Here is a 144,179-nt window from a genome sequence, read left to right as displayed (position 1 = left end):
CTTAAAGCTCTCAACCATTTCTACTTCATCTCCATTGATGTAGACAGAGGCATGTCCTCCACTACACTTCCTGACTATCTCCTTCGTTTTGTTGACATTGAGGGAGAGATTATTGTCGTTGCACCAGTTCGCCAGATTCAGAGACCAGGTAAGGATGACAGATTTCTTCCCTAAAGGGGCATTAGTGAACAATATGGGTTTTTCCGACAATCAACAATGGTTTCACGGTCATCAGTAGATTCTTAATTCCAGATATTTTTTTATTGAATGCAAATTCCACCAGTTGCCATGGTGGGATTCGAACTCAGGTCCCCAGCACATTGGCTGAGTTTCTAGATTAATAGTCTAGTGATAATACTACGAGGCCATCGCCTCCCCATTGTTGCAATCAGCCTTATTATTTTCAGCTGCTTCATGTGACACAGGAAGTGAAACAACGAATTCAGTCTTCAGAAAGTTAAACTTGCAGATTATAAAAATTCCAGACAGAGGAGGTGAGAAGATAAAGCATAACTTTAACAAGAAGAGAAATAGGAAAAATGGACCTGATTTAATTAGTTTTATTCTTTCTACAAGATCCAACAAGTTACAGACACCAGCATATTCTCAACTACATAGATCACAAAAAGATTTCAGGCTCAACTGTTGATGTAAAGTTTAATTTTTGCAAAGTCAGCCAGCATGGTACTAAATTAAATGAAGTGATTGTGGTGATAAATTCTTCTTGCCCTGACTTGTCAGCCTTTATTTGCAACCGGTTTGATAACAAGCACCAGCCAATGTTTGTTCCACCAACTCTGTGTTAGGTATCTCACTCTCCCGCTTGCCTCCGCACTATACCACTGCAAAGACTTTATAACGATCACGGTGGATTACGACCCGTAATGAGCGAATTTACATAACAGTCGCAAATTGGATATTGGAAGCATTGTGACAAAGGTTTGGGCTTTCACGGCACGAATAGCACTTGTGTCCAGCAAGAAAATGATCGATTTTCCATGGAATTTTCTGCAGAGACGAGTAACTATAATTATAAGGAGAGATTTATGATGCTGGGACTTTTTCCACCTGGAGCAGTGAAGGCTAACAGGAAATTTAATGGAGGTTTTTAATATTACGAAGGGTTCTGATAGGGTGAATGGAGAACAAATATTTCTTCTGGATTGGGAGTCAACAATTCTTAGTCATCAATTTAAAGCTATCACTGAGAGATTGGAAGACATTTATTTACAGAGAATGGGATGCTTTTGCCAAAAGGAATCATTAAAGTAGGGACTATGTCATCTTTTAACAGAAAAGTGGTTAAATATTTGGCATGGTGGCACAGTGGTTAGCACTGCTGCCTCGCAGTGCCAGGGACCCGGGTTCAGTTCCAGCCTCAGGCCACTGTCGGTGTGGAGTTTGCATGTTGTCTGCATGGGTTTCCTCCGGGTGCTCTGGTTTTCTCCCACATTCCAAAGATGTGCAGGTTGGGATGATTGGCCATGCCAAATTGCCCCCTGGCACTCTATCCTGCCCAGAACCTGCCCACTTCCAGTTTTCACAGAAATCTGCTTTTGGGATCCTTGTTGATCATTTAGAAGGGGCTGGCTGCCTTCACTTTAACAATCATTCTATTTTAATTCAGCTGGGTTTTCCAAGGAACATAGAATCATAGAATCCTACAGTGCAGAAGGAGGCCATTTGGCCCATCGAGTCTGCACCGAACACAATCCGACTCAGGCTCTATCTCCATATCCCCATGCATTTACTCTAGCTAGTACCCCTGACACTAAGGGGCAATTTAGCATGGCCAATCCACCTAATCTGCACATCTTTGGAATGGGGGAGGAAACCGGAGCACCCGGAGGAAACCCACACAGACACGGGGATAATGTGCCAGCTCTGCAGACAGTGACCCAAGCCGGGAATCGAACCCGGACTGTGAGCCAGCAGTGCTGATCCTACCCAAGCCCTGCATAATTGTAGCAGAACTTCTTTATTCGCACATCTTTGGACTGTGGGAGGAAACCCATGCAGACACGGGGAGAACGTGCAAACTCCACGCAGACAGTGACCCAAGCTGGGAATCAAACCTGGGGTCCCTAGCACTGTGAGACAGCAGTGCTAACCACTGTGCCACCGGAAAACCAGCAGGTGAAAGGAGGCAAGAAGAGTTGAATCCATCAGGTAAGCATTTTTCTAGCGGTGCTTGTGGGCTGGAAGGAAGAGGATAGCCAGACATCCAGTTTTACACTGGACAGTCCAGTCTTTAAGAAAGGAAATCTGCCATCCTTACCCAGTCTGGCTTACATATGGCTCCAGACCCATGGCAATGTGGTTGACTCTTAACTGCTCCTCCCCACAAATGGCCTAACAAGCCATTCTATTCAGGGGCAATTCGAGGTGGCAAACAAATACAACCTTGGCAGCAACGCTCACATCCCATGAAAGAATAAAGAATAAAAGAAGCCCCTAACGTGATGACATCATTGTGTGAGCAATGATGCCACACTGTACATGATGACATCACCTGATGTTCATCATGGCGGTGTCTGGTGTTGATGCAGAACAATCTAAGCTGAAGTGCTTTCTCTCAGCCTAACAAATTACCCAGTGAGCCACCACCACCCCCTCACCTCCGCCACCCCCCCCCCCCCCCTGATCTCTCTGGTTCTCCTAAGCCCCATCATTGTCTCTCCCTACAACCACCATCAGATCCCCCACCCACCAACTGTGACCAACCAGCACACGCTGTGATTCAATCCCCCTTCACGAATGAGACCTATCCCACTGCACTCAGACTGTTACTCCACCAGAACTAACTGCTGTCTTTGACTGTGGCCTAGCAGGCTTCCCCATGTGCTAGGCCTCCAACCTGTCAATCAGGGTGCCTGTGAGGGGAAAAGAGATTTTAAACTGCAGAACTTTGGGTTACTCACTCTCCCGGTTTTTCGAACATGCCACCAGGCCCCAATATTAATGATGATGCAGGAAGGTTAAATACACCGCTCTCCCACTCAAGCCTCTGGTTGATATTGGGTGACTTGCCTGCTCAAATAGGTCAATATGGGAACACGGTGAGGAGGGAGTGGGATGGGTAGGAGGTAAGTGGCACTCGTTATTTTTATTGGCCCCAGTTTCCATCAGTTAGGGGAAAATGTTAGAAGTACAAAATCAGGTAAAGTAAAGTACAGTTTATTTATTAGTGTCACAGTTAGGCTTACATTAACACTGCAATGAAGTTACTGTGAAAATCCCCCAGTTGCCACACTCCGGCACCTGTTCGGGTACACTGAGGGAGAATTTAGCATGGCTAATGCACCTAACCAGCACCTAACCCGGAGGAAAACCGCACAGACACAGGGAGAACGTGCAGACTCCACACAGACAGTGACCCACGCCATGAATTGTACCTGGGTCCCTGGCACTGTGAGGCAGCAGTGCTAATCACTGTACCACCGTGCCACCCCTATTTATCTTTTTAAGGCCAGGACTTTCCCCAATATAAACTAAAGGCTGATGCCAGGCAAGAACAGCAGCGTTGAAGGCGCCCATGGCAGTGGCAGCTTTCTCTGCCATATAGTATACAGTACACAGCTCAGGTTATGGGCTCCACAGAATATCACCAGCCTCTGATTCACCCGCCCTGCCGGAAACTCAGAATGGCGAGGATCGGGGTGCCATTTTTAAGAGCCACCCCAGCGTAGAGCCAGCAAACCAGTTCACCCTGGAAACCCATCTGGTATCACCAGGCACTACTACCTGGGCAGTGCCCGGGCAGTGCAGGGTGGGTGCCCGAACAATACCCAGGTATGATCCTCTGCCTCCTGAGTATTGTACTCACCTGAGCTCCCCTGGGTGGTCTGCTCGCCAGATGCATGCCTTTGGAGAGCAGTCTTGATTCACGCTGTTCTGCTGTCACGCTATTGTGAATGGACTTTCTGACGGGAGGGGATGATAATCGTATGTCAATCTATTATAATGATGTTCCTGATATTCAACATTGGGAAACACTCCTGTTACTTGGGGGGGGGGGGGCGGGGACAATTGCATCACGCATTTAAGCTGATGTAAACCACAACTTTGCAGTTCTTGCTATATTTTCCGCTCCCACCACTGAACCCGCCCGATGTGAGCGGAAGCAGAAAGTGCTGGCTATAGTGAATGCTATTGCAGCAGTTTGGTAGCACCAGTCCACAAATCTATTGAGCCAAAGGTTAATTTGATTTGATTTGATTTATTATTGTCACATGTATTAACATATAATGAAAAGTATTGTTTCTTGCGTGCTATACAGACAAAACATACCGTTCATAGAGAACAAAACGAGACCGTGCAGAATGTAATGTTGCAGTCATAGCTAGGATGTAGAGAAAGATCAACTTAATGCAAGGTAGGTCCATTCAAAAGGCTGACAGCAGCAGGGAAGAAGCTGTTCTTGAGTCGGTTGGTACGTAACCTCAGACTTGTGTATCTTTTTCCCGAAGGAAGAAGGTGGAAGAGTAAAAGTCCTGGGTGTGTAATTATGCTGGCAGCTTTGCCGAGGCAGCAGGAAGTGTAGACAGAGTCAATGGATGGGAGGCTGGTTTGCGTGATGGATTGGGCTACATTCATGATCTTTTGTAGTTCCTTGCAGTCTTGGTCGGAGCAGGAGCCATACCAAGCTGTGATACAACCAAAAAGAATGCTTTCTATGGTGCATCTGTAAAAGTTGGTGAGAGTCGTAGCTGACATGCCAAATTTCCTTAGTCTTCTGAGAAAAATTACCATTGGCGATAGTAACAAAATTTTGCATGATTCTTCTCCATCTCTGCTTTTCAGTGGAGATGTTGATCTATTTTTAAAATAAACTCATAAATATTTCTGGTCAAATAACAGACAGGAATATCATCCAAACCTCTCAAACCTGCTCATGCACCAAAAACAATTTTCAGCCTCAAATGTTTGATGTTGATTTTTCAGAGCTGGCCTTATCCACTTTATTCAAGTTGTTGGGAGCAGGTGTTAGGTAGAGTGTCTCATTGTGCAAGAACGAGGGGGAAAAATCTAATTTAATCCACTCATATCAGACAATTGGACAGGAGTTCAGATGGTAGTTCAGAGCAGCTGAGGTAGTTCCTGTAGTCAATAAAACCACTCGGACAAAAAATCTTGGGGGAGGAGTCAGGTTTTTGCACATGTTCGGTGAGGTTTTTCTCCCCCCTGAAAGTTGCGAGGAGCCCTCTGCGCTGAAATCAATAGTCAAGGACAAGAAAAATATCAACCTGAAAAACATGAGCAACAGGTTCAAAGAAGCAGCCGAATTGCCCCAAGCATAAAGCAAACATGTGAAAACAGGGAGTTACCTAAGTTTTATTAGTTAAGCTGTAAGGACAGCCAATATTCCTTCACTGGTATTGTGTGGGAACAAACATGATTACATGAAAGTCTGATGAGGAAATGCAAATGCCAGAGGCACAAAATTGCTTGTTTATTTAGGGTGGCACAGTGGTTAGCACTGCTGCCTCACAGTGCCAGGAACCCGAGATCGATTCCCGGCTTGGGTCACTGTCTGTGCAGAGTTTGCACGTTCTCCCCTGTGTCTGCGTGGGTTTCCTCCGGGTGCTCCGGTCTCCTCCCACAATCCAAAGATGTGTGGGTTCGGTGGATTGGCCATGATAAATTGCATCTTAGTGTCAAACGCATGGGATTATGGGAATAAGGCCTGGGTGGGATTGTGGCCAGTGCAGACTCGATGGGCCGAATGGCCTCCTTTTGCACTGTATGATTCTATGATTCTATTTCTAGAGGGCCAAAGGGGGAATACTGACTCCAAAAACTGAAATTTTATATTGGTTAACTTTAACACTTGTATTCATTACATTTGATGGGTTTCTTTTAAAACATGAAAAACTGAAGTGACATTTGTATTATGAATCAAACAACCACACCTGCACACCTCAAAAAGTTACTTTAACCCTGCAACCTCTGCACCCTTTCTCTCAGAGACTTGCTCTTGTTCTAATCCTCCGAGTTCATACTGGTCTCTTCCCTTTCTTCCTTCGATCAATTGCCCTCTGCAATCTGTTTCAACTTGGCACTTTATACCCTCCTCTCCAATGTGTTTGAAGTTGGTATGTTTCTGCCAGACCCCAGCTTTTCAAGCTAGCACTGTTCTTCTCTGCCCCTCCCATTAAGTAAGCACTCTCGACCCATCCAGTTCAAGTTCGCACATTTTCCCCTCCACCCAACATCCTCCACCCCACCAGTTCAGGTTGGCACTCTTCTGGTCTTTTAATATATGATATGCGCTCCCTCCCCACCATTGATGCTGATACTTAAAAACCCTACAGTGCAAAAAGAGGCCATTCGGCCCATCAAGTCCGCACCGACAACAATCCCACCCAGGCCCCATCCCCGCATCCCTACACATTTACCCGCTAATCCCTCTAACCCTCATATTTCCCCATTAATCCCTCTAATCTACGCATCCCGGAACACTAAGGGGCAATTGAGTTTGGCCAATCAACCTAACCTGCACATCTTTGGACTGTGGGAGGAAACCGGAGCACCCGGAGGAAACCCACGCAGACACGGGGAGAATATGCAAACTCCACACAGACAGTGACCCAAGCCAGGAATCGAACCCAGGTCCCTGGAGCTGTGAAGCAGCAGTGCTAACCACTATGCTACCGTGTCGCCCCACGGTCTCCTTCCTTACTCTCTTTCTCTGTTAAATTGGCACTCCTTCCCCTATCCTAAAGGACAGCTCCCAGTTTCTCCCCTCCCAATAGGGAAAAACAGATCAGAGCAGTATTCTTATTTCCTGATTTCACTGGAGTTCCATTTTAAGGTATGCAGGGCCAGATCAGACCAATATTCTTGTTACTTTTGCTTTCGTTCTGCTTCCCAAAAGCACTACTGGCAGTTTCTTCCCCCTTTTCTTCCCTTTTATTCATCCTGGCCCCCTCCCCTCCTGACTCATGCAGGATTTGCTAAACGAAAGACAGCTCTTGATAATCCCTTTCATAACCCCTGCACAAACTGGAAACAGGTGGATGGATCCCTTACCTTGGTCCCTAGGCCTCATTTATATCAGAAGCAATGAGATGCGGATATCTACCTGCTGTCCCCTGATAACCCACCAACAAAGGCCAATTGAATTTTGGCCTGCTGGCAGAAGTAGCCAGTGTGGAATTAGACCCAGTACTCTACAGCCTCGCGAGTATTTTTTAAATACTTGCCATTTTGTTGGCGGCTTTGCAGGAATCCCTCTAAGAACACTTGGGCCGATTGTAGACCTGTTTCTTTTTCGAACACAGAAAGGCTGCCACCAACTGCATTTAAGGAAAAACAAGTTATGAATGAGTATGTCACATAGACACTTGCAAATAGGGAGCCTACCACCTGTTTCAGGCATGGATCTGGAACCCGTCTTTCTTTTGCGTATACTAATATGGCAACTCCAACTCAGAGGCCACGTTGGTCCCTTTAGTGTCCATTTTACTCCTGTAAAACATAAGAACACTTTCAAATTTCTGGGCCTGTTTTCTTGCCCCTGATTATAGGCAAAGCTGCCAATAAAATGGAAAGTATTTTAAAAATACTCACTTGACTGTAGAATACTCAGCCCAATTCCACACTGGCTACTCGCTGTGTCTCCCCCCGCTGCTCCTCATCGCTGCTGCAATTCTCCTGTCTTGGTCCCTGTACCAATTTCTCCATCCTTCTCCCACTCTCCCTCCGGATCTCTCCTCCATTTTGTCCTATTTCTCTGAGGGCTTCTGCCAGCAGGCCAAAATTCAATTGGCCTTTGATGGTGGGTTATCAGGGGACAGCAGGCGGATATCTGCAGCTCATTGCTCCTGATGTAACCGAGGTCTAGGGACCAACGCTAATTGTCCATCCACCTGTTTCTAGTTTGTGCAATGGTTATGAAAGGGACTGTCAAGATCTGTCTTGCATTTAGCAAGTCCTGCATGAGTCAGGCGGGGAGAGAGGCAGGAAGGAACTGAAAAAATGCATGAAAATGAACATTAAGGAAGATTGAAATCAAGCACAATAATTATTGCAACCCACAATCAGATGACCGACTGACAATTGGCAGGGGAAGTAGCGGAGAAGTTAAAGCTAAATAAATGAGTGGGGTCGGGTCAGATGGGTGAATTAAAATCTAAGATCTGTTTCCTGACCCAAACCTGCCTCCAACTTCCCATTCCAACTTTAATCAAAGCTCAGATGGACAACCAACCTGATCCAAGGAGGCAGGTTAAAACTTTATGTTAATGAGGGTGCAAAACTAATTTAAGTTTCAACTTTAATTGCTGTCAGCAGGGTTTCCTGAGCATCAGGAAATTGGGCAACTTCCTCGATAGGATTCGGGAGGTAAATGCCTTCACACTTACCTTGTGGATCCAAAGGCCTACTGGAGGAGAATCCGAAATTGGACTTCCCCCACTCTCCCAACTATTATTTCCCCCTCAGGCCTTTGACCCCACCACAATGCCTCTAATGTCACCTCACCCCCACCTGCTAGCCTCCAATCTACTTCCAGGTCACTGGTTCCTTAAGTCCCCACCCCCTCCCCACTAAAGCCTTTGATTTCCTCCTCTGAAATCTTTGATCCAAGTACCCAAGACCTCTGCACCATCCCTAATGCCTGCGAGCCCCCATCCAGCCTGAGACCTCCACCACCCATCCCACTCCCCTACCCCGATATGATTCACCAACTGATTCAAGCTCTCCTTCATTAATCACCCCTGTTGATCTCCCCCCACCTCTCTGATCGATCCCCATTCCAATAGACACCTCCCCCCAACCCCACCGCCACTCTACTCAAATCTCCCCACCATTCGATCCCATTACTCAACCCCAGTCCCTTCCCTGGCACAGACTTACCTTGTTGCTGTAGTATTCACTGTTTGACAAAAGGCCCAGAAACTATCTGTCAGTCTAGCTCGCTTGCATAGGTTGAGCCCACTGATGATGTTGTGAACATGTTGTGGAATTAAAACTCCACAGTGAATGAAGGAAATGTGAATTGTGGGTTCCCCACAATAGTCTGACCCACTTGCACCCTGCAGATCAGCAAAGGAAAAGCTGCCCCCTCACCATAGTGTCAGCATGACAAGTCCATTGGGTTAGCGACTGGATGGCTATGGACATCCATAGAAATGCACTCCGGCAAAAGTTGGACTTTCTGGAAAGTAGGGTGAAAGATTATTCCTCACTTCTGACACTCTTCACTTTGAATTTTTTCTAATTCATTCATGGGACATGGGTGTCGCTGGCTAGGCCAGCATTTATTGCCCATCCCTAGTTGCCATTGAGAAGGTGGTGGTGAGCTGCCGTCTTGAATCGCTGCAGTCCACATGCTGTGGGTTGATCCAGAATGCCGTTAGGGAGGGAATTCTATTTTGATTGCGTAAGCGTTTGAAAGAAAAGGGTAACTCCAGTGAAGAATTGAAGTGGGCTTGTTGTTTTGATTGGAGGATGACGCACTGGGATCTGGACAAAAAGAATTAGCAGAGAATGCTGAATACCCTTTGAAGTAATTGTAAAGCAAGATTTGTAATTTGTGAGACACGGATTAAGCAGTTGTAAAACAAATTGCAAGTTGTTAGCTCCCTCAGAGAATGGAAAGTCTTTTTTGAACATTGACCTCTGTTTTGTAATTTTTTGTAAAATTTCATAAAAATCACTTGCTATGAAGTATTTTCACAACGGCACCTGCCAAGCAAATTTCAAAAGCTCGCTCTCTTATCATCCTGCCCACAATTGTTGCCAATTCCCTGGCACAATTCCAGTGCTCACTGTTCAATTGATCTTACTCCTCTTTCATCCTGTTATAATTTGCCAGAGATGACTAGGCCTGACATCTTTTGGCGAGAGCTCTGAGATGATAAATTCACATCATCTGTCTGCCGGAGCCCCTGTAGAGGTCCCAGTGACAAATGTGCTCTGCTCAGCTCAACGCCGGCATCTCCACATCATCAACTCAACTGTTCCAGGGCCTCTCAGCTGCTGTCTTATAAAAGTGATCTTTCTTTGGAAACCGAAACACCTTTGTCCACTCCCTTTGATTCCACTGCAAACGGCAAACAGATACAGTCGTAATCCCTGCTTTCAGCCATTGACATTGTTTGCCTGGGGGGTTGGGGGGGGAGCTTGTGCCAATTGTACTAAATGTGGAAGTGCTCTCTCTACCCTCTCTCCCCACCATCACCCCATGCCCCAACCCCACACAAAAAAACATTACATTAAAATAAAAATCTTTCTTGCAGCCAACTGTGACCAAATTAGTCAGATCGTGGCCAAATTACTCAGATTCTCGTGGCAAAGAATGGGTCCGATTATCCTGTACTGTTGGCAGGATCCCTCCAGAGAGGGATGTCCATATTTATTCTCTGGTATTTTCTCTGGGGCTTGTAAGTCATGGGGGCTTTGGGCATTTTGCCTCTTTTTGAGGAGTACTTTCACTCTAGCCTACAGGAGTGATGTTGTCACTGGACTAGTAATTCACAGACCCTGGGTAATGCTCTGGTGTCCCAGTTTCAAATCCCACCCCAGGCGGTGGAATTTCAATTCAATAAAAATCTGGAATTGGAAGTCTACTGATGGCCATTAAATTATTGTTGTAACAACCCATCTGGTTCACTAATGTCCTTTAAGGAAGGAAAAGTTCCACCCTTACCTGGTCTGGCCTACATGCAACTCCAGACCCAAAACAATGTAGTTGACTCTTAAAATACCCTCTGAAATGGCCTAGCATGCCACTCAGTTCAAGAGCAATTAGGGATGGGCAATAAATGCTGACCCAGCCAGCGACGCCCACATCTCATGAACAAATATTTTAAAGGTTAGAAAACTAACAGAGGAATAATATTTCCCTCTGTTTATTTTTTGTCGCAAAGTTATGAATGCACATAATGAAGAGGAAAAACAGGAACGGTTTAGTTTTAAATAACAGAGGAACTTTTCCTCCGGGATTGGAAGTGAAAGAGATAGAGTTGCTTGATGTAATGGAACTTTGTATCAAGGGGTCAGTGCTGGATCTACTTTTTCTTCACTGTATACAAGTGTTTAAAGTCGGGCATTAATTGAGAGCAGAAAATTAAGATTTACTCAAGACACAAAGTAGAGTCATAGAGGTTTACAGCATGGAAACAGGCCCTTCGGCCCAACTTGTCCATGCCGCCCTTTTTTTTAAAAACCCGCAAGCTAATCCCAATTTCCTGCATTTGGCCCATATCCCTCTATACCCATCGTACCCATGTAACTATCTAAATGCTTTTTAAAAGACAAAATTGTACCCGCCTCTACTATTACCTCTGGCAGCTTGTTCCAGCCAATCACCACCCTTTGTGTGAAAAAATTGCCCCTCTGGACACTTTTGTATCTCTCCCCTCTCACCTTAAACCTATGCTCTTGTGGTGAACCATCGTTGGTTCCCACCAGGTAGTACTGAGCCAGGGTCTGGCCAGTACTATGAGTCTGTATATATGTTACTGTTGGGGTTAGGGTTGGGCTGTTCTACATGTTACTGTTGGGGTTAGGGTTGGGCTGTTCTACCTGTAATATAGTTCTTATGGTACATCCCAGTCGGGCTCCGCCTCCTGGGAGAGGTAAAAAGGTCACTGCTCTGTCTGGGACCCTTCAGTCTGGGATCGTGTATTATATATGGTAGCTCTATTGTAGTAGTCAATAAAAGCCTTTATTTCCTCGAGCATCTCTAGCCCCGTGAGTTATATCGCGCATCAGCCCTCTAGTTTTAGACTCCCCTACCTCTGGAAAAAGATATTGATTATCTAGCTGATCTGTGCCCCTCATTATTTTATAGACCTCTATACGATCACCCCTCAGCCTCCTACGCTCCAGAGAAAAAAGTCCCAGTCTATCCAGCATCTCCTTATAACTCAATCCATCAAGCCCCGGTAGCATCCTAGTAAATCTTTTCTGCACTCTTTCTAGTTTAATAATATCCTTTCTATAATAGGGTGACCAGAATTGCACACAGTATTCCAAGTGTGGCCTTACCAATATCTTGTACAACTTCAACAAGACATTTCAACTCCTGTATTCAATGTTCTGACCGATTAAACCAAGCATGTTGAATGCCTTCTTCACCACTAGAGATTTGGGAAATGGTGAGGACCCACCGTCAAAGACTTGCAAGCATAAAGACAGAATAGAAAAATAAACAGACAGGTAATGGATGCAGTTTATTGTGGAGAAGTGGGAATTGATACAATTTGGTCAGGGGAAAAAAAGAGGGAATGTGTATAAAAATTTAATGGAAAGATCCTGAAGTCTGTGAAGGAACAGAGAGCCACAGGAGTATAATGAATAATTTATTAAATATACAAGTGCACACAAATAACAACATTGTGGGTTTTATTAATAGGGAAATACTGAACAAATACATTAAAGTACATTTTAGAAAGCAGGAAGAGTGAGATTCACTTTGGAATGCATTGGGTATGGGCTAGCACAGACACAGTGGACCAAATGGCCTCCTGTACTGTAACCATGTAGAATTTTACGTAATTTAAGTTTCAGATTAGAAATTTGAAAACTGCATGACCTACTTTCTGAATCCTGCTGGGGTACTTTTCAAGAATAATGGAAAAAAAATTCTGGAGTAATCAAACACCCGCTAAGATAACCAACAAGCATTCCACTCCATTGGGTATTGGAACTTTTTGCAGCATATTGCTGTTGTGAACCTTCTGCTGTTTCTTTTTTCCAATTGCCCCATCATATACTGAACCTTTGTGAAGCATGTTTGCCAACATCGCCATCATACCGAACACAAACATTACCGATGCTGTAGCATAAACAAGAAAGTCTTGAAAACTGGCCGCAAATTGCTGAGCGTCTTTGGAGAGACGGACAGACTGATGTTTCAGGTGTGGACCTTTTATCTCCAGGATCAAGGTAAACAACATATTCTTTTTATAAATCAGGTGTGAATGAGACTCTGAAAGCTGTCTCTCCATGCCAGCAGATAGCTGTAGTCGGAAAGTGAGAAGCGTCATCTTTCCAGGTGCTCTGTCAACCATCTTCATTGCTTTTTACCCATATAAGCCTCACAACCTTTCCTTGCACATCATTATTTGTTAAAGATCAGCATCAGAAAAATGATGACTTCTGACTTCCCTCATGCAGCGAATATACTATTGATGCTGCTTCCTGAGCTGGTGAGGATATTGAGGATAAACTGGACTACTGAAAAACTTGCTAACTCTTCGGAAAATATTCTTGAAGAAGCACCATGAAATACTTTATTACAATTCAAGTGTTGGATGAAACATCATTTAAGCACTGACCCTGAAGCTGCAGCCATGTTAATTGGCCACATTTTTCCTTAAGCAACAAGATTGCAGTCTCCCCCCCACCACCCTGCATTTTAAACAGGGGGGGGGAGATTCTCTGGCCTCCCCTCAGTGTTTCTCTCAATGGCGGGAGGTTGTGCGCATTTCACTGGTGGCCGGATCTTCTGGTCCCGCCGCTGTCAATAGGAATTCCCATTGAAGCCACCCTACACCGCTGGGAAACCCGCAGCAGGGGTTACTCCCCTGGCATGGCCAGAGAATTCTCCGGCCGTTCTTGCCCCGCCGCCACTGCTAGCGAGAGTTTAACACTCGGACAAAACTCAGTTCACCGCAGCGGGACTGAAGAATCCCAGCTGCAGGCGAGGTCAGAGAATCCCAGCCCGTGTCTACCATCAAATATGCTAATTAGTTGCGCTCTGGAAGATTCATGAAGAGTCCAAAGCCCCAACTACTGATGTCCTAAACTCTTCACAGTATCTGAGGAAATTCAGGGCCATTCTTTTAAAACCCAAAAACTTGTCTGGTGGAAACTTTAAATGCTAAAAATTAGAATCAAGAATCCAAACCAGCTTGCACCCACCCACTAATGGAGGTAGGATGAGAGGTGATGACCAATTCACTCTGGTGAGGTGAGTCAGTCACTGAAACCTCTTCAAGTGGCTGTGCCTTCATTTTAACAAGTTTCTATTTTTAACCACAATGGGTTAGGTTTTTCAGGCCTTAGGAAGCTCAGCAGGTAAAGGGAAATAACAGTGGGCTGACGAATGGCAGATGGAGTTTAATTTAGATAAATGCGAGGTAATGCATTTTGGTAGATTGAACCAGGGCAGGACTTACTCAGTTAATGGTAGGGCGTTGGGGAGAGTTACAGAACAAAGAGATCCAGGGGTACATGTTCATAGCTCCTTGAAAGTGGAGTCACAGGTGGACAGGGTGGTGAAGAAGGCATTCGGCATGCTTGGTTTCATCGGTCAGAACATTGAATACAGGAGTTGGGACGTCTTGTTGAAGCTGTACAAGACAGTGGTAAGGCCACACTTGAAATATTGTGTGCAATCCTGGTCACCCTATTATAGAAAGGATATTATTAAACTAGAAAGAGTGCAGAAAAGATTTACTAGGATGCTACCGGGACTTGATGGATTGAGTTATAAGGAGAGGGTGAATAGGCTGGGACTTTTTTCTCTGGAGCGTAGGAGGCTGAGGGGTGACCTTATAGACGTCTATAAAATAATGAGGGGCATAGACAAGGTAGTCAATATCTTTTCCCAAAGGTAGGGGAGTCTAAAACTAGAGGGCATAGGTTTAAGGTGAGAAGGGAGAGCTACAAAAGTGTCCAGAGGGGCAATTTTCTCACACAGAGAGTGGTGTCTGGAACAAGCTGCCAGAGGTAATATTAGAGGCGGGTACAATTTTATCTTTTGGAAAGCATTTAGATAGTTACATGGGTAAGATGGGTATAGAAGGATTTGGGCCAAATGCAGGCAATTGGGGTTAGTTTAGGGGTTTTTAAAAAAATAAAGGGCGGCATGGACAAATTGGGCTGAAGGGCCTGTTTCCATGCTATAAACCTCTATGACTCTATAACAAGGGCTAGATCAATTGCGTACTTGTCTTTACAGTACTGCTTGTGGGCCAGGAGAAGAAGTAATGTTTCCTCTAGATCCAATTGGCTAACCTGTAAATCTGCCACCACCTCCGCCATCTCTCCCTGAATGCTTCCATCACTGACGTCAATCTCCACCTCACGCCAGCTCTCATTCCAATCGCCAGCACCCCTCCCCCCTTCTGATCACTCCCTAACTTGTCACAATCGCACTCGACCCTCCCAACTGAGATCCCACCCCCCCCCCCCCCCACCCCCGCCCCATCCCCCTTCAACTCCTACCCCAAAAATCACAAAACCTGTCCGCTCCTGAGCCACAACCTTATGCTGCAGGATTTTGGTGTTTGACACACAGGGCATAGTCTGCCAATCAGGTTGGCTTCCCTGGGGTGGGGAGGGAGGAGAATCTGCTTCTAAACAATATATGGCGCTCGGGGTAAACCATGTGTTCGGGTTCCCTGAATATAACTCCTCTTCCCCTCAGCCCTGCTTAATTTAACAGACCCCTTCCCTATCATTAAACAAACACTTGGGCAGCAATGCACCTCTCCGATTAATTGCAGTTTTATGATGTTAGTCTTGGACTGATTAATAGTTGAGAACCCTTTCACATTTTAAGACTGATTTCTCCATACGAAACATCAATGCACCCATATTCATCTTTGTCTAAGAGCACAATTTAATGAAAACATTTCTAAGTGTCGACGAGCGTAGGAGTGAATGGTGCCTTTTCTTCGGTGAGGTCGCAATCTTAAGGCACTTTGCGTTTTAAAAAAAGTGCCAGATGTGATTCTCGGCAGCAGGGGTGAGGGGGAGGGGGAGAGGGTGGAGCCTAAGCTCACTGGGGAAGCCAGCTGCTGAGTCTTGGAGTGTCATTTCACATGCGCCTCCATCTCCTAAAGATCTCCTCGTGCCTCCTCTCACTGCCCCATGGACATTGGGACTCCCCCCAATTCCGATCACCTCCTGTGCAAGTCTAATGCCCCCTCCACCCACCTTAGAGACATCGCCATCCCCCCCATGCCGATCGCCCCATCTGCAGATCTCCCCTCTTCCCCCCACCGATCACACCCCTGTCTGCAGATCTCCCCTCTTCCCCCCACCGATCACACCCCCATCTGCAGAGTTCCTTCCTTCCCCCTGCTGATCGCCCCAGTCTGCAGAGCTCCCCCAGTCCCCCATCAATCACCACCCTGCCAGAATTCCCTTTCCCCCCTCCCACCCCTACGGAGTTCCCCTTCCCTCCCCCATGTCATAGCTCTACACCCACAGGCTCTCTGCCCCCATTCAGGCCCCACCCCCTTGGCATTGCCCCAGCACAGTTATGGTGCCCAGTGGGCAATGCCAGGGTGCCTGGTGGGCAATGCCAGCATGCCTGATGGGCATTGCCAGAGTGCCAGGTGGCCAGTGCCAGGCACTTCTCAGACTTGTCCCCAACCACCCGGGGTTTCAATGGCATCCAATCCCCCAGCGAGGCCATTGCATCTGGTCTCCGCTAGTGGAAACCATCTGTGATTCTCGCCAGGAAGAACCTTGACTGGCAAGGTGGTTAAGATAAGTGAGCCCGGACAATAGCATCTGGGTCTTGTTAATGACATACTAAGCATGGCATTAATATTTTAAATCGGGCACGAAGCCGATTTTGCTGCAAAGCAGGGCTGGTACAATCGGGGGAGGTGAGAATCAGGACACAAACCTGATTTTTTGCCTCTTGCCTGATCTTACCACCTCACCTCACCGAACATCGGGGAGGGGGGTGGAGGGGCGGGTGGGGGTGATGAGGACATAAGATCGCGCCCCATCTGTCTGTTCAGGTTGAATTAGTGGAACAAATACTGAAGGATAATTTCAAGCAGGTATAGCAAAAAGATCAGAAACATCCAAGTAAGCAAGGATAGAGAAAGCAAAAGAGTGCCGAGCATTGCTAAACTCTGAATAAATTTAGAATCCACTTGCCTAGAGTCTTGTTAAATTTATTTTTTACCTTTGAGTGATTTGACAGCTTAAGGATAAAGAACACCATGATTTATACTGCAGCGACCTAGGAAGATGGCAAATGCCATTAACCTGATATTCATGATTAAATATCCAATGGTAACTCACCAGCTCCAAGGTATTTGTGAAAAAGATCAATTACTTGCTTTCCATTTTTATTTGCAAAGCAAATTTCCTTCCGACTAATATAGTTAAGTTTTAGACAGTGAAGGTAGCTCATTGAATTGGTGATCCATTGCAATAGAGCATTTATCATGAACAGTGAACAACTTGTGCCTACAAATATATATACATATATATATTGATTTGAAACAATCAACAATTTTCCCATTTATCTCTAAGCAATCCACGCTAAGGGCATTTTAAAAATTCATTCACAACCTGTGAGCATTGTTGGTTAGGCCAGCATTTATTGCCCATCCCCTAGTTGCCCTTGAGAAGGTGGTGATGAGCTGCCTTCTTGAATCGCTGCAGTGCATGAGGTTTAGGTTCAGCCACAGTGCTGTTATGGAGGGAGCTCTAGGGTTATGACCCAATGACAGCGAAGGGACGGCAATACAGATCCAAGTCAGGATGGTGTGTGGTTTTGAAAGGAACTTGCAAGTGGTGGCGTTCCCACGCATCTGCTGCCCTCGCTCTTCTGGATGGTAGAAGCCACGCATTTTAAGGGTGCTGTCAAAGGAGCTTTGGTGAGTTTCTGCAATGAATCTTGTAGATGGTAACACTGCTGGGCACCACTGGTAAAGGAGTCAATGTTTTAGCTGCTGGATTGAGTCTCAATGAAGTAAACTGCTTTGTATTGGGCGGTGTTGAGCATCTTGAGTGTTGTTGGAGCAGCATTCATCCAGGCAAGTGCAGAGTATTCCATTACACTCCTTGTTGTGTATTTGAGGCTGTTGTTTTGTTGTTGTGCTGTCACTTTAAGAATCTAGTCACATGTATAGTTTGTGACATCATCAGTTGCCTCATGTGCTTTTGCCTGAGTCTAGATCAAGCCTCTGTAGAGTCAACAGCTTATCAAGAAACCAGCAGTATTGTTTTTATCTAACCCCATATGCTATCACTTCACGTTCTTTTATCCAACAAGTGCAGTATATAACACTCTTGACTTCTGCTTTGCAGATGGTGAACAGACTTTGGGAATCAGGAGGTGAGTTATTTGCTAAAGAGAGGTTCCTACTTCTGGCCTGCCCTGTAGCCACAATAATTCAGTGACTGGTCCAGTTAAGATTCTGGTCAATGGTGACCTCCAGAATGTTGATGGTGGGTGATTCAGCAATGGTAATGCTGTTGACTGTCAAGGGAAAATGGTTAAGATCCTATCTTGAAGGAGATGGTATTTGCCTGGCAGTTGTGAGGCATGAATATTACTTGCCACATTTTAACCCAAGCCTGAATGTTGTCCAGGCCTTGCTATGTGTGGACACAGACTACTTCAGTACCTGAGGAGTTGCAGTTGGTACTGAACACTGTGAAACCAGGAGCAAACGTTTCCATTCTTGTCCTTATGATGGAGGGAAGGTCGTTGATGAAGCAGATGAAGATGACTGGGCCTAGGATAAATAATAATCCAAGGTTTAAAGTGATTCTTTTTACAATCCACATATAAACAATTCACATTAGGAACATAGGAGCAGGAGTAGGCCACTAAGCCCTCCAAGCCTGCTCTGCCATTCAATGAGATCATGGTTGATCGTCTACCTCAATATCACTTTCCTGCGCCATCCCCATATCCCTTGATGTCATTAGTATCTATCAATTCCTGTCTTGAACATGCTCAATGATTCAGCATCTACGAGCCTCTGGAACAGAGAATTCCAAAGATTCACCACCCTCTCCATGAATAAATTCGTCCTCATCTCAGTCCTACATGACCTGCCCCCCCCCCCCCCCTGCCTTATTCTGAGAACTGTTACCCTCTGAATCCAGACTCACCAGCCAGGGGAACCATCCTATCTACATCTACTCTGAAACACCTTGTAGGAATTCCTTAAGTTTCAATGAGATCACCCCTCATTCTTTGAAACTCCAGAGAACACAGGCCCAATTTCCTTAATCTCTTCTCGTGAGACAGTTCTATCATTTCAGGGATTCGTATGGTGAATCTCCACTGAACTGGCAAATAGATCCTTCCTTAGATAAGGAGACAAAACTGTATGCAATACTCCAGCTGCAGTTTCACCAAGTCTCTATACAACTGCAGCAAGACGTCTTTACTTCTGTATTCAAATTCCCTTTCAATGAAGGTCAAAATACCATTTGCCTTCCGAATTGTTTCCCACACCTGCATGTTAGCTTTCGCTGACTCATGAACAAGGGCACCCATTTCCTTCCACATCAACACTTCCAAACCTCTCTCCATTTTAAGAATACTCTGCCTTTCTGTTTTTTTCCATCGAAGTGAATAACTTCAGGTTTATTTACATTAAATTCCATTTGCCATGCTCTTGCCCATTCATTTACCCTACCCAAGTCACCTGAAGCCTCCTTGCATCCTCCTCACAACATGCATTTCCACCTAGTTTTGTGTCATCAGCAAAATTGGAAATATTACATTTGGCCCCCAGATCAGGATCATTTATATAGATTGTGAACATCTTTGGCCCCAGCACAGATCCAGTACCCCACTAGTAACAGCCTGTCATCCTGAGAATGACCCTTTTATTCCACTCTCTGTTTCTGTCGGTTAACCAATTCTTAATCCATACCAGCATATTACCTCTAATCTCATGTGTTCTACTTTTGTTTACTAACCTCCTGTGTGAGATCTTATCAAAAGCCTTCGGAAAATCCTTTATGCTTGCATTGGAAAAAGAGAGGATCAGGCATGCTAGGAAAGCATTTATATGGAGTAAGGGGAAATATGAAGACATAAGGCAGCAAATTAGAGGAGTAAATTGGAAGGAGGTATTCTCGGGGAAATGTACTGAAGAGAGGTGGCAGTTTTTCAAGGAATGTCTGTCTAGAGTTCTACAGGACAACGTTCCGAGCAGACAGGGAGGAGTTGGTAGGTTAAAGGAACCGTGGTGCACGAAAGCTGTGCGGGACTTAGTCGAGAAGAAAAGGAAAGCATACAAAAGGTTCAGAGAGCTTGGCGAAGATGGAGATCTAGATGAGTATACGGCTTGTAGGAAGGGACTAAAGAAGGAAATAAGGAGAGCCAGAAGGGGTCACGAGAAGGCCTTGGCAGGTAGGATTAAGGAAAACCCTAAGGCGTTCTATAAATATGTGAAGAGTAAAAGGATGAGACATGAAGGAATAGGGCCTATAAAAAGTGAAGGCGGGAAAATCTGTATGGAACCAGTAGAAATGGCAGAGGTGCTTAATGAGTATTTTGCCTCGGTTTTCACAGAGGAGAAGGACATGGGTGGATGTACTGTGGGCTTGCGGTGGACTGAAAAGATTGAGTATGTGGACTTTAACAAAGAGGTTGTGCTGGAATCTTTGAATGGCATCAAGATAGATAAGTCGCCGGGTCTGGATGGGATGTACCCCAGGTTACTGTGGGAGGCGAGGGAAGAGATTGCAGAGCCTCTGGCGATGATCTTTGCATCGTCGATGGAGATGGGAGAGGTGCCGGAGGATTGGAGGATTGCGGATGTAGTTCCTATTTTCAAGAAGGGGAATAGGGATAGCCCAGGAAATTACCAACCGGTGAGTCTAACCTCAGTGGTTGGTAAACTGATGGAGAAGATCCTGAGGGACAAGATTTATGAGCATTTAGAGAGGTTTAGTATGCTCAAGAATACTCAGCATGGCTTTGTCAAAGGCAGATCGTGCCTTACGAGCCTGGTGGAGTTCTTCGAAAATGTGACTAAACACATTGACGAAGGGAAGGCAGTAGATGTGGTTTATATGGATTTTAGCAAGGCGTTCGATAAGGTCCCCCATGCAAGGCTTCTAGAAAAGGTGAGAGGGCATGGGGTCCAAAGGGCTGCTGCCCGGTGGATCCAGAACTGGCTTGCCCAAAGGAGGCAGAGAGTGGGTATAGATGGGTCTTTTTCTAAATGGAGGTCGGTCACCAGTGGTGAGCCCCAGGGATCTGTTCTGGGGCACTTGCTGTTTGTTATTTTCATAAATGACCTGAATGAGGAAGTGGAGGGATGGTTTGGTAAGTTTGCCAATGACACGAAGGTTGGTGGGGTTGTGGATAGTCTGGAGGGATGTCAGAAGTTACAGAGGGACATAGATAGGATGCAAGACTGGGTGGAGAAGTGGCAGATGGACTTCAACCCAGATAAATGCGTAGTGGTCCATTTTGGCAGGTCAAATGGGATGAAGGAGTACAATATAAAGGGAAAGACTCTTAGTACTGTAGAGGATCAGAAGGAACTTGGGTTCCGGGTCCATAGGACTCTGAAATCGGCCCCGCAGGTGGAGGAGGTGGTTAAGAAGGCGTATGAGTGCTGGCCTTTATCAATCGAGGGAATGAGTTTAGGAGTCCGGGGATAATGATGCAGCTATATAAGACCCTCGTCAGACCCCACTTGGAGTACTATGCTCAGTTCTGGTCGCCTCATTACAGGAAGGATGTGGAAAAGATTGAAAGGGTGCAGAGGAGATTTACAAGGATGTTGCCTGGATTGAGTGGCATGCCTTATGAGGATAGGCTGAGGGAGCTCGGTCTTTTCTCCTTGGAGAGACGTAGGATGAGAGAAGACCTAATAGAGGTATATAAGATGTTGAGAGGCATAGATCGGGTGGACTCTCAGAGGCTTTTTCCCAGGGTGGAAATGGCTGCTATGAGAGGACACAGGTTTAAGGTGCTGGGGGGTAGGTACAGGGGAAATGTTAGGGGGAAGTTTTTCACACAGAGGGTGGTGGGCGAGTGAAATCGGCTGCCGTCAGTGGTGGTGGAGGCAAACTCAATAGGGTCTTTTAAGAGACTCCTGGATGAGTACATGGGACTTAATAGGAGGGAGGGTTATAGGTAGGCCTAAAAGGTAGGGATATGTTCGGCACAACTTATGGGGCCGAAGGGCCTGTTTTGTGCTGTAGTTTTTCTATGTTTCTAAAATCCAAGTTCACTACATTCAATGGTTCTCCTTTATCTCTGCTGTAGGTAACATCCTCAAAAAATCTTAACTGGTTTGTCAAACATGATTTTTCTTTCATAAATCCATGTTGATTCTGCCCAGTTCTATCATTATTTTCCTCATGTCTCATTATCACAACCTTTATAATATAATCTAACATTTTCCCGATTACTGACATCAAACAAACAGTTTTCTCTCTCCTTCCCTTCTGACAGTGGTACAGTGGTTAGCACTGCTGCCTCACAGCACCAGGGAATCGGGTTCATTTCCAGCTCGAGTCACCGTCAATGTGAAGTTTGCACATTCTCCCCGTGTCTGCATGGGTTTCCTCCGGGTGCTCTAGTTTCCTCCCACAGTCTAAAAGATGTGCTGATTAGGTACATTGGCCAAGCTAAAATTCTCCCTCAGTGTGCTTGAACAGGCGCCAGAGTGTGGTGGCTAGGAGATTCGCACAGTAACTTCATTGCAGTGTTAATGTAAGCCTACTTGTGACACTAATAAATAAATCTCTTAAATAGTAGAGTTAAATTTGCTACTTTCCAGTTTACAGAACCTTTCTAAATCTACAAAATTTTAAAGGATAACCTCCAATGCATCCACTATCTCTATAGCTGCCTCCTTCAACACTTTGGGATATAGCTCATCGAGTATGAAGATTTGTCAAATTTCAATCAAATTAATTGTCAAATACTACCTCTTCATTGATGCTAAATTACTTCAGTTCCTCATTTTTTACAAGCTCCTTAGTTCCCTACTATTTCTGGGAGATTTTCTGCATCTTCCACCTTGAAGATGGACAGAAAGTAATTGTGTCCATCCTTTAGGGCAAGATTATTAATTCACTCTTTCTCGTTACATAATACTAAATCTAAAATAGCCCAATTCTTAATTGGTTCTTCAACATACTATTCCAGAAATCCATCTCGTACAAAGTATAGGAATGCATCCTCCGTAGCATTAGTGCTATTAAGCTTACCCAGTCTATATGTAAATTGAAGTTGACCATTTTAATATATTTCCCATGAGATATGCAACTCTAATTTCCTGATTTATATTGTACTCAATGTTACCATTCCAGTTTGGTGGTCTATAAACAACTCCCACCGCTTTTGATGTTTCTTAGCTCCACCCAAACAGATTCTAGTGGTTAGCACTGCTGCCTCACAGCGCCAGGGACCCGGACTCGACTCCCAACTTGGGTCACTGTCTGTGCAGAGTCTGCATGTTTTCCCCGTGTCTGCGTGGGTTTCCTCCAGGTACTCCGGTTTCTTCCCACAGTCTGAAAGATGTGCTGGTTAGGTACATTGGCCATGCTAAAATTCTGCCTCAGTGTACCCGAACAGGCGCCGGAGTGTGGCGACTCAAGGATTTTCACAGTAACTTCATTGCAGTATTGATGTAAGCTTACTTGTGACACTAATAAATAAACTTCAAAATTTTACAGGGCGAATTTTCCCGTCCTGCCTGTCACGGGAATCGTAGCGGGCAGGACACGGCCCATGCAAAGGTCCGTTGACCTTGGACAAGATTTTCCGGTTTCGGGGCGAGTGCGGCCAGAAAATCCCACCCTACATCTTGACCGTTTGATCTAACATCCTGTCTCACAAATCCTTATTAACAGTGCTACCCCACCTTCTTTTCCTTTTTGCCTATCCTTCCTAAATAATAAATATCCTTAAATATTAATTTCCCAGTGTCGGTCATCCCCCCACCATATCCCTGTAATAGCAATTAAATCGGACACACTTACCTCTATTCGTGTACAATGAGGTTATTTATGATGATTCAGTTCTGCTAAGAAATCAGATTAAACTAACTACCTGATTAACTAAACAGCAAACATCTCAAATCCTGTCCTTTGTTAATTGTTAGTTCAGAATTTATCTGTTATTATTCACTTTTTAAAATATGGTGTACTTTTATCATAACACCTTATTTGGGACTCAAATAATTGGACAGCGTCCCAATTATCGATACAGGTTGCTACCAGTCATCCATATCAGGGTCAACTTATTCAAAGAACATGTTCAAAATTCCTTATGGCAAAAAAAGACAGCAAATAGATTTCTCTGAACTGAAGCAATAATGGTTTAGCCTGAAGGCTGTACCAGGAAATCAAGCAGGTTTCATCCTGACACAAGAGTTACAGCTATTACATTCAGCTGAATCGGCTGGCAGCAGTGCTCCGAGCAAGAAGGCTGTGGGTTCATGCTCAACATTCGAAGCAGATACATAATCGAGGTTGTGGGAGAGCTGCATTGTTAGAAGTGCGTTCCTTCAGACAAGATAGTGAACAGAAATTCCACCTGACCATAAATATTTAAGACTGAGGGACACCATTCAGTTTTTTTTTGTCAACGTGCTTCATTCAAGCAACATCTCCCAAAGAGATTAATTGACTGTTCATCTCACTGTGGTTTTTAGAAATCTTAGCATCACTTCGGGGAGATGATGGTCTAGTTGTATTATCGCTAGAATATCAAACCCGAAACTCAGCAAATGTTCTGGGGACACAGGTTCGAATCCCCCCACAGCACATGGGGAATTTGAATTCAATTTTAAAAAAATCTGGAATTAAGAATCTTCTGATGACCATGAAACCATTGTCAGAAAAACCCATCTTGTTCACTAATATCCTTTTGGGAAGGAAATCTGCTGTCGTTATCTGGTCTAGCCAACATGTGATTCCAGAGCCACAACAACTTGGTTGACTCTCAAGTGCCCTCTGAACAAAGGGAACTAGGGATGGGCAATAAATGCTGGGCAGCCAGCGACGCCCATGTCCCACGCATGAATAAAAAAATCACAATGACAAATCTGACAACTGCGTTTGTTCATGTAATAACAATCTTTGTTTTTCAAAGTAATGTATTTAGGGTAAATTTGATCATCTGCAAGGGGCACTGGACCAGCTGTCTGTTTACAACCACTCATCGTGGAAAGGAAAATCATACAGGGTGTATAATGTAGCTGATCTAGTGCCACCAGCTTTACATCCCTGCAGAAGTTGACAAATCTCCCCACGGTGTGTGAAGTACTGAGATACTTTTGAGAAGTGTGATAGGGTCGGACAGAATCTTTTTCCATTTCTTGTGTGACTTAATCATTGTTCTGTTTCCTATACTCAGTGATACACTATAAGCCATTGAAAGGGTGCAGAGGAGATTTACAAGGATGTTGCCTGGATTGGGGGGCATGCCTTATGAGGATAGGTTGAGGGAGCTTGGTCTCTTCTCCCTGGAGAGACGAAGGATGAGAGGTGACCTGATAGAGGTTTACAAGATGTTGAGAGGTCTGGATAGGGTAGACTCTCAAAGGCTATTTCCAAGGGCTGAAATGGTTGCTACGAGAGGACACAGGTTTAAGGTGCTGGGGGGTAGGTACAGAGGAGATGTCAGGGGTAAGTTTTTCACTCAGAGGGTGGTGGGTGAGTGGAATCGGCTGACGTCGGTGGTGGTGGAGGCAAACTCGTTGGGGTCTTTTAAGAGACTTCTGGATGAGTACATGGGATTTAATGGGATTGAGGGCTATAGATAGGCCTAGAGGTAGGGATATGATCAGCGCAACTTGTGGGCCGAAGGGCCTGTTTGTGCTGTGGCTTTCTATGTTCTATCCTCACTGAAAATATTAATACAACTGTACTTTGTTATAAATTAGCTACGATAAACACTCAGTGATCTGTATCACTATAAAATATAACCCAGCTATTCTTGTTTCTGGATCAAACTTGACTGATTTTACATTGTAGCCTCACAGAAAAGTATGTGATCTCATGTATAATTGCATTCAGCAAATCCTTTCCCTATTCTGGCACATAGTCTGCTTAATGATACCAACCTCATTAAGAAAGTTGAGTTTCACTTGCTCAGCTAATTTCTCTTTTTAATCATATTTCCCTGGCTGGAATCTTGCCAACCCTCTGGTGTCGGGATGGGAGGTGGGAGGGCTGTTAAAATGGTGCAGAAAGCATTGGGATGGAAGTCCAACAAAGCTGTTCCTGCTGCTATGGGATCTTCCCAAAAGTTGGGAACAGCAGCGACTCAGCTTCATGTCAACTGAAGAACTGTTAAACTGGACTTGAAATGTTAACTCTCTTTCTCTCTCCATAGATGCTGCCAGGCCTGCAGAGTTTTGTTCAGGACTTTCCCCTTTCAGATCTCCAGCATTCACAATATTTTGGTTTTATTTAACTGGAGATGCGCAGTCAGTTAATCCAATTAACAGGTAAAAACTGGGTGCTCCAGTTTCCTCCCACAGTCCAAAGATGTGCGGGTTGGGTTGATTGGCCATGCTAAAATTGCCCTTAGTGTCCTGAAATGCAGAGGTTAGAGGGATTAGTGGGTAAATATGTAGGGATATGGGGGTAGGGCCTGGGTGGGATTGTGGTTGGTGCAGACTCGATGGGCCGAATGGCCTCTTTCTGTACTGTAGGGTTTCTATGATTTATATGATGCCCAGTTTACAAGCCCGTTGCCATTTTGCCAACCTTGATTCCTCCCACCTCTCCCCCCCCCCCCCTCCCCCCCCCCCACACACACACACACAACTCCTCACAGCCCCAACAAGGTGGAGAGCTGCCAAATACATCGAGGCAGCCTTCCAGAAGCTTCCAGGCGGGGTGGGGAAGGGTCTTCCTTTTTGGAGACTCCATGGCCCGGCGAGGGACTCACAAGTGCCACTGGCCATCTCCATAGCCCCGGTGCCACTGCTGGAGAATTTACTCCTCCCATCACTTGAGCCTGCCTGCCTTTCTTTTTGCTCAAAAGTAACAGTCCCTACTTGCAAGAGTACCTCAATATGGAGGGGCTCTGTCTTTTCCCTTCCAGCCTCAGCAGTGACTATCTCTATCATTAGCGCTGTTGAAATGCCAGTTCTCTGGTTGGAATGGCAGCTCAGACAGATGTGCTGGTTAGGTGCATTGCCTATGCTAAATTCTCCACCAATATAGCTGAACAGTGTACCTGATGGCAGTCCCAGTACTAGCCTCTTAATTAGACACCACAGATAAAACAGCCTCTGTAGACCAGCTGTCCAGCTGTGCAGGCTTAGGACATGCATTTGGTCACAACCCACAGCGCGCCGGTAGAATTCCAGCTACTGTCTCCAGTGTTAGGTCAATGAGCTACGTGCTGTGGATTAATTAATTGACAATTTTATTTCAGTTGCCTGTTGATTAGATTTTCAATTAGATTATAACACTTGGCATCAGCATCCTAGTTCAACTGTTTGTGAAGTTACAATATTAACTTAAAGTTTATTAATTAGTCACAAGTAGGTTTACATTAACACTGCAATGTAGTTATTGTGAAAATCTCCAGTCACCACACTCTGGCACCTGTTCGGGTACACAGAGGGAGGATTTAGCATGGCCAACGCACCTAACCTACACATCTTTTGGACTGTGGGAGGAAACCGGAGCACCCGGAGGAAATCTATGCAGACACGACGAGAATGTGCAAACTCCACACACAGACAGTGACCCAAGTTGGGAATCGAACCCGGGTCCCTGGCGCTGTGAGGCAGCAATGCTAACTACTTTGGAAGGCCACATAAAGTTCAATAATTGGCTTGCATATTTATATTTTATTTTGTTTGAGAAAATCAGCGCAGTTTTTATGATTCCTAAAGTCAATCTTCACACCTGCCTCTTTTCATATCATGGCCACATCCACAGTTCAGTAAGACCACTGTGAGAGCGCTTTTTCATGCAACAATTGCTGGACTACATGTTCAACACAAAACTACTGATACGTTTCCAACTACTACACTCCAATGACAAGATAACAAATCAATACCACTAATGTGTAGCAGCACTGGCAAAACACAGGGAAAAAATAGAGCAAGTCGGCAAAATCACAACCTTTATTTCTGTCCACCTCAATTTTCCCTTTCTATATTCAAGTCTGCTCCTCCCTGTCATACCCAACTCACCTCCCTATGTTATTGTACTTGATAAGTTTCCATATCTCTGCTCAGCACCTGCGTCACGAGTGCATTTTCTTCAAGTTGTGTGTTTCATCTGTCTCACTGCTGCCCTGCTGTGATTTCTAGTAATTCCTCTATTCCTGCTAACCATCGTCTAAATCCCAACTCTCACAGCATGCACATGACAGGACCTCATCAATCAGTTGGCAGCTTCTGTGAACAAATTAGATGTCATAAGGCTTTTCAAAACTTCTAAAAATTAATCACAAAAATTAATAAATATAATAATAAATCATGAGTCCACTAATCCCATTCCCCTATCAGCCCTGTCCTGTCAATGAGTACTGACTACCCTGTGTGTTGATTTTAAAATTCTCATTAAAGTTTCAAAGCTCTGTATAGCTCCACCTCTCGTTACTTTATGATCTTCCTCTGTCTTCATGCCACACCTGCTCATCACCTCATCTTTCTCCAATCCATCATCAGCAGTCATTATGCTGCTGTCAGTATCCCTCCCCAATTTATTTTTCAGAAATCTCCTCAAAACCCTCTGGTTCAATGTGCCATTTATTTGCCATCCTTCCATCTCCATCCTCTCTGTTACAGTGACCTCACTAAGGATAGATCTCTCTGTAATAGCGATCTCCCTATGGTCAGATCTCGCTGTAATAGTGATCACAGTATGGTCTAATTTATCTGTTATTGTGATCTCCCTGTGGCGAGATCTCTCTGTGATAGTGATCACACTATGGTCTGATTTATTTGTAATAGTGATCTGCCTATGGACAGATCTCTCTGTAATTGTGATCACACTATGGACAAACTTCTGTGTAACGATGATTTCACTAGGGACAGATCTCTCTGATAGTGATCTCCCTAAGAACAGATCTCCCTGTAATAGTGATCTCATGAAGGAGAGATCTTTCTGTAGTAGTGATCATATTAAGAACAGATCCCTGTGCAATAGTGATCATCCTAAGGACAGATCTCTCTCTAATTACAATCACAAAAAGGGCAGATCTTAGAATCTTAGAAACCCTACAGTGTAGAAAGAGGCCATTCGGCCCATCGAGTCTACACCGACCACAATCCCACCCAGGCCCTACCCCCATATCCCTACATATTTACCCGCTAATCCCTCTAACCTACCCATCTCAAGACACTAAGGGGCAATTTTAGCATGGCCAATCAACCTAACCCGCACATCTTTGGACTGTGGGAGGAAACTGGAGCACCCGGAGGAAACCCACGCAGACATGAGGAGAATGTGCAAACACCACACAGACAGTGACCCAAGCCGGGAATCGAACCCAGGTCCCTGGAGCTGTGAAGCAGCAGTGCTAACCACTGTGTTACTGTCCTTACAAAGAGCACTATTAAAGAACCACTGTGTTACTGTCCTTGCAAAGAGCAGTGCTAACCACTGTGCTACTGTGCCGCCCCTTCCTGTAATAGTGATCTCGCTAAGGATGGATCTCCCTGTAATAATGATCTCACTAAGGACAGATCCCCCTGTAATAGTGATCTCACTAAAGAGAGATCGTTCTGTAATAGTAATCTTCCAAAATGCAGAATCTCTCAAATTACAGGGAGATCTATGCTAAGTGGGATTACTATTACAGGGAGATCTATGCTTAGTGAGATTACTATTACAGGGAGATCTATCCTTAGGGAGATCATTTCTCTTTAATAATGATCTCAGTACGGACTGATCTCTCTGTAATAGTGAACTCGCGAAGGACAGGTCTCTCTGTGATAGTAATCTCCCTAGGGACAGACCTCTCTGATCATGATCCTGCTAAGGACAGATCCTTTTTCTTTGTGATCCCACTATGGACAGATCTCTCCATGATAGTGATTTCTCTGGGGACTGATCCCCCTATAATAGTGATCCCACAATTGACAGATCCCTCCATAATAGTGATCTCCCTAGGGACTGATCTCCCTGTAAGAGTGACCGCACAAAGGATAGATCTCTCTGATAGTGAGCGTCCTAAGGACAGATCTCTGTGTAATAGTGATCTCACGATGGAGAGATCTCTCTGATAGGAATATCACCAAGGACAGATCTCTCTGTAATATTAATCTTCTAAAATGCAGAATCTTCCAAATTACAGGGAGATCTATCCTTCGTAAGATCAGTCCTCCGTAATAGTGCTCTTTGTAAGGACAGATCTCTCTATAGCAATGATCACACCAAGGACAGATCTCTCTGTGATAGTAATCTCCTGATGGACAGATTTTTCTGATAGTGATCTCACTAATGACAGCTCTCTCTGTAATAGTGATCTTCTCAAGGACAGATCTCTCTGATATTGATCCCACTAATGACAGATCTCTGTGTAATAGTGATCTCCCTAATGTCAGATCTCTCTGCTAGTGATCCCACGAAGGACAGATCTCCCTGTAATAATGATCCCACTTAAGGACAGATTTACCTATAATAATGATCCCCTAAGGAGAAATCTACCCATAATGGTAATCTCCCTAAGTCATGATGTGGGGATGCCAGCGTTGGACTGGGGTAAACACTGTAAGGAGTCTAACAACACCAGGTTAAAGTCCAACAGGTTTATTTGGTAGCAAACGCCACTAGCTTTCGGAGCGCTGCTCCTTCGTCAGGTGAGTGGGAGATCTGCTCATAAACAGCAAACAGGGCATATAAAGACACAAACTCAATTTACAGAATAATGAATAATGATTGGAATGCGAGTCTTTACAGCTAATCAAGTCTTAAAGGTACAGACAATGTGAGTGGAGAGAGCATTAGCACAGGTTAAAGAGATGTGTATTGTCTCCAGACAGGACAGCCAGTGAGACTTTGCAAGTCCAGGCAAGTTGTGGGAGTTACAGATAGTGTGATATGAACCCAAGATCCCGGTTGAGGCCGTCCTCTGATCATAGATCTCCCTGTAATAGTAATAATTTGTCCGCAGCAAACTACCCAGCCTTCAGGAGAACAGTGACCATGACACCACACAACCCTGCCACAGCAACCGCTGCAAGACGTACCAGATCATCGACACGGATGCCATCATCTCACGTGAGAACACCATCCACCAGGTACACGGTACATACTCTTGCAACTCGGCCAACATTGTCTACCTGATACGCTGCAGGAAAGGATGTCCTGAGGCATGGTACATTGGGGAAACTATGCAGACGCTACGACAACGGATGAATGAACACTGCTCGACAATCACCAGGCAAGACTGTTCTCTTCCTGTTGGGGAGCACTTCAGCGGTCATGGGCATTCGGCCACTGATATTCGGGTAAGCGTTCTCCAAGGCGGCCTTCACAACACACGACTGCGTAGAGTCGCTGAGCAGAGACTGATAGCCAGGTTCCAACACATGAGGACGGCCTCAACCGGGATTTTGGGTTCATGTCACACTATCTGTAACTCCCACAACTTGCCTGGATTTGCAAGGTCTCACTGGCTGTCCTGTCTGGAGACAATACACATCTCTTTAACCTGTGCTAATGCTCTCTCCACTCACATTGTCTGTACCTTTAAGACTTGATTAGCTGTAAAGACTCGCATTCCAATCATTATTCATTATTCTGTAAATGCCCTGTTTGCTGTTTATGAGCAGATCTCCCACTCACCTGACGAAGGAGCAGCGCTCCGAAAGCTAGTGGCGTTTGCTACCAAATAAACCTGTTGGACTTTAACCTGGTGTTGTTAGACTCCTTACTGTGAATCTTCCTAAGGTCAGATCTCTCTGATAATGATCCCACTAAGGCAATATCTTTCTGTAATAGTGATCTCATAAAGACAGATCTCTGTATATAGTGATCCCACTAAGGACAGATCATTCTGTAATGGTGATCTTGCCAAGGACAAATCTCTCTATAGTGATCTCCCTAAGAACAGATCTCTGTAAAATAGTGATCTCCCTAAGAATGGGTCACTCATTCTCTTGCATGTTTTCCCTCAGTACCTCATAAGAGGCTTCCATTTTCAGTCTTCATTTTCACCTTATTGTAAAGCATTCAAAGGCTTGATCCTGTATGTAAGCAATGAAGTAGAATTGTATCTGTTCAAACTGATCAGTTTTTGAGATTTCTAACCAACCAAAACTAAATAGCAGTATAAATGGCAGTCGTTGATGGGAGGTAGGGGTGCCGGGGTGGTGTTAGAATGGGGAATGTGTTGAGTTCAAAAGTTAAAGGTCATGGAGGTTGGGCATCTAGGGGTGGGCACATACCAGAAATCTGTTTTTGTGTCCCAGAGAACTCCCACCAAATGCTTACCAGTTCCTATTATTTCTCTCATAGGACCCAAATTTCCATATTTAAAGAAACCTATCACTTAAATTGGGTGGGCACTTTGGACATCCAGTGGTATGCACCTTTTAAAATGGAACTGTATGTCTTAATATGTTAAAGTAAAACCAAAAAATGCTGAAATAACTCAGCAGAGCTGGCAGCCCGTGTGGTGAGAGGAATAGTTAATGTTTCGAGTCCAATGTGATTATTCAATCACATTAGAGACATCTTAGACTTTAAACATAACTCGGTTTCTCTCTCTCTACAGATGCTGCCAGATTTGCTGAGGTTATCTCCAGCATTTTCCGAGTTTATTTCAGATTTTCAGCATCCGTAGTATTTGATTTTTAATTGATTTGTAGTAATGTGCCAATTGGTAATTAAGGCTAATGACCCCACTTTGAGACCATTTTTACCACTCATTGACCCACTGTGTCCCGAGCACCCTAGTTGATTCTCTGCCCTACAGTGTTACTCATTTCTGTACATAAACAACAAGGATGTGGAAATGAATCTGATTTTTTGGGGTTTGATACAATGTTAAAGAGTGGCTTGTTAGATTATTATTAGTGACATAATCCTGCAGTTGGGATTTCAGTCTCTGGCTCTCTCTCCTTTCACAATGGGCCAGTGATGAAAGTGATGGGTTCCCTCTATTTTTGACTCATTTTCAAGGGTAACACTTGGTGATAGATTTCCTGGGCATTCTGCACCAGGTAGAAAACTTCTCAAAGGGTCAGCTTAATGTGCTCAGAATGCGGCCTCTTTTAGTTTAACCAGGGACCTCAGAATCCCACTCACTGGTAAAAGTTTAGGCGGTGCCTTGAATTGGATCTCTCCTCCCAAACTCCAGCACTTGGATTTTTGCAACACATTTTGAAGGTGATTTCCAGTAATTAGGGCTGAACAGTGCAAAATAGGATTGGGGGCGAGGAGGAATCTGCCGCATGAAGGCATGGCCACTGAAACTACCAATACTCCCCATTCTCTCCAATAGCTCAACAAGTAGGGGCAGCACAGTGGTTCGCACAGCTGCCTCACAGTGCCAGGGACCTGGGTTTGATTGTCAGCTCGGGTCACTGTCCATGCAGAGTCTGCACATTCTCTCGGTGTCTGAGTGGGTTTCCTCTGGGTGCTCCAGTTTCCTCCCACAGTCCGAAAGGCGTGCTGGTTAGGTGCATTGGCCATGCTAAATTCTCCCTCAGTGTACCCGAACAGGCGCTGGAGTGTGGTGACTAGGGGATTTTCACAGTAACTTCATTGCAATGTTAATGCAAGCCTACTTGCAACACTAATAAACAAGCTTTAAAAGTAGGAATATTGGATGGTGTTATATTGAAACAAACTGGAAGATGCAAGTTCAATTCCTGGATTGTATGCCTTGCTGATCAGTCATAATTTGGGGTGTTCAAATGCCTCAGTGATCCAAGGGCAAAATAACTGAAACCAGCAATAATACCATGGTGCACTTGAGAACAAGCCCAGTGCCATGCACAGGAAGACTGAAAATGTTGCTCCCAAACATTTGGGCAGCAGCACAGTGACACAGTGGCGGGTGGCACAGCGGTTAGCATTGCTGCTTCACAGCGCCAATGATGTGAGTTCAATTCCCGGCTGGGGTCACTGTGTGGAGTTTGCACATTCTCCCTGTGTCTGCGTGGGTTTCCTCTGGGTGCTCCGGTTTCCTCCCACAGTCCAAAGATGTGTGGGTTAGATGGATTGGCCATGCTAAATTGCCCCTTAATGTCAGGGGGACTAGCTAGGGTAAATGCATGGGGTTATGGGGATAGGGCCTGGGTGGGATTCGATGGGCCGAATGGCCTCTATAATTATAGAATCCTCTAGGATTCTATGATTAACCCTGCTGAGCGTTTACTGTTTTAGATTTTCAGCATCCGCAGTACTTTGCTTTTATTTTTCGCTGTGAATGTTGATCTTAAGGGGAGGAGGGACTTCTACTTTGGAGCAAATCCTCGCCACCCTGGTCTATGAAGGGCATGGTAAAGTTGGAAGCATCAATGCATCAGGGAGGCAGCTGGATCGCCTTGTAAGTCTGTCAGTTAGCCTGTTATTTCCTGAACCACTCGGTAGCTGGCACTCTACGCTTTCCGTAAATAAGACTTGAACGCAACAACACAGCGGAGGATCATTCGCGCCGGGGACGGGAATCTGGAGGCTTGGAGGGAGTGCCTGCCCCGGCTTTGGGTGATATATTGCTGCATTTGTCCCGAGGCTCCCTCTCTCTCCCTGCTCCCCCAGGCAGGGAGGCGTGTATTTAAGGGAAAACTTTTTTGCTCGCCAATCCGTCCTCTGGGCTCGCCGCTGTCCAAGGTGCTGAAATGCAGCCTGGCTCTTTGGGGGCGATTTGAAGGTGGAATACCATGGGGTTGGCTGCTGAGAAGTTCTATCGCAGTTTCTAGCGCAATGGGACGTGAAGATTTTCACTTCTAGTGGAGGAGAAGGAGGGGGGGCTTTCCTTTTGCTCCAAATATGCGTGGCGGGATTTGACGGAATGGGCCGTTTCCTGGTGTACCTAAGATCAACTGTGCTACTGGTTTTCTGCTATTTTAACATCTGCCTGATCACAGCGGGTAAGTCAAAGCCTGGGGTGGGGAGGTGGTCTGGCGCTACTGCTGCGCCCCCGCAGTGAGTTTGCCAAGAAGCCTTCCACTCGCTTCTCTTGCCGGAGGAATTCAGTCAATAGGACAGACAGTATTGCAATATTAAGCTTAGACCAGGCACGGGGAGTGGGGAGTGGGGGATGCGTCAACAATCGATGATAGCAAGTCGTAAAATCAAAAAGCTATCAATGCTATTTCCGAAACTCAGCCTTAATCCAAGTATTTTCTTTTGTTACTTGCATTCGCCCTAAAAGAGTTGCTCCATCCAGTGAGCCCCTGTTGTATCATATTGTAGCTCAGTCATTTAGGGTCAGATTGGCGTTTAAAGAAAAACACATCCCCGAATTTCTGTAAATATCTCACCCATACCTCTCCAGTTTGGATATGTGGATGTGTACATGTTTTCCCTTGTCGGCAAAGAAAAGCTGTTGGAACTACCTGCCCTGGGTGTCTTTTTAACCCTACAGGGATCACAGCTTCCGATGTTGCACCAAAAAAAAACTTGATTTCATACCAAGGCGGGGAGCAGAAATAAGCTTTGCTTCCTTGTGCTAATGTAGCTTTATCTGGTGACAGCGCAGCTAGGTGTAAACCGACAGAACGTTTCCTTGAAAATGTCTATCTTGAAAGCTGCGAATGATTTCCAGAATCGAACGGGTTTGCCGACTATGATGCCCATAACTTAAGTACATGTGCACCACCATCAGCTCTGCACAATTCACTGTGAATGCTTTCAGGAAGAAATACAAGAGGAAGGAGCAGGCTTTCAACATTTAAGTCGTGCCCGTAAAAATGTAATCATTTTTCGATTACAAACCAGCCCGAATTTTATGCTGTAGATGAATTGCCTCTTGTATTTTCACAGCTAAAATGTGAAGTGTGCAGCACTTGGTGCATTCTGACAACATAATGAGGAAAGCTGTGTAACAAGATTAGCCACATACTATTGCCAATTGCAGCATGTTGCATAGTTTCAGAGCAGCCGAAAGTGCAGCTTGGTGGTGATGACTGGTGGTGGAGGTTGTTGCATTACAATGAAGGATAAATCAATGGAGCAACACCTGCTTCTTATTTCCAATGTAATGCTGGAGGTTAAATAGCAAAGAGCAAGGTTAGCAATTCAAGAAGGTAAGTTAACCTGGATGGAAATGCAAGTAAGGGGCTTGGAATTGCTTTAGCTGACACAAAAATCCAGTCATTTAGTTTTATAACTCTTGAAATATAAAGCTTAAATATTCAAAATGTGTCTATTATTACAGCCACAACATTTGTATTTTTAAGTTACAAGAGGTGCAACAGCATTTATCCTTAAGTATTGATGTATCATGGTGTTCATGCACCCATTAGCTCACATCTGAGAATAATATTTAATTAATGGGTGGCACAGTGGTTAGCACTGCTGCCTCAATGCCAGGGACCTGGGTTCAATTCTAGCCCTGGGTCACTGTCTGTGTGGAGTATGCATGTTCTTTCTGTGTCTGCGTGGGTTTCCTCTGGGTGCTCCGGTTTCCTCCCACACTCCAAAGATGTGCGGGTTAGGAAGATTGGCCATGCTAAATTGCCCCTCAGTGTCAGGATAAATAGGTGGGGTTACGGGGATAGGGCCTGGGTGGGATTGTGGCTGGTGCAGACTCGATGGGCCAAATGGCCGCCTTCTGCACTGTAGAGATTCTATGATTCATCGCACCATTTTTAATTGGAAACCAAGTATCATATCACAAAATAGAATGATTACTCACTCTGGTGAATGAAAGCTCATGAATAAAAAAACTAATTGTTCTTACAAAGTCCAATTTAAAGTCAATCAAATATGAAAATACATGGGATCATGGCTTATTCAATTCAAAATATTTGATTCAATGCATATTTTACTGGGTGTGTGTGCATATATAAGATAGTTGTTTAAAATTGGTTGCAATATTTACTGCCATATTGGAAAATAATTGAATAGTTAAATGTTCTACCTCAGTGTTAAATACTTTAGACTTAACCGGTAACTGTTGCTAGTTTAAAAAGCTGATCCAGGTACTTCTCTGACTAGCAGCAATATTGGTTAGGTATGAATGCTGATTTGTTACAGATGGATATGCATTCAATTTGAAAGTACCTCAATATAAACTGATCAATGAATTACTAAAGGTATTCCTAAAATGTCAATTGTTTGATACATTACCTTTATCTATAACACTCAGACTTTCATTATTAAGGGTCTGCATTGCAGCACCAGCATATTTCCAGAATAACAAATATCATTTCAGTTTCCAGAATGCACACTTTAATTCTATAAATTTGGCCCATTCAATTTTTCTCGGTGGCATTTTAGAATAGAATTCAAAAATGTCAACAAAATAAACTTTCTTATGACACTTACAAATCCCCAAATTTGATAGTACAAAACCAGTTCCATCACAATTAATGCAGTATATTGTTTTTGTTCATTGTATGGATTACTCTGAATTTCTTAACCTAAAACAAATGTGGTGAGTTATCAGTTTTCATCAATAAACAATATAACAGCAGGCACAGAATTCAATTTGTATTGTATTTGAATTTGTAAAATTCATATGTCTAATACTAAGGGGCATGCACATAAGGTGAGAGGGGAAACGTTCAAAGGAGATGTGAGGCTCAAGTTTTTTACACAAGATTAGTTAATTGCTTGGAACGTGCTGCCAGAGGTGGTGGTGCAGGCAGATACTATAGGGGTCTTATTAGGGCTATTAGATAAGCACATGAATATGCAAGGAATAGAGGGACATGGACTAAGGGTAGACAGAAGGGATTAGTTTAATTTGATGTCCTGTTTGGCACAACATCGTGGGCCAAAGGGCCTGTTCCTGTGTTTTACTGTGCTAAATTCTATATATTTATTTCTGTTCTGGAAATAAAAATATTCTACAGATTTAACTTGGGTATTTATCGTTTCTATGAATGAGCTTTGATGCATACTTCTCTAAGAGCACATGTATTTGTAAATTATTAATCTGGGGTGATATCTCTGATGCCACATGACCTCAATACACGAGTGGTCAAGGAAGTCAACATAAGTTTACAATGCAAGTCAACACATCTGTCCAGAATCTACATTACCATGTGACAGAAAATAAATTAGGAACTTATCAAGACATTATTAGAATTCCCCAAGAAGCATCAAAGCTATTAATAAAATTTTAATATTAAATTGAGGGGTGGGGAAATATGTTTATCCTTTGTCGTCTTTTATTTCTGTTTAATAAGTGTAAAAAAAAATTCTAATACAATTTTCAAAGGGTTAAAAAATTACTCTATTTTGGCACAGTGTGCTTTACCACAGATGGAAGAGGTTACCCTGATATAGAGAAGCACAATTGGTCTTTATACCAACATGTTTTTATCGCAGAATAAATCAGTTTGAAATAGCAGTGGAAAATTGCCCCAAAAAAAGATTCTGCCAATGTTATGATCTTTATTATGCAGCATTATACCATTCAAACGATATTGTATGCATCTAATGTTGCCACTTTTAATTGAAAATGGCTTAACCATTCACAATCTATTTTAATTTAAATTCTAACACGCACCATGTTCAGATTATAATAATAGCTATATAGTTTAACTTGAAAGAGAACTAATTTAGCAGGAAAATTGTTCAAGCTCATTTGAGTAATTTTATTTCTGAATTGCATTTGTTGCCTATTGTATAGTTTGTTTAATGTGCAATTAAAATTCAGTGTTAGAGAAAGCACATCAGTATGAACCACTGTAAGATTGTGCTAGTGTATCTACCAAAGAAATAATCAACAGTGCAGAACTTTTTGAATTGTCTGTTAAAGATATAGAATATTTATTCAAAACAGCTTCACCCAGCAATAATGCTGAAACCAGCATTTAAATCCTTCCCCTGCTTCTGCCGAATAAACAAGAGTAGTTAACATGACAAATGACCCTTTAATCTATAGTGTTGAATAAATGGTAACTCCAAAGACAGTAACTAATGTGTTAACCATTGCCCTGAAGAGGATACTCTGTCAATGCATGCTTTTGTCTGTGGACTAATTATATGGAAAAGGACAGAGGGAGCAAGAGTTTAAAGGCTGAAGTAAATTAAGATTTCAGACTGATTCTGAAGTGTGGCCTGTCAACCAACCAAGGCGATTAAAATGAAATAACATAATAATACAACAAATACACAACTTCTAAAAGAAATTAAGTAAGGTCAAGAAAATCATAGGGTTTTATAAAAAGAACTATTTCAACACTAAAAGGGTGTGTGGCTGGTTCGTGCAGAGAGCATTTATGAGTCGATTTTTATGGATTTAATTTTAAATTAATGAATTCACTAAATATATAATGAGGAATCTCATTCGTTTAGCCTGATGCTTAATACAGAACTTCCAATTTGCCAACATTCTCTGCTCAGTTTATATAGGTGTGAGATTTTAAGTGAATACATTTAGCAGCTTATTTTCAAAATGTATTAAATTGGTGACATTGTTACAATTTACCCATCTCTGCTGTGATGTTTGATGCAGTCTTTACATGTTTGAAAATATTTATTCGTTATGGTACGCTGATTTGGTTAGTGTGACACATAGTTCTTTCCTCTTACTGAACATCCAAATCCATCTTGGCCAGATAGGGTGGAGGTCCCGTCTCTCTGATGATGGTTGGTGATATTGTCCATCCAGTCTTTTACGCATTACCAATGCTCAGAACAGAAAGTCTGTTTATTGAGTAACTATTTAACTAGTGTAATTGATTGTAGTGTGAGATGTCATAGATAATTTGGCAACAATGATCTTGTTAACCTCAGAACGCTGTGGATGAAATTGTAACCTCCCGCCTACACCCGATTACCTCTCACCCCCGTGTTTACCAAAAATTTATCTACCTCTGCCTTGAAAATGTTCAAAACTCTGTTTCCACTTCCTTTTGAAAAAGGGAGTTCCAAAGACTTGCAGCCATCTGAAAGAAAATATTTTCTTTACAGTTTTCCATAGTTCCAGGATCTCCCACAAGAGGAAACATACTCTCCACATCCGCCATGTCCCGACCCCTCAGAAATAACTGTTTCAGTTAAGTTGCCTCTTTCTCTTCAGCCTGTCCAATCTTTCCTGATAGGACAACTTGCCAATCCAGGTATTAGTGTAATAAACATTTGCTGAACTGCTTCTAATACATTTACATTCTTCCTTACATAAGGTGGTCAATGCTGTAGACAGTACTCCAGATCTCCATATCTGGAGTACTGTCTACAGCATTGACCACCTTATGTAAGGAAGAATGTAAATGCATTAGAAGCAGTCCTGTACAACTGAAGTATAACTCCCTACTTTTATATTCAATCCGCCTTGCAATAAACAATATTCTATTAGTTTTCCAAAGTACTTGCTTTATCTGCACACTAGCACCAGGACACCCAGATCCCACTGAATCTCTTCCCAAAAACTGCCAGCAAACTCTATGCAATTTGCTGGTTGTCTACGAGGTGGGTGGGTGGAGGTCCCTCGTTGTCAGGCACTCAATACTGACCCTGTGACAGGAAAAAGGGCTGGTGAAAGCCATGCCACTGCCTTTGCATCTGACCCTCCCAATTTCTCAAACTCCCATGATCCCCCTCCCTGTCATCTCCAACCTGCCCTCATTCACCCTTGACCCGGGGCCCTTTGTTGATCCTTGGCTTCTGGTGGGTGCATTTCCGACAGATGCCACCACTCCCAGTGGCACTGGGGAAAACAAGTTATTGTTTATGGCAAAGGGAATATAATTTTTTTTATTATCTTAGAGGAAAGATTGGACAGGCGAGACTTGTATCTGCTAGTGTTTTGAAAAGTAAGAGGTGACCTAACTGAAGCATACCAGATGCTGAGGGGTCTTGACATGGTGGATGTGGAGAGAATGTTTCCTCTTGTGGGAGAATCTGAAACCAATTGGCTGGCAGCTCTTGGTATATGGGAGCCCCGCTCCCCCTCCTCCAGGTCCTCCATCCCAAGGAAGGCACGACAGTGTCCAGTTAAAATGCCTGATGGGAACTTAAGTCCCATGGGCCTCCCTCATGGACCTGACTGAGGCTCCCCATGGGTTCTGCAATTGGTGGATGAAACCCTTGTTAGGCACTTCAAACCTCATTCTCTAAGCCAGCACGTTCAGCCTTAACTGCGCTGTGCACAAGAGTTCAGATTCACTACAATTGACATAAATCTGACCTCTGTTCTGCTTCATAGTGAACCTAAATTACAGGTGACAAATTGTAAATAATATAATCAGTTTTGTTGATTCACATTTTTGAAACAGTGCGATATTAAACTGCACATAACTTCCGTCCCAAATTAACTTGGTCAAATGAAGAGGGGATGGGAGAGTTCTGGTTAGTTTTAATTCAAAAGCAGTGAGAGAAATATCAAAGGTCCAGAGGAGAGCAACAATTTAGGTAAAAGAAATAAGCAGAGTGGGTCAGGAAGGGATGGCGAGCTTAACAAAGATAATATGACATTGGAGACTAAAGCATTAGTGAAAAAAGAAAAAAAGTTAACGTTAAGGATGCTACATTTAAATACATGAAGCATTGGCAATAAAATAGATCAACTAATAATACAGATAGAAATAAATGGGTTTTAATTAATAGCCACAATGGAGACATGGTTGCAGAGTGTCCAAGTTTGGGAACTAATATTCCAGGATTCTTTGACTTTTAGAAGATAAATGTAAAAGGAGGAAGGGTACCCACGGTGGTACCCCTCACAGTGCCAGGAACCTGGAGTTCAATTCCTGGCTTGGATCACTGTTTGTTTGTGTGGAGTTTGCTCAGTGTTTCCCATGTCTACGTGGGTTTCCTCCGGGTGATCCGGTTTCCTCCCACAGTCCAAAGATGTGTGGGTTAGGTTGATTGGCAATTCTAAATTGCCCTTGGTGTCAGGGAAATTAGCAGGGTAAATACATGGAATTATGTGGATAGGGCCTGGTAGAATTGTTGTTGGTGTAGACTCGATGAGCCAAATGGCCTCCTTTACTGCAGAGATTCTATGATTATAACTTCTCTTGTTAGCTACAGCCAGACCATTTTTCATGTAAGGTTTTTATTTCTTAAGGGAAGAGATAATCATTGTGAATTATGAATTAATTGTTTAAATGTTTACCATTGCCTGGCTACGCCACCTCTTATCTATGTACTATCATGTCCCTCATCTACCTTAGCTCGGATGTCCTTCATGATTGCAAAATTTGCTCTGTTCAGATTAGAGTTAAAACTCTAATTTGGGTTGTAACTAAGTTTCTCTTCAAACTCCATATAAAATTCTATCATTTAATAATCACTCTTCAACAGATATTCATTTACTAAAAGGTTATTAAAATTCATCATTTCTCACTGTGCAATAAATTAGGCAGTCTCCACCTGGTTCCACAGCATAACAGATCTAGAAAACGCATTCCATGAACTCATTCTCTTAAATTATTCCTCCAAATTTGCTTAGCCCAGTCTATATAAAGATTAAAGTCCCCATAATTACTTGTTACATGCGCCACTACTTTTCTGATTCTTACCCTGCCTGATACTACAACAACTGTTATGGGTTCTCTAAGCTACCATTAAAAGTGTTTTCTGCCCTTTATAGTTTCTTAGCCTCATCCAAACTGCCTCTTGAGTTTCTGAGCTAAGATGCCTTTATTCCATCCTTTTGTTAAGGTTAAGCTTAAAGTTTATTTATTAGGGTCACGAGTAGGCTTACATTAACACTGTAATGAAGTTATTGTGAAAATCCCCTATTCACTACACTCCGGTGCCTGTTCGGGTACACTGAGGGAGAATTTAGCATGGCCAATGCACCTAACCAGCACGTCTTTCGGACTGTGGGAGGAAACGGGAGCACCTGGCGGAAACCTCGAACCTCATCTGCGGCTGGGATTCTCCAGTGCCGCTGCAGTGAAGGGAGGTTTGGGGTTGAGCACCAAATTTTCTACTCTTGCTGGCAGCGGGGTGAAAAAGAACAAGATTGCAGAATCCTGCTCAGTATTACGTTAAAAGAAGCGGCCTAGCTTGTTGCCAAGGTGAGTAGCAAGCCTGAGGATTGAGAGGATTTTAAAATTCAGAAAAATATAACCAAGAGATTGGCACAGAAAGAGAAAATAAAATGTGAGTAAAGCAGTAGGAGACATGAAACAGATTGTAAGAGAAAGCAAGAGATTAGCATTAGAGACAGGAGAAAAGATAGAGGAGAATGAGGCCATGAAATTTATATTTTGTATTTATCTTCACAAAACATCAACATTACAGTTAAAATGGGCAAATAATGGGTCTATTGAGATCGAGAAACTTTGAGAAATTAGTATTAGCAAAGAAATGGTACTCGGGAAATTAATAGAATTAAAAGCTGACAAATCCCCTGGACCTGCTGGCCTATATCCTAGTGTTTTAAAATAGATAGCTGCAGAGATGGTAAAGCATTGATTTTGACCTGGGTAGGTGGCATGCATGGGGCATGGGAAAGTGAAGGGTGAGGGCTGGAGCACTTTTGAGTCCTATGGCACTGAGGTGAACCTTTTTAAACAGCCCACCTCTGCAGCCAGCAGCTTCTGTGACTACCTCAACCTATTTTCCACAATCTGCTGGCCCAAATCCAGCTCTCACCCACCACCCTGGCAGTGAAGGGCATTTTCTCCCAATGGGGGAGTGAGCCAAGTCAGTAATTTTCCAGAATCCATCTACCCGCCTCAAGGGTGAAAATTTAGACCAATATGGGGAAAAATGTTAAAGTTTTCCAGTTTGATAGGATCAAAATTGAAAACCATAAGATATAGGAGCAGAATTAGGCCATTCAGTCCAATGATTCTGCTCCGCCATTCAAACATGGCTGACAAGTTTCTCAACCCCATTTTCCTGCCTTTTCCTTGTAACCTTTGATCCCGTAACCTATCTATTTATGTCTTAAATATATGTAATGAACTGGCCTCCATGGCCTTCTGTGGCAACAAATTCCACAGATTCACCACCCTCTGGCTGAAGAAAATCCTCCTCATCTTTCGCCCCTTTACTCTGAGGCTATGCCCACGGATCCTAGACTCTCCCACGTCCATTCTATGCAGGCCTTTCAGTATTCTGTAAGCAGAACATTTTCAACTGGTGAGAGACTGGAAAATGTTGGTATTCGGGGGAGGTGATGGCCTAGTGGTATTATCACTAGTCTAATAATACAGAAACTCAGCTAATGTTTTGGGGACCCGCGTTTCGAATCCCGTCATGGCAGATGGTGGAATTGGAATTGGAATTCAATAAAAATAATCTGGAATTATTGTCGACTGTCAGAAAAATTCATCTGGTTCACCAATGTCCTTTAGGGAAGGAAATCTGCTGTCCTTATGTGGTCTGGCCTACATGTGACTCCAGAGCCACAGCAATGTGGTTGATTCTCAACTGTCCTCCAAAATGGCCTAGCAAGCTACTCCATTCAAGGACAACTAGGAATGGGCAATAAATGCTGGTCAGCCAGTGAAGCCTATGTCCCTAAATGAACTATTTTTAAAAATCCTTGTACATGACACATAGAAAGTTAATATGCAGGTACAGCAAACAATTAGATGAGCAAATGGTATGTAAACCTTTAACGTCAAAGAGCCTGATTTTAACTCTTTGTGTGATGAATGTTGAGTAGGTCAATATCTCCCTCCAGGAGTAAAGAAAACTTAATTATATAGAGTTTTGTTGAGAGCACACCTAGAATACTGTGTACTGCTTTGATCTCCTTGCTGAAGAAAGGATATACTTAGAGGAAGGGCAACAGAAGTTTACTAAACTGATTCATGGGATGTAAGGATTATCCTATGAGAAGAGATTGAGTAGATTTAGGCCTATATTCCTTTCTGAGTTTAGAAGAATGAGAGGTGGTCTGATTGAAATCAGTTGGTTAGGCTGCATTTGGAGTATTGTGTGCAGTTCAAGTCACCACACTACCAGAAGGATGTGGAAGCTTTGGAGAGAGTGCAAAGAAGGTTCACCAGGATGTTGCCTAATCTCGAGGGCATTGACTATGAGAAGAGACTGAATAAACTAGGATTGTCTTCACTGGAAAGACAGAGGCTGAGGGGAGACCTGATAGAGGTCTACAAAATTATGAGAGGCATAGATAGAGTGGATAGTCTGAGGCTTTTTTCCAGAGTGGAAGTATCAATTACAAGGAGGCACAGGTTCAAGATGAGGGGGGGAAGTTTAAGGGAGATGTGCGGGAGAGGTTTTTCATGCAGAGAGTGGTGGGTGCCTGGAATGCGCTGCCAAAGGAGGTGGTGGAACCAGGCACATTAACAACATTTAAGAGGCATCTGGATGGGTATATAAATAGGGAGAGAATAGAGGGATACAGTCCAAGTAAGGGCAGAAAAACTTTTTTAGTTTAGTTAGGGCATCATGATTGGCATGTGTTTGGAGGGCTGAATAGCCTGTTCCTGTGCTGTACTTTTCTTTGTTCTTTGTTTTGTTTTGAAATTCTTAACGAACTTGACAGAGTAAATGCTGGGAGGATGTTTCCCCCTCTCAGGAATTGGAAATTAGAAGAAGCACTTGTCTCATGGACTCCCTACAGTGCAGAAGGAGGCCATTCGGCCCATCGAGTCTGCACCAACTCTCTGACAGAGTATCTTACCCAAGGACGCCAACCCACCCTATCCCATGGCTAATCCATCTCACCTGACTTGGCTATCTAGAACTGAGATGGAGAGAAATCTTTTCACTCAAAGGGTTGTGAATCATCAAAACTCTACTGCAGAGAGCAGTGGATATTCAGTCATTCATTATATTCAGGACAGATATTGATAGATTTTTGGATATAGGATATGGGGATTTTGCAGGATTGTAGAGTTGAGGTTGAAGGTCATCCATGATCTCAGCGAATGGCAGAACAGGCTCAAAAGGCCAATTGGTCCATCCAGTTCCTATTTCTTATGTCTTTATGTTCTTATATAGGATCTCTTTTTTTTAAAACTTTGCAACATTTTTAAACCACAGCTTGCATTTATAAAAACAACAGTTTGCATTTGTATAGTACCTTAAACATAATAAAACATCCCACAGCACCTCACAAGAATATTATCAAACACAATTTGGTATAGAGCCATTTAAGGAGATATCAGGGCAGCTGATCAAAAGTGTGGCCAATGATGTAGGTTTTAAGGATCGTCTTAAAGCAGGAAATCGAGGTAGAAGCCAAAATTGAAGGAGCACAGAGAGGTGAAGGCTGCATTAGGTTACAGAGATGTGGAGGGGGTGAGACCCTGGGGAGATTTGAGAACAAGGAAAGAATTTTAAAATTGAGCCATATGCCGGATTGGGAGCCAAGGAGCAAATGTAGGACCCCGAGAACAGAGATGATGGGCCCTTAACGCCATCTGTCTGAGATGGATTTGAATGTTCTCAGAAAGAAAGGTGCTTTACACCACCAACCAAATTATTGTATTATACAGAGTAAAATACTTTCCGCACACAAAAGGATTGATCAAACTTCACAGCAAAGATGAGCAAATGATTCAAAATTTTCTGCAGAATTTTGGATGGGCTCAAATTTATGGAGGTTGCAAGGTAGGAGACTGACAACTGAGAGTGTTGGCAGTCTAGATATGGGCCAGAGTTTCATCAGGACACGATGAGCTGAGGCAGGAGTGGAGTCGGGAGGTGGAAGTAGGTGGTCTTGGCGAAGGAAAGGGAAATTGTGGTCAGCAGCTCAGCTCAGTATTAGACATAATCAAAGACGACGTTATAAATTGGAGACAAGATTGTAAGTGAATGCTCCAACTTTCATTTCACTCAGAGACAGTTACCTCAGCTAAATAATTAATCAAGTAAGCTTTGATTTCTAAGAGCTAATCTGGGACACCTTATGACAGAATTCTTGGATGTCCTGACATAATTTACAGAAGGTTTTGTCTTGACCCTGACAAGGTAAACACAGTATCCTGTCCCCCTCATTTGCGGTCGACACCAATATTTAATATTGATCACTTGAGCAGCTAAAAGGGAGAGACAGCCATCATCCTTAATGGTTGACCAGGGCTTTATCCCTGCTTGTAAATACCTACCTGTTGTGACACATGTTGCATGAGCAATCCTCACCCAAATGTGCAGGTTACTGCAGGTAGAACTTTCTGCACAGACACATGCTTCAAGAAAACAAAACTTACCAAAAGAAATGTTCTATTTTCAGAGTCAAAAATGGTTTTAAAAAACAGCTTAAAAGTAAAAGTTATTTTACCGTCTCTAAACTCTGATATTTCACCAAGAACAAAGTGTATTCATATAGAAAAATATCATTTGGAATTAATGTAAGGAATGCTTCTTGTTAGAAGCATACAAGCAAATAAAGTCAACAAGAATAATCCTAAGTATAATAGGACCAAGTTATGCAGCAATATTAAAGATGTTCATACTCTACAGTATATAATGAAGATAGTTAAGGGAATGTAAAAAGTCAAGCTTTATAAAATATTTAATGATGGAACTAATTATTACAAAGTACTATGGTTAGAAGGGCTAGGACACATGAATTTAAATTAGAGAAAAGCAGCACCGTGGCATAGTGGTTCGCATTGCTGCCTCACTTCGCCAGGGGCCCGGGTTCAATTCCAATCTTGGGTGACTGCGTGTACGTTCTCTCTGTGTCTGTGTGGGTTTTCCTCTGGGTGCTCCAGTTTCCTCCCACAGTCCAAAGATGTGCAGGTTAGGTGGATTGGCCATGCTAAACTGTCCCTTAATGTCTCAAGATGTCCACAGTCTGAAGGACGTGCTGGTTAGGTGCATTGGCCATGCTAAATTCAGTGTAAACTCAGTGTACTTGGACAGGCGTGGGAGTGTGGCGACTAGGGGATTTTCACAGTAACTTCATTGTAATGTAAGCCTACTTGTGACTAACAGATAAATTTAAACATAGGTTACGGGGAGTGGCAGGGTAAATACATGGGGATACGGGGATAGGGTCTGGGTGGGATGCTCTGTTGGAGAGTTGGTGCAGACTCGATGGGTGGAATTTTCCCATCCCATCCGCCACAGACATCTTAGCGGGCTGGACAGGACATGCAAAGGTCCGTTGACCTCGGGCGGGATTTTCTGGTCTTGGCGTGAGTGCGGCTGGAAAATCCCACCTGATGGATCGAATGGCCTCCTCCTTCACTGTAGGGATTCTATGAGTGCGATCTTATCTGCCGTTCATGCCACGCTCCCGCTGCAGCGAGGTCAGCGAATTTGGAGGCCAGCCAAATCTCCGTTCACTGCAGCGGGATGGGAAAATCCTGCTGGCATAAATGGTGATAATATTCCGGCCGATGATTCTAAATTGAAAACATATATTGGAAAGATATTCTTAGTCATAAGGTGCTAAATGCTAAGAATTTTATGGGCAAAAAAGAGAAACAAGGCTACATTTAAAATGCAGATAAATGTAAGGCCAGGAAATTCTAGGGAATAAAGCTTTAATCGGATAGGTGACCTTTTCTTGTCCTTGGCTGCATTTTTCTTTTTTTATTCATTATGGAATTTCAGCCATTGGGAATTTTAGCGTTGAGGTAATGATTTTCTGATGGTCTTGTAAAGGCCATCTTACAGTTAATCATCATTATGCATTTAGGATTCTAGTCTGAATTCTCACATCTGACAGTTCAACTTTAAATCAATGGTGCGCTTTTAAACAATACTTTTTCACCAAAACAATACACATTCGGCTGAACCCAAATCCAAGCACGTAGTTCGGATGAGGTGTTAACCTCTGTCACTAGCGGGAATAAAACAGGAACTATAGATAACTTTTCCTGACACACTCCTCCCAGGTAATGCACAAAACTGCAGTAGCACCAATCTTACATCACTATGAATTTCAAGACTACAATTTTCTTTTGCCTAAATTTGACACTTTTTACACAATGAATAAACATGTGAAGGGTGCTCCTCACCAACAGTTGTCAAACTTAGCCAGCTTAAGCACATTTTTGAGGAGGAAAAATTGTTTTCATGCCATGAAGATTAAATAAAATTGAGCAATCTGAGTGGGGGAGTTCTCCCCAATATTTATCCTTCAGTCAAAATCAGGGAAACAAATGACTGTTAATGTTGCAATCCCGCCACAGTGAAGTGCAGGCTCTACTTGTAAGTGATTGGGGAAAGATTAGGGCATTAGTATATACAAGAATCGGTTTCCACATCGAATCATAGAATCCCTACAGTGCAGAAAGAGGCCATTTGGCCCATCGAGTCTGCACCAAATCTCCAAAGAGTATCTTAACTAGGCCCACCCTCCACCCAGGCCCTATCCCCGTAACCCTGCGCATTTATCATGGTTAATCCATCTAACCTACACGTCTTGGGATACCAATGGGCAATTTAGCATGGCCAATCCACCTAACCTACACATCTTAGGAGTGTGCGAAGAAACTTGAGGACCCTGAGGGAACACACGCAGACATGGGGAGAATAAGAAAAATCTACATAGTCACCCAAGGCCGCAAATGAACCTGGTCCCTGGCGCTGTGAGGCAGCAGTGCTAACCACTGTGCTGCCTATGTGTGTGAAGGGGAAGGAAAAGATTTGATTTTGATTTGATTTATTATTGTCACATTTATTAACATAGTGAAAAGTATTGTATCTTGCGCGCTATACAGACAAAGCATACTGTTCATAGAGAAGGAAACGAGAGAGTGCAGAATGTAATGTTACAGTCATAGCTAAGGTGTAGAGAAAGATCAACTTAATGCAAGGTAAGTCCATTCAAAAGTCTGACAGCAGCAGGGAAGAAGCTGTTCTTGAGTCGGTTGGTACATGACCTCAGACTTTTGTATCTTTTTCCCGACGGAAAAAGGTGGAAGAGAGTATGTCCAGGGTGCATGGGGTCCTTAATTATGCTGGTTGCTTTTCTGTGGCAGCAGGAAGTGTAGACAGAGTCAATGGATGGGAGGCTGGTTTGCGTGATAGATTGGGCTACATTCACAACCTTTTGTAGTTCCTTGTGGTCTTGGGCAGAGCAGGAGCCATGCCAAGCTGTGATACAACCAGAAAGAATGCTTTCTATGGTGCCTCTGTAAAAGTTGGAGTGTGTCCGTACCTATGTTTTCTGGGTTTCATGAATAAACCTAAGTTTAGGAAAGACTGGCTTAAGATTCTTCAGTGAATGAGCAGCGGATTATAATAATTACATGGTCATTATCACATTGCTGATTGTGGGAACTTGCTGTGTCCAAATTGATTGCTGCGTTTCCTACATTGTAACAGTGGCCACACTTCACAAAGTATTTCAGTGGCTGTAAATCTTACTGAGGCCTCCAGTGGTCATGAAAAGCACAATATAAATGCAAGTCCATTTCTTTTTTAATCTGGTTGGAAAATGAATCTTAATATTTAACTATAGTGCTGAGACATATTGCCCAGTGAACATTCACCCACAGGCTTGCATCTGACAGTTAAACTATCTTAGGTAATGAAAATAAAAAAAAACCTATAAAAATGGGCACATGGACATCAGATTGCAGATCCAAATGTGTTATTGATTTTGCCGTAACTATTTTGACTGAATCAGCATTCATTACATCGGGTGACCCATAAGATGAATACACGTGTGAAAACGTCCAGTGATAAATATAACTTGGCTTATTTCCTGTGCATAATACTTCCTGATTTATACATGTCAGTTCAACGTCTTGGATCACTGTTTTGGGCTCACGTTCTTATACAATCTTTAACTAAAACTGAAAATTCAACCGGGGAGTTCAGGGAACAGGTTAAATTTCTGAAAGTAGAGATCACATTGAAACAATAGTTAATTTCTCTTTGTCTGGAGCCCACGCTATTTTGCTGCCTACCTCCAGACATTTTGCTACATCATGCAATATTGGTTTCTTATATGAAGCGGCACAGAGGCAATTTTGTTTTATTTAAATTGGTTTTCTCCCTTTTTTTTTAATAAACTGTTCATCATCCTCCAGCTGGGAAGGCAAGATAGCATGAACACGGTAATTCTGCATCACTGTCTGTGCAGTCTGCGCTCTGCTACAGCAACAACAACAACCTGTATTTATGTAGCTCCCTTTAACATAATACAACAGAGCTAAGCGATTCCCACGACCAGCACTGGAAGACTGACAGCCCCACTGATGGAGCTGGCAATGTAGGCAGGAGAGAGGGCAGCCTCAAGAGCTTTTACAAATCTACCAATGCAAAGAAGGGTCAGCTGCCAGCTGTCTTCATGGAGGGGCAAACCCCACCCCTGGACAGTCAGCAGCTGTGACCCTCTGGCTATGGCGGATGCAGGGTTGTGCCGCTAGGAAGCTGCCTCCATCCCTTTGCCATGGTTTGGCCTCCGTTGCAGTGGGAGAAGCAAGTGGGTGAGGTGGGGCATGCTGACTGGAAAATTTCAGTTGGCTTTGGGACTGGGATCTGCTACAGCAGCAACAACAACCTGTATTTATGTAACTCCCATATGTAGATCTTACCAGGCCTAGTAGGCTACCTGTTGTTTGCAGGTGAGTAGCCATCACCCCATTCCCCCTCCCCAGATCCAGCGAGTTCCAAAGTGGCCCAGGGTCAGGAACATGCTGACAAGTCAGCTCATTGGCTGGTGACAGAAAATTGGCTACCTCTGGTTCTGCCTCTGCAGCCAAATGAAAACTGTGGACTCTGTAATATAAAGTTGAAATATTCTCCAGAATCGCACTCTCTGCGGTGCTTAAAAACTGCCGTGAGTCATTTGAATTTAATCACACATTGCCAGTCAAAACAGCCTTGCATAATTGTCTTCTACATGTGAATGTGGCCTTTCATAGATTTATAGACGTTTACAGGTTTATGGCCTACAAATGGGCCTTGATCCAGAACTAGTGCACCAAGGCCACTGGCCCTTATTTTTGAGAGCTACTCTCCTGTAGATGTGCCAAGTATCTTTTTTATTCATTTGTGGGAAATGGGCATCGCTGGCTGGCCAGCATTTATTACCCATCACTAGTTGCCCGAGAGCAGTTGAGAATCAACCACATTGTTGTGGCTTTGAAGTCACATGTAGGCCAGACCAGGTAAAGCCAGTAGATTTCCTTCCCTAAGGACATTAGTGAACCAGATCGGTTTTTCCAACAATCGACAATGGTTTCATGGTCATCAGTAGATTCTTAATTCCAAATTTTTTTTTATTGAATTCAAATTCCACCATCTGCCATGGCAGGATTCGAACCCGAATCCCCAGAACATTAGCTGAGTTTCTCTCTCTGAAATGAGGGCAACATTTATATGAATGTCAGTGGGCGGGAAGCACAACCTGTTACTGGTGCCGGTGTAAATCTGATGGCTTTACTAAGGATGGACTAAGGTTCCCAACCCTGAGATAATTGGGAATTTCCTGGAATTGGGGGTACCTCTCATGAGCTTCGCCTCCAGCAGCTGGAAGTTTCCGTGATTTAAATTTCCTTCTGCAGTGCTGCCTGCCCTCACTCCCCAGCCCACCTCCCATCCTCCTCCCTCAACCCAACTCCTCCCTTGGCTGCTGTTAGCAAAGACACACACTCAATGATGCCACACACACAGACATATGACCACATGACATGGTTGGAGAGTTGGGAATCAGAGGACTTTGCAATTGTAGGTTTCAGCATTACATAGGTGGAGGTCACCGAAATGTGGGTGTTCCTCAGTTTCCCCTATTCCTCTGTTCACCGGTGGCCTCCAGTGTATCTGTGGGTGCACAAACCATGAACAGAAATATTCAACTATAGAGGCCCCAAACTTAGGTAAATACAATAACATTTGTAGAAGTCACATCAACAAGAATAATGTGATTGGATCTCGTAATCAGATACCGTGATCAAAGCTCCAGGAATGTCTCCAACCAGAGTAGACAATCCTATCCCAAACACCCGCCTTCGTAAGTCCAGCAGGTTTACAAGACCATATAGCCTCGGGAACTGGCAGCGCCATGCATACTTTGACCCTCAAAAGCACTGAGAGTGAATGAGTAAATTCAATGGGGGGTTGAGTGCCTCGTGATGCCTATATAATTAACAAGTGCGCTAGCGAGCAAAATACTATAGATACTGGAAACCTAAAGTAAAAACTGAGAATGCTGGGAACACTCAGGAGGTCAGACAACATCTGGAGAGAGAGAGAAGCAAAGTTAAAATTTCAGGTCTATGCAGTTTCCTCCTCTTCAGTAGCATGTTCAAGTCCTGGGTAATGGGAAACTGCCCACTTTATATTGTGCAGGGTGACACACCGCTTACCCCGCCGCCGCCCCCCCCCCCCCCCCCCCCAACCAACAAGCCAGAATAACAACACTCTATATACACACACAGTCCCTTCCAAATGTTTTTCGCTAACATTTTCCATAAGATCCTTCTCAGTTTCTTGGGATTATTTTTTCAGCCTGCTGCTGAAGCTAATTAATACGCTCAAGTTGTTTTCCACACATCCTTTGGTCAGTGGTTTTTTTTTCATAGAATCCCTACAGTGCAGAAGGAGGCCATTTGGCCCATTGAGTCTGCAACAACCACAATTCCACCCAGGTCCTATCCACATAACCCCACATATTTACCCTGCTAGTTTTCTCGACACTAAGGGGCAATTTAACATGCCAATCAACCTAACCTGCACATCTTTGAGTATGGGAGGAAACTAGAGCACCCGGAGGAAACCCATGGAGACCCAGGGAGAACCTGCAAACTCCACACAGACAGTCACCCGAGACAGGAATTGAATCCTGGTCCCTGGCGCTGTGAGGCAGTAGTGCTAACCGCTGTGCCATTGTGCTTGAGTGTATTCAAGAGGTGGCTGGATATCGCACTTGTGACAAATGGGATCAAAGGTTATGAGGAGAAAGCAGGTTTAGGCTATTGAGTTGGATGATCAGCCATGATCATGATGAATGGTGGAGCAGGCTCGAAGGGCCAAATGGCCTCCTCCTGCTCCTATCTTCTATGTTTCTATGTTTTCTATGTGCTGAATTTTACCAGCACTTTGGAGATGGGCTGCAGAGCGGGGGAAGAGAGTGATGTGGGAGGGAAGGAAAAACTGGGGTACTTCGAATGGTGGGTTCTGCAGTGACTCACTCGCCCGCCAACCAGAGAGCGTTGACTAATTAGAATAGTTTATTGGTATTGACGGTCATTTTATTCAGACTCTGACACTTTATCAATGTCACAACTATCCACTACAGCGTGAGGAGATTGCCGACCACATTGAGGCGGCCTCCTAGTGTTTGCTTTCAGGCCCACAGCTTGGAGGTCTAGGCCATTCTCCTTAATGGTGATGGCCCAGCAGCAGCATTTAATTAACTACTGCTTATAAAATTTCCAATGTAGTCGTGCCACTTACCCATGCAGGTTACCCACATTTGGTCCCACTGTCCGAACCCGGGCATGCTAATAAAATCCCAGCCAGTTATCCACGTAAGATTATTTTATACTTGTGTCTGAAACTTCAGAATCATAAAGAAGTACTTTTTAGGATCACCAATGACTTTCTGCAATGCTATTAATCCTAAGTGGAGAAACTGAGAGAATCTACCCATCTGCCCTTGACATTCAATGGCATTACCATTGCTAAATCCCCCACTATCAACATCCTGGGGTTACCATTGACCAGAAACAGAGGCAGATCAGTCATATAAATACTGAAGCTACAAGAGCAAATCAGGGACTGGGAATTTTACAGCAAGTAACTCACCTACTGACTCCACTAAGCCACAAGTCAGGACTGTAATGGAATACTCTCCACTAACCTGGATGAGAAGGTCTCCAACAACACTCAAAAAGCCCATGCCATCCAGGACAAAGCATCCTGCTTGACTGGCACCTCATTCGTCGCCTTAAATATTCACTCCCTCCACCACCAACGCACACTGACAGCAGTGTATATCATCCACAAAGTGCACTGCAGCAACTCACCAAGAATCCTACAATCACTACCACCTAGAATGATATGGACAGCATGGACAAATGCATGGAAATATCATCAATCGCAAGTTCCCCTCAAAGCTACACACTATCCTGGCTTGGAACTACATCATTGTTCCGTCGTTGTCCTTGGGTCACAATCCTGGAACTTCCTCCTTAACAGCACTGCGGATGTGCCTACATGTGGTCTGCAATGGTTCAAGAAGGCAGCTCACCACCACCTTCTCATGGGCAATTATGGATGGGTAACAAACGCTGGCCTAGCCAGTGACCCATGAAAACCAGTGACCCAAACACCAAGAAAGAATCATATAAAAAACATGTGTTTGAGGTCCTTATCAGCCCTGTCAAAATTCAGTCAAACTGCTTCACAATGTTATTTAACTTAACTTCCTTTAATAGCCAAACTACATTATCTGACCCCCTCCCAAACACATCCCCCTTCACTCATGTACAGAATTACTTACCTTATATTAACCAATCGATTATTGGTAATAAGATTGACCATTGTATGGGTCCTAATTTTGGATTCCCAAAGTGAAAACCTCTTCTTCACAACTACCCTACTAAATCCTTTCATGAGTTTAATCATAAAAACCCTACAGTGCAGAAGGAGGCCATTCGGCCCATCGAGTCTACACCGACCACAATCCCACCCAGGCCCTACCCCCACATATTTTACCCGCTAATCCCTCTAACCTATGCATCTCAGGACTCTAAGGGGCAATTTTTAACCTGGCCAATCAACCTAACCCGCACATCTTTGGACTGTGGGAGGAAACCAGAGCACCCAGAGGAAACGCAGACACGAGGAGAATGTGCAAACTCCACACAGACAGTGACCCAAGCCGGGAATCGAACCCAGGTCCCTGGAGCTGTGAAGCAGCAGTGCTAACCACTATGCTACCGTGCCTTAAGGATCTCTATCAGGTCAAAAGTCCTTTTTCTTGGAAAAAAAAGGTGCCAAAGGCTGTTCAATCTTCCCTGCTAGGTACAATCTCCTACTTCACCCAATATCCTTGTAAATCGTTTTTGGACTTTCACCAGCCATACCATTTTTAAATCATGTGGAGAACTGTTCACAGTACATCAAATTTTGCCTAAGGTTGTAGATAAGTTTAATAAAATTATTATATTCTTCATTTCTATGCCTCTATTAAGGAACCTCAGTGCTTTGTTTGCTTTTTTAAAAAATGACCTAATTAACCTGTCATTAATTTTAGTGATGTGTTCATGTTTTCCTCTCTGAAAGTCCAATTTCGGGTTCTTCAGTGATGTCTCATTTTATAATTCCTCCTCAACATTTCTTTCCTTCTCCTCCCACAACTATTGGCATTCTTCCAAGACTCTGTAATCTGCTACTATGTAAATTCCCAACTCTCTGAGATGTGACATATTTCGTTAATATCTTACCAATGAGCATTCCCTCCTCCCTAATTTCCTTACACAATGTAACTCTCCTTTCAATATCATTCCTTGCATTTCAGCCCATTTATTACTAGAATTGTTGAGCACCTAAACCATGTTTTCAGTCTGCTTTGCTTTACTTAAGTCCATTGACTCCGTCTACACTTCCGGCTGCCTCAGAAAAGCAGCCAGCATAATCAAGGACCCTACACGCCCCAGACTTACTCTCTTCCACCTTCTTCCGTTGGGAAAAAGATACAAAAGTCTGAGATCACATACCAACCGACTCAAGAACAGCTTCTTCCCTGCTGCCATCAGACTTTTTATGGTCCTATCACACATTAAGCTGATCTTCCTCCTCACTCCATCGGTAACTGTAACATTACATTCTGCACCCTCTCCTTTCCTTCTCCCCTATGTACTCAATGAATTGTATGTTTTGTCTGTATAGCATACAAGAAACAATATTTTTCACTGTATCCCAATACATGTGACAATAATGAATCAAATCAATAAACTTTGTCCCTAACTGTTTCCAATATATATTTCCTATAATTTCTAAAATTATAGATTTAACAAAAGAGCAAAATACAGAAATAAAACTGTAGCCTTAATTCTCTGGTGCACAGATATGATCCCTGTGCATGGTTCTTTGCTAGAATGTGGGATCATTCAATCACCCCTGTATTCTCTTGAGGGAATTGACATACAGAAAATCTATTTAGGACAAACCATAAATTGAATACAAAAGTCTGAGGTCATGTACCAACCGACTCAAGAACAGTTTCTTCCCTGCTTCAGACTTTTGAATGGATCTACCTTGTATTCAGTTGATCTTTCTCTACATCCTAGCTACAACTGTAACACTACATTCTGCACTCTATCATTTCCTTCTCTATGAACGGTATGCTTTGTCTGTATAGCATGCAAGAAACAATACTTTTCACTGTATACTAATACATGTGACAGTAATAAATCAAATCAAATTCATCCCTGCAGGCCACTAACAAACTTAAAGGAAAGAAGGTGCGTTTAAAACACCTTTCACATCTTCAATTGGTCCAAAAATGCCTCACAGTCAATGACTTACTTGTGGAGTGTAGCCACGGTCTGAAGGAAAATATGGCAATCAATTTGCTCACAGCAAGGTCCTACAAACTACAATAAAATATAACCAGATCATTAGGGTGGGACTTTTCACACACTCCACCCAACCAAACCCCCATGGCGTGTTTTGCAGAGGCCACTGGCCAGCTAAAGGGTCTCAAGTTCTGCTGCTATGAATGGGTTTTCCAGTTGTTTGTACCCACTGCCACCAGTGAACCCATGGCAGCAGGGTCACCATTGGGAGATCTGTTTCAGTACTATTTGCTGAGGGATAAATGCTGACCATATTAGAATTTCCCCTGCTCTTTTTCTAATGCAATGGGATCTTTTACCCTCTACCTGAGCAGGTAGATGGGGTCTTGGTTGCTCTTATCTGAAAGGTGCCACCTCTGATAATACAGCACTGTACTGAGATGTCAGCCCAGATAACGTGCTGATGTCTCTGAAATGGATCTTGAACCCATAACCTATTGGCTGGAATTTTACTGTCCTGCTTGCCACGGGAATCGGAGCGGGTGAGGGGCGGACAATTGGAAGGTCCATTGACCTCGGGCGAGATTTTATGGTTTTGGGACGAGCAAGACTGTAAAATCCCTCCCATCGTTTCAGAAGGCAGAATGCGACCACTAACCTCATCTGAAGCAGGTTACCACGCATTCATTTTACAAAAATGTTTGCTTTTATCGAAACAATGACGTTTTCTCCCCTTAGTTTTTACTATTCTAAGATGCTGTGCGAAGGGGAAAATAATTTATTCTCTGAGCAGCCCAAGTCAGTAGTCTGCCTCACCATCTGCAGTCTCTCTCATGCAACATGTCCATCGATGCATGCCGAGCAGGATAACACGCTTCCTTTATTATTTATATTTGGAGTGAAACATGTCTGAATCAACAAAAGCCTTTAAGGTTTCTCGGTCTATCAAAAGTCTGTCCTTAACACTGGCGAAAATCCTATTTCAATGAGCCAAGTTCATAATTCCTCATGTTTGCCAAGCCGAAGTGCTTTGCCAAGCTATCATATGGTATCCCAGTGAGGATCTGATGGGATGCACCCAACTGAGACAAAGATGTTCAAATCCCGAAAACTGAACTCAGCCTGAACCATGGAGTTGTTACTCCAGCCAGTAAACTGTTTAATTCATTAGGCTCCCATAGTATATTTGCTCTTCTATTCTGTTATCCACAAACATTTTAGAGGTGAAATTTACCTAATTATGAATGTTCAGCTGAGATATTTTCAAACCTACAGGTACATGGATCTTACAGGATTGCGTTCACCTCCCCCGCCCCCTCACCCCAGTAAATCTGAAATAGGAGCATACAAAAATAACAGGGAGACACCAGCTGGTTCAGTGCATTTGTACTGCCACGATGCAAGTTGACACCAAGGCTGGAATTGTAGCCCATCCGCCAACCACACAGTCTCTTGAGAGAGGCACACAGGAAAAAGAGAAAGCAAAAACCTGGGCTGATTTAACAAAATACAAAGTGCTGAGAATTCTTCTCCAAGCCAGAAGGTCATCAAACAATTTTCCAAAGACCATCGTGACCAAGTGCCAACCCCCTCCCCAATGTCCCACCTATTCTGTTGTGTGTCACAATATTGAATGCTTACAATAAAGCCATATTCAGTGCATAATCCCACAACCTGTTTCAAAGAAAACCCGACATATAATCTAAATGCGAAATATTGAAGATGCTGGAAATCTGAAATAAAAGCAGAAAATGCAGGAAAAACTCAGCAGATCTGGCAGAGTTTGTGGAGAGAGAAACAGAGTTAACGTTTCGAGTCTGTATGATTCCTCTTCAGACATGTACACTGGAATTCTCCAGCTGTTCATGCCGGTGCGATCTTCTTGACCCTCTCCTTATTTGCCACTGCTCTCGACTGCTTTTGAGTTCCAGGTTACCCTGTAGGTAAGTTTCAGAGGGAGAAATTTGTTTGCAAAGTGGCTCTACTCAGGCCTACATCGATTTCTCGGGAGCAGACAACACTATAGACTGCCACCATATCATTGATAGCATTGAAGAAAGCTGTACAGGCAGCACAGAAAGTGGCCTGAGCACTGCCTGCCACCAGGGAATGGGCATGGTCTGCCAAGTGGCACCACGCCAAAGATTTTCTCTCCCATCCCTGATTCTCAATGGCCTGGAGAGTGAATTATTTAGCTTCATAACGAAGTAAAACATCAATCACTCCCAGGATAACAGACATAGGACCATTTTTTAAAGACTATTTCAACTAATAGCTCTTTCCAAGAACTTCACTTGATCTTTCTTGTCTTGGGAAGGTGACCAAATAAAACCATTTTAGCTTTTTAACTGCCACGTTATTGGGCAGTAAATAACAGCGATAGCAAAACATCTACTTTATGATAGTTGAACTTTACCAGCTTCCTGTACATTATTAAAAAGGTACATGGCAACTCCTAAAAAGATGCTATAATTACTTATTTTTACATTGAAACTCTCAAATGCTTTCCTCACGTGTGCGGCATAGTGGTTAGCAATGCTGCCTCACAGCGCCAGGAACCTGGGTTCGATTCCTGGCTTGGGTCACTGTCTGTGTGGAGTCTGCAGGTTCTCCCCGTCTCTGCACGAGTTTCCTCCGGGTGCTCCAGTTTCCTCCCACAGTCCAAAAGACATGTTGGTTAGGTGCATTGGCCATCCTAAATTCTCTGTCAGTGTACCCGAACAGGCGCTGGAGTGTGGCGACTGGGGGATTTTCACAGTAACTTCATTGCAGTATTGATGTAAGCCTACTTGTGACACTAATAAATAAACTTTAAAACTTTTCACAGAAGTTGCCTGGCTTCCAGTGAAGTCCCTTCCAGTGAAAGGCTCCCGACCAAGATCACTGATGTGAAACATTCAGGCTGTAACACTAGACAAAGCTTCAACAATGACAATGTGTTTTTCCAAACTCAAAAGGAATTATTAATCAAACTTACTTGTTTGATTACACATCCAAAAGATGTGCTGGTTAGGTGCAGTGGCTATGCTAAATTTGCCCCTTTGTGTCCCATGATGCACAGGTTAGGGGGATTAGCAGGGTAAATGTGTGGGGTTACGGGGATGGCACCTGGGTGGGATTATTGTTGGTGCAGACGCGATGGGCCGAATGGCCTCCTGTAGCGTTTCTCTGGCTTCTATGGTATTTGAACAAATAATGTTTGTATTTCAATGAAGGGATTTGCCTCCCCTCCTGCCACCTGTTTGTCAGATGAATCAGTTGATTGCTGTAACAAATGGTAACTAGCTGATTGGGAACATTTTTCTGTGTTTGGAGTTAGTTCTACCTTGCCGCTTGCCACCACTGCACTCGCAACCCCCCCACACCACCACCACATGAATTGTGACAGAATTATAGAAACCAATATCAAGGTAATTATGCAAAGATCCTGTTACATCCGATACTCACCTTGATTTGATTTGCTTAATAACACAGGTTGTAAGTTCTTTCCCTGAGGCCTCAAACCTCACAGGCAGCTCCTAGAGCTGTTTAAGTTGTTCCAAGCACTTAATGTTCCAATGGCGGTGCTATATTCACGAAAAGACTGCTGTTTGACTAACTCCATCGCTTCTGTCATGCTCTGCTCACCTCTTGAACTCTGTTGGTTTCCTCCGGTGCTTTTACACCACCTTCGATCGTGTGAAATTAGTTCCATGAAAAATCAAGTAAAACCCCTGAATATATTTGCACGTTCCCTGTCAACAAGCAAAAAAAACTGTTAATGCCATGTAACAGCTCAAACTCCCACCTCCCCCCCCCCCCCCCCCCCCCCCCGCCCACGCAGCCCCACACCTGACGACAGCTTCGATAAGCAGATCGAGGTCATGAAACATGTGTCTCTATTCATTACCATGTGCATCTTAGCATGGTAAGAAATTTAACAACACCAGGTTAAAGTCCAACAGGTGTATTTGGTAGCAAAAGTCACACAAGCTTTCGGAGCTGCAAGCCCCTTCTTCAGGTGAGTGGGAATTCTGTTCACAAACAGAGCATATAAAGACACAAACTCAATTTACATGAATAATGGTTGGAATGCGAATACTTACAACTAATCAAGTCTTTAAGAAACAAAACAATGTGAGTGGAGAGAGCATCAAGACAGGCTAAAAAGATGTGTATTGTCTCCAGACAAAACAGCCAGTGAAACTCTGTGGGGGTTACAGATAGTGTGACATGAACCCAATATCCCGGTTGAGGCCGTCCTCGTATGTGCGGAACTTGGCTATCAGTTTCTGCTCAGCGACTCTGCGCCGTCGTGTGTCGCGAAGGCTGCCTTGGAGAACGCTTACCCGAATATCAGAGGCCGAATGCCCTTGACCGCTGAAGTGCTCCCCAACAGGAAGAGAACAGTCTTGCCTGGTGATTGTCGAGCGGTGTTCAAACAATTTTGGAAGAGTGAGAAGGGATCTCATAGAAACTTGACAATCACCAGGCAAGACTGTTCTCTTCCTGTTGGGGAGCACTTCAGCGGTCACGGGCATTCGGCCTCTGATATTCGGGTAAGCGTTCTCCAAGGCGGCCTTCGCGACACACGACGGCGCAGAGTCGCTGAGCAGAAACTGATAGCCAAGTTCCGCACATACGAGGACGGCCTCAACCGGGATATTGGGTTCATGTCACACTATCTGTAACCCCCACAGAGTTTCACTGGCTGTCTTGTCTGGAGACAATACACATCTTTTTAGCCTGTCTTGATGCTCTCTCCACTCACATTGTTTTGTTTCTTAAAGACTTGATTAGTTGTAAGTATTCGCATTCCAACCATTATTCATGTAAATTGAGTTTGTGTCTTTATATGCTCTGTTTGTGAACAGAATTCCCACTCACCTGAAGAAGGGGCTTGCAGCTCCGAAAGCTTGTGTGGCTTTTGCTACCAAATAAACCTGTTGGACTTTAACCTGGTGTTGTTAAACTTCTTACTGTGTTTACCCCAGTCCAACGCCGGCATCTCCACATCATCTTAGCATGTCCAGATTCAGCAACAAGGTCACTGATTCTGGTAAACAGACTCCACCATATTCTCATGACAGTTTTGAGGTGGCAAAGTGATCAGAAAATCACAGGATTTAAGGTTCTGTTTGAAGAAAAGTTAGGTTATGATTCACTCGCCTAATTTTTCAGAGCCCTTTTTGTGCTTATTTCATTGGTACTGCGGACTAGAAGCATATTCGCCTCATTGATGGCCTTCATAGTGAGAGGATTTGAGCACAGGAATAGAGATGTTTTACTGCAGTTGTACAGGGCATTGGTGAGGCCACAGCTGGAGTATTGTGTGCAGTTTTGATTTCCTTATCTGGGGAAGGATGTCCTTGCCATAGAGGGAATGCAGAGAAGGTTTACCAGGCTGATTCCGAGATGGCAGGGCTGTCATATGAGGAGACACTAAGTCAGTTACGATTATCTTCATTGGAGTTTGGAAGAGTGAGAGGGGATCTCATAGAAACTTATATAACTCTAACAGGATTAAACAGGGTAGATTCAGAGAGAATGTTCTCGATGGTGTGGGAGCCCAGAATTAGGGATCATAGTTGAAGGATAAGGCATGAACCTTTCAGGACTGAGGTGAGGAGAAATATTTTCACCCAGAGAGTGGTGCATCTGTGGAATTCGTCATCACAGAAAGTAGTTGAGGCCAAAGCATTGTGTGATTTCAAGAAGAAATTAGATATAGCTCTTGGGGCTAAAGGAATCAAGGGAAATGGGAGGAAGGGGGGTATCAAGGTATTGAATTTGATGATCAGCCATGATCATCAGTGATGATAATGAATGGTGGAGCAGGCTTGAGGGGCTGAATGGCCTACTGTTGCTTTTATGTTTCTATGTTTGCCTCCAGAGGGTTGGAATCAAATACTCTTTCACAAATCAATCATGCTGCTGAAGGAAAATCCAGACACACCCTTTACGGAGGACTAAATTCTGTCCCCTGACCCACCCCAGACCAGCAAATAGTTTTAACAACATGTACCTTTGATGGTATGACAATCACAGATGACAATCTGTTACCTGTCATCACCTATCAACAGGAAACCTTATAATTGTTTTGCTGTTTTCTCTTTCCGCACCCAGCGATGCACAAGGCAGACTTCCATCTGCTTTCATATCGAGTTTATTTCCTGGAACAGGTTGTTAGTCTGTCACCAGAGGCTTATAGCTTGAGGGGTGCCGTTCCACACCCAAGAATGGCTGGCCAGGAGAGTCTCCCACTCTTATCGCCTGCTGTTGGCCTCTTGGAAGGATTTTGTTATTTTGACCAATAACTCACCCTGCTGGCCACGTTATTCCTTGGCCATCAGGTCCTGGGATGGAACTCGAACCCAGATCTTCTGCCTCAGAGACAGGGACACTACCCACTGCACCACAAGACCTCCTCCAAACTTATAAATAGCATGGTATTAAAATTCATACTCGTAGCTGAAAGCAGTTGGCATGGTGGCACAATGGTTAGCACTGCTGTCTCACAGCAAGGAGTCTAACAACACCAGGTTAAAGTCCAACAGGTTTATTTGGTAGCAAACGCCACTAGCTTTCGGAGCACTGCTCCTTCGTCAGGTGAGTGGGAGATCTGCTCATAAACAGCAAACAGGGCATTTAAAGACACAAACTCAATTTACAGAATAATGAATAATGATTGGAATGCGAGTCTTTACAGCTAATCAAGTCTTTAAAGGTACAGACAATGTGAGTGGAGAGAGCATTAGCACAGGTTAAAGAGATGTGTATTGTCTCCAGACAGGACAGCCAGTGAGACTTTGCAAGTCCAGGCAAGTTGTGGGGGTTACAGATAGTGTGACATGAACCCAAGATCCCAGTTGAGGCCGTCCTCATGTGTGCGGAACCTGGCTATCAGTCTCTGCTCAGCGACTCTGAGCTGTCGTGTGTCGTGAAGACCACCTTGGAGAACGCTTACCCGAAGATCAGAGGCTGAATGCCCGTGACCGCTGAAGTGCTCCCCAATAGGAAGAGAACAGTCTTGCCTGGTGATTGTCGAGCGGTGTTCATTCATCCATTGTCATAGCGTCTGCTACGCAGCCTCACAGCACCAGGGACCCAAGTTCAATTCCAGCTTCGGGTCACTGTCTGTGTGGAGTTTGCACATTCTCCCCATGTCTGAGTGGGTTTCCTCCGGATGCTCTGGTTTCCTCCCACAGTCCAAAAATGTGCGAGTTAGGCTGATTGACCATGCTAAATTACCTCTTGGAGTCAGGGGACCAGCTTGGGATTATGGGGATAGGGTTTGTGTGGGATTGTGGTCGGTGCAGCCTCAACGGGCCAAATGGCCTCCTTCAGCACTGTCGGGATTCTCTGAATATTTATAGTGATCTTGGACCAATAACTATATATATCCAATTCGCCAAATGACCTAGCGTTGATCTTATATTGTAGGTGATAACGTCACAAACTGAGATGTCTAAGTAATGATGTGGAGATGCCGGCGTTGGACTTAATTTATTGGATTTCAACTAGAGTGGAATGGGGGCAATAAAACTGGGAAATGGGAAAAGGAGATAGCGTTTTCCAAAGCGGCCTTCACGACACACGACAGCGCAGAGTCGCTGAGCAGAGACTGATAGCCAGGTTCCGCACACATGAGGACGGCCTCAACCGGGATCTTGGGTTCATGTCACACTATCTGTAACCCCCACAACTTGCCTGGACTTGCAAAGTCTAAGTAACCCAGAGAGTGCTGCAAAACAGGCAGAACTCAAATATTTTATCGGGGGGCTGCAGACTGGCTAATGATGGGAGGTCAGATTGTTTCCATTGCTGAAAACTGGGGCAAATGCTTGAAGTTTGTTCTGTTGCCTTTCCTTTGTTGCTAAAGGTGATGATGCTTGCCAAAGTACAGTAGCATTACATCAGATCATCACCCTTCATCTCGGAGCCTGAACAAAGAATAACTGCAGTTTATTTATCCTTGAAGGCTACAATGATCACACTGTAACCTTATTCACATACAAACTTATTCATATACATATATTCATTTGAAAAAATTTCAGCTGGCACCATTCAATTGAAATCAGGAACGGAAGCCTACCTCCTTTTCCCATTCCCCCGTTTTATTGACCCCATTCCACCCTAGTTGAAATCCAATAAATTAAACTGGAGTAGAATGTGGAACCTTCCTGCTGTGTGAGGCTCAAAGATCACACATGGGGTGCACTTACTGAGTGATCAGTATTGTGGCAACATTCAATCATAGACTCACAGAATCCCTACAGTGCAGAAAGAGGCCATTCGACCCTTTGAGAATGCACCAACAACAATCCCAGCCAGGCCCTGTCCAAACCCTATCCCCGTAAACCCTCGTATTTACCCTGCGAATTTCCCTTACACTAAGGGGCAATTGAGCACGGCCAATCAACCTAACCCGCACATCTTTGGACTGTGGGAAGAAACCGGAGCACCCGGGGGAAACCCATGCAGACACGGGAAAAATGTGCAAACTCCATACAGTCACCCGAGTCCGGACTTGAACCCAGGTCCTTGGCGCTGTGAGGCAGCAGTGTTAACCACTGTGCCACCATACCACCCATTATCCATAATAATAATGATCCATTATAAATAATATTTAGAATTTAGCTATTATTTTATGAAATCTGCGCTTTAGTTAGGCAGGATATCTATTTCGTAGGGTATTGAGGTTGATTGCTAAATCCTTGGCAATGAATGGGGTGTTACATAATAGAAAGCACGACATTTGATAGGTAGAAAGGGATTTGTAATGTGTTGTGCTGATTAATGACACGGGGCTAGATTTTATTCTTGGTGAAGGGCAGAGTTTTTCAGACTCTACGTACCAGTACAGTGTATTCTACTTTCCATCTGGCCTTAAACATTCATAAGAATGCAATGTTGCTAACTAAGATACAATAATGAGATACATCAAGCGTTTATCTGATGACAAAGATAAGCACAGAGGAATGAAACAAATTAATTATAAAGTGTCTAGAGACATATGCAAGAAGGATATAGGAAAAACTTAATTGCAGTGAAAACTGTACATTTTTCCTTATATTTTTCCCCTTTTTTATAGAAGACTAAATTGTTGCTACCTAAAACCCTCTTCTCCATAAGAAATGGTTTATTCATACTGTCTAAAATTAAATCTGTTACCACCCATTCTGATATTTCCTATTGTCTGTTATCATAAGCTTTGAAATTAAGATGGAAGCTTTAAGAGCAGACACCAGCAGCATATTTTATCATCCAGTTTTATCATATATTTTTTCTTAAAGTTACTGAGCTTGTAAGTAGGTCTGTGAACATGTCTATTCTTGATTTCTATTCATTGGGCAGAATTTAGTGGAGTGGGCAAGATGGCAGGCGGACCCAGAGAATCACATGAGAGATGGTGAATCCGACTCCTGGCAGTGGGAAAATTGTCCCAAAGAAGTGCGTGACATAAAGGGGCTGATGTGGGAAAGTTGCCCACTTGAGAGTCAGTTAGGCTTGTTAAGGCACCATTTAAATTCAATTTTCGGTAAACCCACTGGGATTTAATGCTGAATGAGCAATTAAATGATTAACATATGGGTCTCCTGAGAAAACCCTGTCAGGTTTGCACGTGACCAACAATGGGGGGCACTCAGTGCCTGATTGAAGGGCCAACATCGGGAGAGGAGGTGCCCGCTGAAAGCCACCCTCTTGCTCTTGCTTCTGACCCCTCTCTACCCACTTTTTTGGTGACCCCCCCTCCCCCCCTTCCCCTGCCCTGTCATGCCTCTCGCCCTCCCCATTTACCTCACAGGCAACGTTCCTGGTGATACTGTCAGCACTGGAGAACTGTTAGCCTGTGATTGCCTGACAGCTCTGGGGAGTGGGATTTCCACTCTCCTGATAGGAGGCCCAGCCCTGTTCAGATAAGGCCCTGGTTACCTGGTAATTGCAGTGGGCCTCCTGGGGAAAAAAAACAATGTGGGGTTTTCACCGGTTCCCCAACGACTCCCATCGCCAACATCAAATTCCACCCATAATATCTGGCAGCAAGGTGGTCTCTGACAAAGGAAAACCAGGGCCAGAATCTTATGCTCCCTATCCTGGCAGGTTCTGAGGCTAAGGGGGGGGGTATTGTCTGAGGCTAAGGGGGGGGGATTTGGGGGGTGGGGGGTGTGAAATTGCAGAGGCCTGAATTTTTACCTCATCGGGCGAATGCGATCGGCCAAGCCAGAAGCCGATGTGAAATCCGTTTCCTCCATCCATCAGCTCCTGATGGAACTTTGACAAGCCAGAGCAAATGGAGACATATCTACAATGCAGAGACAAGATAACCCTCGAAGATGGGGTGCAATCGTTGCAGAATGGGGGTCTGTGCCATTGTACCGCCCTTGGGGCAACAGCCTCAGCTCCAAGAGTTACATGATGCCCATCCAGGTCAGAGCAGAATGAAAGCAGAGGCCAGAAATTACACCTGGTGGGCCTGTCATTGACAGAGAAATTGAACAAATGATCGGGCAGTGCCAGCAAACGTTACCAACGCCAGTGAACATGCACCCTGGGAGTGGCCGGGCTGTCTGTGACCACAGCTTCATGTAGATTTTGCTGGACCTTTTTTGGGCCACACGTTCCTGACCACCATAGATGCCCATTCCAAGTGGCTGAACATTCAGCTAATGAGGTCCACCACAGTTACGTCTACAGTTGAGAAGCTGAAGCAGATCTTTGCGACCCAGGGTCTTCACAGAGTGTTGGTGTCAGGCAATGGAACAGTATTCACAGCTGACAAATTTCAGACTTTCATCAAGTTAGATCATTCAGCATTCATCATGTTGGATCAGCCCCTTATCATCCGGCCTCAAATGGGTTGGCAGAATGAGCCTTGTAGACATTCAAGGCTTCCATGAAGCGGCAGGCTCATTGGCTGTTGCCATTGTGATTGTCAAGTTTTTGCTGTCCTACAACACTACATCTCATACCAACACTGGGGTCACGCCTGCAAAATTGCTAATGGGCTGGCGCCTGCATACCTGTTTGGACTTAGTTTCCCAAATTTGTAACACTGAAGGCTAGGCAAGCCTTTCAGAAAGGGAACAGGTCGTTTAACGTGGAATTTTGGTGGCAGATCTGCTTGGTTACCAGGGAAAATTCTGGAGATGACAGGGCCAGTCTTGTATGTCTTGGAGGCACAGGGCTGTTGAGTAAAGAAGTATGCCGACTCCTGACGCAAGAGAGTCGGGCCAGCTACAGGAGCCAAGTAAGTGTGCCCCACATCCAGTTCGTATGTATCAACCTCTGAAACAGAGATTCCAGTGCCAGTGGTGGGGCCAAGGCTGCCCCTGGCTTCGGTGGCTGAGGCAGAGGAAGGGGCTGGCAAGGGCCTAGTTCCTGAGGAGGTTAGCACGTCTGTTCCATCAGTGGATCCTATGTCATGACCTGTTCCTCCCTGGTGTCCCTCCTGTAACATTGTTGTTTGCCTGCCTTTGTGTTAACTGTTTTACTTTTGGTTTCAACATAGGTAGTCCAAGATGTTAGGGGGAAGGAGTGTGGCCCCATTGGGTGATGCTTTGCAGGGCCATGTGATCGTGCCAGAACCAGTGGAGCGCGAGCGTGCAAACCTGGGCCTATCGGGAGTGAGGGCGTGCATCCCTGGGGCTGGAAGGCTTCGGTTGGAGTAAGGGCATTGTTAGTAGACCTGTATAGTTGTGCCCTTAAACCCATCGTTGTATATCATTCTTCTTATTCAATAAATCCTTTATAATTTGTTACTTGCCACATTGAGTTGCCTCAAGTTACCACAGTGGCTGAACTATTGGAAGCCACTTAGAGAGAAGTAGAAGTGTGCAAATGAGGACAGAAACATCTCCAGATGCTTGGTATCGTTTTTACATTTGAATTAAGAAAATATTAATCACTTGTCTGTGTTTACCAAGCACATTGTTCATTTTAATTGTTATTGTTTTACCGTTTTCACAATCCTGTAATAATACCTTCATTTTTTGCTTTTATTTTCATATTAAGTAATTCATGCTCTCAGCTTACACCAAGGGCCTTCCTAAAGCGATGTTCATAGCACCGACTGCAGACAGTTACAGTGAGTAATGATGATGAACAACTCACTGCCCCTTGGGATAATCTGGTGCAGCCTTTGATTTGATGTTTTTTTTATTCATTCGTGGGTCATGGGCGTCACTGACTGGCCAACATGTATCGCCCATCCCTAGTTGCCCTTGGAGGGCATTTGAGAGTCAACCACATTGCTGTGGATCTGGAATCACAGGTAGGCCAGATCAGGTAAGGACGGCAGATTTCCTTGATCATGCTGGCTGCTTTTCCAAAGCAGTGGGAAGTGTAGACAGAGTCAGTGAGGGAAGGCTGGTTTGAGTGATGGACTGGGCTACATTCGCGACCCTTTGTAGTTCCTTGTGTTCTTGGACAGAGCAGGAGCCAAACCAAGCTGTGATACAACCAGAATGAATGCTTTCTATGGTGCATCTGTAAAGGTTGGTGAGAGTCATAGCGGACATGCCAAATTTCCTTGGCCTCCTGAGAAAGTAGAAGCTGAGACATGTAAGAATGTCGACACATCACATGTAAGAATAACAGAGGAGGAGTAAACCTTTGAAATTTAAGGATTCGAGGGGAAAAAAATGATACATTGCCACGGAAGACATCGGCTGGGCTGGCATTCCTGAAGAAATCACTGGAGACACAGAAATTTGAGAATGTGGACGTCATTGGGCCATTGCTGTTCAGACCAACCTGGCAAGATTCAGAATGAACTTTGATCAGGTCTCACCCATGCTGGAGCAATTAGTGATACTTTCAAATAATCATGGAACCTAGTTTTAGGCAAAATAAACACAAGTACATAGACTCCATGATAAGCCTAAACATGGAATTCCGTGTGTGAAAACAACTTGGGTTTTTTTATTCACTCATGGCAAATATGCTTCACTGGCTCGCCAGCATTTATTGTCCATCCATAGTTACCCTTGAAACTGAGTGGTTTGCTAGGCCATTTCTGAGGACAATTGAGAGTCAACCACATTGCTGTGGCTCTGGAGCCACATGTAGGCCAGACCGGGTAAGGATGGCAGATTTCCTTCCCTAAAGGACATTAGTGAACCAGATGGGTTTTACTGACAATTGTTGTTAACGCGGCTGTTAGAGCTCCGAACTGAAGGAATTTTTGAAACTGTTACATGTATTCCTGTGACTGAGGGCCTCATGCTTCTCACAAACTCGATGCATCCAACATCAAGGACCCCACGCACCCCGGACATTCTCTCTTCCACCTTCTTCCATCGGGAAAAAGATACACAAGTCTGAGGTCACATACATGACTTTTTCCATTGGCAAGTGTGCGTCAGACAATAATGAATTGCAAAAACAGAAGGTGGAATTTTCCATGAATTGCTGGCTGAAGCGTAAGAATGGGCGTGCAATTCGCAGGCCACAGAGCCGGCTTTTCTCGTCGTATTTTGCAGCATTCTGTGCTGAAATAATCTCCCTGCGTGGCCCATGCCATCACACTGACGGAACAGAGCCTAATAGAGCAGGCAGAGAGAAGGGGAATCTGCGATTTCAAAAAATACACCGCATCCCCCACAGATAAGGGGAATCCCCTCCCCACATGCACAAAGGCAATCATTCCCCCCACCATGGATAAGGAGAACTCCCCATGTGCACAAGGACAAACTCCTCCCCGCCCCCCTCATGGGTAAGGGTAATCCCCCACCCCAGGGATTAGGGGAACCCCCCACATTCACGGGCAAAACCCCCCTCCCCACGGATAAGGGGAATACCCCATTGCACAACGGCAATCCCCCATCTCCCCCCCCCCCCCCCCCCCCCCCACACACACACACACACAATTACTGCACCCCAGGGATGAGGGGAACCTCCCCACATGCACATGGGCAAACATCACCCCCCCCACCCCTCCCCACTACCATGGATGAGGGGAATCCTCCCGTAACGGGGCTCCCCAGAGGAGCCACTAGCATCCCCCTGGCACTGCCTCCTGTGTGCCTGGATAGTAAGAAGTTTAACCACACCAGGTTAAAGTCCAACAGGTTTATCTGGTAGCTGCTACCAAATAAACCTGTTGGACTTTAACCTGGTGTTGTTAAACTTCTTACCGTGTTTACCCCAGTCCAACGCCGGCATCTCCACATCATGCCTGGATAGTGCCAGAAGGTAGTGCCAGGATATTGCCTGGGCATGCCCACCCCCCTTCCCCGGGGGAGGGGGGGCTATATCTTTCTGTGCAGCTCCGGTGGTTTCCCTTCACCTGGTTCACGTTTTGCAAAAGCAGTTGTACGTGTTGCGGACATGGCGTCATGCTGTCGAAGGGGGAGTTTCTAGTGTGCGGGGAGGAGATCTCCAATCTCATCTGTAACCACCCCGCTGCCAGCGAGAATGGATAATTTGGCCCTCAGCCAAAACTCCATTAACTGCAGCAGCACCAGAAAATCCCAGCCGTGGACAAGGTTGAAGGTTTTCGGCGTATACAATAATTTGTTGGGCAGGTACCTTGTTAACGTCACGGGCAGGGGGCAGGGGAAACTCAGAAAAGAAGATCTCGCTGGTGAGACTCTCATTTTCTGAGCCTCGCGAAATTTTGTACCCATATTACCTCTCACGCTCATGGAGAACACGGGCGCTAAATCACCGTCAGGGAATGCTGGAAAATCTCAGCAGGTCTGGCAATATCTGTAAGGAGAGAAAACAAAGCTAACAGGTGGGCTTTTATGGCTTCACTTGTCCCAAAACCACAAAAATCCTGCCCGAGTTCAACAGACCTTCCCATTGCCCGCCTCTCACCCACTCTGATTCCCATGGCGGGCGGGGTGGTAGAATTTCGGTGAACATGTTAAGTCCGTATGACTCTAAAAGAGAGGGAGGAATGCTTTTGTTTCAAATTCCAGTACCTGCAGTATTTTGCTTTTAGAATAATGAATTGCATTAACTTGTTACTGTCAACACGGGATACAGAATAGACAAGTACTCGGATAAAACAGCAGGAAGATATAGAAATGACGATTTTTGTTGAACTGTTTTTGCTATTAATGCTACTTTGTCCTTGTCCTCCTTCAGAATTGAATTGGAGTTTCTTCCTGGTGATGTGAATGATTTAATATTTTACATTGAGTGATTAGCTCTTAGATACTCTGTCATGTACAGTTCTGGCTGTTGCACCTCAAAGAACTTTCAGTTGCATTGCGTCGATTTTAATTCAAGCAGGATGCTCATTACAGCACCATGGACCTTAACTCCCACACAACATTTTTACAGCAAGATTTGATGGTACATGGTTTTATTCCATCTTACTCTAAGATCAAGTGATTAAATCGCTTGTAACTTCTATCACCAGATTGTCATAGCTTATCAACTTGTGTAGCTGACATAGCTCCCTGAAATTGCTACAGTGATGATGCCATATAAAACAGTAGTGTTGAGTGGGGAAAATATTGCACAGATTTTCTCAGAGGCACATTGAAAAGGGTCAGTTGAGATCTATCAAAGCAGATTAGACACTTCGTCAACATGTGTGAGTTTTGATAACTGTGTAAATGGATCTGTGTGATTGATTGTGTCCATAGTTGAAATGGTTATGACGATTAGTTAAGGAAGTGATTGTGTTTTGTGGCACAATTGTTTTAAGAACTGAATGATTACCAGCCATGTTTGAGTATCCATCTGTTCTTTGACAAAACATAATTAAGACCCAGTCTGCACTGGCATCTTAAAAATACTGGCCAGAATTCTCCGATCTTGCCCACGGCTGGAATTATCCGGTCCCGCTGCTGTGAATGGAGATTTGATTTGATTTATTATTGTCGCATGTATTGGAATACAGTGAGAAGTATTGTTTCTTGCGCACTATATAGACAAAACATACTATTCATAGAGTACATAAGGGAGAAGGAAAGGAGAAGGTGCAGAATATAGTGTTACAGCCATAGCAAGGGAGCAAAGGAAAATCAGCATAGTATATGGTAGGTCCATTCAAAAGTCTGATGGCAGCAGGGAAGAAGCTGTTCTTGAGTCGGTTAGTGCATGATCTCAGACTTTTGTATTTTTTTCCTGGTGGAAAAGAGTATGTCCGGGGTGTGTGGGGTCCTTGATTATGCTGGCTGCTTTTCCGAGGCAGTGGGAAAAGTAGACAGAGTCGATGGATGGGAGGCTGGCTTACATGATGGACTGGGCTACATTCGCAATCCTTTGTAGTTTCTTGCGGTCTTGGCCAGAGCAGGAGCCATGCCAAGCTGTGATACATCCAGAAAGGATGCTTTCGATGCTGAATCTGAGCACCAAATTTTCTGTTCTTGGTGGCAGTGGTGGCAGGGCATGCAAAACCGAAGAATTCTGACCATTATGTGCCTTTGAAGTTCAACAGTAAGAAATAGTGTGCTCAGATTCTAGGGATACCATGTGAGAAAATGCCACATCAATTGTATTTCATTCATTTAGGGCCATTTTATAATCAACATAATTAGCACCTCAAAATCCTGGAACACTCCAGGGCGGCATGGTGGCATAGTGGTTAGCACTGCTGCCTCACAGCGCCAGGGACCCCGGTTCAGGTCACTATCTGTGTGGAGTTTGCACATTCTCCCCGTGTTTGCATGGGTTTCTTCTGGGTGCTCCGGTTTCCTCCCACAGTCCAAAGACGTGCAGGTTAGGTGGATTGGCCATGCTAAATTACCCCTTAATATCAAGAGGGTAAATGGGGATAGGGCCTGGGTGGGAGTGTGGTCGGTGCAGACTCGATGGGCCAAATGGCCACTTCCTGCACTGTAGGCTTCTATGATTCTGTGATGACTCTCCCTAACAACACCGTGGATTGTACCCTACACCATGTGGACTGCAATAGTTGAAGGAGGAGGCTCACCACCACCTTCTCAAGGGCAATTAGAGGAGACAATAAATGCCCACCTCCCTTATATGAATAAAAAAATCAGTCACAGATGCATGGAACAAAATTTATAGGGAATGAAACAATTTTTGAAATACAGGCTCATTGATGTTTAGACCTGATACCAATCACATTGCTATGATAGGTTTTTTTATTCATTGGACGGGGCCAGCATTTATTGCCCATCCCATTGCCCTTGTACTGAATGGCTTGCTAAGCCATTTCCGATGCATTTTTTTAATGAGTCAACCACATTGCTGTGTGTTTGGAGTCATAGGTCAGACCAGTTAAGGACAGCAGATTTCCCTCCCTAAAGGAATATTAGTGAGCCAGATGTGTTTTTAGAACAATGGCTCATGGTTTCATGGTCATCATTAGACTTTTAATTCCAGATTTTTAAAGAAATATTCAAATACCACCATTTGCCATGGTGGGATTTGAACCCAGGTCCCAAAGACACTGAGTCTGTGGATTATGAATCCAGTGACAATACCACTGTGCCATCACCTCCCATAACTGATCCAATACTCATTTTGGACCATCTAATTCTGGTATTGGTTTCTTTTGAAATATATACGTAAAAAGAATGCAACAACTAATTTAAAATGAGCTGAAGCTAAAAAGAACATCAGATGAATGGTTTTGATGCCACATTTTCAATGATACCAGAGTCAACCATTGCTGAGATACTTCACAGTGATTTCCCAGGGCCGTTTGATTGAAGCGACAAGTCATTGAGATGCAAATCTCATCAAGGTCTAGAGAATGAAGTACAAAATAGCAATGTAATGTATGGTCTAAATTGTGAAATGAATATACATGAAATGCTTTTTTTTCTCACACTGTAGGGGAATGAAAATATAATCCCAATTTACGAATATATGAACATGAATTAGGAGCAGGCCACTCGGCCCCTCAAACCTGCCCTGCCGTTCAGAAAGATCATGGCTGATCTGATTGCATTCTCAACCCCACATTCCTGCCTACCCCCAATAACTTTTTACCCGCTTGTTAATTAAGAATCTATCCAGCCCTGCCTCAAAAATACTCAAAAATTCTGCCACCATTGCCTTTTTGAGGAAGAGAGTTCCAGAGAATCACAATCCTCTGAGAGAATAAAAACTCTTCAGGGCTAATTCGGATGCAGTCGAAATTTAATTTAATTTGCACCATTGTAAGAACACAGCTGTCAGTGCACTAGTGAAGATGGTAGACTTTCTGCAGCTGATTAAATCCTAGTCATAATCCAGTTAATTATGTTAAAACTCTGCAAGTTAAGCCCTTGACAATTTCCAATCAGCCAAATTTTGCAGAAGTAACATTGAAGCATACAACTCCCACAATTATTGAAGAATAAATCAGGCAGCAACTTGTGGCGATTGGACATGTGCAGTTTCTGGTTGAGAGCTTCAAGTTTTTAGGTGTGCAGATCACCAACAACCTATCCTGGTCCCTCCATGCAGATGCTATAGTTAAAAAAGCCCTCCAATGCCTCTGCTTTCTCGGGAGACTCAGGAAATTTGGTATGTCTGCTACAACTCTCACCAACTTTTACAGATGCACCATAGAAAGCGTTCTTTCTGGTTGTATCACAGATTGGTATGGCTCCTGCTCTGTCCAAGACTTCAAAAAACTACAAAGGGTCAAGAACGAAGTCCAGTCCATCATGCAAACCTGCCTCCCATCCATTGACTCTGTCTACACTTCCCGCTGCCTCGGAAAAGCAGCCAGCATAATCAAGGACCCCACGCACCCTGGACATTACTCTCTTCCACCTACTTCCGCCAGGAAAAAGATACAAAAGTCTGAGGACACGTACCAACCAACTCAAGAACAGCTTCTTCCCTACCGCCATTAGACTTTTGAATGGACCTACCTCGCATTAAGTTGATCTTTCTCTAGCTATGACTGTAACACTACATTCTGCAGTCTTTCCTTTCCTTCTCTATGTATGGTATGTTTTGTATAGCGTGCAAGAAACAATAGTTTTCACTGTATACTAATATATGTGACAAATCAAATCAAAAACATCAGGAAGTTGCTGTCTGAGTTGCCCTGCTCCTCTGAATAGAAATGGTTTCTCTACAGCAAAATCCCATCAGAAGTTGGCAGGTAAGCACAAATGTAAGGAATAATTTGTGTCGTATTTGATGACCCTTGCACTTTGGAAAAAAACCTGTATTTTCTTGTTGTGCAATGTGCCCTTTAACACAAAGGTGAAACTGAGATAATTCTGGCAATGTATCATTAAACTTTTAGGAAATGCTCATGTGAACTGGGTTGTTGTGGAGCTGAAACAAAAAGTAAATAGACAGCTAATCAGATATTGATTGCAACTGGTCTTGGAAGCCAAAAAGCCATCTGTAGAACTGAATTTGCAGTTGAGGAGACAGGAGACTCTGTTCAAGGAGTTGTTTGTGCCATACAGTTCAGAAGAACAGAAAGCTAAAGGCAAGGTAAGCAGGAATCGTGGATTGGGCAAACCACACTGTGGCTGTTTCAGAGTCATTATTAAGAGAAAGCAAACTTAATTGTTTCTTGACTGCCTATTTAAACAGGGAACATGGAAATCCATGAGTCAAAAATTGTATTTATGTAGGTGTTAATCTGTCTGCTGGTTGCTACTAAGGATTTATTGGATGCACCATTGGAAGGGGAGGTGGTGGTGTAGTGGTATTGTTACTGACTAGAAATCCAGAGGCCCAGAGTAATGCTTCTGGGATGCGGGTTTGAATCCAGCCACGACAGCTGGTGGAATTTGAATTCAATAAAAGAATCTGTAATTATAAAGGTAGATGATGACCACGAAACCATCTGGTTCACCAGTGTTATTTCGGGAAGGAAATTTGCCTTCCGTACCTGGCCTGCCTGCATGTGACTCCAGACCTACAGCAATGTGGCTGATTCTTAAATGCCCTTTGAAATGGCCCAGTAAGCCACTCAGTTCAAAGGCAATTATGGATGGACAATAAATGCCGGTCCAGCCAGTGTGGTAGTATGGCCCCTTTAAGGGGGTGATCCCCAGGGGCCACGTTATCAGGTCAGACCCGATGGAGTGTTGAGGCGGGAAGCCGAGCCGAGCCAATCAAGTGCTAGGGGGTGTATGCTGGGTCAGGGAGGAATCTCCGTTGGAGCCAGGAAGGAGTGGAAAATAATCGCATTGTTAGGTCTGTCAGACACTTCGTTGTAAATAATTATATATCATCGGCAATAGACCTTTTATACTTTGAGCCACATCAAGTTGCCCTTGATTTATTATACTGGCGATGAAGAAAAACGTTCAAAGTCAGCGGGGATTGCAGTGTGAAGCTAGAGGGGGAGGAGAATTAAGCTTCGAAACTATGAAAATGTTGATTGGAAAGACTGAAACATTTGACCCAGAAGTGGAAATCTGGGGACAGTATATTGAAAGGATATATTTGTAGCAAATGAAATAACAGCTAAAGAAATGTGATAGGTTATTCTGCTCACAGGCTGTGGCCCACTGACTTACAGCTTAGTGAGAAGCCTAACATCGTCTGACACTCCAGATAGTTGAATTGGTAAAAAATCATTTTAACCCTGAGAGGAAGACTTCCTAGGGAAGGCAAACAACCGCTCGTGGGGTAGCGTTGGTTGCCGTACACAGGAGGGTCCGGATCGAATGGAGCGCATCAGGAAATACCTCTTGCCAACGGGTGACTGGAAGACCCCTAGACCGTAGCGCCAGTAAAACAGCCTTCCAGACTGTAGTGTTTTCTCTCTCGACCTGTCCGTTACCCCTGGGGTTGTAACTTGTAGTCCTACTTGAGGCAATTCCCTTAGAGAGCAGGTATTGCCTCAAGTCGTCGCTCATAAACGACGAACCCCTATCACTGTGGATATAACTGGGGTAGCCAAACAGGGTAAAAAGACTCCGCAGGACTTTGATGACCGTGGCAGAGGACATGTCAGAACAGGGGATGGCAAAGGAGAATCGGGAGTATTCGTCAACAATGTTGAGGAAATACACGTTCCGATCCGTCGAAGGGAGGGGCCCCTTGAAGTCGACACTCAGTCGTTCAAAAGGGCGAGTGGCCTTAATGAGGTGTGCCCTGTCAGGCCGGTAGAAGTGCGGCTTGCACTCTGCACAAACCTGGCAGCATCAAGTTATCGACCTGACATCCTCTATGGAATAGGGCAGATTCCGAGCCTTTACAAAATGGAAGAGCCGAGTGATCCCGGATGGCAGAGATCATTGTGGAGGGCCTGTAACCGGTCCTCCTGCACACTGGCACATGTTCCACGCGACAGGGCATCTGAGGGCTCATTGAGCTTCCCCGGACGGTACATGATATCATAGTTGTAGGTGGAGAGTTCGATTCTCCACCTCAAGATTTTATCATTCTTAATTTTTCCCTTTAACATGTTGTTGAACATGAAGGCCACGGACCTTTGGTCCGTGAGCAGGGTAAACCGTTTGCCAGCCAAATAATGGCGCCAATGCCGTACGGCCTCCACAATGGCCTGAGCCTCTTTCTCCACAGAGGAATGCTGAATTTCAGGGCCTTGGAGGGTGCGAGAGAAAAAGGCGACGGGCCTGCCCGCCTGGTTAAGTGTGGCGGCCAGGGCGAAATCAGACGCATCACTCTCCACCTGAAAGGGGATGGACTCATCGACAGCGTGGATATAACTGGGGTAGCCAAACAGGGTAAAAAGACTCCGCAGGACTTTGATGACCGTGGCAGAGGACATGTCAGAACAGGGGATGGCAAAGGGGAATCGGGAGTATTCGTCAACACTGTTGAGGAAATACACGTTCCGATCCGTCGAAGGGAGGGGCCCCTTGAAGTCGACACTCAGTCGTTCAAAAGGGCGAGTGGCCTTAATGAGGTGTGCCCTGTCAGGCCGGTAGAAGTGCGGCTTGCACTCTGCACAAACCTGGCAGCATCAAGTTATCGACCTGACATCCTCTATGGAATAGGGCAGATTCCGAGCCTTTACAAAATGGAAGAGCCGAGTGATCCCGGATGGCAGAGATCATTGTGGAGGGCCTGTAACCGGTCCTCCTGCACACTGGCACATGTTCCACGCGACAGGGCATCTGAGGGCTCATTGAGCTTCCCTGGACGGTACATGATTTCGCGACGTCGGCTTTTATCCCTTCAAAGGCTAGGCGAGCCTCTGCTGTCAGGGGAAAAGAGGTAGATTTTATGAGTGGATGGGTTTTGTCTGCATAATTGGGGACCCACTGTGCATAGTACGAGAAGAAGCCTAAGCATCTTCTCAGTGCTTTGATGCTAGTGGGTAGGGGAAGTTCAAGGAGGGGACGCATACGGTCTGGATCGGGGCCGATGACCCCGTTTTCCACCACGTATCCGAGGATTGCTAGGCGGTGCTTGCTGAATACGCACTTCTCCTTGTTATAGGTCAGGTTCAGGAGAGTCGCAGTGCGTAAAAACTTCTGGAGGTTGGCGTCGTGGTCCTGCTGGTCATGGCCGCAGATAGTGACGTTGTCCAGGTACGGGAAGGTAGCCCGTAGCCCGTTTTGGTCCATCTCACGCTGGAAGACCGAGACCCCATTAGTGAAGCCGAAAGGGACTCTTAAAAAGTGGTAGAGACGGCCATCCGCCTCAAAGGCCGTGTATTTGCGGTCCTCTGGGCGAATGGGGAGCTGGTGGTAGGCTGACTTCAAGTCGATGGTGGAGAACACCCAGTACTGCGCAATCTGGTTGACCATGTCAGATATGCGCGGGAGAGGATACGCGTCCAGCTGCGTGTACCTATTAATGGTCTGACTATAGTCTATGACCATCCAGGGCTTGTCTCCAGTCATAATCACCACGACTTGTGCTTTCCATGGGCTAGTGCTAGGTTGAATGACCCCTTCCCTGAGGAGCCGCTGAACCTCAGATCTAATAAAGATCCGATCCTCAGCACTGTAACGCCTGCTTTTAGTCGCGATGGGCTTGCAGCCTGGCACGAGATTTTCGAATAGGGAAGGCGGGGTAATTTTAAGTGTTGAGAGGCTGCATGTGGAGCGCGCTGGACAATTTGGAGGCTGCTGTTCTCCCACTGAAAGTGGAGGGAGTGGCCCATCGTACTGCAGGGTCACACTCCTCAGGTGGACCATAAAGTCTAGCCCCAAGAGTACCGGAGCGCAAAAGTGCGGTAGCACGAGGAGCCTGAAGTTCTCGTAGACTGTGCCCTGCACCGTTAGAGTTACCACACAGCTCCCAAGAACGAGGACAGATCGGGACCTCGACGCCATGGAGATTGTCTGCCTGACAGTTTGCACACGGAAAGCGCACCGTTTTACTGTATCCGGGTGGATGAAGCTCTCCGTGCTCCCACTGTCAAACAGGCAACGCGCCAGGCGCCCGTTTACCTCTATGTCCATCATGGACTTGTCGAGTCTGTGAGGCTTGGCCTGGTCCAGGATGATTGATGCCACTGTTGGATCCCGAGCGTAACTGCAGGCAGTTGAGATAGCCGACAACGAGGACCCCTGCTGGTCCCCTGCGGCCGGTGTCGACCAAAGTGGCTGCGCCCATGAATCGCACCCGGTCGAGGATGTTGAAAATGGCGGCACCCGCAGGTCGCACGTGGCTGGCATCGTCGTCATAGGAAATGGCGGCACCCGCAGGTCGCACGTGGCTGGCATCGTCGTCATAGGAAATGGCGGCACCCGCAGGTCGCACGTGGCTGGTGTCGTCGTCATAGGAAATGGCGGCGCCCGTGGATCGCACGTGGCTGAAGACATCAACGAGGCCGGAGACGAGGAGATGGATCCTGGGGAGTCGCACGCAGCACTGCTGGGCCTGGAAAGGGTCTTCGCTCGGCACACCTTTGCATAGTGCCCTTTCTTTCCACAGGCGGAACAAAACACCGCCCTGGCCGGACATCTCTGGCGAGGATGCTTCGCCAAACCGCAGAAATAGCACCGTGGGCCTCCAGGAGCTGCCGCAGCCGTCAGGTCTGAAGTTGGGAGCATCATCGCGCAGTTCCGAGGAGCCGCCGAGTTCAGCTGAGGCGGCGGCTGTGCTTGCCACGCTGTTCCCACGTGGTCGGTGGGGTAGGCTTCGAGACTTCTGGAGGCCGTTTCCATTGCGTTGGCCAATTCTACCGTCTTAGCCAGGTCCAGGTTACCCTGCTCTAGCAGCTGCAGGCGGATATAGGATGAGCCGATTCCCGCCACGAACGCGTCCCGAATGAGGTCGTTGGTGTATTGAGTAGCCGACACCGCCTTGCAGTTGCAGGCTCTGGCTAGCTGTTGAAGTTCACGCAGGTACTGTCCCGTAATTTCGCCGGGCTGCCGCCGTCGAGTGGCTAATAGGTGACAAGCATGAATTTCGTTCGGCTGTTTGTTATACAGCTTCTTGAGCAAGTTGATAGCATCTTTATAATTTTGGGAATCGCGAATTGTTGCATACACAGTGTCGCTCACCCTGGCGTGGAGGACCCACAATCTGTCGTCGTCGGACTGGACTGCTGTCGAGGTCTCAACGTAATCCTCGAAGCACTTCAACCAATGGTCGAAAGTGTTTGACGCCCCAGCGGCACACGGATCCAAGGTTAGCCGATCGGGCTTTAGCATCTGCTCCATTTTGTTTGAACAAAATTTTCAGTATTTGTCGTGAATAAAATTGACGCGCGATTAATTCACACGGGAGGCTAGAACGTACCCGGGAATAAAGGCTTTTATTCACGACAAATAGGAGCACACTACTTAACAATATTATCCCAGACTAAAGACTGCTAGGAAGTAGCAATGACCTTTATACCCCTGTAAGAAGGCGGAGCCGAACGGAGTGTACCACATAAACAATAATAACAGGTGGAACACCCAAACCCTAACCCCAACAGTAACAAGAGTAACATATGTACAAGTACCCATAGTGGTAACCATCTATGGTTCACCACAAACCCCCCGACCCTCAATGATTATGTTGTGGTACAAATTTTTATTCGGCAGTCTGGGAACCAGGGGGGACAGTCTCAGGCTTCATGGCCAGGTTGACAGGGTTAGCAAAGCACAAATATGGCTCATCTTAAGGAGAAATCTTAAGAGACTGTTTGTTTGGTCTGTGGTTTGAACAGCTTCATCATATAGAAGAAGTTAGTAGTTGAGACCAAAATCTCTTTCGAAAAAACGATGGAGGTAGCGCATGTGACTGAATGCACTGAGCTGGGTGTAAGCGGATTACAAGATGTGCCAAATGATGTGAACTATTTGTGGTGGGAAACAGCTGTTGTGAAGAACAGCCCTAAGTGTGGGTGCAGCTGAGCTCAAAAAAGGGAATACAGCATTAAGGACAGAAGCTTGTCTTCGATGTGGGAGACAACACTCCCAAGAAGCTTGTCGATGCAGAAATTATGTATTGTACAGGTGCAGTAGAAAGGATCATTTACAAGCGCAGTGCAGAGTGAAGCAGTCAGGACAGAATGTGCAAATAAAAACTACAACAGTTAGATTAACTCCTTTTTAAAAAAATCTGGATGAGGAGCCGGATGAGGGACCCGAGTCATTTACCCTAAACCAGGTCCAACTAAATATCCCCATAGAGATAGCCTTGATAGTAAATGGCAGATCTCTTAAAATGGAAGTCGGCACAGGGGCTGTGGCTACAGTCATAGGGGAGCAGGCATTTTCTTACCTTCAAAAAGACCTCCATCTATTGACATTGAATGAATCAGGAGCCATATTGTCTAAAGAAGAGACAATTATGACGTAAGGGGCAACAAAAGTTGCCGTGTCCGACAAAAACCAAACAGCACAGCTACCTGTCCTGGTAATTGAAGGCTATAGAACTTGCCTAGTGGGCCATGATTGGCTTAAACAGATAAAATAAAATTGGTTGGAAACATTAAACCTACGGGACAGAAGTTCTCTGGAGCTGCTGAGTAAAAATTCCGAGGTCTTCCAAAATGAGTTAGGATGTATAAGGGGAGCTAAAGTGAAAATGTATCTGAATCCTGATGCAAAACCTAAATTTTTTGAGTCTGTTCAGTGCCTTATGGACTTCATCAAAGACTGGAAGATTTAGGTATCATAAAGCCCGTATAGTTCTCCGGATTAGTTGCACCTATGGACCCTATCCTCAAACCGGATTGTACTGTAAGAATTTGAGGAGATTATAAATCGAGGAGCTGAGATAGACAGATACCCCATTCCTAGAATTGAGAACCACTATGCCAAACTAGCCAGTGGTTTAAAATACGTCAAGGTAGACATTAGTCATGCCTATCAGGAACTGGAGTTGGATGAAGATTCGCAGAGGTTGGTTACCATCGACACCCACAAGGCTTTATACCAGTCTACACACTTACCTTTTGGAGTCACATTGGCCTGTGACATTTTCCAGCATATGATGGAGAGTTCATTTCAAGGCATTCCTAATGTGATAGTTTATCTCAATGACATTGTAATGGCATGAGTCTCACTTGAGGAACACAGATCAAACTTGGAGGAAGTTTTGAGAAGTTTTAAAGAGGCGGGTGTCAGGTTGTAGCGCACTTTCCAGGCAAATGAAGTTACATATTGGGTTTTCAGGAAGACGCAAAAGGTTTACATCCTTTGGAAGGTAAAGTTAAAGCCATTAAGGACGTTCCACAGCCTAAAAACATATCAGAGTTAAAGTCACTCCTCGGAATGGTGAATTATTATGGTAGATTTTTACAAAATGTGTCTACCACTATGGCCAGCTGTTAAACAAACATCTGCATTGGAGGTGGAGAGAAGAACTAAAAGAAGCGTTCACAAAAGTAAAACAGGCTTTGCAGTTGTTGGCACTGTTGGTGCACTTTGATCCAACCAAACCATTGGAGTAAGCTGCGATGCATCACCATATGGAGTGGGGGCAGTTTTGTCCCACAGAATGCCTGATGGAGTAGAAAGACCAATTGCTTTTGCATTGAGAACATTATCAGATGCGGGGAAAAAAGTGTTCCCAAATAGATAAAGAAAGCGTCGCGATCATTTAAGCAGTCAAGAAATTCCATCAGTATATTTTCAGACGAGATTTCACAATAGTATCAGATCACAAACCTTATTCAAAGATAAACCAGTGCCGCCAATTGACTCTGCATTGGTACAGAGGTGGGCTCTGTTGTTAGCAGCATAAAGTTATATGTTCCAGCGTCACCCAGCGACACAAGTATCAAATGCAGATGCACTCAGCGATTTGCCTTTGCCGCAGACAGTCACATCACCACAGGTCCCACAAGAAATCGTGCTGGTGCTTGCACCTGATTGAGACTTTGCCAGTCTCAGTTAAACGCATGTGGACAGAAAAAGACCCAGTGTTATCAAAAGTTAAGAAGCTGGTGATGCAAGTGTGGCGAAATGATAAATCAGAGCTGCATAAACCCTACCAACAAAGAATAGCAGAGACAACGTGTGAGGATGGAGTGTTGTCATGGGGGGGCTCATGTGATAATCCCACTCCAAGGGAGACAAGTTTTATTACAGGAATTAAACAACTCACATCCAGGACGAAGTAGAATGAAAGCACTCACTCGAAGTTATGTTTGGTTGCCGTGCATCAATAGAGAAATTGAAACAATGCTCAGTCAGTGCCCCAGTTGTGAAGCTCAAACAGGTATTTCCACCACCAGCGAATGTGCATCCTTGGGTTTGACCAGGCAAGCCCTGGGCACGATACGTATAGGTAGGGATTTTCCAGCCGCACTAGCCCCAAAACTGGAAAATCCCACCCGAGGTCAATGGACCATTCCATAGTCCACCCTCTAAGATTCCCGTGACGGGCTGGATGGGAAAATTGCCCCCATAGATTTTGCAGGGCCCTTTATAGGCCATATGTTTCTTATATTAGTAGATGTGTATTCTAAGTGTTTGGATGTCCAATTGGTAAAGTCCACAATGGCCACTGTCACCATTGACAACTTGAGGAAAATATTTTCTATCAATGACATCCCAGACAATGGTACATCATTCACAGCAGAGGAGTTGGAAAACATTTGTCAAATCAAATGGTATTCGACATGTTCAGTCATCACTTTATCTCTCATCCTCCAATGGGTTAGCGGAACGCACTGTACGAACATTGAAATCATTGTTTAAAATAAAGCAAGTTAACAGACCTCTTCCTCTTCATATAGCCAGTTTCTTGCTGGCATACAAACCACGCCAAATGTGACAACAGGGGTGACGCTGGCCAAGCTACTAATGAGACGCCGCTTACGGATACGGTTGGATATGATATTCCCAGATTTGGTGGGGAGGGTAGAGGTGAGACAAGTCGACCAGAAGAAAAATCATGACTCGGGGGAAAAAAACAGAATTTTCCAAGTTGATGATTCAGAAACTTTGCAGCAGGGTTGACATGGATGGCCAGAAAGATCGTGGAGAGAACAGGACCAGTCTCCTTTGTCAAAGAGACACAGGGTCCAATTTTACCATCGTGTTGGGCCCGTTTTTGGTTGCGAAAACTTGACAAAGTCGGGCGTGAGGCGAGTAGCGGGATCCGCGCCTGCCTCTGCGCCGGTTCCCCCTTTACCAAGGCCCGAAAATGGCCATGATCGGGATTGCGCCTGAAGCGGGCGCAAATGCATGCATTTAAATTGACATAATGGGCTGCACGCCAAACTTTACATGCACTTCCCCCTTTACCATCGCGTCGCCCACCCAGAATCAGCATGAAATAGACATGCACGAAAGAAGTCCGATTCAGGTGCTCCAGTTAGTGAGACGGTAAGTGCCTAGTGTCCGCTGCCATTCTGCCTAAGATTGGTGGGGGAGGTACGGAGGTACGCTGCCAGTCTGCCCGAGATCGGTGGAGGGGAAGGGGAAATGGGCCCGCGATCGGTCTGGGTGGCGGAGGGGTTGGGGGGATAAGGGGGTCAGTAATGTTGTAGGGGGAGGGGCAATGTCTGTGATGGCTGGGGGAGGCATTATCCGGCCCGGGAGGGATGTGGCAGGGGAGCTGCATTCTATCATCATTTTTTCTGCGCAGTTAGAAGCGCTGATCGGAGCTGCAGGGTTTCGGGCGCGTTAAGCCCCACCCACGGGTTTCTGCAGCGCCATTCGGAATCGCTGATATTTTTTCAGGCAGAGTGCGTACGGGGGCGCCTGAGAACGGGTCTAAAAGTCGGATCTGAAACACTCCCGGTTTCAAGTCCGCCCAGCACTTAGAATCAAAATGGTAAAATAGGGCTCTCAATGTTGTCGTGTCAAGAAACATATGAACCGTCTGAGAGAGAGAGCAGGGCCTGATACAGGGGACCAACAGACGACACCTGCAGTAGATCCGGGTTCACTAGGACAGGTTACTGGGATCCCAGTTGTAAGTGTGGACCCAGGGCACTCAGCAGTTTCTGTAACTGATGCGATAGCAGCTTCTGAGGAGGATCTCGACCCCAAACCGATGAATTTGTCTTTCGCCACCGCTCAACCAGCTTCTTCATTTCAAGAAAAGCACGTCACAGCATTGAGATGTCCTACCAATCAATGTCCAGAGTCCCCGGGCTAATTTTACTTATGGTAAACTTTCTTGGGGTATTCCTGATGTCCTTTATAAATCGCTTGCCTGAGTTAAGGATGTTCTTCTTGTTTTCATCCAAAGATGATTTCAGGAATTAGGGGGATGGAATGTGATAGCATAGCCCCTTTAAGGGGGTGATTCCCAAGGGATACGCGATTGGCAGGTCGAGGCGGGAAGCTGAGCCAATCAGGTGCTAAGGGACATATCTTGGGTAGGGGAGGATCCTCAGTTGGAGCCAAGGGGAGTGGAGAAGTCACATTGTTAGTTCCGTCAGACACTATGGCCCTGATTTTACCGGCACGGCCTTCCCGAAATCGGGGCGGGCGAGGCTCGCAGAATGGCATTCCCCGTTTGCCTCGGGCACGATCTTACGAGCCTCCATGCCAGTAAAATCAGGGCCTGTTGTAAATAATTATTTATCGTCGGCAATGAACCATTTTATACTTTGAATCACATCGAGTCGATTTATTACACCCACATCCCATGAATAAATTATACATCCAGGTTTTCAGAGGAATGAATTTTTGCACTTTTATATTGGTAACTTTTTTTTTGGGTGCTTTGCACATTAGCACCATTTTGTGAAAGTGGTTTGAAAACTGTGCATGATTTAACAACGCAGGATGAATGGGGATTTTAAGTTATGCTGTTTAGTCACAGCTTAGCGTGTCTAAAGATTCACCCAGACCCCAAAACAGCACCAAATCCACCAGGTGTGATTGATGAATCTTTTTAACAGAAATATAAGTAATGTAAAAGTAAAGTTATTTATTAGTCACAATGAAGTTACTGTGAAATTCCCCTAGTCGCCACACTCCAGGCGCCTGGTCAGATCAATGTACCTAACCAGCATGTCCTTCAGACTGTGGGAGGAAACCGGAGCACCCGGAGGAAACCCACACAGACACGGGGAGGATGTGCACTCTCCACACAGACAGTGACCCAAGCTGAGAATCGAATCTGGGTCCCTGGCGCTGTGAGGCAGCAGTGCTAACCACTGTGCCACCGTGCCACCCAAACAATGGACCCCATTCAGTTGAGATGTTCCTGGCTCCCAAGTTGATATGTACGTGATAAAGTCAATTCCTCCTTCACTGTTGTCGGTGTTTTGTTTGTATATTGACTGTTATCTGGGCCATCAGCTCTGATAGTCTCCCAGTTTCTTTAATTGGATTGTCTGATGGATGCTGTCTTGAATTTGAGATGGTAAAAAGTAAAGTGAAGTAAATATGTATCCTTGAAATTCATTTCCATCTCTTGTTAATTGGCGAATCACCTCTCTCCAGTGATTTGAAAGCATTCACATGTTGTTCTACATAAGTCCATTCTAAGCTGAGTTACTAGAATCGAATGGAAATTGTCTGAAACATTTCTACCTCACTGTCACGGAAATATCACTTTGTTTTGGACCACAAGGACTTACTCTGTGAATTACTGATCAGATGGTAATCTATAGGTTGTTTTGATACTCTCAGCAAGAACCCCAAACATATATCATTTTATACATTTATCTCTTGATAAATGAGATGTGCTTAGGAAGACTAAGTCAAATAAAAATTGCTTTCTGAAAGGACACTGACTTAGCAATTCTACTTGGAGTCTGACAGTGTGACAAATGGAAATGTCACACTATCACAGCAGAGGTGTTCTTTGAAATCTAAGAGTAAGTTTAAGGGGAGTCTGTGATGTATTTGTCTTGCACTGTACTTGACTTTGAAATTATTAATTCTCGAGCGCTGCCATCCCTCATTTTGGCAAGAATAGACAAGAAAACAAAAACACTTTTATTTTGATGGAGGTTTTGCAAATTAAAATTCCGGTGATCTGTGTCTGGGAAGCCATTCCTTTAAAATGGATGTCAAGCAGGACAAGTGAAGAGATTTGTTTTAATTTGGTTCTTTTCTCCAATTATAGACATACCAGCAGCTCCCGTCAATGTCACAATCCGACATCTGCAGGCCAACTCAGCAGTGGTATCATGGGAGGTTCCTGATGGAGATTCTGTTATTGGCTATGCTATATCACAGCAGGTATTATTGTGTTTGTTTCATCGGTATTTTAGATTCTAATTCTTTTGGCGTTGCACTTGTTTCTCAATAACCTGGTTCTACGGTAGAAAAAGAATCAAGAAATATCAAAGTACCTCAAAAGACTTTTCTTGGAATAAAGTCCAGTTAATGTGCTGAAAGTTTTAAGGTTTGAAGTTTATTTATTAGTGTCACAAGTTGTCTTACATTAACACTACAATGAAGTTACTGTGAAAATCCCCATTCGCCACACTCTGTTGCCTCTTTCGGGTACACTGAGGGAGAATTTAAAATGGCCAATGCACCTAACCGGCATGTCTTTCAGACTGTGGGAGGAAACCCATGCAGACATGGGGAGAACATGCAGATTCCACACAGAGAGTAACCCACTCCAGGAATTGAACCCGGCTCCCTGGCACTGTGAGGCAGCTGTGAAATCTCTGAATACTGAAAGTGCGGTAGCAAAACATAACCTAGTGACATAATAGCATTTCCTTAACATTTTGTAAGAAAGAAAAATTGCAACTTGAGTACAAATTGAAAGAATATTATGTTTGAGGATTGACACCAGTATAGATGAGTGTCGGTGATGGTGCTCCTATCCCATTCCAAATTGCTATTTCAGACATTGTCTCACTGAGGTCTCTATGAATTTTCATACATTGCAACCTGGAAGTTCCACTAATCATCTGACTGTCCCCATGCTCTAGGGTAGAAAACATCAGCACCAATGATGAGCATGACTCCGAGTACCTCTAAGAACCTGCTAGACTTCAGAAAGGTCTCGCTTTTAACATTAATAAGGGCCTTGTGTATGGGCAGCCTGGATGCCGATCAACTGAAATAATTAATGTTAAAAACATAGCATAAATAGATTCTTTTCAGACTCCTGCTCAAAGCTTCAATGTTCTGATCTTCCTGTGCAATACAACAAAAATATTAGCTCTGCTTTAGAATCCTACAATACTTGTTTTGTTGTCAATATTAGTTTCAATCCTAAGGTGCAGTTTGATTACAGGATGCTCTTTATAATGATAAAGTGAATACAAAATAGTAACCCAAGGTATGCTAGCTATAAGTCTTGCAAATGCTGGATAAACATGTAACACCGAAGCAAGTTGAACTGTAGCCAAGGCTAACAATATGGAACTTAGAATGTATTACAAATGCTGTTGGTCAAACTGGACACCATTCAGGAAAGTGGATTCTCAATTCCAGTGTTGAGAATACCCCCTTTATTATGCTCACTGGATAAATTTTACCAGCACCTGAGCAGGCTTTGAGAAAGTGAAGCATTATTACTGAGAGAGAAAGAGAAAATGTGGACCCATCTTGCTGCACCTTGTCCCTCGAGTTGAGTTTTTTTTTAATTCATTCATGGGACATGGGTGTCACTGGCTGGCAGCATTTATTGCCCATCCTTAGTTGCCCAAGGTCAGCTAAGAGTCAGCCAGATTGCTGTGACTCTGGAGTCACATGTAGGCCAGATCAGAAATGGACGGCAGATTTCCTAAAGGACATTAGTGAACCATATAGGTTTTTCCAACAATAGTTTCATGGTCATCAGTAGATTCTTAATTCCAGATATTTTTTCTTGAATTCAAATTCCACCATCTGCTGTGGCAGGGTTCGAACCCAGGTCCCCAGAACATTAGTTGGGATTCCAGATTAATAGTCTAGTGATAACACCACTAGGCCATCATCTCCCTAGTAATGAATTGACAGTAGCATTAACTACATTACCTGAATCACCTATTTGACAAAGGAAAGTGTGGAGACAGAAGGAATAATGAATATTTTTTAAAATGCAGAAAATTGAAGACTTGAGATGTTAAATGTCTACCTTCTGGGAGGGCATCTTAATAACATTGGCTAGCATTTTAGTCAGTGCAGTCACAGGAGTGACACACTCAATATGCCACGTTCTCTCTGAATCATTTGCAGTCCATGAAATAAGTGTGACATCTCTGCTCTGGTGCATTGATCACACAAAGGCTTATATCATTCCCACTGAGAAGCTGAAATGTAATGTTTGCCCTTAGGAAATGCTATGCACCATGAGATAGTTCACATATATGGTGAACCTTCCCTGGAGAATTCCTTTAACTTTTAAAAAAATTCTTACTTCTTTCACATGTGTGCTTTTGCTCGAATGATTTTGCTCACTTTAGTCCAAACAATTTGTGTTTTTTAATTTACAGGGTGGCAGCATAACTTAGCAAAATTCTCTTGACTCTGAAAAGCCTTCAAGCCATCTCTCCTTTAATAAAAACACAGCCATTCATTATATCACTGTGATAAAAACTCCACTTATTTGTCTTATCTCCATATTGCTCTTCTTTAGCTATCCTTTATAGTTCTAGGTCATGATTCTCCTCATCAGGGGCACCTCTGCAAATTTGACCCATCTCCTTACCTCAGAGTTTAATCCAATTCCCAGTGAGAAACATCAGCAGGGAAATCAGGACTGCCATTGAAGCACCAAAAGAGGCAGGAATGCATTTGAAAAGCCAAAAGAGCCATGGGCAGCACGGTGGCCCAGTGGTTAGCATTGCTGCCTCACAGCGCCAGAGACCCAGGTTCAATTCCGGCTACCTTCTCACTTGTTGTGAGGATGGTGACTGTGTGGAATTTGCACGTTCTCTCCGTGTCTCTGTGGGTTTCCTCCGGGTGCTCCAGTTTCCTCCCATGCTCCAAAGATGTGTGGGTTAGGTTGATTGACCATGCTAAATTTCCCCTTATTGTCAGGGGGATTAGCAGGATAAATATGTGGGATTACAGGAATAGGGCCTGGTTGGGATTGTTGTTGGTGCAGGCTTGATGGGTTGAATGGCCTCCTTCTGCAGTGAAGGGATTCTAAAATTCCTCAACAGAGAGCAGGATCTACCAGACTTATTCAAAATTCGTCTGGATCTCCTAGGGGATTTCCATTTTTTTCTTGCCCCTTTAACATTGCTCCCACTTTTAACATCTGGACTTCCTCCTCCTTGGTCTATTACAGCTGCCTCCACCAATGCTATGAGCAATGCAAATGATGCTCCACAGGCAATTTTGACATTGAGAATGTCTTCATGGTGATGACCTCCAGATCATTCCAAGCAAATTGCCTCCAGACATTTCCTGTTTCCCACATCCACTCTCTAGACCACCAAGGATTGCGGGTTGTGAGGATGGGGCCTGGGTGGGATTGTGGTCGGCGCAGGCTCGATGGATCGAATGGCCTCCTTCTGCACTGTAAGATTCTATGATTCAGAACATCATATTGATGCATAACCATATTAACATTGCAATGATAGTAATGCAGCTTGATAACAAGCTCAATTTTAATGAATTGCATTGAATTGAAGGCAAGAGGCCTTGTGGTGCAGTGGGTAATGTCCTTTTCTCGGAACTGGAAACTCTAGTTTGAGTCCCACTTCAGGCCACAGAAGGTGCAATCACAGCGTTGCCAAACAGGTTGAACACAAATCTGCAAATCCTCCCTACATACCCATGGCGTGTCGTGAGAGTAGGGGAGTCTCCTGGTCAGCCATCTGCAGAAGGTTATTGCAAACTACTGCAGTATCTTGCCAAATAAAACCATTGACCAAACACAAGTCCATGGCCACCAATGCCTTTTCAGGACATGGCTCTTACAGAGACTCTGAAACTGGATGGAAATCTCAATGATTAAATGTGAATGTGGTGATAATCATTAAAAGACAAAATCTGCAGTAGTTCCTTCAATTGTTTCTTTTTCAGCTTATTGTATTTATCTACCGTAACAGGCATTAAACAGTCAGGAAACAGATGCAAACCAATAAATCTCAGTCAGTTCCTGTATTGTCAGCCCCTCTGGAGAGTGATGATAACAATTATATCCCCATGAAACTGAAATTAAGCAGAACTCAAACTTAATGGCAATCAAATATTTAAACTGATATGTCCCTATGTTTTGACATTTTAGAATATTCATGACTATCTGTCACACTGTAATCTCAGGAGTTCCCAGTGTGCAATGCTGAAAGGTGTTGCACAGGAACATAAACAGCTTCAATCTTTTTAAAAAATAAGTATCTAAATATTTAACAGGGCCAGGACCGAGCTATAACTGCAAGTCAATGAAGAAAGCTGCAGTGACAGCCATAAGTTGCGACCATTCTTTGAGTTGAAATAAATCACAAGATCTTTGGAGTGAATTGTCCTATTGACAAATTCCTAATTAACACATGAGGCGAGAGCAGGCGGTAAATCCTACCCAAAGACTGGAAAATCCTGCCCGAGGTCAATGGGCCTTTGCATGGTCCGTGTCTCGCTCGCTACAATTCCTGTGGCGGGTGGGACAGGAAAATTCCGCCCGATGTCTATCTGTACAATGTTCCAGATTATCTCACTCTGAAAAGCATTTATGAAAGAATTTCCTAAAACATAGCAACTACCAAAGATGTTGAGCCACTTTTAGAAACTGACAGTGATATTTGTAGCATTGAAGTTTTCCTATCTTCAAGAATGCCAATTCTTTCTGCACGAGATGTTCTCCACCTATCACTGGCCCTCTATCCAGTCCCCACAGCGCCCCCCGCCCCCTCCCCCCCCCCCCACAACAGTATAAATCTCCTATTTCCCACTGTGGTTAGCAGTGGTTACCACTGGTCCCTCGCAGCACCAGGGACCTGGGTTCAATTCCTGGCTTGGGTCACTGTCTGTGTGGAGTTTGCACGTTATCCCTGTGTCTGCGTAGTTTCCTCCGAGTGCTCCAGTTTCCTCCCACAGTCTGAAAGACGTGCTGGTTAGGTGCATTGAGCTGAACAGGCGCTGCAGTGTTAATGTAAGCCTTACTCGTGACTAATAAATAAACTTTAACTTTAAACTTTTTAACTTTAAAAATATCTTTAACATGCACAGTGAATTTGGATCCTAAATTGTGTGAGATTATTGCATTAAATGCACAGTAACCCCTCTGAAATTCTATGTGTTGTTGATTACCATGACTTAAACAGAATTTGGATTAAAACTTTTCACAGAGGAAAAAGTTAAAACATTGTTCTGCTGCTCTGCCCCTCTATTGCAAGCTGACTTACTTCTTCAGGCTCAATCTACCCAGTGAGTTAATTGTGGAATTGATATAGCAGTTTCTGCTATTAAGGGAACATCTCTAAATTCTCAATCTAAATGGAGTGTATCATCCCATTGATTTTGTTATAACTATTCAAAAATGTAAACTTTTCATTCAACCTTAACAAGTATACTTTTCATTCCCAGAAAAAGGATGTGCGAATGCTACGCCTTATCCAGGAAGTGAATACCACAACCCGTTCCTGTGTACTGTGGGATTTGGAAGAGAACACTGAGTACATTGTCCACGTTCAGTCAATTGGCCTGAGTGGTGTGAGCCCTGTGAGTGACCCTATCTCCTTCCGGACCCCAAAAGAAGCTGAGAAATCGGCCTCAAAAGGTAACAGTAGACTCAAGCGCTTTAATAGAATGGCTTCATGATCAAAACACAATCTGGCTACTGGCTGCATTCTGCAACTGAATATTATAATTCTAAGTAAGCTGCAAAGATTTTTAATGTTGTTCTGTATGTGTGATTATTGTTGAGGCCTTGTGGCGACCCTGCCTCTGAGCCAGAAGCTCCGGGGTTTGAGTCCCACCCAGGATTTAATGCCAAGGACAACAGGTTGAGTACCAACCTGCAAAATCCTTCCAATACACACCAATGGCAAGACGTAAGAGTGGGAGAGACTTCTGGTCAGCCATGCTGGATGTGGAGTGGCACCCCTCAAGCTATAAGCCTCTAGTGATAGACTAGCAACCTGTTCCAGCAAAAACCTCACTATGGGAACAGATTAAATTCTGCCTTGCACATCACCAGGCGCAGGAAGAGAAACAACAACAAAGTGTGATTAATGTGGAGGCCTTGTGGCCCAAGGGGTAGCATCCCTGCCTCTGAGTTTGAAGCTCAGGACCCACTCTAGGACCTGATGACTAAGGAAGGAACAGATTGAGAATCAACTTGTAAATCCTTCTATGCCAATGGCAGGCAGTAAGAACAGATTGGAGCCCCGATCATCTGTATTCATAGCTCTAAACTACAACACACATGTAACAGTGCAGAGACTTGGACTCCCCAAAAAGTTGGCCTGATGGCCTGTGTGCCAACAGCACAGAGTTCAATCCCTATTCTGGCTGTGGTGCTTTTGGGAGCTGCCTACTTGCTCCAACTATAGTGCAGCTCATGGCGCTTGGGCTCGACCTGCCTTCTGCAGGGAACTAAAGAAGATGTGTGAATAAATACTTATTTAGCTAGTTGCCTTTACACCTTCAGAAGTTTTTATTATAACTCTTATCACTGAAGCGCCATCAGAAAACATCAACATTTTCTCATCAACTACAGGCTCAGTAGAGATATTGCAAAGCTTTGAGAAGACTGGAAAGTTGCTAAAGCATGGACATATGTAGTTTTCCTTTGATCAGGAAAACTTCCTGGAAACATATGGAGAACAACAACATTTAGTTTCCTTAATTTGCAAGATATGGTAGTAGTGTTCTCCCATTCCAATTCTCTTCCCACACCTAGTGGTGCACTCAGGCAGACTTTTTTGTCTGTTTCCATAGCTAGTAATTCCCGGAACAGGTCACTAGTCTGACACCAAGGCTTATAGCTTAAGGGCACCACTCCACATCAGGTATGGCTGACCAGGAGTCTCTCCCACTCTCATCATCGGCCATTGGCGTGTTAGGAAGGATTTGCAGGTTGACGCACTCAACCTATTTGACCGAGTTATGGACGTACCTTCCTTGGTCATTAAGTCCTCGGGTGGGACTCGAACCCGGAGCTTCTGGCTCAGAGGCAGGGACGCTACCCACTGCATCACAAGACCTAGGGTAGTAGTGGACTGTAGTTTTAATTCCCTTTCCTGTGACCTATGCCAGCAATAAGAAGAGGAGCAGCAATATTGTGAGAACACTATCACCTTCAAGTTCCCAATTCATAAACCATCGCTATTTACAGTTCTACCTCAGTCGCTCATTGAGAATCCTGGAATTTCCCATCTAACAGCGTCACTACTGCTGAAGAAGAGAATCCATCACCATCTTTCAGCGAAACTAAGGATGGGCAATTAATGTGGTTTTGCCCGCAGCCTCAGACCAAATAAACTCAAAATTATTGGCATTTAGAAGGAGATATCGACCTGCAAATAAAAAGATTAAGCTTACATTCCAGGTCCTGAATGGAAAGACATTTTAGCTGGATTTTAGACATTTTGAAAGGAAAATCAGATGAGCATTCGCCGCTGGAAAATCTACAATGATACCAAAAATCTTTCCTATAGGGAAGTAACAACTACAACTTGCACAGTTTAAGGAGGACAGAAATGTGGAGAGATATAGGGAGAATATCGTAGAATCTGGGCCAAAGGTGGCTAATGGCAAAGACATCATTTGTGGTGTGATGGCAGAGTGGATGCTCAAGGAGTCAGATTCAGAACAACAGATATTGCTACAAGAGGTTACAGAGACACAAAACTATGAAGGGATTTAAACATGAGGATGAGAATTTTAAATGAGATGCATTGTGAAACTGGCAGACACTATAGCTTAGGGATAATGTGTTAGTGGAATGATGCAAGACAGGATCTCGTCAGTAGAGTTTAGGATGAGCAGAAAGTTACAGAGTTTGAAGATGGGAGATGAGGGAATAGAGCTTTGTAATAGTCATGTCTGGAGGTGACAAAGGCTTAGATGTGGGTTTCTGTATCTGATAGGTTGAGGCAGGTGATACAGGATGACATTACAGAAGTGAGAATCAATAGTATTAATGGAAAACTAGGAGAGCCCTGCTTGAGGTTAAGTAAGACGCTGAATTTGCAAACAGTCTTGTTCAGTCTGAGACTGGCTGATGAGGATGGGGCTCTGGTGTATACGTGTGTGCATGCATGTGCGTGTGCCATGTGTGTCTGTTTGTGTGGGGGTAGGAGTAGGCAGTGGGTGAGACAGAGAGCTCTTGTTGCAATGATACACTGCTGGAGACATTCTGGTTATCATCAGATAGGTTATTGTAAAAGTAAGCAAGGACAATTCCACCAAGCTTGACTGGGAGAAAACACATCAAGGGAGGAAAGTGCCATTAACCTTCTCACTGATGCAGAGAAATCGAGATATCGAGGAGGATGCGTGATGAAGAACCATGGTCACAGTCACAGAGAATGCAAATTTGTGACTTTGATTAGGACTATAAGGTGCTGTGTCAGCACAAATACCAAATTGAAGAGATTGAATTTACGTAAGTGTGAATAAATTTGGGAGGTAACAATAGATTCATGGAGAGGAATGGTAGGTTGGCGAATGGTTGAGAAATTACTGGGAGAAAAAGGTTGAGGTTGTGTTTTTGGAGATGTGAGTTATGATGATGACTCTTGGGTACTGAGGAGGTAAAGAAGAGAAATTGGGTGTCTATACGTTTAATAAAAGTAGGATAAAAGGTGCAGGAGGTGAGTCTTATTGAAGAGATAAACTCAAACATGGCTTGAGGGGGGAGTTTTGTGGTGCAGTGGACAGCATCACTATCGCTGAGGCAGAAACACTGGGTTTGAATCCCACTCCAGGACCTGACGGCCAAGGAAGATGTGTTCATAATGCGGCCAAACGGATTGAGTATCAATTTAGAAATCCTTCCAAACAGACACCAATCAGCAGGCGGTAAGAGTGGGAGAAATTCCTGGCCAGCCATGTGAGGGAAAGAACTTTGGCACCACCGCCCATCGCTGTCCATAGCTCCAGGCTACAAAATGCATGTAAAAGTGTATGTTTGCTACAGCAACTCTGGCTCCTTGTCGGGGTTGGCTCAGTTGGCTAGCTGGCTGGTGTGGATCAGATTGGTGTCAACAGCATGGCGTTCAATCCCCATTCCGGCTGGGCTGGATTCAGTGCTGGTCTCCTTACCCTACCTGTGGTGGAGAACATGTCAGGAGGTCTACAAGAAGGCAGCTTGAGGGAAAATGGAACAGGAGGTAGGAAGATAGAAACAGTCAAGAAGGAGTGGTGCATTAAAATGCGTTCCATAGGTTAGCTATCTACCATGCATATATTTAATTCCATATAAATCGGTAGTGCAGATGGAAATTTTGTTTCATATTTTATTCACATTTTTAAATAGCAAGTTAACTAATAAAACTACTGACTGCATGCTTATAGTTCAATATAATACCCAAAAATTAGAATTGCATGGATCCAATGTTCCTAGACAAATTGACTCACAATTAAATCCAAATTAGATTTGTGAATAAGCTGTGAAAATTGACCATATTTTAAACAAACCGAATATAATTTTATATTGCACAGTATATCCTTGATATGTACTCAAGTAACTACTGTTATGTAACTTTTTTCTAGTTAAACATTAAATAATGAACTTCATTCATCATTGGCTAAGCCTGCCCAGGAGGCCAGTCGGCCCATCGAGTCTGCACCGACCACAATCCCACCCAGGCCCTACTCCTGTAACTCCTCATATTTACCCTGCTAGTCCCCCTGACACTAGGGTCAATTTAGCATGGCCAATCAACCTAACCCACGCATCTTTGGACTGTGGGAGGAAACTGGAACACCTGGAGGAAACCCACGCAGACACTGGGAGAACTTGCAATCACAGACAGTGACCTGAGCCGGGAATCGAACCCGGGTCCCTGGCGCTGTGAAGCAGTAATGCTAACCATTGAGCCACCGTGCCGCCCAGTGATGTCTTGCTTTTGTGGTTGTGTTCCATTGACACTATGCTGCAATATCCCTGTGGATGGAATCACAGAATGGTTATAGCACAGAAGGGGGCCATTCAACTTGTTGCGCCCAAGTTGGCTCTCTGTGAGAGAAATTCACCTAGTCCCACTCCCCTGCCTTTCCCCAGCAACCCAGCAAATCTTCTCTCTTCAGATAATTGTCTAATTTCTTTTTGAAAGCTACAGTTGAATCTGCCTCCACCACATTATCAGGCAGTGCACTCCAGAACCCACTGCATAAAGGTTTTTCCTCATGATAGAGCAAATGGTCTCCTTCTGCACCATAACAATTTTGTGACCTCTTCTATTTTGGCAATCATCTTTAAATTGGCATCCTCTGGTTCTTGACCCTTCCACTATAGGAATAGTTTCTTCCTACCCATTCTGTCCAAACCTCTCCTGGCCGTGAACACCTCTATCCTGCTACAATGATGGACAGAACAAAAGCTTTTTCTTAATTCATATATGGGATTTGAGTATTGCTGAACAGGTCTGCATTTGTTGCCCATCCCTAATTTCCCTTGGGAAGGTGATGGTGAGCTGCTTTCTTCAATTGCTGCCGTCCAAATGCTGTAGGAACACCCACAGTTAGGGAGGGATTTTAACCCGGCGACAGTGAAGGAATGGCAGTATAGTTCCATGTCATGATGGTGAGTGACTTGGAGGGGAATTTGCAGGTGATGATATTCCCAGGTATCTGCTGCCCTTGTTCTTGCAGAGGTCACGGGTTTGGAAGTTACTGTCAAAGGATGATGGGTCAAATACGTAGCACATAATTTACAATCAAACAGTGCTATTATTGATGGGTTATTACTGGTCAAAAAAGGTGCACCGATGTTTCAGCAACAGTTTAAGCTGAGATCCTCATTTTACTATAACTGTTTTTAACATTTTAATCCATGTTGTGTACTTTTTCTTATGCTTGCCAGTAAAGCTTCATACAAGATCCATTTCAATATCTAACTGGGTTGCATAATACAATTCTATATATGTGCCCATGAAAAATCTTGTAAAATAAATAACTGTTACCAAGAGGTGAGTGCAATAATAATATAACCATTCCTTGACATAAAGACTAAAAGGAAAATGGTTAAGTTGTTTAGATCTGCTATAAATCCATTTCAAAAGAATGACTTGCATTTATACATTGCGATGGATGGCCACAGGATTTCTCAAAGCATTTTAACAGCCATGAAGTACTCTTGAAGTGCAGTCGCTCTTATAATGTGGGAAATATGGGAGCAAATTTATGCACAGCAAACTCCTCCAAATCTGGCCATTATCCTAACGGCCAGATAATTTATTTCAGGAATAGTTTTTTTGCCAGGCCACAGTTGATAACATCCCTGCTCTTCTTCAGAATAGGACCGTGGAATCTTTTATGTCCACATGAGAGGACTGCTGCGGCTTCAGTTTAATGCCTCATCCTAAAGCTGTGAACTCCAACAGTGCTGCACTACCTCAGTACTGCACTGGAGGATCTGATGTGATTTTTGTTCACAATCCTTCAGTGAATAAACTATAACTTTGACTCAGTGCTACAAACCGAGCCATGGCTGACATACAGGGAAAAGGAGGGAGGGGGGAGGGGTGGAGATAGAGATAATGGTAATGTCACTAGTAATCCAGAGACCCAGCTAATAAACTGGGGATGTGGGTTCAAATCCCACCAAAGCTGCTGGTGGAACTTAAATTAAGTTAATAAATCTGGAATAAAGCTAGTCTCAGTAACAGTGACCATGAAACGATTGACATAAAAACCCATCTGGTTCACTAATGCCCTTTAAGGAAGGAAATGTGCCTGCTTTACCTCATCTGATCTACGGTAATGTGGTTGACTCTGAACTGCCTTTCTGAAATGGCCCAGCGAGCCACTCAGTTCAAGGGCAATCAGAGATGGGCAACAAATGATGCCCACATCCCATGAAAGAATAAACCTTGTGAGCATTATACACTGGTTCTGACTGATCAAATAAATACAGACATCAAATAAAGTATGGACTGCGGATGGTGGGCTCTAGCTGAACGAATACTGTTATTAACCTGATGGTTGCATTGTAAACTTAAAATGAACAGAATAAGTTACCTTCAGGTTTTTTTTGATGAAGGGTAGAATACTTCATTACTTTTGATTCAACTCACACAATCACTTAGTTTCCTTAAATACATTTAAGTGATCACAAGTGAATATGTTAAATGTACAATCAGCAGTAAAGGTATGGCTCACCTCTGCCGAGCTGCCTGCACTATTGTTCCTCTAATATCTCTGGTAATACTTTCCAAAATGAACGTCTTTCAGATTTCATTGAAGGGCAAGCCCTTGATACAGTGAGTTCTTAATTTGAATTAAATATTGATTAATTATTTTTTTAAATACTTTTCCAATTCAATCAAATCCAGTCCAATTCAGAGTCTCAACAAGTTGAGACATTTCCAATCCAAGCTGACAAGACAGGGTATGCGACCCTTTACCCTGTCCTGGGCCTGATCTACATGAGCCAAGCTGATTGGAGAAGGGGGAGGTTTCCTCCTCCAAGGCTTGATCTCATTTGCATCTTAGCCAAAAGGCCGAGATGCCGCTTTAAAAAATTGCTTCATATGAAAATGAAGCTTAAATGTAACCTAATGACCTCAACCAAGTGCAGCATCCGATCCATATTACGCCTTTTGGCTAAGATCAAGTGTAGTTATGCGGATGCTGCACTTGGGTTGAGGTCATTAGGTTACATTGAAGCTTCATATGTTTCATATGAAGCAATTTTTAAAAGCGGTATCTCGGCCTTTTGGCTAAGATGCAAATGAGCTCAAGTCTTGGAGGAGGAATTGCTTTCCCTCCTCCAATCAGCTTGGCTCATGTAGATCAGGCCCAGGACAGGGTAAATGGTCGCTCGCCCTGTCTTGCCAGCCTGGATCGGAAATGTCTCAACTTGTTGAGACTCTGAATTGGACTTGATTTGACTGAATTGGAAAAGTATTTTTTTTAAAAATCCAATCCATACTACACTTGATCTTAGCCAAAAGGCCAAGATATTGATTAATAATGAAGTAATAAATACTGCCGATGCAGAGGCAATCTAAAATATGACTTTGCTCCAAACACAAATGGTGTTTACTGCTCCTCATTAAACTCACAAGCCTTGAAATTTTGCTGTGGCACATTACAGTAGAAATACTTGGCGTCTTCCTGAAATTTGACTTGGTATTTTGTCCACAGAATTCCGATCAAACACCACTAAAATAACAACTGGCAAAATTTCAGACAAATGTATTAATTATTCATATCCAGATAGCCTGCAGCACCACTTTAAGACATTTAAATAGAAGAACAAAGCTATTCCACTATTCTCACCTCAGTCATTCCACATGCATTTTGCCAGCACAGGCAATGTGTGAGAGGCACCAGTTGAATTCCCACACACGACCTGTAATCTTGATGCATGTGAACTGATTGACAATCAATATAAAGCGTTATTATCTAAAGTGAATCCAAATCCCTGTTTGCTGTTAAAGGATGGTCCCAGTGCAAAGATTGCATTATTGATCTCACATGAACAGAATTCTACAAATTAATAGCTGTTCTGATGGAAGACTGAGTCATGTTGCACCAAACCATGCAGACCAGGTTCGATCCGTGTGCTGCTTTTCAGGAGCATAGGAACAGAAGTGGGCCATTTAGCCCCTTGCGCCCATTCTGCCATTCAATGTCATGATCTCTGACCTAACTCCATATCATGATGTGGAGATGCCGGCGTTGGACTGGGGTAACTCCATATACCCTACCCTTGCCCCATAGCCTTTAGTTAACAAAAATCTATCAATTTATTTTGAAATTTAGCAACTCATCAAGCTATTTGTCATCTGCGAAAGTAAGTTCCAAACTTCTACCTCCCTTTTGTGTGTACAAATGTTTTCTAATTTCATTCCTGAAGACTAGTTCTCATTTTTAGACTCTGACCCTTAGTCCTAGACTCCCCAACCAGCAGAAATAGTTGCTCTATCTGCCCTACCTGTTCCCCTTAATTGTTTGAAAACCTCAATTAAATCCCCCATTGACCTTCTACATTTCAGGGAATACAACCTGACTTTGTGCAATCTCGCCTTTGAATTTAACCTAATTCAGGTACCATTCTGGTAAATCTATGCTGTACTCCCTCCGAGACCAGTATATCCTTCCTAAGGTGCAGTTGCAGGAATTACTCTCAGTACTCTAGGTGCGGTCTGATCACGGTTTCGTGTAACTGTAGCATGACTTCTATCCTTTGGTCTTTTAGTCCTCTAGATATAAAGGTCATAAGTTCATCAGATATAGGAGCAGAATGAGGCCATTCGGCCCATCGAGTCTGCTCCACCATTCGATCATGGCTGATATGCTCCTCATCCCCATTTTGCTGCCTTCTCCCCATAACCCTTCAACCCATTACCAATTAAAAATGTGTCTAACTCTTCCTTAAATTTACTCACTGTCCGTATCCACCGCACTTTGGAGTAGCGAATTCCACAGATTCACAACCCCTTTGGGAGAAGTAGTTTCTTCTCAGCTCTGTTTTAAATTTTACCCTAAGACTATGACCTCTCGTCCTAGAATGCCCCACCAGTGGAAGTATCCGCTCCACATCTACTTTATCCATACCTTTAATTGCCTTGCATACCTCAATTTGATCTACCCCCGTTCTTCTAAATTCCAGAGAGTGTAGGCCTGAACTGTTCAATCTCTGTTCATACGACAAGCCCCTCTGGAATCAATCTAGTGAATCTCCTCTGAGCTGCCTCCAATGCCACCACATCTTTCCTCAAATAAGGGGACCAAAACTGTGCACAATACTCCAGGTGTGGCCTCACCGATGCCTTGTATAGTTAGAACATAGAACATAGAACAGTACAGCACAGAACAGGCCCTTCGGCCCACGATGTTGTGCCGAGTTTTATCTGAAACCAAGATCAAGCTATCCCACTCCCTATCATCCTGGTGTGCTCCATGTGCCTATCCAATAACCGCTTAAATGTTCCTAAAGTGTCTGACTCCACTATCACTGCAGGCAGTCCATTCCACACCCCAACCACCCTCTGCGTAAAGAACCTACCTCTGATATCCTTCCTGTATCTCCCACCACGAACTCTATAGTTATGCCCCCTTGTAATAGCTCCATCCACCCAAGGAAATAGTCTTTGAATGTTTACTCTATCTATCCCCTTCATCATTTTATAAACCTCTATTAAGTCTCCCCTCAGCCTCCTCCGCTCCAGAGAGAACAGCCCTAGCTCCCTCAACCTTTCCTCATAAGACCTACCCTCCAAACCAGGCAGCATCCTGGTAAATCTCCTCTGCACTCTTTCCAGTGCTTCCACATCCTTCTTATAGTGAGGTGACCAGAACTGCACACAATATTCCAAATGTGGTCTCACCAAGGTCCTGTACAGTTGCAGCATAACCCCACGGCTCTTAAACTCCAACCCCCTGTTAATAAAAGCTATAGGCCTTCTTCACAGCTCTATCCACTTGAGTGGCAACCTTTAGAGATCTGTGGATATGGACCCCAAGATCTCTCTCTTCCTCCACAGTCTTCAGAACCCTACCTTTGACCCTGTAATCCACATTTAAATTAGTCCTACCAAAATGAATCACCTCACATTTATAGTTGCGGCAATACTTCCTTACTTTTATATTCTATTCCTTTAGTTATAAATGCCAACATTCTATTCACTTTCTTTATTATCTGCTGTACCTGCATGCTAGTTTTCCGTGTCTCATGAACAAGGACACCCAGATCCCTCTGAACCGGAGCACCCCGAAGTCTCTCCCCATTTAGATAATAAGTCGCCTTCACATTTTTCCGAACAAAATGCATGACCTCACACTGATCCGCGTTAAACTCCATCTGCCACATTTTAGCCCACTCTCCTAACCCAAGGTCAGCAATCTATCAGGCTTTTTGATTACTTTCTGTACCTATTCATGAGATTTTAATGGTCCGTGTGGCTAGGCACCAAATCTACGCATTTTGACTCCTGACATAGCTATGCCCAGTAAGGGAGTGGCTATAATTAACCTCAGTATCCCTAGGCCAGAGGGAGAAAACAACTGGCCTAAATGTTCATTCCTAATTACCATCCAATCATTGCTGCTGGAAGTCAACACAAGCATTTAAATGGTAAGAACAGGATTGGGCTCTAGAGTAATGTTCACCATGGTTGCTGCCCCACTCACTGCCAGACCTCATATAGGAAGAATGGCCACCTTCACCCTCAATTTCCTTTACTGCACCATTGGCAACCATGTTTTCAACTGATTAGACCCCATGTTCTGGAATTCCATTCCTAATCCTCTCTGCCTCTCTTTCAAATCATTGCCCAAATCTAATTCTTTGAATATGTTTTTTGCTCTCCAGTCATAGAATCATAGAATCTCTACAATGCAGAAGGAGGCCATTTTGCCCATCAAGTCTGCACCGATTCTCCGACAGAGCATCTCACCCAGGCCCTATACCTGTAACCCCACGTATTTACCCTGCTAATCTCCTAACCTTCATATCTTGAGACACTAGGAAACAATTCAGCATGGCCAATCCACTGAACCTGCACATCTTTGGAATGTGGGGGGAAACCGGAGCACCCAGAGGAAACCCATGCAGACACGGGGAGAACGTGCAAACTCTGCACAGACAGTGACCCAAGGCTGGAATTGAACATGGGTCCTGCATTTCTGGTCATTGTAGACTCCCTCTCTTGAAGTGCGTGGGAAAATGGGCCTTTCATTAATCACCCAAAAAACTAAAGTCCTCTTCCAAGCCGCTCCCACAGCACAACTTTCCCCCATCAATTAAGATCAATGGCAAGCTTCCAGAAACATGGACCATTTTCCATATCTTGAAAGCCTCCTCTCAATGAAGCAGACAAAGGCTACAAAATTCATCAGCACCTCCAATGTGTTCTCAGCCTTCGGCCAACTGAGGAAAAGAGCATTTGAGGATCAGGGTATCAAACCTGAGACACTGTTTACTGGGCAACAGTGATTCCCCATTATTTTATATGCTCAGAAAGTTGGACTAACTTGCAGCAGGCACCTTAAAGCACGAGAAAGTATCATCAGTGGTGCTTTTGCAAGATTTCCCAAGTCCATTATCCTAAGAAGCAGTGTGTCTTCCAAGCCACCATGCCCAGCATCGAGGTGCTAATCACTCAAACAGCTCCTTTTGGCTGGACACGCCTTTCATCTGCTTGATATCAGACGCCAGAAGTTAATGTTCCACTCGGAACTCAGTTATGGCGTGAGACTCCCAGCAGGACAACGAAAACTGGTATGCCCCCAAAGCATCCCTGAAGAGGTCAGACACCCCCATTAGCTCATAAGAGTCCCTGATTTGTGACTGACCAAAATGGAGAAGATTTATTCGGGAAGGCACCGAACACATCAAAACACTTCATCAGGAGCACACACATGCGAGGTTGAGGTGTCAGAGAGCGAGCACAAACCTCCAAACACCTCATCAGCCCGAATCTTCAAGCACCACCTGCCCTGCATGTGCCAATATCCACAAATCGTGCATTGGACTTATCAGCCATCTCAGAACTGATCGAACCGGAGGGGAAAGAAGTCACCCTTGATCCTAAAGAACTGCCTAAGGGAAGAGTATTACATTGAAGTGTCAGTCTTGATGTAAGTCTCTAGAGTGGAGTTTGAACCACTCAGCTGAGGCTAACCTCTCCAAGAAGCTAAAGGAAAAAAATAGTTCTCTCTGGCACTAGCTAGAGAGCCTTTTGCTCAAAGGTCCCTTTCACATGGCATTTATTTTCTCAAGGTTTCTCGCTAAGCTCTCTCAGAAATTCATTTTCTCAAGATCTACATTTTGGTAAATTATTTTGACCAGGGATACCTATAATATCTGAAGGATTTAAGCTCACTATACCAAATGGAACTTTTGCTGTGTTTAATCTTGCAATTTCACATCAACTTATTCGTACTTTGATCAGAAATAGACAGTTATTGGATTATTGCAGATTTGTTTGCTACATTAAGTTTCCTATCTAAATATATTCAGGGAAACAGTTGCTTATTACAATTTAAGCGACTTAATTGATTCGGAGTCATTTGAAATGACCTCTTTTAGGTGGAGTATTGTTCGATGTAGTACTACTATTTGTTGAACCACCTTCTCCCATTTGGGACATCAGTAAATCAATTTACCAGGATGTGGGAGTGAGGCCTAGAAGCAGAGTTAGTGGCAAAGCCAACCCATTGGGGAACCAGAGATGGGAAAAGGAGACCCATAACTGAAAGAACTCTGGTTTGAAAACTGAAGATGCATTTCAATGTTTTGCTAATGAGGCAAGGTTGTGAAAGGCCAAAGAAGAACAAAGACATTTTAATAAATACAATGTTAATAACTCAGGAAGACAACTGGAAAGGAACTGTGTTTTATTTTACAAAGCAAAAATTTAAACCACAAGCCTGCGGTGTGTGTACACAATCTGGGACGTTAGAATAAAGGACCCACTTTATAAAGGTCTCAGGATTAGAGTTCCACCTATTTATGTAATTACCCATCACCATGAGAATTTGTATTCTGGAATTTCCCACTGGAAGATCAATCAGGGATTCCCCATGTAAGTCCTGGGAGTTATCACAACAATATAAGTTTGAGTGAGTAAGTACAGGGACAGTATCCCAGACAGCCTCTGCTTGCAAACTGAATATTCTGCATGTGCAACACATTTGTTAAGCTTTGGTAGAGTCACTACAATGTGGTATACACTTTACACATTTTGTTAGCTGCCGTAACATAATTGTAAGCAAGAATTGGACGGTGAGATATCTCACACCATTGCACCAGGTGGTTCCTGACAGTGCAAAAAGCTAGAAGAATTGGAAGGAGTTTCAAAGGGAGTAGTATGTGAACAGTATGTGAAGCTTTGCTACTGACCTGTTTCAGAATACTGCAGCAGTTCTTGCAGTCAGGATCTGAAATGGAGACATGCGTGCTGGAAACCCTCGTGTTCCACTCTCTAAAGAGGTTACAAAATTCCTAATAGATCTCTTTGAAAATCGTTAGTATGCTAATTTAAGAAAGACACTAATCGATTTTGTATCTTTGCTCAACTAAAAAAATTACACAAATGCACATGTGCATTTGTTAATAACATCACACAACACTACTTTAACCACAACTTATTTTCACAACACAATTTCCAGATGGTGTGGTGCTCCATAGCACTCATCGCTGATGTTAGAGTTCTCACAGCCAGCCAACCAGGCAATAAATTGCACTGATTAGACCTGAGAGCAGAAATTAAAATTGGGACATGCACATCGGAAGCTGAAACATATTAAAATTAATAATTTTATTAGAATAACTGGAATTTTTATCATAATATGAACACATGAGTTAGGAGTAGGCCGCTTGGCCCTTCAAGCCTGCTCTGCCATTCAATAAGATCATGACTGATTTGACCATAACCTCTTGCTTACCCCTGATAACCTCAGCCCTTTGTTTATCAAGAATCTATCCATCTCTGCCTTGAAAACATTCAAAGATTCTGGGCGGGATTTTCCAGCTGCACTCGCCCCAAAGCTGAAGAATCTCACCCAAGGTCAATGGACCTTTGCGTGGTACGTGTCCCACCCACCGTGATTCCCATGGCAGGCGGGACAGGAAAATTCCTCCCTGTGTTCCCAATGCCTTTGAGGAAAGGAGTTCCAAAGACTCACACCCACTCCACTCCTGTCAATACTTTTCCGGAGGAAATTCTTTCTTTTCTCATTGTCACAGCTGGCAGTGCAGATAATTTATGAATTCATTCGTGAATTCATTTTTTCTGATTGCTTTGTTTTAGCTTTACAGTTTTCTATTGGAATTCAACAGAACTGGCGCATTCAAATGCTCCTACATAATTCAGATTATCCAGGTTATGCCTCGTCACAGAGGAATGCATACATGTACTGGAAGACTACTGCATGCCCATGAATCCAATAATGTATCAAAAACATTTGCAGGTAATTAAAGAAGCCTCCAGTCTCTAAATCAAAATCCTGCCTCACTGAGCCATGCTGCAGCACCAAATAGACATGGCCTTGCTCGTCCCGAAACCGTAAAATCCTGCCCGAGGTCAACGGATCTTCCCATTCTCTGCCCCTCGCCCGCTCCGATTCCCGTGGCAGGCGGGACGGTAAAATTCCAGCATAGGTGCCTCTCCAAAGTGAGGGAAGGGAAGTCACCGTCACCTACTTCTGCGTTGATCCCATTTTGGAGCAATGTTTTAATGTCTATTGAATATCAAACAGTGTGTGGGTCACTGACACATTCATTTGTGAAAGTGATCTCATAATTCACGCTACCCCACAATGGGTTGCAAACCAAGGTTATTTCTCACTTGGAAGAACAAAGCTTAAGCATCTATAATATATTATTATTAAGAGTGTTGATCATTTGAACATAAAATATACTTTACCCTCACTTTAAACCTTATGATTAATCCACTCCAGTTTAGTTTAGAAAATTACGAGTCAATTTCACACAGCTTTTTATATTGGCCCCCAATATTTATAGGGAGGGAGAACATTTTCCCCATCATGGAGGGGATTAATATCAAGTTCTTAGACTTTGAAGACTGAGAGTTGTCACAACTCCTGTAGATGTTATCTATGAGAATGAGGTTTGTGGTAGTGTATAGTTTTATTTTTGGAACGGTGTGAAGAGTCATGTGAAACCCCCAGTGAGAATAACCAGCCCAGTTGTTGTGTAACAATTACTAAAGGCTATTTATGAAATTAAAGACAAATGCACACGAATAATGCTCGAAGACAATTCAATGTCTGAATTACTAAACACACACACACAGTTTATATAGAAATTGCCACTGCCTCTCCTCCCACTCCTGCTGCTTCAACTGCCAGTCCTCCCACTGCCAGTCCTCCCACGGCCGCTCCTCCCACTGCCTCTCCTCCCATTCCTGCTCCTCCCACTGCCGCTCCTCCCACTGCCTCTCCTCCCATTCCTGCTCCTCCCACTGTGATTTCTCCTGGGCCACACCAAATGAAGTAACTAAGAAACTAAGCTCCAATGCCAGGAATAAGAAAAACTAAACATTCCCTGTTAAATCATCTCCCACCTATTTGGCCTTTATCCAAAAATTTACATGACAAAATATGTTCTTTTTTAAATCCTTTTATTAATTTTCTGAACCCTTTTGTGGATTGAAACAATCTTTGTCGCAGTAATGAATAAACACAGTCTCCTGGCACACACATTTTCCCATTCTGTACACATATCTATGTTTGCATTAAAATGATGAAACAGAATAAAATATGGTCCCACTCCCTCCCCTATGTTCTTTTACCATGTTTCCTTATGCCTTGCTGAAATCCTCATCTTTCCCCTGCTGTCTCTCCATAAATCCAGAATAGGCAAGTTTTACATCACATGTAACTTGGCCTAGGCAGTGTTTCCTCCCTTGTTCTCATTTGAGATGAATGGAGACAAACTTGGAAGCAGATAATATGAGGGACAGGTAGGCAGATGGTGTGGGACAAGAACACAGAGAGGAGGCAGGGAGAGGAAGACATTGGGAGAGAAATCTGATGTGGTACTAACTGCGAGAAGACATCCTGCACCTAAGGTTAAAGTTTATTTATTAGTGTCACAAGTAGGCTTACATTAATATTGCAATGAAGTTACTGTGAAAATCTCCGAGACGCCACGCTCCGGCACCTGTTCGGGTACACTGAGGGAGAATTTAGCATGGCCAATGCACCTAACCTAGCACATGTTTCAGAGTGTGGAAGGAAACCGGAGCACCCGGAGGAAACTCATGCAGAGACAGGGAGAACATATAGGCTCCACACAGACAGTGATCCAATTTGGGAATCGAACCCGGATCCCTGTTACTGTCTGAAACAGCAGTGCTAACCACTGTGCCACCGCGCCACCCTAAATATTGCAAAACCATGCCTATATTGACAAAGTACATATTTAACCAAATCTGTGACACCAACTGCACAGAAGAAATCTTCCTCCCTATATATATATTTCTTTATTCTTTCATGGGATGTGGCAAGGCCAGCATTTGTTGCCAATCTCTAATTTCCCTCGAACTGAGTGTCATTTTAAGAGTCAACCACATTGCTGTGGCTCTGAAGTCACATGTAGTCCAGACAAAGTAAGGATGGCAGATTTCCTCCATTAGTGAACCAGATGAGCTTTTACGACAATCAATAATGGTTTCATGGTCACCATTAGACTTTTAATCTCAGATTTTTACTGAATTCAGATTTCATCATCTGCCGTGGCGGGATTCAAACCTCTCCAGTGACGATAACAATACGCCATTGTCTCTCCTGAGGGAGTATATGTAGTAATGTAACTTATACTCTTTAATCCTACAACCTACATCCATATACAGCACTAAAAATTTCAACTAGTAATTTTACTGCAATCATTATGTATTTGAGATTCTTAATGCTCCTTAATGTAAAAAGTAACTGAAGTCATTCCAATAAATCAACATCCTGGGACTTACCATTGACCAGAGACTGAACTGGACTAGCCATATAAATACTATAGCTATAAGAACGGGTCAGAATTTAGGAGTTCTGCGGCAAGTAATTCACCTCCTGGCTTCCCAAAGCCTGTCCACCATCCAGAAGTCAGGACTGTGATGGAATATTCTCCACCTGCCTGGATGAGTGCAGCTCCAACAACACTCGAGGTTTGACACCATCCAAGACAAAGCAACCCGTTTGATTGGCACTCCCTCCACCACCAATGCACAGTGGCAGAAGTGTGTACCATCTACAAAATGCACTGTAAGATCTCACCAAAGCTCCCTCGACAGCACCTTCCAAACCCATGACCACTACCATCTAGAGAGACAAGAGCAGCAGATACCTGGAAACGCCACCACCTGGAAGTTTCTCTCCAAGGCAGTCACCGTCCTGAAACTACCTCCCTATCAGCACAGAGGGTATACCTACACCACATGAACAGCAGAGGTTCAAGAAGGCAGCTCATCACCACCTCCTCAAGGAAAATTAGGGATGGGCAATAAATAGAATCATAGAATCCCTACAGTGCAGAAGGAGGCCATTCGGCCCATCAAGCCTGCACCGACAACAATCCCACCCTGGTCCTATACCTGTAACCTCAAATATTTACCCTGCTAATCCCCCTGACACTAATGGGCAATTTAACATGGCCAATCAACCTAACCCACACATCTTTGGAGTGTTGGAGGAAACCGGAGCACCTGGAGGAAATCCACACAGACACAGGGAAAACTTGCAAACTCCACACAGACAGTGACCCAAGGCTAGAATTGAACCTGGGTCCCTGATGCTGTGAGGCAGCAGTGCTGACCAGTGTGCCACCATGCTGACCTAGCCAGCGAAGCCCACATCCCGTAAATACATTTTTAAAAAATCCCAGGCTAAGTTGGCAGATCGTTTGTCAGTAGTTAGTTTACTAATTGACTCCCAATTGTATCCAATGTCCCTCACTGACTGAACTGTTTGATCTTTGTCTTACAGATGAGGTGACAGCAGAGACGCTGCAGGAACGTAACGCACAGCTAAGGATGGGCGAGATGATCATTATTGTGGTTGTTCTAGTTATGTGGGCAGGTGAGCGTTTGCTCTGCATTTGTTTTCTTCTTGTGTTATGGCAGGCTGATGGTAAACACCAAGCTGCCAAAATCCTAAAGGAAAACTTGAAACAGTTGCCAAAATGTTTTTAGCAATTTGTGTAGTACGAGGAGATGTTCTGAATTCAAGAAATGATGTCCCCGACTACTTATGATGATTTTGTTGTAAAGTAAATGTTTATTGAGAAAGAGAACAAGGCTAGAATTATACAGAAACACAAAAATGGCTTCACACCATAAACAGTAATTTAAAACAGTTCCAAAAGATTCTAATTTAACTACCCTTGGAGCAAACCTTCCCTTTTTCTGTTCAGCAACTATCCTTGTATATTTTAAAATCTAAGAATTCCAGTATTTTTTAACCACACAGTGCCTTTGTTTCTCTTGGGATGTCCTGTCCTCTGAGGCTGACAGCAGCTGGTTCTTCAGGTTTGGCTTTGTTCGCACAGTTTTCTGGGAGTTCTGACCAGTTAGCTGCTGTTTTCTAGGAGGTCAAACCAGTTAGCTGCTGTTTTCTAGGAGGTCAAAACAGCGACCCCCTCACATAGTATTTCCTTAAATTCGTTCTTTCCCTTTGATGTCTCTATTGTCTCATCTTTAGAAATGCTTTCTTCCCAGAATTGATTCAATATATTTCCTTAATTTAGCTCTCAGGATAAAAAAAATGAAGTTACCTTTTCTTTACTTTGCATATTTACACTCTTCTTTTACCATGTATCCTCCTTTGAACCAAAATAACCCATTCAAAACAACTCCTGTTATTGTCTTGTGTAGAATCCTGATTGAAATTCCTCTTGGTTCATTAACTGATCAAAACCACTTCTAACTATTAAGTTAGACTCTTTCTGCCATCCTGTCTGTTACTCCAATTACCATAATCACAATCCCCCCCCCCCCCCCCCCCCCACAACAGCCTGCCTCCCGGTAAATAAGGAATATGACTGTAATACTAAACAAAAGAAAAATATTACAATTTATTTTCTTGACACTTGGAATTTGCTGATTGTCTTTTGGCTTACCCTGCTGTTCAGACTGACAAGGTGAGAAGCTGTTTTTCAAATTGAAAAAAAGAACTTGGGGAATGTCACAAATAATGTTACAAAATCACTTCATTTAGTATTTAACAGGCTTTTGTCATCTAATCAAGAAATATCAATACTTTGTGTATTAAATGTACATCATAAACTTTTGTCATCTAGGAGTGAACTCTGACAATTAACAAGTTCTTTATGTTTAGTGAGTTGCACCACTTATTATTAGACAGCTATAAGATTCCACTGATAGCCCCACCTTTACATCACTATGGCTACTTAATTTACCATCTCCATTTTCCACCTCATTCCTACTCCCTCTCTGAGCCAAAATCTTTATCTATTCCACTGTCATCTCTAAGTTTTAATTCTGAAATGTTCTCCTTGTCAATCCTCCACGATATCCCCTTACCTTCAGTATGGCCAGAATTCTACATCACCACTTACAAGTCCTACACTGTCCCCCATCAATCCCGTCTTCACCAACCTTCGGATGTCTCAAACACACTGAATTCACAGTTCTCATCCTCTCCAGCATCTCTCCACACCCTAATTTCATGTCCTATACTGTTTCCCCAAAACCATGTCTTCATCAGCCTTCACCCTATTTGTAGAACCTTCTCCAGGCCTATAGACCAATGTTCTCCCAGTGCTGCAAGACTGAAATAAGAGATGCAGAAAAGGTCAATCTCCAAACTTTGGCAGAACCTCAAATAGTCCAGTGGAACTCTGTCCCTAAACTCATTCACCTTTTTCTCTATCTTCAAAAGTCTCCTCAATATCTCTACTAATGCATTCCTTTGCCTCATCTAATTCTTCTTCAGCTACTACCTATTCCACATCTTTGAAATGCATTGGGACATTTACATTACAGGGGCCATGTTGTTGGGATGGTGAATTGTGACAAGTGTGTGACAGAACACTAATCCTTTCCATCACATCATTGATGCTAATGGTCCAGGCATATAATTCTAGGTTTCCTGATTATTAGATTATTATCTAAATGGAGAGACATGGCAGGCGAGTGAAGTGCAGAGGGATCTAGGTGTTCTAGTGCATGAATCACAAAAAGCTAGCATGCAGGTCCAACAAGTAGTTAAGAAGACAAATGGCCTTTATTGCAAAGGGGTTGGAGTTTAAATATAGGGGGGCTTTGCTGCAATTGTACAGGGTGTTGGTGAGGCCGAAACCTGGAATACTGTGCGCAGTTTTGGTCCGCTTACCTAAAAAAGGATATAGTAACATTGGAGGCAGTTCAAAGGAGATTCACCAGATTAATTCCTGGGTGAGAGATTAGTCCTATCAAGAGAAACTAAATAGTCTGAGTCTGTATTGCTTGGAGCTTAGAAGAGTGAGGGGTAAACTTATTCAAACATATAAAATCCTGAGGGGGCTTGACAGGGTAGATGATGAGATGTTTACATTAGAGAAGAGTCTCGAGCAAGGGAACATAGCTACAAGACAAAGGGCCGGCCATTTAAAACTAAGATGTATAGAAATGTTTTCTCGCAGAGGGCAGTGCATCTCTGGAATTATCTGCCCCAAAGAGTGATGGAGGCTGAATCATTAGAAGTATCCAAAGTGGAGGTAGATAAATATTTGATAGATTGAGGAATAGAGGGCTTTGGGGAAATGGCACAGAAAAGGAGTTGAGGCCGGCCTAGGTTAGCCATGATCGTATTGAATGATGGGACAGGCTTGACGAGCCTGGTGGCCTACTCCTGCTTTGATTTCTTGTGTTCTGCTTTTATTCGGATGTCGATGTTTTTTTCTATCTCTTGGACGGCTTCTTTCCGTTAGCCAGTACATGTTTAGAAGGCACTGACTCAATGCTGAGTTGAAATTTTCCAAGTGCATTGGGATTCCGTTGCTGGGACCAGATCTGGGTACCCGGTCCACCCATTTTGAATTTTACACGCCTAATCTGACAGGCGGTTCCCAATTAATAGCTCTCCTCTACAAATGGCGCCCATTAGGGACAGCAGACAGCCCACGGGTGCAAGAGGGCCAATTGGAGGGGCTGGCTGTAAGCATCACTAAAAAAGGTGGGTGCTGCTTAAGAAGCAGAACAAGAGTGTGAGGGTGCCACAAGATGGAGGTGCTCACCTAAAGATCCAAACAGCATCCTATAAATGGTGAGGGAAACAATCTTGCAGAGCAGTGTGAAGGCAAAACAGCTCCAAAATGCTGCTTGCTGCCTTTCTGATTTTTTTATACATGAATCTGCAAGATCAAACAATGCCACTCCAACCTCCTGTTGTAGTGTCACCTCTGATGCATTGCCAGGGAACTAGTGAGCCATTGGTAAAATGTCATCGCAGTGTCAGAAAAAGAAGCTAATTGTTCTTTTAGATTCATTAATTGTTCACTGTTGGCAGCCATTGCCGCTGGACACCTGCCTCCAGGAAAAGCACACGGAGGCAGCGACGCCTCAGGGAGCTGACCTAGCACTCCGTGTTCTAAATTTTCGCGCACCTCCTTCAAGCCAACCCTCCGGGGCCGGGAAAATTCCAGACAATGATGCAGGCAGAATGACAATAGCCCTTGTGAATCAAGTTAACCTGCTTTATTTTCATTAATGTGGTAAATTAAACTTGATGTAGCGGCCTGAATGAGGTGCCCCCCCCCCCTTACTTCCTTCCTGCCTTTGTCCATGTGGGTCATGAAAAACAGCCTTCCCATTCCCCCCTGACTGCCCACACCAGCTGTATTATGGCATGGGAAGAGTATTATTCCTATTAATAGGCTTGCGAACAAGCCAAATTAATCTTTAATTATTTATTTACATATGGTGGGTGGGACGTTGATTTCAGCACCTAGCCAAAATGGGGGTGAGCTCGGGTGATGGGCTAACTACCCAACATATTTTATGTGACCCCCAACGCCACTACTCCACTGCCAAAAATACCACCGGTGGAGGCATGGAAAATCTAACCCAATGTGTTCAATGAAGGTGGAATGCCAGTTTTCCCAACCTCTCCTAGGGAGACTGTGTGGATTCTGCATGTTCTCCCCGTGTCTGCATGGGTTTCCACCGGGTGCTCTGGCTTCTTCCCACAGTCCAAAGATGTGCGGGTTAGGTTGATTAGCTATGCTAAATTGTCCCTTAGTGTCAGGGGGATTAGCAGGGTAAATACATGAGGTTACGGGGATAGGGCCTGGGTGGGATTGTTGTCGGTGCAGGCTCGATGGGCTGAATGGCCTCCTTCTGCACTGTAGGGACTCTAAGATACTATGATTCTTGTCATTTCATTTGAAATGTAGTGAAGAGACTCCAATCTAGATGTTAAAAATGTCCTGAGATGCTGTCTTGGATTCTAGGCATGGGACATAGTTAGTAGACAGACCAGACATACTCTGGTATGTTTAACATGTGTTTATTAATACTACATCTAAACAGGTTAGAGAGTATGCATGTTTTTCCCAGGCATGGTGTTCCAACCTACCTCTCTCAGAGACAGAGAGTCTAAAACTTGACTGACTGATGTCAGTAATACATCATCATCTACGTCATGCATTAGAATATCCCATCACTTTAACCCTTTATTGCTACAAAACAATGATAAATCATAAACTCTAGTGATTAATGTTGTATAAAATGAATTATGTGGACTGAATGGTGTAGTCCCTACATTAATGGAAGTGGCACAGTGGTTAGCACTGCTGCATCACAGCGCCAGGGACCCAGGTTCGATTCTCGGCTTAGGTCACTGCCTGTGCGGAGGCGATGCGTTCTCCCCGTGTCTGCGTGGATTTCCTCCAGGTGCTCCAGTTTCCTCCCACAGTCCGAAAGACGTTCTGGTTTGGTGCATTGGCCGTGCTAAACTCTCCCTCAGGCGCTGGAGTGTGGCAACTAGGGGATTTTCACAGTAGCTTCAGTGCAGTGTTAATGTAAGCCTATTTGTGACACTAATAAACAAACTTGAAAACTTAAATGCACTGGACAATATGAAGTAGAATATCAAATCCATGGAACCAGACAGATTTCATTTTATAATGAGATGTCACAGAGACAAGGGAGACTGAGGAAAACCATTTCAGCAATTTTGTGAAGAATATGCAATTATAATTTTATTTTTGCACAGCTATCTATGATTCGATGTGGAAATGCCGGCGTTGGACTGGGGTAAACACAGTAAGGAGTCTAACAACACCAGGTTAAAGTCCAACAGGTTTATTTGGTTGTGTTTAGTGGCGTTTGCTACCAAATAAACCTGTTGGACTTTAACCTGGTGTTGCTAGACTCCTTACTGTATCTATGATTCAACAGCCATCTGCAGAACTCTTGAAAGAGCACATCACCTCAGTTATGTTGTAGCAGTGACAAAGCAAGATATGGCATTGCTAGAACAAACAATAAAAATTAAACAGATATTTATATAAAACCTTTCTTGACCTCTTGATGCCCCAAAGTACTTTACAGCCAATGCTGTCCTTTAGAAATGCTGTCACTATAATGTAGGGAAGGTGGCAACCAATTTACAGGCAGCAAACTCCGACTTAAGATCCAGTTAATGAGCGGAAGTTTCTCAGAAAAGGTTTGGGGCCAGAATCTTACGGCCATTCATGCCGGCAAGATTTACCCATCCCGCTGCAGGGAACAGAAATTTGGCTGGGCGTCAAATATTCCGGCTTCGCTGTAGCGGACTGTGGCGTGAAAGGCCAGTAAGGTCGTGCCTTAAATGTTGAATGGGCGAGAAAACGGGGCGTTTTCTTGCCTGTTTCTTCAGCGAGGTAGGTGATGGTAATTTACAGCACTCTGTGTAATACAGAGGCCGTAATGTGAATCTCACCAGTCAGGGGAGGGGTGGAGTCTCAGCTCACCCGGTAGCCGGCTGCTGAGCTGTGGGTAACGCCACTGCGCAGGCGCCCTGATCTCCCAGTGGACTGTGTCCTTTGTGTACACAGTACACTGGGAGACCTGACCCTCCAGCCCCTGCTCGCCCGCCCACCCTGCCCCCCGACCTTCCTGGGCACGAGGCTGATTTTGGCAGAATGGGGCCGGCAAGATCACAAGAGGCGAGAAATCGGGTGCGAACCTAATTTTTAGCCTCTCTCCCTATCTCATTGGCTCACCTTGTGGTAAGATCCCGCCCAAGGTGTTTAGTGATGAGACTGGGATAAATCCTCTGTTCTTCTTTGAGATAGTGCCATGGGACTTTCACATCCACTTGAGAACGCAGATGGGCTGCGGTTAAAAGTCTTATCCAAAAGACGGCACCTCCAGCAGTTCAGCTTTCCCTCGATGCTGCAGTGGTGCATCAGCCTAGATTTTGTGCTCGAGGTTCTGGAGTGGGACTTAAATCCTTAAAACCTTTGAGTATTCGAGAACTGACAAAAATGACTAATTGATGTGGAAACATATGGCAAAGAATTCTGCTGATAATGCAGTGCTCATTGAATATTCAGTGAGTTGTAGCTCTATTGGTTTCTTGGGAGGTGTTCCCAGTGTGGTTTTGTTATGCATAGTAAGAAGTCTCACAACACCAGGTTCAAGTCCAACAGATTTGTTTGGTATTATGAATTTTCGGAGCGCTGCTCCTTCATCAGGTGAGTGATGAAGGAGCAGTGCTCCAAAAGCTCGTGATCCGAAATAAACCTGTTGGACTTTAACCTGGTGTTGTGAGACTTCTTACTGTTCCCACCCCAGTCCAATGCCGGCATCTCCACATCATTGTTATGCATATACATTGCTAGTTATTGAACTCCTTCTCATCTGTTTGCCAGGTGTGATAGCCTTATTTTGTAGGCAATATGATATCATCAAAGACAATGAACCGAACAATAATAAGGACAAAGCCAAGAGTTCTTCAGAGTACAGCACACCAGAACACCCAACAGGAGGGCTACTACGCAGCAAGGTAAGAGAAATCATTGGCTGATGTACAAGCAAAATCTAAGTATGTCTAAACTCTGTAAGAAGTCTCACAACACCGGGTTAAAGTCCAACAGGTTTATTTGGTAGCACAAGCTTTCGGAGCACTGCCCCTTCATCAAGTGACTCCACTCACCTGATGAAGGGGCAGCGCTCCGGAAGCTCATGCTACCAAATAAACCTGTTGGACTATAACCTGGTGTTGTGAGACTTCTTACTGTGCCCACCCCAGTCCAACGCCAGCATCTCCACATCATGTCTAAACTCTATAATACACAGTGGCAAAGAAACCATATCAACAGCTGAATATACAATTAGTATCAATGTGTATAGTGAAATTGTGAGTTTCTAACAAATTGCATTTATCAGGAAGTAACTCATGTTAGAATTGGATATAAAGTCAGGTTACTTTTGCTTGAATGTTTTATTCATTTAGCCCTGAGTTGAATGTCAATTGGTTCTCCAATACCTTAAACAAATGGACTCTTTATTTCATTATTAAGGTACCAGCTTCGACAGATTGTCTCTGTGGGCATATCTGTGTCTCTGCCATTGCCGGCTCCTCACTCTCTTACTCACCTCCTGTTGAGTCCTGTATTAAAGCAATTGCAATGCCTATGGAGCTACAGGGAGCATTCCTGCTCCTCTGCTTCCATGGGAAGGTGTTTCCATAGAATAGAAGAATCCTGACAGTGCAGAAGGAGGGCGTTCGGCCCATTGAACCTGCATTGACAACAATCCCATCCAGGCGCTATCCCCATAACCCCACATATTTACCCTGCTAGTCCCTCTGACACTAAGGGACAATTTAGCATAGCCAATCAACCTAACCTGCACATCTTTGGATTGTGGGAGGATACAGGGGCATCCGGAGGAAACCCACATATACACGGGGAGAATGTGCAAACTCCACACAGTGACCCAAGACCGGAATTGAAGCCGGGTACCTGGCATTGTGAGGCAGCAGTGCTAAGCATTGGGCCACCGTGCCACCCAAAGAAACAATACTTTTTGATGAATGAGACAACCCCAGTGATTCAAATGACTTGTCTCACTGTAGCATTAATCACTTTGCCATCACACCAATGAGTAAGTTTAATGAAGATGTCTTGAGGCTGACAATAAGCAATATAATAGCTCGCAATGTTTTCAATCAATAAACCACTCTGCGGCATGCAATGAATAACTTGAAAGCAGATGGATTCAATAAACCCTTGAACAGAATTATAAGAACAGCTGATGCTATCTAGAGCCACTTCTAGTATCTCTGAGTACAGAATACTGTCTGTGCTTGATCAGTCGAGGTTAAGAATATTCAATTTTCAGGTCAATATAAAATTTAAAATAAATATTCATGAATTGTTCACACAGTTATTTTGTCCAGTTACCCTCATTGGTGGTATTGGATTCAACATCCACTATGGTGAGAATGAGGAGGTGATACAGAAGTCAACTCTGTCAGACCTCATTCTGTTTACAAGACCTTCTCCTGTCCTTCACTGAGCTTTTGCTTTTTCCTCTGGCTTCTCCTCTGTTGCCCCACTACCCCCTCACCAGCTGCACCCTCCAAACTGCTCAGTTTCTCCTCATTTCCATGATGGATTCAGCTCCTCCGTGAAACATGGTACCTGCTCCCTCAACCCAACACCAGCCAGCTTCTGAGCAACCAATTTTCCTTTCTTAACCCCATACTTACTGATATTTTACTTCCTTCAGGCATTATTCCTACTCCTTTTAAAAGCAGCACCATCACTTACCTCCTCAAAAGCCTATCCCTCACTCACTAGCCTGAAAAAAGTCAACAGATAGGTCCAAATTTCCCATTCTTCGCTTATTTTCATCCTGGCTGGAGTTCTGTCCTCCACAAACATGAGTCTGGGGTCAGCCTTGGGAGTCAGTTAAATATTTTTGTCTCCTTAGCCTCAACCAAAGGTACAGTAAGAAGTCTCACAACGCCAGGTTAAAGTTCAACAGGTTTATTTGGAATCACAAGCTTTCGGAGCGCTACTCCTTCACCAGGTGACTTCATCTGGTGTTGTGAGACTTCTTACTGTGCCCACCCCAGTCTAACGCTGGTATCTCCATACCATGGCTACCAAAGATGGGAGCAGAGATTCGCTCTGGTAGTGGAATGCCAGCAACAAACTTATGAATGTAGGGTAATACCCCTGATAGTTTTAACTATGTATAAAGTGTTTATGTGACACTAAGATGCATTGATCATTGCTATCATTCAAAGCAAACCATATACAGCCCAGTGTCAAAACAAAAGCATCACAGCTTTTAACTCTACTGGTTGAGTTTCTACATTATGATACCTAATTGCTCTGCTTGCTGACAGGCAAAACTTTCCCGATGCAATTGTTATCTGGCAATGGTACCATTTCTGGAGGCGTAAAAGCTGCCCTATTACAATTGGAGTTTGGTTTAGCTCAGCTGGCTGAACAGATGGTTCCTGATGCAGAGTGACACCAACAGCATGGGTTCAATTCCCGTACCGGCTGAGGTTATTCATGAAGGCCCCACCTTGTCACCCTTGCTCCTTGCCTGAGGTGTGGTGATCCTCAGGTTAAATCGCCACCAGTCAGCTCTCCCTCTCAAAGGGGCAAGCAGCCAGTCATCTGGGACTACGGCGACATTATCGTTACCTACTTCTTTAACCAGGGGGGTTTTCTGCTTATGACAGTTTTCCTGATAGTTCCGACTTAACATAAAGTTATCATAGAGTCACTGCGAACATTTAGTTTATCGTGCCTGTAGCAGCTCTCTGAGAGAGCTATCTAAGTAATCCCACTCTCCAACTCTTTCTCAGACCCCTGCAAATTTCACCCTTGTTTCAATACCTTTCTGTAAATTAGACTTTCTTGGGATGTGAATGTTGCTGGTTTGGCCCATCCCGAATTAACCTTTCAGATAATGGATTACAGGTCATAACAACTCATTGCGTGAAGCATTTTTATTGTCCCATCTGGCCCTTGTGTCAATTAATTTAAAATGTTTTTACTATAACCCAGAAGTAATTTAAATGGATTATATATGTATTTACACACTTATATATTTTGGGTGAAGCCTAGTTCAAATTACACACATTAGATGCTGACAATTCTCTACATAGGGAACAACATGCTGGCTTGATTTTCTCCCATGCAGTTGAGTTTGGACCTCAGCTGCATCACTGCACATAGGTTAGATGCCTCTCCACAAGCATTAATGAAAAGATAATTAAGGAGAGAGCTATTAATAGCTCGGTTTCATGCACTTTCTAGCAGCCTGGTATCAGAGCATCATTTGGGAAGACCTTGAAACAAATTTCTCCTGCCCTTTCCACAATAATTGCATCGATTAGGGAGCAGCAGAGAGGACGTAATGCCTTAAAGAGAAAGCCTTATGGAAAGCTTAACTCCGGTCTGGCTTTCAAGAATGGTGAACGAACTGTACAAGACTGCGAAAGGGCAGCTCCATCTGTTCGGTTCTGTACTTAAGTTAAACAACAGTACCCCTGACCTTCACTCTGCGGGATATGACAGCATTGCAGACCCAAGGATTTCAATAAGCATACTGCAGTACCTTCAATATATAAAAGGCCTGGCTTACAAATTGGATTGAATCACATCCATTTTCAGGTGGAAAATGGCAGCTAGTTCCCAAGCCCACATCTTTACGCCGTTGCCTCCACAGATGAACAAAAATGATGCTTATGACTCTTAACCTTTTCGTTTTCCTTCAATTTAAGTGCAAAGAAGTGGCACAGTGGTTAGCACTGCTGCCTCACAGCGCTAGGGACCTGAGTTCGATTCCTGGCTTGGGTCACTGTCTGTGTGGAGTTTGCACATTCTCCCCGTGTCTGTGTGGGTTTCCTCTGGGTGCTCCGGCTTAGAACATAGAACATAGAAACATTACAGCACAAACAGGCCCTTCGGCCCACAAGTTGTGCCGAACACATCCCTACCTTCTAGACCTACCTATAACCCTCCATCCTATTACGCTCCATGTACTCATCCAGGAGCCTCTTAAAAGACCCTATTGAGTTCGCCTCCACCACCACTGACGGCACCACTCGCCCACCACCCTCTGTGTGAAAAACTTACCCCTAACATTTCCCCTGTACCTACCCCCCAGCACCCTAAACCTGTGTCCTCTCGTAGCAGACATTTCCACCCTGGGAAAAAGGCTCTGAGAGTCCACCCGATCTATGCCTCTCAACATCTTATACACCTCTATTAGGTCTCCTCTCATCCTTCGTCTCTCCAAGGAGAAAAGACCGAGCTCCCTCAGCCTATCCTCATAAGGCATGCCACTCAATCCAGGCAACATCCTTGTAAATCTCCTCTGCACCCTTTCAATCTTTTCCACATCCTTCCTGTAATGAGGCGACCAGAACTGAGCACAGTACTCCAAGTGGGGTCTGACGAGGGTCTTATATAGCTGCATCATTAACCCCGGACTCCTAAACTCAATCCCTCGATTGGTAAAGGCCAGCACATCATATGCCTTCTTAACCACCTCCTCCACCTGCGGGGCCGATTTCAGAGTCCTATGGACCTGGACCCCAAGGTCCTTCTGATCCTCTACAGTACCAAGAGTCTTTCCCTTTATATTGTACTCCTTCATCCCATATGACCTACCAAAATGGACCACTACGCATTTATCTGGGTTGAAGTCCATCTTCCACTTGTCCGCCCAGTCTTGCATCCTATCTATGTCCCTCTGTAACTTCTGACATCCCTCCAGACTATCCACAACCCCACCAACCTTCGTGTCATCGGCAAACTTACTAACCCATCCCTCCGCTTCCTCATTCAGGTCATTTATGAAAATGACAAACAGCAAGGGTCCCAGAACAGATCCCTGGGGCACACCACTGGTGACCGACCTCCATTTAGAAAAAGACCCATCTATACCCACTCTCTGCCTCCTTTGGGCAAGCCAGTTCTGGATCCACCGGGCAACAGCCCCTTGGACCCCATGCCCTCTCACTTTTTCTAGAAGCCTTGCATGGGGGACCTTATCGAACGCCTTGCTAAAATCCATATAAACCACATCTACCGCCTTCCCTTCGTCAATGTGTTTAGTCACATTTTTGAAGAACTCCACCAGGCTCGTAAGGCACGATCTGCCCTTGACAAAGCCATGCTGAGTATTCTTGAGCATACTAAACCTCTCTAAATGCTCATATATCCTGTCCCTCAGGATCTTCTCCATCAGTTTACCAACCACTGAGGTTAGACTCACCGGTCGGTAATTACCTGGGCTATCCCTATTCCCCTTCTTGAAAATAGGAACCACATCCGCAATCCTCCAATCCTCCGGCACCTCTCCCGTCTCCATCGACGACGCAACGATCATCGCCAGAGGCTCTGCAATATCTTCCCTCGCCTCCCACAGTAACCTGGGGTACATCCCATCCGGACCCGGCGACTTATCTATCTTGATGCCATTCTTCCCACAGTCTTCTTCCCACAGTCCAAAGATGTGCAGGTTAGGTGAATTGGCCATGCCTAATTCTCCCTCAGTGCACCCGAGCAGGCGCCGACGTGTGGCAACTAGGGGATTTTCACAGTAACTTCATTGCAGTGTTAATGTGACTAATAAATGAACTTTAAGAATATTGGGTAAAATATAGGGGGCAGCACAGTGACAGAGTGGTTAGCACTGGGTTCGATTCCAGCCTCGGGTGACTATGTGGAGTTTGCCCATTCTCCCCATGTCTGCATGGGTTTCCTCCCACAGTCCAGAGAGCATTGGCACATTTTACTAATTAAAAGATGATTTAAAAATGCAGGTTGTTGTTTGCGATCAGAATGAGGAGTACATTGAGGCTAATCCATATAGAGCATTGTCATCATCTTGTGAGTCACGTACAGCAGTAAGTTTCCACAGGCTGCTAGAATAAACTAGACACAAAACCAGCCAAGCAGCTTCCCTTTTCTTAGCATTGTCATCCGCTCAATATAAACAAAATGAGGTAATGGTCGTCTCTGCTATTGTGCACACTAATCACTAGTTACTGTGAATTAAAAATAATGGTTGTTGGATTTCTGATTTTTAAGCACAGAGGTTTATTTAACTTGTATGTAAATTTTTTCTGGTACTGGAATCAGTATCTTACTGTGAATATCTTGAAAAGGTAAATTCAGTGCACTGCTTCAGATTGAATCATGAGGGTAGAACAAGAGACTCGGGTCCAAATTAATGCAATGCAAGTTCAAGACTGGAAGAGTGATAAACAAATGGAACAAATCTCCACATTGTGTAATGGAAGCAAAACCTCAGATTAGTTTAAAGCTGCTTTCCCGTTGTGAGTGCAATGCAGCAAGTGTCATTATCAAAGATAAACTGCCAAATTTACGGCAGTAGGTAGGCCCTGCTTCAGCAGCTGATGTTTATCAACTATAAAAGTGGCTGGAGAAATAAGTAGCTGCTGTCATGGGGGCGATTGTGGTATCTGGGTCGCTGGGCCTAATGGCCTCCTTCATCCATATCCATACTAATATTTTTACCCATTGATGTGTGACCCTCTGGAATAACACGAACTGGGTCTTTGTTTCTGTACTGTTAAATTCAGTTCCCTCATCCTAAAGGTAAACCTGCACATCCATTGGGCGGCATGGTGGCACAGTGGTTAGCACTGCTGCCTCTCAGTGCTAGGGACCCGGGTTCGATTCCCGTCTTGGGTCACTGTCTGTGCAGAGTCTGCACATTGTCTGCATGGGTTTCCTCCGGGTACTCCAGTTTCCTCTCACAATCCGAAAGACGTGCTGGTTAGGTGCATTGGCCATGCTAAATTTTCACTCAGTGTATCCAAACAGGCGCCGGAATGTGGCGACTAGGCGATTTTCACAGTAACTTCATTGCAGTGTTAATGTAAGCCTACTTGTGACACTAATAAATAAACTTAACAGTAAAAGCGAATGATTGGGGATTTTTTTTCTATTCCGTCACGGGACATGGGTTTCGCCGACATGGCCCGCATTTATTGCCTGCTCCTCGTTGCCCTTCAGAAGGTGGTGGTGAGAGTGAGCTGCCTTCTTGAGCCCCTGCAGTCTGTGTGATGAATGTAAAAAAAGGAGAAAGTGCCAGGACTTTGACCCAGCAACGATGGAGGAATGGCAATATATCTCCAAGTCAGAATTGTGTGTGATTTGGGTCAACTCGCAGGCACCGGTGCTCCCATGTGCCTGCAACCCTCATTCTTCTAGGTGATGGAGGTCATGGTTTTGGAAAGCTCATTCATGTCTGTCTCTAGAATCTGAACTTATTAAGAGTTAGTACCTTGTGATCTTGTAAAAAGGTTTTAAACTGGAAGCCATTTTGCCTCAAAAACAAAGAATACCCAAATTGATTTTATTCATGTAATAGCAGATTGTGTGCATGGAACATTTATGGACACTTAAAATATTTCCATCTTCAATTTGTAAAGTGACTTTTAAGCATTTCTTTATCAAGGAACTTTGCAAATACTCGTGTACCTCTTGTCCTAATTTCCAAATGACATCCCAGGAATATTCCCCAGGGCTTCTCCGTCTTTGCTGGTGTTAATTTCAGTGGAAATTCGATGGAAAACCCATGGAGTCCTATAGGTGGCAAACTTCCACAGAGTAATAGTGGCAGAGTAGGACTCCCAAGGAAATTCCCAATGCCAATGGATGGTGCCCAAAGGGAAGCAGTGGTATCACTGTCAAATCTTTTGTCGTCCTGCATGAAAATGCAGATGGAATATCAAACTCATGATGCATGATATACCAGACACCACCAGTACAAAATAATAATCTCATAGATCCTCCCTTGGACCTTACTTTGAAAACCTAAGACTAAGTATATTTCCATAAATGATATTTTAGACCTTTCAGCATTGCCATAGGGTCTCTGAGCTGATTCTTCCAAAAGCCTAAAGCTGACATATTTAAAAACAAACAGTGCATCGTGGAAATTTGAAACAAAGTCAGGAATTCTCCCAAAAAAATTCTTAGTGCCGAATTTGCATAAAAACTGGAGTAAATCACGCTGCTTTTTTCAGCAAGATTTTCAAAATGAATCTCCCACACTCTGTGCATCACAGCGTGAATCTCGATAAAAATCCAGGGGCGGAGCCTATTCCTGCTGAAGAGACCGGCAGCATAGCGCTGAGCGGGCCATTGCGCAGGCGCCCATCTGTCAGAGTGGAGATCGGCACATGCGCGGTAGCCCTGCACTGCTGGAGACTTCAGTCCCCAGGCCCGCTAATGAGATTGAAATCAATATTATAATATTCAAATTAGCTCCGCGCCGATTTCTGGCTCACGCGCTGGAAATCCGGTGGCTGGAGATTCTCGGAGGCTGTGATGCCCAGTGGGAAGCCCACTACACGGCCTCCATTTATGTCTCCCAGCCCACCAGCAGGGCAGCAGGCCGGGAGAATCGCCCCCACAATATTTCCGAAACGTATCATCAGAATTTAAAGAAAGGATAAGTTTGCCGTTTGGATAAATACTTCAAATCAGGATGTAAAAAGTAAATAAAGTTTATCATCATAGAAACCCTACAGTGCAGAAGGAGGCCATTCAGCCCATCAAGTCTGCACCGACCACAATCCCACCCAGGCCCTACCCCCACATATTTACCTGCTAATCCCTCTAACCTACACATCTCAGGACTCTAAGGGGCAATTTTTAACCTGGCCAATCAACCTAACCCACACATCTTTGGACTGTGGGAGGAAACCGGAGCACCCGGAGGAAACCCACGCAGACACGAGGAGAATGTGCAAACTCCACACAGACAGTGACCCGAGCCAGGAATCGAACCCAGGACCCTGGAGCTGTGAAGCAGCAGTGCTAACCACTGTGCTACCGTGCCGCCCAACCACTGTGCTACCGTGCCGTTTAGTAACCCAAAGTCTTTTCTACTGTTTAGGAACACTGTCAGAGTGAACTATGTAACACAAAAATGACTTTATGTGTTCCAAGCATTAAACTCTACAATGTTAATCACAACTAAAGACAGATGGCTAAACTGATGACGTATTGAATATGCAGGTAGTGTAAATATTGCTAATGTGACAGCCAAAATATTGTCCACGGTATCACGTCTCTTTGTCACCAAACGGAAGACAGGAGGATTTGTGTAAACAGTCAAGGTTTTTATTAAGTCTATCTTAAGTTGGATTTGAATCATCATTTTTATGGCAGGTTTAACATTAGGAGTTGTCAGTTGTACTCAGCTTAGTTAAGTGTAAAAACAAAATGGCAAAAAGCTGCCAGCTGGTGTGAATGATAGATAATGAGATAGTGTAAAACACTCAAAGAAGCTGTGACTTGTACTCAGGAAATATGATTTTCTCAATGCTTCTGTCCTAGATCAGGGTATAAATCAACAGAATCAGTAGATTGTCTCAAATACATGATGAGACTGTTAGAAGGAAGAGGTGATTCAGATCCCAAATCCTGGCAATCAGAAGTGGACCTCTTTTCCATAAGACAATAAGATATAGGAGCAGAATTAGGCCATTCAGCCCATCAAATCTGCTCTGCCATTCAATCACGGCTGATAAGTTTCTCAACCCATTCTCCCACCTTTTTCCTGTAACCTTTGATCCCTTTACCAATCAAGAACCTATCTATCTCTGCCTTAAATACACTCAATGACCTGGCCTCCACAGCCTTCTGTGGCAACGAATTCCACAGATTCACCACCCCCTGGCTGAAGAAATTCCTCCTCATCCCAACTCTAAAGGGTCGTCCCTTTACTCTGAGCCTGTGCCCTCAGATCCTAGTCTCCCTTACTAATGGAAACATCTTCCCCAAGTCCACCCTATCCAGGCCTTTCATTATTTGTAAGTTTCAATGAGATCCCCCTTCATCCTTCTAAACTCCATTGAGTACAGATCCAGAGTCCTCAGACGCTCCTCATACGTCAAGCTTTTCATTCCCAGGATTATTCTCATGAACCTCCTCTGGACCCTCCAAGGCCAGCACATCCTTCCTTAGACACAGGGCTCACAAGATTCCAAATGTGGTCTCACCAGAGCCTTATAAAGCCAACCAATCATTCGGGGTAAACTAGGTTGTCCGACCCTTCAAGCAAGAAAAGAGGAAACATGGCAATTTGTTCGTAGCAGAACTGACCTAAAGGCAGAATACTATAACTTTAAAAAAGCCTTCTTTGTAATTAAAAAGAAAACAACATTGAATGCTGGAAACCTAAAATAAAACAGAGTCAATTAACACCTGCAAAGGGAAAAGATATGGGAATTAGCTAAATCTTCAAAAGAGCTTGCACAGGTTAAATAGGCTGAATGGCCTCCTTCCAGCCTTGTAATATTATATGATTCTGTCATAGATTGATATTTGTTGATGAAATATCTCCTCACGAATGCTTGAGCTCTCCAGTGAACAAGAATCATACAGATCATCCCCATTCATAGAGCCAGACTTAACAATGTGTGGTCTGAAGTGCTGATAATAAAAATATTGTTCTAAATAACAGTTTCATCCTTTTATTCAGTTTCCAAAGAACAAGCCTTCTGTAAATATCATTGAAGCTTGACTGCTGTGCAGCTAAGAAGATGGTTTAATTAATCCATTAACCTGGTTTCTCTTGGGAGGGAGCTGTTGGCTTCTGAACTGAAGGACAGTCCTGCTTCATAAATAGATTTAAAAGCACACAACCATCAAGACTTATTGAAATGATCAGCATCATCAGAGGACAAGGGGACTATCTCATTCCTCACCCGTGAAAAAGAAGATCCCGAAAGTTTTGAGCATTTTTATATAATACGACAAAAAAAGGTAATTTAATAAAGATTTTTATCCTCCTGTTCTTGCAAAGGGGCTCACTAATGCAGAAATAAATGATTTAAGAAATGGTCACGTATATTCAAAGTTTTCTCACTGACAATTCATCGAATGAATCATAAATGGTTGACAAAAGACGTTTCAGAAATCCAAGCGACCGAAGACTGTCATGCGGACCTTAAACAACAGGCTATTGTGCATATTTTACATATTCAATGTCTCTCTGAATGTGATTTTGGCAACATTTTCTAAAATGGTACCACTGCTGTGAGGTTTGCTCAGTTCAGACAGAGCTAGAACTGACAAGATGTCTTTTGAAGTTTAAAAACATCTTTATTGCAAAAATTATGATGATATTAGATCTTTATCAGCACCTTCAATGACCCTAACTCTCACTTTGGCTTATAAGAATCATTTTTTGGGTTTGCAAGCTTTAAGGAAGCATAGACAAAGAGGTTGCAGTTTCTTAATGAATTTTATATTTCTTTCTGCCCATGAGCCATTAATTCTGAGCAGCCTTCTGGAAGTGTTTGTTTACACATTATAGCAGTTGTGTAGTTTCTGTTTTAGTTATTCTTGTAATCAAATATCATCATGGCTGTGATTTATGTAGCAAGAGCACAGAAGGAGATTAACCCTTGGTTCAAACCTGGAGAGGTGGCGGATTACCAGAACTGTGCCCACGACTGGATCTATGAGTAAATCATTCCACAATTGCATGGCTGTAGTCTGTCTGAATCATTCCAAATTGTCATCAGAAGTTTTATTTTCTACTGATTTTACATAATGCGCGGAATTCTCCCGTCCCGCCTACCACGGGAATCGTAGCAGGCAGGACAGGGCCATGCAAAGGTCCGTCGACCTCAGGCAGGATTTTCAAGTCTTGGGTGAGCGTGGCTGGAAAATCCCACCCAACATTTTAGTCCTAAATGTTGGAGCAATAAATGAATTGAAAAATTAAAAAAATAATTTAACTTGAATATAAAGAAGGACCGTGCTATAAATTTCAAAAATAGACAATTTAAGAGCTTTTTCTTGTTTTCTTCTTAAATGAAATGTGAACTTTTACCAAACTAGAAAACATAGAAATCATCACAATTTATATTCATTATCCATACATAGATATATTTTCATAGAATCATAGAATCCCTACAGTGCAGAAGGAGGCCATTCGGCCCATCGAACCTGCACCGACAACAATTCCATCCCTGTAACCCCATATATTTACCCTGCTAGTCCCCCTGACACGAATGGACAATTTTTCATGGCCAATCCACCTAATTCGCACATTTTTGGACATTTTGGAATATAATAAATTTAATGCATGGAATGGAATTTGCACAAAGGTTAGGACCCATATCACTCAAGCACATCATTTTCTCAAAACCCACGTTTTTTGTTTCATTTATTCAAGGTATAGTTTGGTAACCTTTCCTAACCAGTGGCAAACATACGTGACAAATAAGTGGACTAGAATTCTCTGGCCGTTCGCGTCAGTAGGATTCTCCGGTCTCGCTGCAGTGAATGGAGATTTGGCTGAGCGCCAAATTCTCCGTCCGCACTGGCAGCATCAGCGGGGCGTGAACGGCTGGAAAATTCCAGCCATGATATCTGTAAGGGGAACATGTACCTGGAGTGATCCTTTGATATCTTCATGGCTATGCTTTAAAATTACCATAATGATTGGGATTAAAGCAGTGAGGACCTGCTTTAATCTTCTTTGTCTTTACCACTGCTGTGTTTTGTACGTTGCAAGCAGTTACTCACACAAATGAGCTATAATGATATTTGTGCTGCCTGCCATTTCATTTGCATTTTATGGAGCTATGGTGCATCTAAGCATTAATACAAAAAGAATTGTACCTTTTATTTCATCAGTACAATTTACATGCCAGATTATAAAACTACTTTGAATCTGCAATGCATCTCACAGCTAAATGGTAAAATTGGGCCATCCAATTTTCTCTTTTAAATGCTCAAATATAAATCTATAAAAATAAAGAATTGAGCATTCCACTGAAGTACAGAAGTCAAATGTTATTTTTGTACTTTGGTTTTCTCCAGTCTATAGGCTAGATTCTTCTCCGAGGCCCTTCACTGAGTATGTCATAGCAAAGGATACAAAACAGAGGTGGTTATTGAGGTACAGATCACCAAAATCTAATTGGATGGTGGGACAGGCTTGAGGGGCTGAATAGCCTCCTCCTCTAAGTATCAGATAGGAGCAACATATTTCAAGTGTGCTACACCATGGGGGAGGAATCCTGCTATTTTCCTGTTCAAGACCATTTGTGGTACACTCTTAGCATTGGTATATTTTGTGAACCATGGGACTTGGGGAAAAGGCAGGTAGTAGTTAGAGCTAGAACCTAATTGAGTGGCAGAAATGGGTCAAGGGAGTTAAATGGCCTAGTCCGGTTCTTTTATGTTTCCATGCTCCCTTCCTGGCCCATAGAATCATAGAAACCCTACAGAAAGAGGCCATTCGGCCCATCGAGTCTGCACCGATCACAATCCCACCCAGGCCCTATCCCCATATCCCTACATATTTTACCCACTAATCCCTCTAATCTACGCATCCCAGGACACTAAGGGGCAATTTTAGCATGGCCAATCAACCTAACCAGCACATCTTTGGACTGCATTCCATGCATTAAAGGCCCAGTGCTAGAAACTAGACCAGGGGTGGGATTCTCTGATCTTATCCATACCTGCCCCGCTACCAGTGAGAATGGAGAATCTGGCACTCAGCCAAAACTCTATTCACTGCAGCGGCATTGAAGAATCCGAGCCGTGGACAAGGTCAGAGGTTTTTGGTGCAGGCCTTTAGATTGCTGGCATTGTGTCTTTCTGGCAAATATAAAGGACATGGGAATTTTAAAAAATATGCTTCATGACACTATTCTAAAGTATTATATAAAATATCCATATACAAGGAACTCCTATCATTTATTTTCAACAAATGAACCAGCTGTGACCAAGTCAAAAGGTCTTATAAACTTATCTTCTGTTAATCATTCACGATTGTTAAGAGGTGCTAAAACAGGGAAACAGTAGATGGTTCTATTTGACGTAGATTCTGGACCAGAATATAGATATCTATCAGTTGAGAGTTTAGATGAAGCTTGGCTTCCTTCCACTTTTTTTTCTGAATTCCCGCTGAACTGTCCTGCTCAGTCAAATTATTCCTTTAAGCAAAATTGTTTTCCACACAGTTAACTGTGACTTTTATTTGTTTAGACTTTTAAGATCTTATGCTTGCATAAAAGACTGACCAATTTCAGATTTTTCTCTCTAACGTGCTTTATGAAACAACATTCCTTCTTAAAGAGAAGTTCATATTCATTCGATCTCCAAATTTGAGGTAACCCGGACTTCAAGCTCATCCACAGAATCAAACAGAATTGTTGCAGCACAGAAGGAAACCATGAGGCCCAGCCTGCCTACACCAATTTGTCGAATAAGTAATGCACTGAGTGCCATTTCCCCACTTTCTTCCTGTAACCCTGCCCATTCTACCTTTTCATGTAATAATCCAATTCCCTCTTGAATGCCTCGGCTGAACGTGCCTCCGCCAAACCCTCAGGCAGCGCATTTCTGATCTTAACCTCTCGCTGCATGAAAAGGCTTCTCCTTGTGTTTCTGTAGCTTCTTTTGTCAGTTACCTTAAATCTGTGTCCTCCCATTCATGATCCTTCCACCACTACAGCAGTTTATTACAGTGTTAGGCCCAAAATATACTATTTTATATACAAATATTTTCTATGTTATGTGGTCCTGTTCATTACTGTTCTTACATAAAGAATATTTTAGGGAAAAATAAGAATGTACAGGAGAACTATTCCTCATTTAATGGGGGGAATTTTCCCGTTCTGCCCGCCACGGGAATCATAGAGGGCGGGGGACGGACAATGGAAAAGTCCGTTGGCCATGGGTGGGATTTTCCGGTTTTAGGGCAAGCCCGGCCGGAAAATCCCACCCAATAAGTTGTTTGTGTTTCAGGTGTTATGTTTGGCTGCATAACACTAGTCACTGCACTTTAAAAGTAATTAATTGTGTGAAGCAATTTGTGATGCTTGTGTTATAGCATTATGTAAATGTAACTATTTTAAATTACTTTCACACATACTCTGTGCACTAAGGTGAACCATGGGAAAATCTGGAATAGCTGCCTTTTTGAGAAATATCAAGCTGGAACTAAGGTTCTCATGCATTTAACATAATTTCCTTGCTACAGCATCATATTGCTTTACCCGGAATAATAACCACATGATAGAAATAAGCATTTCAGAAAGATTATCATGGAATTCAGAAATTACTTGAGTCCCTCACCTCCAGGCGACTTCAATCAATAGAAGTTAGAATTTGTAAGGAAATTGACAGCCACTCCTGTGCAGGCATTTGATATGAGCTTTATATTGAAGGATAGTGCTGAATTCTTGAATACGTAAACATTCATTTTTTTATGACATACAGACCCATCTATCAATACATTCAATACTGCAGTTCATGTATTCGTTAAGCATCAAGTTATTTTACAGTGCTCTGACAATGTCACACATAGATTAGGGGAGCCATGAAGTTTCAAATCTTAAAACCCATTAAACAAATGCATTGGAGGTCACTTATTCTACTAGATAATGGATTTCCTTGTGCAGAGGGAGGTAGTTTTCTTCAACATGGTTTTCCATGACTTTATTGATTTCAGTAGAAACATATTGAAAAGGTGTGTCTAACGGTTGATATCTGAGCTATTTCAGCTTATTTTCTGATTTCTTTTACTCTTTCATGAGATGCAGGTATTGTTGTCAAGGCAACTTTTGCCTATCCCTAATTGTCCTCTAATTACCCTCGAATGGTGAGCCACATTCTTAAACTGTTGCCGTCCATGTGCTAAGAGTATTTTGTCGTAGGGGTTTGATATAACTACCTGATATGCTGGACCATTTCAAGGGCAGGTAAGCGTCAACCACATTGCTGTGGGTATGAGTCAGCAGTTATTTCCAGGCCAGAACAGGTAAGAATGGCAGATTTCCATCCTTAAAGGCCATTAGTGAACCAGATGGGTTTTTTTTAATGACAATCCAGTAGTTCTATCGTCTCCATTTTTGATAGTTTTTCTAACTCCAAGTTTATTTGGTTAACTGAATATAAATTCTTCAACTTCCATAGTGGGAATTTGAAGTCATGTCTCCACATCATTATCCAGGACTTTGGATTACTAGTCTAAACTACTCTATTACTAGTAAGGTAACCACTAGACTGCCATATTCCATATCGGAGTACAACAACATTACCGGGATGAAAAATAAAGGGAATAGCAAAATATATTCAAAGAGAGTCTTCTTCAATGCTACATTGACAAGATAAAGCAGAGCATCGCTTTCTTACAGAGAGGGTGGTGGGTGTCTGGAATTCGCTGAGTTGGTGGTGGAGGCAAAGACCCTAAACTCATTTAAGAGGGCTATGGATCGGGTGCAGGAAGATGGGATTAGAAAGGGCACCTGGGTGTCTTTGGGTTAGCACAGACAAGATGGGCCAAATGGCTCCCTCCTATGCTGTATCATTTCTATGGTTCTAAGTGAGCTGGAGCAAAGATATCTAATCAATAGTACATGAAATAAATATGAACCATTTCAGCAAAGACTTTAAAAAACGCACTATATAGGTTTGGTTTTATGACTTTTAAAAATTTATTTCACTGGGCCTACAAAAGTTTTCGAGAAGTAACAGTATTTAATTTAAACCCGGCATGTTATAAACATTACCACATACACAATGCACCTTGTAAATGATATGGAACAATTCTCAGTGCTGTTGGTTTTAACAATGTTAACTAAATTAACTCTAACTGTATAATTTATAATACAAGTGATCTTCATTCACATTTATAACATGCAAAAGTGGACATTCATTGAAATATTCACTCCTCAAAGTGCTATATGCCAAGAATAATTGTTGAACTTTGTTTCCAATCACTGTTTTCCTGAATTTATATAGAATAGGAAGACTTACCTTTATAGTCATAGGGTGAATGTAATGACTGTGGCAGGGGAGCATATACACTAGCTTAAAAACTGATGGCAACCGCATCGCAGCCACTTTTAACAAGACTATTGGGACTAAGTCCCAATTGGGTACTTACCTTACCGGCTCCTGTGAAGGGAATTTCCTATCGAAATCCTGATGCAAGGCACATATCCAGCGCAGATATTCCACCTCCAACTGTTGTCCACCAATCGCAGGCCAACAGCTCCAGTACCAGAAACACCACCAGAAACATTAGCCACCACTGGTATTGCAGTGTGGTCTAGGCCGAGGATCAGCAATAGAACCTCAGGAACATGGTGAGTGGAGTGAGTTCACCGGGGCTAGACCGATGTCCCAGTGAGGGTGGGGAAGGAGGTCTTTCTCTCAATCAAAACCTTTCCTATTGGTAGATGCTTCCATTTGGAATGGAGAGCCTGGTAAGGAGGAACCACCACACCCACCACCCCTCCCAAACCGAGCTCCAGGCTTACCCATCAGGGCATGCCTGGTGGCTTTGTGCAGCCTCCGCATTAGCCCCCACACAGATAGCCATCCTCAAGCCCCCCTGCCCTGATTTAATCATCAAGATCTCCATCCCACATCTTCCCATCGGATCACACAGCATCTGGGGTGGGAGGGGAGCAGGAGGTGGTGGGGACGGGGGGGGGTGGGCTCATTAAATTCTGCCCATAGTCATAATGGTACATAAGTAGGCCATTCAGCCCATCAAGGAATACATGTCAGCTCCCTATAGATTAACCCATCCAGTTGCATTTCCCTACTCTATCCCCAATTGCCCTGCAAGCTCATTTCTCACAAGTGCCCATCTCATTTCCTTTGGAAATCATTCACTGTCTCCGATTCCATCTCCACATCTGCAGCAAGTGTTAGAGCATTACTCAGTATATAAAAAAACGTTCTTCCTCATACACCCCAGAAGCTCCTGCCCAAAATCTTTAACCTGTGTCCCCCTAGTCCTTGTATATCAGCTGATATAGTGCCTTTCATTTTCTCAGGAGGTCCGAAAGCCAATGAAGTACTTTTGAAGTATAGTCACTGTCGTGAAGTAGGGAACACAGCAACCAACTTGCACACAGCATACTCCCATAACCAGTCATTGTCAGTTAATTTATTTTATTATGTTCATACAGCAAAACTAAAGGTAGAATTCAAAAGATTCTTCATTGAAATAAATTTTAAAATTGTAAATTTGCTCTATTTTACATGTTAGTGTGCAGTGCTATCCTCCAAATACTAACTCTATACTGAGACAGCAAAAAGAACAGACAGCACCATTGCAGTACAAATATCAGGATTTTTTTATTCATGAGGTGTGGGCGTCACTGGCAGAGACAGCATTTATTACCCTTGAACTGAGTGGTTTGCTAGGCCGTATCAGAGGACATTTAAGAGTCAACCACATTGCCGGGTCACATGTAGACCAGGTCAGGTAAGGATGGCAGATTTCCTTTCTAAAGGACATTAGTGAACCAGGCAGGTTTTTACAACAATGATTGCATGGTCATCGTTAGACTTTTAATCCCAGATTTTTATTGAATAGAGATTTCACCATCTGCTGTGGTGGGATTTGCACCTGGGTGCCCAGACCATTACCCTGGGTGCCTGGATTACTAATCCAGTGCCAATACCACTACACCATTGCCTCCCCATAGTCAATCTGTAAGCTGTTAAATTTTAGTGCTCTTACCATCAAATTAACCTATTTCTGAAAACAATTTTGAATTTCTGTATGAGAGAAAAGCAATCTACTTGCTCAGCAGCATTCCATAAAGACATACTTTTGTCACCTTTGTTTTGCACCTTCATAGAATTATCGAATCCTACAATGCAGAAGGAGGCCATTCAGCTCATCGAGTCTGCACCAACTCTCCGAAAAAATATCTTACCGACGCCCAAACCCCCACCCCATCCCTATACACCCACCCATTTACTATGGCTAATCCACCTAACCCGCACATCTTTGGACTGTGGGAGGAAACTGGAGCGCTCGGAGGAAACCCACGTAGACACGGGGAGAACGTGCAAACCCCACATAGACTGTCATCCAAGACCGGAATTGAACCCGAGTCCCTGGCACTGTGGGACAGCAGCGCTAACCACTGTGCCAGCGTACCACCCATTTGTAACAAGTTGCGGACATTTTATTTTAAGAAAATTCATAGCAATGGAGAAATGTTGGGTTAATTGTTATGCAAGAGGGAACCTCCTGTTTAGTAGCACAACCAGAAGTTTAACAACACCAGGTTAAAGTCCAACAGGTTTATTTGGTAGCAAAAGCCACACAAGCTTTCGGAGCCTTAAGCTCCTTCTTCAGGTGAGTGGGAATTCTGTTCACAAACAGGGCATATAAAAAATCACAAACTCAATTTACATGAATAATGGTTGGAATGCGAATACTTACAGCTAATCAAGTCTTTAAGATACAAACAATGTGAGTGGAGAGAGCATCAAGACAGGCTGGCCTTTATATGCCCTGTTTGTGAACAGAATTCCCACTCACCTGAAGAAGGGGCTTAAGGCTCCGAAAGCTTGTGTGGCTTTTGCTACCAAATAAACCTGTTGGACTTTAACCTGGTGTTGTTAAACTTCTTACTGTGTTTACCCCAGTCCAACACCGGCATCCCCACATAGTAGCACAACCAGCAGCCCTTGTCTTACTGTGAAAATCTTATAACTTAACATATCACTACCATCAATGTGGTACTTGGATGCTGCAACCTCATACTTCTGCTGGTAAGGTACTGGCTACAGGTTTGCTGAAGCTTTCTAAAGAAGGATATGTTCTGGAGGTGCTGCTAGTTCCATCCTGTAGTCTCCATATAAGCTATTTCTAATTTGAGTGAAACCTATTTCCACAAAGATAAATAGACAAAACACAACAAATGTCCTCAGCAGCTCGGTGTAAAGTCTGGCAAAATTGCAAATCAACTGGAATTGTCAAATTGTCTTGTCTGGGTTCCTGGCTTCTGCAATGTTGCAGTGAGAATTTGTTAAACACAGTCCAAGCAGCACTCTGTATGCGGGGTTTAAAAGAACAATTCTGATTAGATCATTTCTGTTTGCTCTCTATCAGCGGGCTAACAGAATCATTGGCAGTGGCCTCAAAGAGGTTTCCCTTTCAAACACAACAAGAACATGCCCCTGCATGCCCTGCAAAGAAAGAACATTAGTTGGGAAGGGGGAGAAGGGAAATAGAAGAGAGAGCGGTGCTCTCATGGAAGTGTAGCGTAACCTGGAAATAGTCAAATCAAGCCACAGTTACATTAAAGTAGAAGTGTGTGAAACTCTTGTTAATTCTCTGCAAAAGATTTATAGTATAAGAAACAGACACAGTATAGGTTATGTGGCTCTCGAGCCTGTTCTAATATTCAACAATATCATGGCTGATCTCTGATCTCAACTTTATTTTCCCAGCCTATCTGCACATCCCTCCAGTTCCTTAACATCCAAAATTGTAAAATATATAACTGTACAGTAGAAAATAAGTACATTAAAAAAATGTATTTACTAGTCACAAGTAAGGCTTACATTAACATTATGGTACATGTAGCACCATTTACAATGTAACTCCTTTCTTTAAAAAAAAAATCCTCAGTGAATGGTAATTGCAAAACATGGAGAGAATATATTAAATAAAGGGAGAAGCTCTAAAGGAGGTGCAGGAACAGTGGGACCTCAGTGTACCTTTATACAAGTCATTGAAGATGGCAGGGTATGTTGAGAGAGCAGTTCATGAAGCATATAGTATCGTAGGCTTTATTAATAGGGGCTTGGGTACAAGAGTAAGGAGGTCATGCTGAACTTGCATAAAACACTAGTTAGGCCTCATCTGGAGTACTGTGTCCAGTTCTGGGCACCATACACAAGAAAGGATGTGAAGGCATTGGAGAGTGTACAGTGGAGATTCACAAGAATGATTCCATGGATGAAGAACTGTAGCTATAAGGATAGACTGGGGAGGTTGAGAGGAGACTTGATATAGGTATTCAAGATCTTGAGGGGAATCTTCAAGACAGTGTGAACTCGAGGGCACAGATTCAACATAATTGGCAAAAGGTTAAAAATAATGTGAGGAAAAAGTGTTTCACCCAGACGTTTAATGTACCGGTGGCTTGATCTGACTATTTCCAGGCTACGCTACACTTCCATGAGAGCAACCCTCTCTCTTCAACTTCCCCTCTCCCCCTTCCCAACTGATGTTCTCTCTTTGCAAGTCATGCGGGGCCATGTCCTTGTTGTATTTGAGGGGGAAACCTGCTTCTAGGCCAATGATTCTGTTAGCCAGCTGCCTGGGGAGCAAAAATGATCTCATCAAAAATTGTTTTTTTAAACCTCGCATACAGAGTGCTACTTGGACTGTGTTTAACAAATTCCCGCTGCAACATTGCTGAAGCCAGGAACCCACCCAAGACAATTTGACAATTCCAGTTGATTCTGGAATAAGCTTCCTGAGAGGCAGGTTCGACTGAGGTATCGAAAAGGCAGTTGGATTGTTATTTGAAAATAATGTGCAAGGTCACACGGATAAGGCAGTGGAGTGGAAGGAGAGGGAATTCTCTTCCAGAGAGCCACTGCAGACCTGATGGGGAAAAATGCCTCCTGCGCAATAAAGATTGTGTGATTATATTCATACATTTTATACCACTGAATAATGCTGATGGAACGAGCTGCCTAGTAAAATTTCAAAACCTTGACCTTCCATAACCTTATTTTTGCTATAGTCCAAGTGTATTTCAAAGCTGGACATTACAGGGTCATACTAGGTTCAATGATTTGTTCCACTTCTTTCCCATCATGCAGTCAGTTATAATTAATTGTTTAAATAAGCTTCAATGTTCTATTTCAAGTCGCTGTGGAAAAAGGATATCAATGTCTAATTCATTTCCAAACAAAAATGGGAATAGACATCTTGTCACATATGCAGGTAGCCAGTACTTATTGGGTTCCATCTGGATTTGTCAGGTGAGCACTAAAGCAAAAATGTACATTGATCTTTCACCTCACCCTTCAACGAAGTCAAGATTAATTGCCAATTTTAAGCAGAATTCAACACACAGCTGAGCAACTAGTGCACACTTTGGTCATCTTTTGTGTCAAACAGATCTAATTGGCAGGTTGTAAGTGACCCTCTAACCTTGAGACTGCGCTATTCCTACGCAATCTTGGCTGATCTCCTGCATTCAAACTTCCAGAAACTTGAGATTATCCGGTGTTCGACTGCCCTTGTGTCCTCTAACTGACACCAAGTGTCAAGTGAGGGCTGCACAGTGGCACAGTGGTTAGCACTTCTGCCTCACAGTGCCAGGGACCCGGGTTCAACTCTGACCTTGGGTGACTGTGTGGAGTCTGCACGTTCTCCCCATGTCTGTGTGGGTTCCCTCCAGATGCTCTGGTTTCATCTCACAGTCAAAAGATGTGTGGGTTAGATTGATTGGCCATGCTAAATTGCCCCTTAGAGTCAGGGGGATTAGCAGGGTTAATACAGGGGTTTAATTGCCTGGGTGGGATTGTTGTTGGTGTACGCTCAATGGGCCGAATGATTCTAAGTCCTGGTCACCTATCATGCTGTGCTCACTGACTGACATTGTCAAAGTCTAGATTTTTAAATTCTCATTCTTATTTTCAAATTCTGCCTCGGCCATTTGCATGCATTTAAATTGACTTAATGGGCTACACGACCAACCTTACCGGCACTTTCCCCTTTACCACCATGTTCGCCCATCCAGAATCGGCACGAAACAGACATGCTCTACAAAAGTCCGATTCCAGTTAGTAAAGAGGTAAGTGCCGAGCGTCCGACAACTCTCTGCTTGAGATCGGTGGGGGGGGAGGGGGAACATTGGTCTGACAGCTCCCTGCTTGAGATCGGGGGGTGCGGGGGGGGGGGGGGGAGGAGTTGGGTCTGATAGCTCTCTGCTTGAGATCGATGGGGGGGGGGGGGGGGGCGGGGGAGGGAAGGGAGGTCTGCTGCCACTCTGCCTGTGATCAGTGAAGGGGAAAGGGGGGGTCCACTGCCACTCTCTGTGATCAATGAGGGAGAAGGGGGGGAGGCCGCGGTCAGTCTGGGTGGCAGTGGGGGTGGGGGGGATAAGGGGGTCAGTAATGTTAGGGGGAGCAATCTTTGTGGGGGGCCAGGGGAAGGCATTATCCGGCCCTGGAGGGATTTGGCAGGGAAGCCGCATTCTATCATTTTTTCTGCGCATGTGCAGTTGGACACACCGATCGGAGCTGCAGGGATCCGGGCACGTCAAGCCCCGCCAACAGGCCTGTGCAGCGCAATTCGGAATCGCTGATTTTTTTGCAGGCAGAGTGTGTAGGAGGGGGCTCAGAACGGGTCTAAAAGTCGGATCTGAAACACTCCCAGTGTCAAGTCCACCCAGCACTTAGAATCAAAATGGTAAAATAGAGCCCTGAGAATCAATCTTGTAAAATTCTGCCCCACGAGTTCAAATCTCACCATGGCGAGTGGCAATTTACATTCAGTTTTTCAAAGCTTGGAAATAAAAAGCTAGCATCAGTAAAAATGACCACAAAACTGTTGGGATTGTTGTAAAAAGCCAACAGGTTCCCTGAAGTCCTTTAGAGGATAGAAACCTGCCCTCCTTTATCTCTCCAGCTTTCTGTGACTCGAGTCCCACAACAACATTGCTGACTCTTTACTGCTCTCTGACGGGGGCCTCTAACAAGCCCCTCCATTTTAATCAAAAGTTGCTGGGGAAGGAGACCCACCACCAACTCGCTCTGAAGGCAGCTCGAGGTGAGAAATAAATGCTCAGGGCACCCACATTCAAGAGTGCTTTTTTAAAAAAAGTTATTGTTTTCTTAAAAGCAGTTGGTGGGATGCCAGGGGGTCGCTTCTTGTTGCAAGCATTTAATACAAACTAAACCAAGGCTTAAGCCGAAAACCTTGACCCATACGACAAAAATACAAGCGTTCCTCATCTTGAAAATAGAAAAATCTTCTGTGTGGGTTACATGACAGAAGAAACGTGGCCCGAGGCTGTGACAAGAGTACAAACCATGTTTACCACAGAAATTAGCTTCTCAGTTTGTGATCAAGTTATCTTTTACCAAAAGACCATTTACAAGCATTAAGGTGGTGATAATGATTGTAAATAGTGTAAACTCTTCGCAATGTTTGGAGAGTTTTTTAGAAACACTACAAGATGTTTGAAATCAATCAGCATGAATTCAATTATAATAATATAAAATTAGGGTGCCTACTGGGGACATCCAGCTGATTTCTATGAGTTGCTTGGCTTATAGAAAATTAATAAGCCTGCGGGAGCTCCGTAATTTATTATGTTTTAAAAGCCTGAGGTAATCGTTATAATCCAGTTTCTGTAATTTAAGCACTTCCTGAAACAAAAAATATTGTATTTCATCAAGGCCTTTTGCAATATCTGTGAATGAATGAAATTTATATTGCAGCTCCAGATTACTAAATTCAGAATTTTGAAAGGGCTCTACAGATTCATCTGGGTAGATTGAACATATTAGCGAGGGTAGGTTGTAATTTTCATCCACCGCATTTCCCTTAGCCCACTTGATCGTGTTATAAGGAGTCACAATGATCTATTTATCATTTGCATTCATAGTGGTACTTGTGCCGGAACATTGGGGAAAAAAAGCTACCTCATAATTCTCATTTTAAAGTTAGCTAACTGTGCTTCCCCGCACTTGATAAATATTGATGATCGACATGCAGAGTGGTACTTTATTACTGGCACTTGGGTATGTTGATGATCAAAGCTTAAGTCAACAATGCTGCTGCAGCATGATGCCAAGGAAAGGTGCAATGCCATGTCTACCTGCACACCTTCAAACAGACAATGGGAAAGGCCCTGGGAACAGACCGTTATCATCGCAGACAGCACGCGGCACAGGGAGCGAATACTTAAAATTTAATGCTGTATAGAGGAAGGATAAAGGGCAAATGACAAAAGCAATAAGAAACTTGTGTTATGTCCCCACTTGTACAAAAATTTCAAAGCTATTGAATGATCTTTAAAAATCGAGCCCTAATTGAAGAAGCCTCAAGCCTTTCAAATTATTTTTTGTTTCATTCGATTGCTGTTTCCTTTATGGAACAATAATTTATTAATCTTTACTGGAGGTTATGCTGACAAAAGCATGTACAAGTTAATGAATGCCTGACATGAATTCATCTTTGTTCCTTTTGCATATATAATGGCTTAAAGACATATTCTTATTAGATCCTGCCAGGGAGTTAAAAAGGAGAGAGTTTCATGCTCTAAGATGGTAAAAGGGAGATGTACGGTTCAAAATTTGAAGAATTCAAGACAGTGTGATCTTCTGAAAACACCTGGAAACCAAAATATCCATGAGCGAAGATTAGCAGTGAAATAACTTTCCTGAGTTGTTGTTGAACATAATTGTTTTCAAAGTGTAGTCACTGTTGTTACATCCGTAAATGTAGTCGAGACAGATGGCCAATGAACAATTAATTTATTTTAGGTAATGTTTTTGGTGGATAAATATTGACCGAGTCACTGGCAAAATCATCCTTTGCTTCTTTAGGCCATGTCACGCGATCCTTTATGT

General features: G+C 43.8%; 1 protein-coding gene across 1 annotated transcript; it reads left to right on the top strand.

The window, feature by feature from the left end:
- The first annotated feature begins 34,642 nt into the window (after nt 1–34,642).
- fndc5a (fibronectin type III domain containing 5a) lies at nt 34,643–121,260 on the top strand. Its single transcript, XM_078237110.1, has 7 exons — nt 34,643–34,721; nt 88,386–88,501; nt 93,740–93,932; nt 111,773–111,865; nt 118,644–118,777; nt 120,163–120,214; nt 121,133–121,260. The coding sequence occupies exons 1-7, from the start codon at nt 34,643–34,645 to the stop codon at nt 121,258–121,260; spliced, it is 795 nt and encodes a 264-aa protein (XP_078093236.1).
- The last annotated feature ends 22,919 nt before the right edge of the window (nt 121,261–144,179 follow it).

The sequence above is a fragment of the Mustelus asterias genome, chromosome 21, assembly GCF_964213995.1.
Source record: "Mustelus asterias chromosome 21, sMusAst1.hap1.1, whole genome shotgun sequence".
NCBI lineage: Eukaryota > Metazoa > Chordata > Chondrichthyes > Carcharhiniformes > Triakidae > Mustelus > Mustelus asterias.
The sequence above is the reverse complement of the archived record's forward strand: the minus strand, read 5'-3'. Positions and strand labels throughout refer to the sequence as shown.

Excerpts from the sequence above, each read along its gene's own strand:
- fndc5a (XM_078237110.1), top strand. The coding sequence starts at position 34,643 with ATGGGCCGTTTCCTGGTGTACCTAAGATCAACTGTGCTACTGGTTTTC. Across the intron at positions 34,722-88,385 it reads CATCTGCCTGATCACAGCGG|ACATACCAGCAGCTCCCGTC; the intron begins GTAAGTCAAAGC and ends CTCCAATTATAG. Across the intron at positions 120,215-121,132 it reads TGGATTCAACATCCACTATG|GCAAAACTTTCCCGATGCAA; the intron begins GTGAGAATGAGG and ends GCTTGCTGACAG.